The 144,179-nt window shown below is 40.1% G+C and overlaps 2 protein-coding genes across 2 annotated transcripts; both read right to left on the bottom strand.

The window, feature by feature from the left end:
- Positions 1-44,774: 44,774 nt before the first annotated feature.
- Positions 44,775-93,109, bottom strand: TBK1 (TANK binding kinase 1). Its single transcript, XM_025403270.1, has 21 exons — positions 92,799-93,109; positions 89,338-89,455; positions 85,334-85,474; positions 80,574-80,703; positions 77,955-78,136; positions 70,677-70,837; positions 65,439-65,549; positions 63,592-63,771; positions 61,165-61,361; positions 60,160-60,218; positions 59,659-59,750; positions 56,815-56,916; positions 55,288-55,366; positions 51,290-51,411; positions 51,119-51,195; positions 50,495-50,534; positions 49,857-49,958; positions 49,651-49,747; positions 49,143-49,249; positions 48,854-48,925; positions 44,775-45,561 (listed from the first exon to the last, which is right to left on the bottom strand). The coding sequence occupies exons 2-21, from the start codon at positions 89,422-89,424 to the stop codon at positions 45,510-45,512; spliced, it is 2,190 nt and encodes a 729-aa protein (XP_025259055.1). The 5' UTR covers positions 89,425-89,455; positions 92,799-93,109; the 3' UTR covers positions 44,775-45,509.
- Positions 93,110-96,645: 3,536 nt separating this feature from the next.
- Positions 96,646-139,518, bottom strand: XPOT (exportin for tRNA). Its single transcript, XM_025402463.1, has 25 exons — positions 139,083-139,518; positions 134,422-134,555; positions 129,660-129,742; positions 128,680-128,736; positions 127,325-127,394; positions 126,348-126,566; positions 125,205-125,389; positions 124,936-125,104; positions 123,988-124,224; positions 122,431-122,469; positions 122,230-122,292; positions 120,754-120,878; positions 120,289-120,433; positions 120,018-120,137; positions 119,566-119,660; positions 117,362-117,431; positions 115,160-115,398; positions 113,621-113,906; positions 111,794-111,983; positions 110,742-110,858; positions 110,454-110,569; positions 109,683-109,730; positions 106,042-106,113; positions 100,230-100,286; positions 96,646-97,227 (listed from the first exon to the last, which is right to left on the bottom strand). The coding sequence occupies exons 2-25, from the start codon at positions 134,479-134,481 to the stop codon at positions 97,201-97,203; spliced, it is 2,889 nt and encodes a 962-aa protein (XP_025258248.1). The 5' UTR covers positions 134,482-134,555; positions 139,083-139,518; the 3' UTR covers positions 96,646-97,200.
- Positions 139,519-144,179: the final 4,661 nt, after the last annotated feature.

Raw genomic sequence — 144,179 nt, 5'->3', positions numbered from 1 at the left:
GCCTCAGCTTCCCAGAGTGCTGGGATTATAGGTGTGAGCCACCATGCCTGGCCCCAACAATCTTTCAATGTCCTCTCCATATGGAAAAGTGGGAGCAAAATAAGAATGAGGGAATGGTTTTTGTGGTTCTTGGCCAAATTCTGTAGCTTCTAGGAGTTTCTGCTTGAACAGTTCTTTTCAAGGACCAAATTGAAACCTTTCTGAAGTTTATCACTCTATCAGTGCTTGAAGTCAACAACACTGGGGATTATAATTGGGTTGAGAGATCTAACATAATCAGCTGACACACATATCCAAAAGGCTAAAATCCTGGGTCTTGAGATATTGACAAGATTTAGAATTTTGTTAATGGCTTGAGAACTATTGCATTTATCATTGGGCACCTTTAAAGCCAATAGGAAAAAAAGTTAAGTGCAGTATTAAATTAATTCACAAGAGCAGATTGATTTGATAGACTATTAAAACAATGTATTGTCTGGGCGCGGTGACTCCCACCTGTTATCCCAGCACTTTGGGAGGCCGAGGCAGGTGGATCACGAGGTCAGGAGATGGAGAACATCCTGGCTAACACGGTGAAACCCCCTCTCTACTAAAACTACAAAAAATTAGCCGGGCATGGTGGCGGGCGCCTGTAGTCCCAGCTACTCGGGAGGCTGAGGCAGTAGAATGGCGTGAACCCAGGAGGTGGAGCTTGCAGTGAGCGGAGATCGCGCCACTGCACTGCAGCCTGGGCGACAGAGCGAGACTCTGTCTCGAAATAAATAAATAAATAAATAAAACAATGTATTATAACACCACACTTTGGGTATACAAAAATAGTCAGGAAATAATCTAATACTTATGATGCCTTATGAAGTACATATCATTATGACCTACGTGTATATATGGAAAATTATGTGCTAGAGTGGCATTCTTTTTGTTTGTTTGTTTTTTCAGAGATGGAGTCTCACTCTGTCGCCCAGGCTGGAGTGCAGTGGCGCGATCTCGGCTCACGGTAAGCTCCGCCTCCCAGGTTCACACCATTCTCCTGCCTCAGCCTCCAGAATAGGTGGGACGACAGGTGCCCGCCACCACGCCCGGCTAATTTTTTGTATTTTTAGTAGAGACGGAGTTTCACCGTGTTAGCCAGGATGGTCTGTCTCTCTCTGTCTCTCTTATTTTTTCTTCCTCTTTTTTTTGAGGCGGGGTCTCACTCTGTCACCCAGGCTGGAGTGTAGTAGTGTGATCATGGTTCACTGCAGCCTCAACCTTCAGGGCTCAAGCAACCTTCCTGCCTCATTTTAAAATTTTTTGTACAGATGAGGTCTCACTATATTGCCGAGGCTGGTTCGAAGTCCTGGGCTTCAGCGATCTTCCCGGTTTGGCCTCCCAAAGTGCTGGGATTACAGGCATGAGCCATTGCGGCCCGCCAAGAGGAGCATTCTTAAATGAGGGGATTCTCACCCTGCTCTAGAATAATTTTATTATCAACTTGTTGGGAAGCCTTCTTTCACGTGATCTTTATAAAGTTGTCTATCAAACCAAATCTGGGGCTGCCTAAGACATCAACTTCTGAATCTTAAATTCTGCAATTTTATAAGAATTGAACAAAAATAAATTAAATATCAAAATACTTTATCATTTTCTAAAATGTTTAGAGCCACATCAGAGAGCTCAGTATTACTGTTTCAAAATCAATATAAGAAAATAATGCGAGTTACTAAAGTATCAGTAGTTCAGGTACCTTTTGAGAAACTTTGCAAAGTATTTGTTTAAACCTTACACTTGAACTTTACATTTTTTTTTTCCAAGCTGAACAAGCATATATTTGTTCTCCCTAGAGCTTCTCATAATACCTCTATTATCCTTGCTGTTCTCTCCAAAGTCATCCTATTAAATTACAAGCTGCATCCCCAATCCAATGTTTTCTTCCTGATACGAAGGCATTTTCTGAAGTTAATTTTAAGGCTGATACAACTTTGCAGAAACTCCAATCACCTCCAGTTGTAAACTTCACATCAGATACTACATAAAACGAAGGCATCAGTCTGCCAGAAAAGCTATTATTCATGCCCTTTACAGATTCCCCATTAGCTTTCTGTGTCCCTGCCAAGCGTAATTGAGTTGAATGGGAATTTAGCATATGTAAACCACACACGCTGAACACACTCTTCAAAACAGCTATTACTGTTCTGATCAAGAGTTAACTTTGTTAGGGAAAAACAAGTGGCAAACCCATGTATTTGGTCTTTTGTACTCAGCATTGGTCAGGGGACAGTAGAGAATCAGCCTCTTGGCCCAAACTGAAAATAGTTTCATTCCCATATGCAGGAAGGATAAATATTGCTGCCTGGTTTCAGTAATTCTATCCGGACATGCCAGTAAACTCCCAGAAACTGACAAGACACTCAGATAATTTAATGCAAGTGCCCCCAAGCCTTTGAAAAAATAGCCTACTTTTTTTTTTTTTTTTCTTTTTGAGACAGGGTCTCACTCTGTTGCTCAGGCTGAAGTGCAGTGGTGTGATCACAGCTCACTGCAGCCTTAACCTTGCCAGCTCAAGTGATCCTCCCACCTCAGCCTCCCAAGTAGTTGGAATCACAGGTGCGCACCACCACGCCCCACTAATTTTTGTAGTTTTTGTAGAGACGAGGTTTTGCCATGTTGCCCAGGCTGGTCTCAAACTCCTGGCCTTAAGTAATCCACCCACCTCAGCCTCCCAAAGTGTTGGGATTACAGGCATGAGTCACTGTGCTGGGCCGAAAAAATGGTCTACCTTTTAAGAAGAACCTTGATGTGGCCGGGTGTGGTGGCTCACGCCTGTAATCCCAGCACTTTGGGAGGCTGAGGCGGGCAGATCACGAGGTCAGGAGATTGAGACCAACCTGGCTAACACGGTGAAACCCCGTCTCTACTAAAAAATACAAAAATTAGCCAGGCGTGGTGGCGGGCACCTTTAGTCCCAGCTACAAAAAAAAAAAAAAAAAAAAAAAAAAAGAAGAACCTTGATGTATCAGGAGAGGGAATGCTATAGTTGAGTCTGCAGAGGAGCAGACATCACTGCCAGCTGTACCCCTTCCCTTCTGGTCTCTCAGCAAATTAGGAGAACAGAGTGAGGATGGAGGTGCTGTCTGAAACCAGGTTGAGGATCTACTAGTTCCACTAGTTGAAGATCTTTGCTTTAACCAGTAAAAACTGATGGATTTCCCCAGCACAGTGTTCATGCTCTTTTTTTTTTTTTGAGATGGGATCTTACTGTGCCACTCAGGCTAGAGTACAGTGGCGGAATCTCAGCTTACTGCAACCTCCACCTCTAGGTCTTATGTGATCCTCCTGCCTCAGCCTCCTGAATAGCTGGGTAAGTAGCTGGGACCACAGGCACACACCACCACACCCAGCTAATTTATTTTTATTTTTATTTTTTGTAGAGATGCAGGCCTCACCATGTTGCCCAGGTTGGTCTCAAACTCCTACATGCTCAGGTTCTTTTATCGGATTAAAAAAACAATGAACACACACATTTACATTTCATGTCCTATTTTCTGCAGCAGGAAGTATGTCTGTCGATAAGATTGCATCCTGAATGTGACAAGTCATCAAGCAGATGAAAGTCTCTTATCTTATGACAAATCTGTTGGATAAAACTACTGATATATTCTATCTTCTTGTTTCTAAAATGATAACCCACCGTTAAGCTTCAGATGCAACAGGCAGGGAGTAGAGAAGCAATGACAATGAATGAACCTGAGCTCGATCCTCTGAAGATACATGCATAAGCCATGGAGATAAAAAGACCATACCATGGGGTATGAGTGATGGGAGTGACCGAAACACATGATGTCCACAAACACCAATAGTGCCTACCTGATTGTTCTTTTTGCTTGAATATCTTACTTCAGAAGTCGGCATGCAGCTTGATACTTTCCCATTTTGTGGATAATCCAGATGTACCAGGTCTCGGCAGTGAGCATGACATATATATTTACCCTCTGAAAGAGAAAGCACATTAGGTTCCCTGTTAGATCTATGTCGTTCTCTATTCATCCAACAGGCCGAGGGAAATTGAACCCCCTCCCCTACTCAAAAAGCCAGCATCCAACCTGGAGTAATAAAAATGAGTTTGTGTGGGGCCCATCTGTTCACAAGGCAGATCCATTTAAACCTAGACTATCTTGGCCTCCTCTGAAATTCAATCATACTATGACTGAATATCTTTCACAAAGACAGGAGATTAGGCTACGACACATTTTTTTTTTCTTTTTGCAAAGTTTAAATTAAGACAACATTGGCTGGGTGCGGTGGCTCATGCCTGTAATTCCAGCACTTTGGGAGGGCAAGGCAGGTGGATCAATTGAGCCCAGGAGTCCAAGACTAGCCTGGGCAACATGGCGAAACCCCATCTCTGTCAAAAATATAAAAATCAGCCAGATGTGGTGGTGGGTGTCTCTAGTCCCAGCTACTTGGGAGGCTAAGGCAGGAGAATCGCTTGAATCTGGGAGGTGGAGGTTCCCAAGTGTAATCCCAAAGTGCTAGGATTACAGGCATGAGCCACCACACTGGCCTTACTTAGAAAAAAAAAAAAATTCCAGCCTGGGCAACATGGCAAGACCCTGTCTCTACAAAAAAAAATTAGCCAGGTGTGGTGGCACACACCTGTAGTCCCAGCTACTTGGGAGGCTGAGTTGGTAGGATCACTTGAGCCCAGGAGGTTGAGGCTGCAGTGAGCTGTGTTCAACCACTGCACTCTAGCCTGGGCAACAGAGTGCGACCCTGTCACCAAACACAGTGGTGCAATCATAGCTTACTGCAGCCTTGACCTCCTAGGCTCAAGCAATCATCCTGACTTGGCCTTCCAAAGTGTTGAGATTATAGGCATAAGCCACCAGCACAGCTTCACCTATCAAATATTCAAAATTCATACATGTTGTAGCATATGTCAGTTCTTCATTTCTTTTTACAGCTGAATAATATTCCACTATATGAATGTGACACATTTTGATTATTCACTCATCTGTCAATGGCCATTTAGGCTGTTTCCCCTTTTTGGCTATTATAAATAATAGCCAAACATTCATGGACAAGTTTTTGTGTGAACATAATGTTTTCCATTTTCTTGGGTATATACCTTGGAATAGGATTGCTGGGTCATATGGTAATTCTAAGTTTAACTTTTTGAGGAACTACCAAACTGTTTCCAAAGTAAGCATTTTAAAAACATTTCTCTTGGCCACATTATGACACATAACTAAGAGCTGCCACAATTTTATTCATCAGCAAATAGATTTCTCTCATCAAGAGTCTAGTAATGGAACCCACTCAGGACAGGTCTAACATAATGAAATTCTTAAGGAGCTTTCTTAGGAAAGAACTCCAATTGGCTTCAGTTGTAAACTTCACATAAGATACTACTTAGAATGAAGCCATCAGTCTGCCAACTATCTCATTGTTTCTAAAATTATAACCCAGGGTTAAGCTTCAGATAAAACAGGCAATAAAGAGAGAAGCAATGGCAGTGAATGAATCTGAGCTCAGTTCTCTGAAGATACATACGTAAGCCATGGAGATAAAAAGACCATTCTATGGGCTATGAGTGGTCAGCCTGCCTGAAACCCACATGTCCACAATATTCCATCATATAGATAGACTATATGAACCGATTTAATAGTAAGTTTATTATTGGTCTATCTATATGATGGACTATTGTGAAGTGATCAATACATAATGTTGGAGAATAATAATATTTAATGGTATGATAATTTTTTTTTTTTTTTTGAGACAGGGTGTGACTCTATTGCCCAGGGTGGAGTGCAGTGGACGATCACCGCTCACTGCAGCCTCAACCACCTGGGCTTAAGCAGTCCTCCCACCTCAGCCTCCCAACTAGCTATGACTACAGGCGTGTGCTACCATGCTTGCCTAATTTTTGTATTTTTTGTAGAGATGGAGTTTCACCATGTTGCCTAGGCTGGTCTTGAACTCCTGGGCTCGAGTGATCCACCCGCTTGGCCTCCCAAGGTGTTGGGACTATAGGTATAAGCCACTGCACCCAGGCAAGACATTGTTAATGGAAGCAATCAAATTACAAAAGAGAAGATATGTTATGATTCTGCTATGGATTGAATGTGTCCCCCGAATTTCATGTGTTAGAAACTTAATTCCCAAATTCATGTATTGATGGTACTTGAAGGTAGGGCCTTTGGGAAATAATTAGGATTAGATGAGGCCATCAGGATAGGGCCCCCATGATGAGACTGGTGGCTTTATAAGAAGAGTAAGAGACACCTGAGCTCACACACATGCTCCTGCCCCCTTGCCATGTGATGCCCTCTGCCATGTTATGATGCAGCAAGAAGGACTTTACCAGGTGCCCCTTGACCTAGAACTTACCACCTTGAAGAACTGTAAGAAATAAATTCCTGTTATTTATAAATTACCCATTCTGTGGTATTCTGTTATAGTAATGCAAAACATACTAAGAAAATTCCAATTTTTATTTTTATTTTATTGAGATGGAGTCTCGTTCTGTCACCCAGGCTGGAGTGCAGTGGCACGATCTCAGCTCACTGCAACCTCCACCTCTCAGGTTCAAGTGATTCTCCTGACTCAGCCTCTTGAGTAGCAGGGATTACAGGCATGCACCACCACGCCTGGGCTAATTTTTTGGTATTTTTTAGTAGAGACAGAGTTTCACCATGTTGGCCCAGGCTGGTCTCAAACTCCTGACTTCAAGTGATCCACCCGTCTCAGCCTCCCAAAGTGCTGGGATTACAGGCATGAGCCATGGCGCCCAGCCCCAGTTTTTAAGAATATATACATAGAAAAAAGATAAGGATATATGCCAATGATCAATTCTAATTATGTTTGGTTGTTGAGATTACAGAGATTTTATGTTTTATTTGTGTTTTTTTTTTTTTTTTTGGTGTGTGTTTTCTACAGAGCTCATGTAATTATTTTATAATTATAACAATATTATTTATAAAGCATAATAGTCATGATGGTGAGAATATTATAATTGTGAGAAATGGCATAGTCCTCAACTAAAAGGGTGGCAATTAGAGCTGAAAATGGAAAGTCAAATTTGAAAGATGCCTAAAAACTAGTGTTATGGGCTGAGTTGTGTGTCTCCAAATTTCAGATGTTGAAGTCCTAACCACTAGTACATCAACATGTGACTGTATTTGGAGACAGGACATTTAAAGAGGTAGTTAAGATGTAATGAGATCATGTGGATGGGCCCTAATCCAATATGACTAGTGCTCTTACAAGAAGAGGAAACTAAGGCCGGGCACAGTGGCTCATGCCTGCAATCCCAACCCTTTGAGAAGCTGACATGGGAGAATCTCTTGAGGCCAAGAGTTTGAGACAAGCCTGGGCAACACAGGAAGAGCGCCCATCTCTACAAAAAATAGAAAAATATTAGCAGAGCATGAGGTCATGCACTTGTAGTCCCAGCTACTTGGGAGGCTGAGGTGGGAGGATTGCTTGAGCCTGGGAGATTGAGGCTGCTGTGAGCTGTGATAATGCCACTGTACTACTGTACTCCAGCCTGGGTGATGGAGTGACCTTGTCTCAAAAAAAAAAAAAAAAAAAAAAAGAGGAGGAGAGTAGGACATTGACAACATACAGGCCAAGACCAAGAGGAGGCCATGTGAGGACGCAGCAAGAAGGTGACTATTTGTAAGCCAAGAGGAGAGGTCTCAGAAGACACCAAACCAGCAGACATGTTGATCTTGGATCTTCAGCCTCCAGAACTAGGAGAAGATGACTTTCTGTTGTCTAAACCACCCAGTCTGTGGTATTTTGTTATGGCATCCCTAGAAAACGAAGACAGCTAGTATTGTCAGGATTTTGATATGGGAAGGGAGGACTCTAAGATTACTTCCAGGTTGCCTTTCTCAAGGTAGACACTGACAGGAAAGATTAAAGATTGAGTTCTAGGCAGTTTGAGCTTCAGATGCCAGTGGAACTGAGCAGAGATGTTGAGTAAGAAGTTAGACGTGTGAGTCTTCAGGAGGGAGAGCTGAGATGGGGTTGGGAGATTGGGAGTAGTTTAGCTTATTAAGTTGTATGGGAAGTCAAGGGTGTGACTGAGAGCAGTCTGAGAGAGGGTGACCTATTTTTGGAAAGAGCACAGATTGTGTGTCAGACAGACTGGCTTTGAATTTTGTCTCTACCTCTTATTAGCTGTGAGACTTTGCACCCATTACTATCCTACTCAGAACCTCAGCGTACTGTTTGTGAGACAGAGGGGATAGCTGGGTCTCACAGGGTCTCGTGAGCCTTAAATGATGTACCATGTTAAGTTCTAGCATGTTCTAGAGTTGGAGTTCACACAAAGTGGCAGCTATTTCTATTTCAGTAAGAACTAGGGCAAGGAGAGAACACTGCTCCTGAAGAGGTGCTCAGAGGAAGGTGAACATTGAGGGGGACTGAGAAGGCAAAGTCAGAGAGATGGAGGAGAAATAGGCAAGAGTGTGGGGCAAGGAAGTCAAGATCCAAGATGGCTTCAAGAAAACAATTGATCAGCAATGTGATGTGCCGTAGAGAAGTCAAGAAGATGAGCACGGAACCGAGCACAGGAGACCTGGCCATCAGGATGTCTAGGGGGAAAGAGACCTCGCCTTGAAGTAAATGAGAGGTAAAGGAGTGGGTTTGTAGGCATAGGCCACTTCTTCAAGAAGTTTAACTGTGTTCTGCCAGGCAGTGGGGGGTGGGGGCGGCTAATAGGACTGGATCTTGTCTGCAAAGAACAGAGATGTGACCACGAGCTATGTATTTTATTATTCAGTAAAACATAGACATGATATTGAAGGGAAAAAGGCACTGAATCCCTCACCTGGCTGCTCGTCTTCTGTTTTCTACCCTAAAATGGGACTAGAACTGAAATCCTGTATAATTCCTTATTTAAATTCAAAATAGAATGGGATATATGATTCATTTCAATTCCTTATTCCATGTGCTTCTCCTTTTAATACTATGTACCATTTTTTTTTTTAAGTCCCAAGGCTCTCCTTTCTTATTTGGGAAATAAAGTTATTATGTTATTATTTATGTATGTCTATGTGGTAATAAAACCAACACAGACAAATTGAATTAGAGAGCTGTGTGCTGGTCAACAGTATTCTAAGAGAGAATTCACTAACAATACAGGAAACATTTATTCTTTTGATGCATTTTTGTTTCTCCATCATAATTATTTTTAACTTTTATTTCTACCATGTCAAGTCTACAGCAGGCCCGCTATTTTCTTCCATTAAAAGCTTACTTTAAAAAAGTGAAAACAGACTGGGTGCGGTGGTTCATGCCTGTAATCCCAGCACTTTGGGAGGCCTGGGCAGACAGATCACCTGAAGCCAGGAGTTTGAGACCAGCCTGACCAACATGGAGAAACCCTGTCTCTACTAAAAATGCAAAATTAGCTGGGTATGGTGGGACATGCCTGTAATCCCAGCTACTCTGGAGGCTGAGGTGGGAGAATTGCTTGAACCTGAGAGGCAGAGGTTGCAGTGAGCCAAGATCGCGCCATTGCACTCCAGCCTGGGCACTAAGAGCAAAACTCCGTCTAAAAAAAAAAAATAGTGAAAACAAAACCCATGCATGTCCAGACACAGTGGCTCATGCCTGTATCCCAGCACTTTGGGAGGTCAAGGTGAGAGGATTGCTTGAGCCCAGGAGTTCGAGACCAGCCTGGGCAACATGGAGGGACCCAGTCTTTACAAAAAAATACAAAAAATTAGCTGTTGTAGGGGCGTGTGCCTGTAGTTTCAGCTACTCAGGAGGCTGAGGTGGGAGGACCACTTGAGCCTGGGAAGTTGAGACTACAGTGTGCCATGATTGGACCACTCCACTCCAGCCTGGGCAGCATAGCAAGACTGTGTCTCCAAACAAGAATAGGGGAGCTATTTATCCCTTATTGTAAATGTTGTTTATTTGTTTTTTTTTTTTTTTTTCGAGACAGAGTCTCACTCCGTCAATTAAGCTGGAGTATAATGGCATGATTGCAGCCCTGAACTCCTGGCGTGAGCCACAATGCTTGGCCATAAATGTAGTTTTAATAGAATGGAATGCTCTTATATGGACCACTGATTTACAGGATTAGCACTGACATAAAAGACTCAAAGGAACTTTGGACTGTCATCTACTGAATTTCATCTATATTAAAAGGTACTCTTCTTTTTTTTTTACATGTAAACATCTCTGAAATGGGCATACATTTTATCACCAATGGCACAGCATGCTGAAATTGACAGCATTTTCCTTTCTTAGTGGTACATAAGTGACAGTGTATGTCACAATAGATGGTGCCTTAGAGATGAGGAAATAGGGTAATGCTGTGCCTTACTACCAGGCAAGCTATTCTAGAAATACAACTACTTACTGATGTTGTAAGAGTCTCTAGATAATGGTAGTAAGATGCTCACGTGGCAAACACACAGCCTGGCAACATTTTCCATAACTTAGCATGAAGGCAGGCATCTCGCTACGCACAAACAAGCAGGTCATGGCTTAAGATCAGGTAGAATTCCTCTCCAAGTCCATTCCATCCCTTCCCACCCTAAAAACACACATTGTCTCTCTCTGTCTCTCTGTCTCTCTATTCTCTCTTTCTCTCTCACACACACACATACACCCACTCCTTGTGAGCTCCCTCCTTCCTACTACCAGCCTTGCAGAGGTCCGGACTAGCCTTGGGGTTGTCATTTATCAGCCACTGCTGAGAGTAAAGTGGGAAATTCCCTCTTTTACTTAATATTTAATTTAATTTATTTTATTATTCTATTTTATTTTTGAGACAGGATCTCACTCTGTCACCCAGACTAGAGAGCAGTGGCACGATCATAGCTCACTGAAGCCTCAAATTCCTGGGCTCAAGCGATCTTCTCATCTCAGCCTCCCGAGTAGCTGGGACCTTAAGCACACACCACCACGCCTGGCTAGGTTTTTTTTTGTTGTTGTTGCCCCTGTTGTTGTAGAAATGGGGTCTCCCTATGTTGCCCAGGTTGTCTTATTCTTTTATTTTTTTTAGAGACAGAGTTTTGCTCTGTTGCCCAGGCTGGTTGTGCAGTGGTGCAATGATAGCTCACCACAGTCTTGAACTCCTAGGCTCAAGCAATCTTCCTGCCTCAGTCTTCCAAGTGGCTGAGACTACAGGTGTCCACCACCACACCCAGCTAATTACAACATTTTTTTAAAGATAGGGTCTTGCTATATTCCCCAGGCTGGTCTCAAACTCCTGGGCTCAAGCAATCCTCCTACCTCTGCCTCCCAAAGTGCTAGGATTACAGGCATGAGCCACCTTGCCCTGCCTTGATATTTAATTTCTGCTAAAGCTTTATTTAGAGTTTGTTAATAATAAAGATCCACCCATTTCCCGAAGCCGCAGGAAGCCCCAGGTTCTACCAAGCATTTTCTAGGTGCACCGCCGTTACCTGGGCACCTCCCACAATTCTCCTTCCAGGACTGCAAGCCCGTATGCATTTTCTGTTGCTTCCTGAGAAAGACCTGGGAGCCATGGCTTTAGCCTGAAAGTTCTTGAGTCTTTTTAGGAAGAATCTGAACTGCAAAACACATGTCCTTTATATTTGTAACTGGTCAAAATAACGCTGGAGTTAATGTTACATCTGTTACGGAAAATGAAACCTCCTGAGCGGTCCGGTCATAGAAAGAAGCTGCAGAGCCCTGTTGTTTTCATCTTTTGTTTCACTCAGGCAACATTTAAAGCACATTTGCCTACAAGAAATAAAACTTACTTGTGAAATGGCTTATAAACGAACTCACATGACAAGAAACCAAAACAGCGGGCCTGGCTGAAGCATTCATCCCCAGCCCTGAAAGCCAGCTGGGTCTTTCTGTAACATCAAAGGCACAAACAATTGAACCAACATGGGGATGTATTCTGTCCAGCAGCCCTGGTGCCCTCAGACCATCCGAAGCAAGGTAACCTACCAGGTATGTGGGTTTTCTTCACCTGAAAGTTGATTTTGCCCGAGAGCTTATAAATCGCAGTTCCCATCTTTGAGCCTGGCCCTGTTGGGCAGCAGAGCACAGAGAGACAGCTGATGGTGACAGGCTGAGCCGGCCAGGCCTGGCTGACCTGCGTGACTCAGAGCCCACCAGGGAGCAGGCCCTCGGCCTATCTTCACTCCCTGGCTTCGTGTATTTTTCCAAGTGGTCACCAGCATGCTCAGCAACTCTGCTCACAGGGACCGTCAAATGTTCACACCTGTGTCTGTAAGTCAAGTTAGAAGAGGCTGAGGGGCATCTCTGAGACCACAGTGTTGATTGGAGGTGCCTGTGGAGGTCGTTAAGGCCTCTGGGCATCTGTGGAGGTGGTTAAGGTCTCTGGACCCAGACACTTTAGGTGAGCTCTGTGACCTTTGGCAATGTATTTAACCTCTCTGTGCCTCCATTTCTTCTGTAAGATGAGGAAAATAATAGTTCCCATCTCACTGAGTTTGCTGTTGCTGTTGTTTTTGAGATAGGGTCTCCCTCTGTTGCCCAGGCTAGAGTGCAGTGCCATGACTCTGCTCACTGCAATCTTGATCTCCTAGCTGGAGCAATCCTCCTGCCTCAGCCTCCTGAGTAGCTGGGAACATAGGCAAGAGCCACCATGCCTGCCTAATTAAAAAAAAAAATTTTTTTTTTTTTTTGTAGAGATGGGATCTCCCTATGTTGCCCAGGCTGGTCTTGAACCCCTGGTCTTAAGCAATCCTCCCACCTCGGCCTCCCATAATGTTGGAATTACAGAGATAAGCCACCATGTCTAGCCCTCTCTGAGTTGTGATAAGTATGAAAAGTGCTTAGAATATTATTCAGTACCATAGTAAGTGCTCTGAAAGGGTGAGCCATTGAAAGAAACTCTGGGTGTTTCTTGTTCAGAAAATTTGCATTTATGAGCAGGGCTGCTGATTGATTGGGGTACTGCTTTCTAAATATTTCTGAGAATACTAGGAAACCCCACTTCACATGATAGGTTAGATTACAATTCCCAGTGTTTGGAGGGAAAGACCCACTATAATAATAGCCAAGAATGAAGAGGAGAGGAGAGGAGAGGCTGCTCAGCATCGTTCTTCAACCAGCCCTGTAAATAGGGCTGTTTTCTATCTGAACCCGCAGTCGGCAATCCCTCCCGAGAGGGCGCAGAGCTGTTCAGTGTTGCTGTTGCCTTGTGCTTGAGCTCTTTTGAAGCATTCTCTCCCAAATGGCTGCCTTTTTAATGGTTAGAAACCCATAAGTAGCTGTCCTTTTCTCTCCCTGATCTCCCACTTTTGTTGACTATGAGGCATTTTTGCCCTTGGCGAAACCCTCTGAGGAAGATTGCATTGCTTTACTTTTCTGGTGTTCTGAGGCCGAGGAGAGTTGATTTCACCAAAGCCAGATCACGTAGAGGGGAGGCCATCAGGATTGGGTGCAAACTCTTCAGCAGCACAAAAATAGCATTTCTTATTTCTCAGCTGGCTCTGTCACTTACCAGCCCTGTGATCCGGCTTCTCACTTTTCACATCTATAAAACAAAGGGGTGTTCCTGGAAGACCTCTAAGGTCCCTGTAAATTCTCTGCTTTCTTTTGAGGTTCTGAAATGGGTGTTTACACACCCTAGGGAAGGACGGAGACCGTGGAATCACACAAAGCTACAGGCTAAACATAGCTCATCTTTCTAGAAAGGTAACATTATTTTTTATATTAAAATAAAACTGGGAGTTTTTATGAAATACAATTCAAAGTTCCCAAGATTTTTAAAGTGAGGTTAAAAAAATGTTCATTTTGGAAAAAATAGTGGTGATGGTTGCACAGCACTGTGATTAACATTAATGCCACTGAATTGTAAAATTAAGAGTGGCTAACATGGCAAATTTTATGTTATATCTATTTTTTACCACAATAAAAAAAATTAAAAAGCAATGTTCAGGTAGACTAGAGAGTCTAGAAATAAACTCACACATACTCGGTCAACTGATTTGCAACAAAAGTAAAAAGGTACTTCAGTGGAAAAAGGATAATTCCCTTAAAAATGGTGCTGGGACAATTAGATATTCATATTCTTTTTTGCATATTCTTTAATCAACTTTGATCCATACCTTGCACCATATATAAGAATTAATTCGAAGTAGATCATAAGGCTAAATGTAAAACCTAAAGCTATACAATTTCTAGAAGAAAACATAGGAGGAAATCATTGTGACTTTGGGTTGGGCAAAGATTTTCCAGATGAGATGACAAAAGCGCAATTTGTAGAAGAAAAAATTGATAACCTAGACTTCATCAAAATTTAGAACTACTCTTCAAAAGATACAATTAAGAGAATGAAAAGACAAGAGACTGAAAGTAAATATTTGCAAATCACATATCTGATATAGGAATATGTAAAGAATCTAAAAACTTAACTAGAAACCAAGGAACCCAGTTAACAAATGGGCAAAATACATAAACAGACTTCACAAGAAAAGACATAGAGATGGCAAATAAGTACATGAAAAGATGCTCAATATTATTAGTCACTAGAGAAATGCAAAATCAAACCACAATGAGATGCTACCACACACCTATTGGAATGGCTGAAATGGAGATGTGAAAATACCACATTTTGGTAAGGATATGGAACAACTGGAACTTTTTCTTATAGGCTTCGAGTGAGAATGTAAAGTGATACAACTACTTTGGAAAAACAGTTTATTAAAAAGTTAAATATATATCTACCATATGACACAGCCATTCTACTCCTACATATTTAACCAAGAGAATGGAAAGCATATGCCCATACAAAGACTTGTACACAAATATTTATATTAGCTTTATTTTCAATAACCTAAAAGTGGAAACAACTCAAATGTCCATCAACAGGAAAATAGATAAATTGTTGTGCAATGGGCCAGGCGTGGTGGCTCACATTTGTAATCCCAGCACTTTGGGAGGCTGAGACGGGTGGATTGCTTGAGCCCAGGAGTTCAAGACCAGCCTAGGCAGCATGGTGAAACCATGTCTCTATGAAAAAAAAAAATTGTGCAATGGAATACTATTCAGCAATTAAAAATGAATTATTGATGCACATAAAATATGGATAATTATACTGAGTGAGAGAAGCCAGACAAAAAAGAATGTATATTGTATCATTCCATTTGTATAATGCCCTAAAAGATGCAAACTAATCTATAATGACAGAAAGCAGATCAGAGGTTACTTAGCGGTGAGAGGGATGGAGGAGTGAACAAGAAGGATTACAAAGGGAACATGCGGACATTTTTGTAGTGATGGATATGTTCATTATCTTAATATGGTGACTTGCAGGGTTACAAAGTCAAGCTCTTCTGAGATGGGAGTAGGTTGGTAGAAAAGTTTGCAGGGTCTCAGCAGAATAAAAGCATAGTACTAGCAAGAAAATCTCTCACCAAGCTGAATTGCCACAAAATATGATGGCTGAGTCCTCTGAAACCTCTCTCTTTTCTTTGTTTGTCATAGTAATACTTTGGGTGAACAACGTGTTGGTTAAGTTTCTCTGTATTTTTCCAAAAATATTTTCCAAACCATATTGCCTATTTTATTGTTGAGAGTATTTTGATTATAAATAATAAGAAATCTATCTCAGTAGATAAGCCAATAAGGGAATTTATTGGCTCACATACTGATAAGTATAGTAATACACTACATTCAGGTGTGGCTGGGTCCAGGAACCCAAACAAAGTCTTCGATTCTTGATCTATTTACATCTTTCTGCTCTCCTTTCCTCTTGATGGTGCCATTGTCAGGAAAGTCCTCTCAGGGTGGCAGGATGGCTCTCAGCAGCTCTAAGCCCACAGCTAGAAGACAGAGTGCTTATTTTCCTAAGAGTCCAGGATTGGCTCTGATTGAATGGACTTACAGCAAACGTCTATGTCTAGATGTTAGAAAATGCTGATTGGTCAGGCTTGGGTATGTGTCCACCCATGGATCAACTGCAAGTAAAGCATAAATGTCTCTCCAAGGCAAATCAGATATCTACTACATCTTCAATATTAACCCCTTAAAAAACACTAATAACAAGCTTAATGTGGTGCTTTTTATTTCCTGAAGACTTGACTTTTGGGAAGTAATTGCATTTGTATTAAAGATACTTAGAATTGTGGACTCACATGATTAAAAAGGACATTTAAGGTCTAACTACTCAGTTTAACAAGTTTCCTATCTCCTAATACATTGAAGCTGTGGTTAAAAGCTACTTGTATTTCACGGTATATGATCATCGAATCTAGGGAAATGCACCATGAAGTAAAAAAAAATAAAAAAATTTTAAAAAGCTACCTCTGCTGTATTAAGCATTTTCTGTAGTTAGTAGTTAATTTTTTCAGCAACGTGTGAGGGTGTTACAGATGAGGGAACTGAGGTTCTGAAAGGCTGAGTAACCTGCCCAAGGTCAAGCTTGCAAATGGTGAAGAGGGTTAGAACCCAGGCCCATGTGACGCTAAAGCTTGTGCTCCCAGCTGCTGTCATCCTCGGCAGACTCCTGTCTCCAGCATCATCAGTCACCACGAGTCACAGCTGTGAGGGGCCTGGCACGTGGCACTGCTACGGCTGGGCCTCTTCAGCCTCACCTGCCCTGTACACTGTTATCCAGTGCCCACCCTGGGGTTGGAAGGGGTGAAATGAGGTGAACCTATGCTTTCAATGTCCTCTTCTGCTTAATGCTAAAGGGAGGTTTCCTTTGTAGCCTATTTAATACATAAGGTTTCTTTTAGTTTCCTAATGTCAGGCTAACAAAAGGATGTTCCTTTTTCAGTACTTTCTAATGTGCCTTTGAAGACCGCTGTAAAACCAGCAGGTTGATGTGGAACAAAGAGCCCTGACCTAGTTAGAAAGAAATCTGAATTCCTGTATTTCTGGCTTTTCCAGCAACTCCCTGCGTGACCTTTGAAATCCACTTAACCACTCTGAGTCTCAGTTGCCGGAACTGAAGTTGGATGAGATCAGTGTTTCCTGACAGTGGTTGACATACCATGGTGGTACCTAAAATCAACATTTTGAAATTTCAGTAGTTATGTATCAATTTCTTTTCTTTCTTTTTAAAATTCTTTTTCGAGACAGGATCTTGTGTTCTGTCTCCCAGGCTGGTATGCAGTTGTGAGATCACGGCTTACTGTGGTCTCCACCTCCTGGGCTCAAGTGATCCTCTCACCTCAGCTTCCCAAGTGGCTGGGACTACAGGTGTGCACCACCATGCCCCACTAATTTTTTTTTTTTTTTTTTTTGAGACGGAGTCTTGCTCTGTAGCCCGGGCTAGAGTGCAGTGGCCGGATCTCAGCTCACTGCAAGCTCCGCCTCCCGGGTTTGCGCCATTCTCCTGCCTCAGCCTCCCGAGTAGCTGGGACTACAGGCGCCCGCCACCTCGCCCGGCTAGTTTTTTGTATTTTTTTTAGTAGAGACGGGGCTTCACCGTGTTAGCCAGGATGGTCTCGATCTCCTGACCTCGTGATCCGCCCGTCTCGGCCTCCCAAAGTGCTGGGATTACAGGCTTGAGCCACCTAGCCCGGCCCGCCCCACTAATTTTTTAACATTGTGTGTGTGTGTGTGTGTGGAGAGACAAGATCTCACTATGCTACCTAGGCTGGTCTCAAACTCCTGGGTGTGAGCAGTTCTCCTGCCTTCGTCTCCCAAATTGCTGGGATTACAGGCATGAGCCACCACACCTGGCCTGTATCAATTTTTTTAAAATTTAAATTTATTTATTTTTTGAGACAAAGTCTCGCTTTGTCACCCAGGCTGGAGTGCAGTAGCTTGATCTCAGCTCGCTGTAACCTCTGTCTCCTAGGTTCAAGCAATACTTGTGCCTCAGCCTCCCAGGTAGCTGGGATTACAGCCGTGTGCCACCATGCTCAGCTAATATTTGTATTTTTAGCATAGATGGGATTTCGCCATGTTGGCCAGGCTGGTCTTGAACTCCCGGCTTCAAGTAATCTGCCCACCTTGGCCTCCCAAAATGATGGGATTACATACCCCTTTGCTGGTATTAATTTTAACGTTTTAAAAATATAATCGTATATCAAATAATTCCCTAGGTATCACTTTTTAGGATGATGCTAAAAAAAGGGGTAAGGTACTTAGTAAAAAATAAGTAAATACTAGTAGAGAGTTATGCAAGTATGGCAAAAATTGTGAAGATAGCCCGTGAATGACATTTGGGAAACACTGGATTGGGCAGGAAATGAGAGCTATCATTTATTGTGCACTTACTGTGTGTCATATTAGTGCACTTTATATGCATTAATTTATTTAATTCTTAAAACATCCCCAAAGAATAGGTACTGTCGTTATCTTCTGGGTAGTGTCCTACCCAGAAGAGGACACTGGGGTACTAAAGGGTTAAGCTGTTTTCTTACAGTCATCTGCCAACACATGGCAGGACCAGGTTCTGACCTCAAGCCTTGTTCTCAGTCCAGTTCTCTGCTGGCGACCTTGATGGAGTGCGAAGGACTCACTGGGATTCAGTGATATGATTCTGTAATTCAGCACTTCTCAGAGGAGGACAGCATGAGCTTCAGCCGGGTAACTTGTTAAAATGCAGATTCACTGAATTCCCACATTCATTGCACCACAATTCACAGTAGCCAAGATAGAAAATCAACTTCGCTGTCCACGGACAGATGAATTAATCAAGAACATGTGGTATACGTACATGGTGGAATACTATTCAGCCTTAAAAAAAGAAGGATTCTGCCATTTGTGATCGTGTAGATAAATATGGAGAATGTTCAGTGCAATAAGCCAGGCATAGAAAGACAATTACCACATGTTCTCACTTCTTTGTGGAATTTAACAAAGTTGAACTCAGGGCCAGGCACAGTGGCTCATGCCTGTAATCCTAGCACTTTGGGAGGCTAAGGCAAGAGGATCACTTGAGGCCAGGAGTTCAAGACCAGCCTGTGCAACATAGCGAGACCCTGTCTGTACAGTTTTAAAAAGTTATCCAAGCAACGTGGCATGTGCCTATTGTCCCAGTTACTCAGTGACTGAGGTGGGAGGATTGCTTGAGCCCAGGAGTTTGAAGCTGCAGTGAGCTATGATTGCACCACTACACTACAGCTTGGGTGACAAAGCAAGACCCTGTCTCTAAAAAATTAAAAAACAAACAAACAAACATTTTAAAAAAAGTTTTGAACTCACAGAGGCAGAAAATAGAATAGTGGTTACCAAAGGCTGGGGGTTGGGAGGGGTTAGGGGAGATAATGGTCAAAGGACATAAAATTTCACCTAGATAGAAGGAATAAGTGTGAGAGATCTATTTTTTTTTTTTTTTTTTTGAGACGGAGTCTCGCTCTGCTGCCCAGGCTGGAGTGCAGTGGCCGGATCTCAGCTCACTGCAAGTTCCGCCTCCCGGGTTTACGCCATTCTCCTGCCTCAGCCTCCCGAGTAGTTGAGACTACAGGCGCCCGCCACCTTGCCCGGCTAGTTTTTTGTATTTTTTAGTAGAGACGGGGTTTCACAGTGTTAGCCAGGAAGGTCTCGATCTCCTGACCTCGTGATCTGCCCGTCTCGGCCTCCCAAAGTGCTGGGATTACAGGCTTGAGCCACCGCGCCTGGCCAAGAGATCTATTGTACAACATAATGACTATAGTTAGTAACAACGTATCCTGTACTTGAAAATTGCCAAGTGAACAGATTTGAAGTGTTCTCACCACAAAAAAACAGGTATGTGAGATAATGCATATATTAATGAGGTCGATTTAGCCATTCCATAATAAATACATATTTCTTTTTTTTTTTTTTTTTTTTTTTTTTTTTTTTTTTTTGAGACAGTCTCGCTCTGTGGCTCAGGCTGGAGTGGGGTGGCCTGATCTCAGCTCACTGCAAGCTCTGCCTCCCGGGTTCATGCCATTCTCCTGGCTCAGCCTCCGGAATAGCTGGGACTACAGGCGCCTGCCACCTCGCCCGGCTATTTTTTTGTATTTTTTTAGTAGAGACGGGGTTTCACCGTGTTAGCCAGGATGGTCTCGATCTCCTGACCTCGTGATCCGCCCGTCTCGGCCTCCCAAAGTGCTGGGATTACAGGCTTGAGCCACCGCGCCCGGCCCATAAATACATATTTCAAAACATCATGTTGTATACCATAAATATATATGTATATATACTTTTTATCTGTCAATTAAAAATAAGAGGTAGATAAAAATGTAGATGCATAGTCCCTTCTCCAGAAATCCTGGCCCTTACATTGCCCGGGTATGGGAAAGCAGTATGAATAATCACCCCAGATAGTTCTGAAGTGCGTGGACCTGCGGTCTCCTGGTGAGAAATGAAGGCAATTCTAGGAATCGTTAGAATAATGAGCTCTATTTGGGAGATGAGCTCACTACAGACATCTCTCCCTGTTCACCTGGCTTGTCACGCCCACTTGAGGCTCTTTGCAGTCTTTGGGATGGAGGTCATGTGCTGATGATGTGCCTCTTTCAATACTGTCTTTCACACGCATCACAGTAGCAGTGAGGAATCAAATGGCCTTTATTCTCAAGTCTCTTCTGACAGTAGATCTATATGCTTCTGATCACACTACAGTAATATGAACAATAATATAAGAAACTCCAAAGCAGAGAGCAAGAAAAAAAGTAGACTTTGAAAATGAAATGTAGAAGCAAACAAATTCTGGGTCTGCAGGAATTTCGCCCACGCTCACCACTGCCACCTGCCAGCCCATTTTCCCATTCCGCAGCCAAGGCTCATTATGATCTTAAGTAGGCCAAGGAGATGGAACTGAAAAAGGCTGAAAATGCAGTGGGAGGATGTGTATGACTGTTCATATGAGACAATGAGGAGAAGAGCTGCCTGACCCAGGCATGGCTTTGCCAGTCAGGCCTGCTAAAAGGAGATGGGGGGGAAACAAAAGGAAAAATGAGTGAGGATGCTTTCACAGCATCTAAAAAAAAGGAAGCAGTCTTCTAGTTATAGCCCTCCTCAGACCCACAATCTTGAAAACAGATTTTAAAACATACACAAATATCTGCAATTCAGAGTAGAAAATGGCAATGAACATCACAAAAGTAGTTCAAATATTTTCTTTCTTTCTTTTTTTTTTTTCTTGATACGGAGTCTCACTCTATCACCCAGGCTGGAGTGCAATGGTGCAATCTTGGCTCACTGCAACCGCAGCTTCCCGGGTTCAAGTGATTCTCCTGCCTCAGCTTCCCAAGTAGCTGGGATGACAGGCACATGCCACCACGCCTGGCTAATTTTTGTATTTATAGTAGAGACAGGGTTTCACCATGTTGGCCACGCTGGTCTCAAACTCCTGACCTCGGGTGATCCACCCGCCTCGGCCTCCCAAAGTGCTGGGAGTACAGGCGTGAGCCACTGTGTCCGGCCACTACAAATATATTCAAAGAGGTGTAGAGCAAGTTTGATGAGCAAATGAAAGAAAATATTTTCACAACTCTAAGTAAGACCTGATGCCTAACAACTGGATAAAGAGGATGAAGCTGGAACATGAACTCTTCAGCTTGCCATAGTTCTCACTATTTCGGATTTTTCTTTTACTCAACTCCTTTTATTCATTTAAGTTATGCTGGGATTCCTACAAGCATAAGAGTTTGCAGTCCTTGGTTCCAAGCATGGTATGGATGCTCATGCGGTTGCTGCAGAGGATGTGATGAAACTGGCCATGTGGGCTGGACTGGCATGGACCTTGAATCTATGCAAAGGAGTTTGCACATTAAAAGTCAGTGGTTCTCAACTGGAAGGTGGGCCCCTTTTTAGACCCGGGCACCTTGACATCACTGAGTATAAGAGGTCTTCTTCTGGGAGTGTGTTGTACGTGAGAATGTTGTGGAGGTAGAACAATAGCTGAGAGCCAAAGCTGTAGGCAGTAGGGAGCCACAAAACAATGTGACTTGGGAATGATGTGAGCACACTTGAACTTTAGAAACACCACTCTGGAGAAGCTTGGAGGACAGAGGGAAGAGGGATGATTAAGAGCAAGTACAGGCTGGGCGTGGTGGCTCATGCCTGTCATCCTAGCATTTTGGGAGGCCAAAACGGGTGGATCACTTGAGATCAGGAGTTCGAGATCAGCCTGGCCAACATGGTGAAACACTGATTCTACAAAAATAAATAAATAAATAAATAAATAAATAAATTGCCGAGCGTGGTGGCACACCCCTGTAGTCCCAGCTACTTGGGAGGCTGAGGCAGAAGAATCACTTGAACCCAGGAGGAAGAGGCTACAGTGAGCCGAGATTGTGCCATTGCACTCCAGCCTCGGCAATAGAGCAAGATTCTGTCTCAAAAAAAAAAAAAAAAAAAGAGCAAGTACAGCTAGCAAGTGGTGATGGCAATCTGGGTGGGATTTGGGAGCCTTCTCTCTACCAGCAGCTTTCCCATTCCTCCCTGAATTAGTCACCCTGATGAGCTCAGGAACTGGGCTGTGGGGCAGGAGATCAAATAGAGGTGATGAGGCCCTCTTTATTGAAAACATTTGTCCCTTAGTGGGTGCAGTGGCGTGTTCTTGTAATCCCAGCTACTCGGGAAGCTGAGGTGGGAGGATTGCTTGAGCCCAGAACTTTGAGGCCACAGGGCACTGTGATCACACCTGTGAATAGCCGCTGCACCCCAGCCTGGGCAGCATAGCAAGACTCTGTCTCGAAGAAAAAAAATTGAAAACATTTGTTCCTCCTGCATTTTTTGCCCCTTTCCTCCAGTTACAGGAGGAGGGAGGGTAGGACAAAGGGTTTAAAGAGTCCTGGTTTCTGGTCTTAGCCTGCAAACGACTCTGGATCATATGCAAATTCAGGAGGTGGTCTTCACAGAGAGCTCCCACTGAAGGCTGCTGGACCTTGGGGGGTAAGGAGAAAGCTTTTTGGAACCTCAGGTGACATCTTTATCCACAAAGCAATGCCCGTACAAAGAAGCTTATTTTTTCTTTTTTATTTTATTTTATTTTTTTGAGACAGAGTCTTGCTCTGTGGCCCAGGCTAGAGTGCAGTGGCATGATCTCGGCTCACTGCAACCTCTGCCTCCCAGGTTCAAGAGACTCTCCTGTATCAGCCTCCCAAGTAGGTGGGATTACAGGTACTCGCCACCATGCCTGGCTAAATTTTGTATTTTTCGTAGAGACAGGGTTTCGTCATGTTGGCCAGGCTGGTCCTGAACTCCTGACCTCAGGTGATCTGCTTGCCACCATCTCCCAAAGTGCTAGGATTACAGGCGTAAGCCACTGTGCCTGGCCAGAAGCTTATTTTTTCAAGCAAATCAACAGATAAAGCATTCCAGAAAAAGAACAGGGCAGCAGTTTAAAAAAAAATATGGGCATCTTCTTTTGCCCTGACACAAGTCAGCACTCTTCCCTACCCCTCCCGCCCTGTGCCTGATGATTTGGGCTTGGGGGATGTAGTTGGTCGAGAAGCGACACTCTTTTTCTGGATTTCCAAAGGGTCCCAGCAGCCCGGAGGAGTGGGAGAGGAATGGAAATGAAGATACACTTTTCCCCACCTTTCCCCCGGGAGCCTGATGGTAAGTATTAGTTCTATATATGTTTTGTTGCATCTTAACCCGCTATGGGGACAGATAAATTTCTGTCCTTCCAGCCTCTCTAGCTGAAACCAAGTAGCTGAATGGCTATGACAATAGCCAAAAGGATAATTTAGGTGGGTGAGACTTCCAGTTTTTAAATTTCTTGCGTTGAGACTCCTGGCACACAAGTTTCACAGTCCTTATTATGAATCAACTCTCAATCATCTCAGTAAAAAAAATCTAAGAAGGCGCATCATTCAAACAATCTGATAGCTGCAATCCTAAAATGGCTTTTGACAAGAGACTTGGTAGGTGCTCGTGTTTATGTATGGGTAGCATTTGTGCTCTTTTGTGCACGTGCTGGGCTGAGTGGGAGGAGGAGGGAGGATAGGACAAAGGGTTAAACGTTTTTAAGCACATATTTCATCATCAGCACTGGGCATGCCCTAGCATGCTAAACGACAGTGAAAAGGGGTCCCTGCCAATTTCTCCCCACATCCCCCCAGCAGGAGCTGGGAGGAAAACAATAGATTTGACATCTGGAGAACAGAAGTTCGGTTGCAATTTCTGTTTTTTATTTTATATGCCCTCAAAAAAAGAAAGAAATGAATAGTTTTGAGCCCAGAGAAGATCTACCCTGTAACATAGACTTTTTGGTATTTTCAAAGATGTTCATTCTGCTTTGACTGAGCTTCCCAGATCTGTCTGGAAAACCATGTCATAGAAAACAGTTCATTTCCAAAGGCATCTGCTTTCATGCCTCATGGTGTTCCAAAAAAGTTTACCGTGCCTAAAGAACTTCAAGTGTGAAACTGAAAATCTGAAGCTTCACAAGTTGAGCGTTGTATAATTTCACAGACTCCCTTCTCCAGTTGAGATGAATCAACCGAGCCAGCAGAAGGGCTGTGTTCCCAGCATTTGGGAGAAGAGACCCCAGAGGGTTCTGAAGGTGGGAGGAGAGCTCAGACTCAGCCATTGCTGAAACTAAAATAGACTTCTTCTGACTATGCCTCTTTAAAGCTGTGTGACCTGGGCAAATTATTTACCCTCTTTGAGCTCCTGAAATCTCTCCTTTGGTCAAAATAAAGAGGGTTGGGGAATACTAATACAATGTTTCAGTGTAGAATACAGACACAGAGCAGCCATCCAATAAACGGCAGTGACAGGCACGATGGAGCTTTGGAAAACAGTGACATAGATGCATGGAAGAAGGAAAACATTACCCACAATCCTGATACCTGTGGAAACGGTTCTTTTCCTGGTGCATAGGTGATACAGCCCACGTGTCATTTTCAGCGTCAGGTTATCCAGTGAGGACTTTCAAAATTAAAAGACAGACTTCTCTGACTTTAATTTTGGCCCAGGGAGATTTACCTACTTTTAGAGTTGATGTCTTCTTGGTGTCCCTGACACCGAGGACATATTCATGAAGGGATGTGGTCCAGAGCAGGAGAGGATGAAAGAACAGAAACTCTAACATTGGGATCCTAATCTCAGCCTCACAGGAGGGACTTTGGGCCTCTTTCTCCTGCCACTGCCCAAGGAGTGGGGATGGATTTCTCCATCAAAGAATATCACTTACCTGTCCACTTTAGGAGCACACCTGCTACAGGGGCACAATCGAGCATCACTGCAGGGAAGGGCTCAGGGGGTAGTTCCAAACATCAGAGGCACTGCTTGGGTGGGTCAGCTGGGGGAGTGGCACTGGGCCCAGGTCTGGGTGAGGTGGGGTCACAAGTCTCTGCACCCTTTCAGACCATAATAGGGAGCTTGTGCACTGGTTGAGGTGCCCCAGTCCCCACACCCTTCTACAGATGACCCTGCAACCGTTTCCAGCTCAGTGCCGTAAACTGGCTTAGTCCAATCACCTTCTCTGTCTGTAGATCTCTTTCATCAGAAGGCTACATCTGGAGCCCTTCGGGACGCTGTTCAGCCACTGGGCACCACTTTCACGTATTCTAAAGAAAGGTCATCTCTAGCTCCTTTGGGCTCATAGATGTTCAAAGTCCATCGATTTTAAGACTTTAATGTAGACTCCCCAGGGCTGTAGCAATACCTCTAATTTCAATCAGTCATCTTGGTTCTTTGGTCCTTCTCTTTTTTTTCCAATGTCCTTCTTTCCATTATGACCTCAATACTTTTTTTTTAGCTAGCAGGGATAGTAACAGAAATCCAAAGAACTGAAACACCAAATTCATATTTAACACATATTTCTAGGTTTCCAGTCTGGGAACCTACAATATATATGTGCATATATATATATGCGCGTGTGTGTATATCTATGTGTGTATACACACACATATGCACACACATACACACACACATGCACATATATATATATATTTGCTTTAAAAAATCAGAAATTAGCTGGGTGCAGTGGCTCACACCTGTAATCCCAGCACTTTGGGAGGCTGAGGTGGGCAGATCATGAGGTCAGGAGTTTGAGACCAGCCTGGCCAACATAATGAAACCCCATTTCTACTAAAAATACAAAAATTAGCCGGGCATGGTGCCGGGCGCCTGCAGTCCCAGCTACTTGGGAGGCAGGAGAATTGCTTGAACCCAGGAGGCGGAGGTTGTGGTGAGCTGAGATCGCGCCACTGCACTCCAGCCTGGGCAACAGAGCGAGACTCCATCTCAAAAAAAAAAAGAAAAAAAAAAGAAGTCAGAAATGAGCAACTGTCTTTAATGCACCATTATGGCTAGATTTAGAGGCTAACATCTATTGAGTAGTTATTGTGTGACAAGTTTCAATCTAAATGCATGATCTCTATCAACCCACTTAACTTTCATGGAGGAAGGAAGTCTGCAACAGTAGTACCGTTATTATCCCCATTTGACAGAGAGGGTGAGGAACTTGATCAAAGTCAGGTACACACAAGGTGGGGGCAGGGAGTGGGATTACGGACCTAGGGAGTTTTGTTCTAGAGCCTATGCTTTTAGCCACAATGCTAATCTGTGTCTTAAATCTCTTCAGAGCTTACATATAAAAATATATACACATATACACACCCATATATATGTGCTTATAAACACATATACATGTGTTTATATATATAAACATTTTACTGAGATATGATTGCCTAGATAATTAATATTTTAAGTATAGTCATAAAAAGAATAGGGAGTAAAAGGAAGTTTCCCCATTTTTCCCTGTCCCAACTTCAGGTTGGGACAAGTGAATGTATGCGTGTATATATATATATATATTCACTTAGATTCATTTCCTTGAGGTAGAGTTTACATACAATTTCCAGTTGGGTCAATTTTGATGCACAGGTAAATCATATCCCAATAAAATGTAAAGTAATGACATATCGACCCTCATGATGGCCCTTCCCAGTCTGTCCTCTCCTCTGTCTAGGCAACCTCTGATCTGATTTCTATCATCCTAAGAGTGTATATATATACACACACACATATATATGCACACACACATATATACACACACACATATATATACACATATGTACGCACACATATATATACATATACACACACACACACACACACATACACACACACACACACACACACATATATATATGAGATAGGGTCTTGCTCTGTCACCCAGGCTGGAGTGCAGGGGCATGATCTTGGTTCACTGCAACCACCACTCACCATGCTCAAGCGATTCTTGTGCCTCAGTCTCCCAAGTAGCTGGGATCACAGGTGTGCACCACCATGCCCAGCTAACTTTTCTATTTTTAGTAGAGATGGGGTCTCTCCATGTAGCCCAGTCTGGTCTTGAACTCCTGGACTCAAGCTATCCTCCCGCCTCAGCCTCCCAAAGTGCTGGGATTAGAGGTATGAGCCACCACACCAGTCCAGAGCTAATATATTTTTGAAAATAATGAGGGAGGTGGGAGAAAGGACTTCAAATCATATACCCATGCACAATCAATCATGTGACTTCTTGGAGTTTTGAGCTTCTAGTCATAGAATAAAAGTAATGAACCTGCCAGTATTTCCCAAAATGTGTTCCCCCTTGATTATATGTTTGGTCATAAAGGTATCCCCGTCACACTGTTGTGTCTGTCATCTTTCAGGGTCCTCTCCCTTCGAACCACATCTCTCTTTGAATATGTCCTTCGTGTTTAGGAGGTATACAAATGAGACAGAGACAACAAGAGCAGGTAGATATGCTGAGGCCAAAATTACATTCGAATAAGTCTGGAAACAATGGTTCAACAAAGTTAAACTTTTTTTTTTTTTTTAACTGCAGAACAACATACATGTGCTAATTTATGTTGGGTGTCTCCGAGGAGGAGGAAATCAAGTACACATTGCTTCTCAGGCTCATCTGGCCGCAAGATCCTTTATGATGGTAATATGGCTTGCATGTTTGTCCCCTTCAAATCTCACGTTGAAATGTAATCCCCAATGTGAGGATGGATCCCACTTGCTGGCTTGGTGCCATCCTTGCAGTAATGAGTTCTCACTCTTCATGTGAGACCTGGTTGTTTGAAAGAGCTTGGAACTTCCTTCTCTCCTGCTCCCTCTTGCCATGTGATACACTGGCTTCTTCTTTGCCTTCCACCATGACAGGAAGCTTCCTGGCCTTCACCAGGAACAGATGTCAGCACCATGCTTCCTATACAGTCTGCAGAACCATGGGCCCAAAGAGCCCTTTTTTCTTTAAAAATCACCCAGCCTCAGGTATTTTCTTTATAGCGATGCAAAAAATGGACTAACAGATGGAGTATATGAAAGAACAGTGAGTGTTCTGCCAACCATAGAATGTGATGAAGTGAAATTCATCCTGCAAAAGATTTTGCTTCCTTCTTTGTTTTTTGTTCTCATTAACTATGAATGATTTTTTAATTTTATCTTTTTAATTATTTTTTATTTTAAAAACACTTTATTGAGTTATGATTGCCTAGTCTTTTAAGTAAAATCATAAAAATAATAGAGAGTAAAAGGGAGTTTCCCCATTTTTCCCTGTCCCAACTTCAACCCCACTTCCCAGAGTAAACAATGTCTAGAAGTCTGATGTGAACTTTATAACTATTTAAAGTGAGTGTGCAGCTGGACGCAGTGGTTCATGCCTGTAATCCCAGCACTTTGGGGGCCAAAGCAGGAGGATCACTTGAGCCCAGGAGTTCAAGACCAGCCTGGGCAACATAGTGAGACTCCATCTCTACAAAAAGTATAAAAATTAGCTGGGCATGGTGGTGTGTGCCTGTAGTCTTAGCTACTAGGGAGGTTGAGGTGGGAGGATCGCTTGAGCCCAGGAGGTTGAAGCTGCAGTGGGCCATGATTGTGCTACTGTACCCCAGCCCAGGTGACAGAGCAAGACCGTGTGTCAAAAAAAAAAAGTGTATGTGTCTGTATGTATGTACAGTATACTTACTTTTCTGTGTGCAAGTGGCATCATACTTACATCTTGCCCTGCAACCTGTTCTCTCTCTTATCCTTCCATAGCAATACATTAATAAGTCCAGGTCTATTTCATTCTTTTTAGTAGCTTTGTAATATATTTTGATATCTGGTAGGGGTAGTATCTTCTTTCATATTCTTCCATGTTTATTCTTCCAGATGAAATTTAGAACATTTTATTTTGTTTCCCCCACAATATTTTTTGAATTTTAATTGTGACCACATCAAGATTATAGCTTAATGGGGGGGAGGAATTAATATCAATACAATATTGAATCCTTTCATTAAGAACAAAGGATACCTTTCCATGTATATCATATTTTATGTTCCTAAGATGACTTTTTAAGTATTTCTCTGATAGGCCTTATACACGTCTTGTTAGGTTTATTTTTTAGGTATTTTGTTACTTCACTGATACTACAAATTTGCTTTTTTTGTTATTCTTGGTTATTATTTTTATAAAGAAAAACTATTAGTTTTGGTATACTAGTTTCACACATAGATACCTTATAGGATTCCTTCTTTTCTTTCTTTTTTTTGAGATGGATTTTCGCTCTCTCACCCAGGCTGGAGTGCAATGGTGCGATCTCAACTCATTGCAGCCTCCGCCTCCTGGGTTCAAGCAATTCTCCTGCCTCAGCCTCCTGAGTAGCTGGGATTACAGGCATGCACCACCATGCCCTGCTAATTTTGTCTTTTAAGTGGAGACGGGGTTTCACCATGTTGGTCAGGCTGGTCTCGAACTCCTGAGCTCAGGTGATCCAACCGCCTTGGCCTCCCAAAGTGTTAGGATTATGAGCGTGAGCCACCGCACCCGGCCAGGATTCCTTATTTTCAGTTAATTATTTTTTTTTGAATTTTCCTGATATATAATCATGTTGGGAGTAAATAATGCCAGTGGTATCTTTTCCTTTCCAAAAATTTTCAGTCACATTCTATCCCACTGGGTTTTTGCATCTTATGGTATGTTTAGAACAATATTACGTATTAGTGGTAATAGTGGAAATTCTTGCTTATTCCTCACTTTAATGGCAATATATCAGACATTGATGTTGGGTTTTAGTTTGTGGGATGTATAAAAATCATGTCAAGAAAATCTATTTCCATCCACTTCTATTTTACTAAGATTTAAAAAACTCAGAAATGCATGGTGAATTTTATTATACGCCTTTACAACATATATTGAAAATATCATAGGCTTTTTCCATCTTTTAAATCCATTGATATGGTGAATTACATTAATAGCTTCCTAATACTGAACCATATATGCACTACTGAAATGGACATTGAAGATAATTAATAATGCAAGAAAATTTCCCATAACTGAAAGACGTGTTTCTAGCTTAAAAGGGCCTAATGAGTGTCTGGTTAAATAAATACTTTTTAAGCCAGGTGCGGTGGCTCATGCTTGTAATCCCAGCTACTCAGGGGGCTAAAGTGGGAGGATTGCTTAAGCCCAGGAGTTCATGACCTGCCTGGGCAACATAATGAGTCCCCCATCCTTAAACAAACAAACAAACAAACAAACAAATAAATTTAAAAGCTCACTCCAAAGCACTTTATAGGGAAATTTCTGAATATTAGACATGAAATGCCTTTCACATACCCATTTTACAGAAAGCTACTAGATGTTCCCCACTACAGTGAAGGATTAAACAAAGAATGAAGAAGAAGTAGGACTCGAGAAGTAAATGATCCAACTCAAGAAAGAGGTAAAGGAAATTCCCAGGATAAAGGCCCAACGAGGCCTGGAAAACAAACTGTCCACACTGGAACAAGAGAAAGGAGGGAATCAAGGAAAAAAGAGGGATCTGGGGTGGAGGTGGGGGTGTAGAAGTGCTCAGCTATCTAAAATGTTTAATTAGGCCAGGCATGGTGGCTCACGCCTGTAATCCCAGCACTTTGGGAGGCGGAGGCAGGTTGATACCTGAGGTCAGGAGTTCGAGATCAGCCTGGCCAACATGGTGAAACCCTGACTCTACTAAAAATACCAAAATTAGCTAAGTGTGGTGATGGATGCCTATAATCTCAGCTACTCGGGAGGCTGAGGCAGGAGAATTGCTTGAATCCGGGAGGTGGAGGTTGCAGTGAGCAGAGATTGCAGCATTGCATTCCATCGTGGGTAACACAGAAAGACTTCGTCTCAAAGAAAAAATTAAAAATAAATAAATAAATAAATAAAATAAATAAAATGTTTTATTATATGAAAAATTGTATTGGAAAGCTATTGGCAAACATGGAAAGAATTAGAGATAAAGAAAACAAAAATTGTAAAAAATACAACAATAACTAACAAGGTAGTACAAATTAGTTTGGACAGAGAAAGTTCAACTCTTTCCTACTGTTCATCAGATTGCGAAGATAGAGACAGATAATGCTAATGTTTCTTTCTCTCAGGGACACACGGCAGCTATAAAGTGTCATAATGATCCCCTAAGGAATCCCTGAAGCCATGCACTATGAGAAACTGCGCCAACTGAAATAAACATCAGCAGTAGTGAAACACTCTTGCCTGGAGGATCTAAGTCACACTGACACAAAAAAGGCAGCCTCCATTTCCAAGCCAGGTGCAGAACTTCAGATACGAATTTTGTGTGATTTCTAAGGAAACAGGAGCCTGGATCCCCCTCTGCAGTCCAGACCTGATGTTGACCCCTTCCCACACAGCCCTGCTTTGCACCTATCGAAACACTACTTCATTTAAATTTAACCTAAATTCTGGCCGGGCACAGTGGCTCACACCTGTAATCCCAGCACTTTGGGACGCCAAGGTGGGCAGATTACGAGGTCAAGAGATCAGAACCATCCTGGCCAACATGGTGAAACCCTGTCTCTACTAAAAATACAAAAATTACCTGGCCGTAGTGGCACGTGCCTGTAGTTCCAGCTACTCGGGAGGCTAAGGCAGGAGAATTGCTTGAACCTGGGAGGCGGCGTGAGCTGAGATCATGCCACTGCACTCCAGCCTGGGCTACAGAGCAAAAAAAAAAAAAAAGAAGAAGAAAAAGAAAAAGAAAAAAGAAAAAAAAAAAATAGAGGCTGGGCGCTGTGGCTCACGCCTGTAATCCCAACACTTTGGGAGGCTGAGGCAGGCGGATCATGAGGTCAGGAGTTCGAGACCAGCCTGACCAACATGGTGAAATCCCATCTCTACTAAAAAAAAAAAAATAATGCAGGCCGGGCGCAGTGGCTCAAGCCTGTAATCCCAGCAGTTTGGGAGGCCGAGACGGGCGGATCACGAGGTCAGGAGATCGAAACCATGCTGGCTAACACGGTGAAACCCCGTCTCTACTAAAAAAATACAAAAAACTAGCCGGGCGAGGTGGTGGGCGCCTGTAGTTCCAGCTACTCGGGAGGCTGAGGCAGGAGAATGGCGTAAACCTGGGAGGCGGAGCTTGCAGTGAGCTGAGATCTGGCCACTGCACTCCAGCCTGGGCGACAGAGCGAGACTTCGTCTCAAAAAAACAAAAAAACAAACAAAAAGAAAACCCAAAAAACAAAAATTAGCTGGGCGTGGTGGCATGCTCCTGAAATCCCAGCTACTCAGGAGGGAGAGGGAGGAGAATCGCTTGAACCCGGGAGGCAGAAGTTGTGGTGAGCCGAGATCCTGCCATTGCACTGCAGCCTGGGTAACAGAGTGAGACTCCCTCTCAAAACAAACAAACAAACAAACCAACCGTAAATCCCACCCTTCTTCTAAATCCTAGAATAGCTCTGTAATTTCCTTTGATGAGATACCGCACGGTTCCTCTGGTTTGAGGTCTCTCCATGGTTGCATGGTCTACAGGTTTGTCTCCAGGGGGCTTAGGCTGATTGGACCAGAACAATTTGGAGGTTCTTGAGATTTGAGCCTTGCTGCTGCAACCGGGAGGGGAGCCTTGCCTCAGTAATAATGTGCGTATCTGAGACCCCTTAAGTCTCACCTGCCCAAGGTCTCTCTATCTCCAGCTGCATAGCATTTGTACTGCATCTGGACGTGATCACAATCTCCTTTGGCCCTTCACTGTTAGGGTATTATATATCTCCTGAGATCTGGGAGTTCTAATCAGACTTTGCTATCTTCTGGTGAAATCTGGCTTCTTTTTTTTTTTTTTTTTTTGAGATGGAGTTCTGTTCTTGTTGCCCATGCTGGAGTGCAGTGGAGTGATCTCAGCTCACTGCAACCTCCGCCTCCTGGGTTCAAGCAATTCTTCTGTGTCAGCCTCCCAAGTAGCTGGGATTACAGGCGCCCACCACCACGACTGGCTAATTTTTGTGTGTGTATTTTTTTTTTTTTTTTTTTTGAGACAGAGTCTCGCTCTGTCACCCAGGCTGGAGGGCAGTGGCACAATCTTGGCTCACTGCAAGCTCTGCCTCCCGGGTTCACGCCATTCTCCTGCCTCAGCCTCCCGAGTAGCTGGGACTACAGGCGCCCGCCACTACGCCCGGCTAATGTTTTTTGTATTTTTAGTAGAGACGGGGTTTCGCCATGTTGGCCAGGCTGGTCTCGAACTCCTGACCTCAGGTGATTCGCCAGCCTCAGTCTCCCAAAGTGCTGAGATTACAGGCATGAGCCACTGCACCCAGCCTGAAATCTGGCTTTTAACATCTCTCCTGTCTTTTAGCTGCTTGTGCAATGTGTAATATGTTGTTTGTCTCTGAGAACATTTCTCAGCCCCGTCTATGCTTGAACGATTTGCTTCGGGAGGGCCTCTGTTTGTACATTTCACCTTCTGGGAGACTGCTGGTTCTTGGGTCAGCAGTCAGGACAGCTTCACTTTTTGGATGAGGGCAGAAACCCTCAGAAGCAATGTCTTTATTTTTGACCAACCATCAGCCAGTTTCTCATGGGATTGTTATTGTCTTCCAACAAACTTATGCTACCTCCTGATATAACTTTATTGAGGACGATTTAAAGTTGTAGTGACTGTAGTTTGAGGAACATTGGTATGAGTAAGATTGCTCATTAGAGCGGTGTCTCAGAATAAAAGGGGCTCAATTGCCTTAAGCAGAGAGAATTTTATTTAATGTAGGAGACCCCTCTCCATTCTTTGCTTTTGTATTTCAGGAACTAATAACTATTGATTTTTTTTTTTTTTTTTTGTATTACAATGGCTTGATAATATTGTCAAGGGTTTGAGTTATCGTTAAACCATTGGTAAGAAATCTGTGCATGAAAATATTTTTTTCTGCATCTGAACTTTTTCCTCTCTCCTTGCAGAGGAAAAATAAATAGCCTTTTACAGTGATAGTTCCATATTTGTTTCAAGCTGGCTCCCTCTCACTTAGAGACAATTTGCCTTTTTTTTCCAGAGATGGGGCCCTCACTATGTTGCTCAGGCTGGGCTTGAACTTCTGGCCTCAAGTGACCCTTCTGTCTCCTGGGTAGTGAGGACTAAAGGCATGCACCACTGTGCCCGGCTGATCATTTGCTTTTACAGGCCACTAAATATAGAACAGATTTTGTGATGTCATCTTGTCCATTAGCCTTTCTTTTGCCCCACTGATGCACAGAGAATACATTCTACCAGGAGGTTACATCCTACTCTCCAACAGACAAGACACCAGAGTATCCATGCTAGAGTGTTCCTCTGCCAGTTCTTCCATGGCAGTTCTCTCTCTCAGGGCTTCTGATCTACATAAGTGTCCTTGAGAAAGCCATACAATGCTGGAGACAAATGGGGTGCTGTCTCATAAGCAGCCCCCTCCATTCTCTTCTTCCCTGTGGTGAGAGGTGGGTTTCTGTGTTGTCCAGATGTGCTTACATCTGCCTCCTTACGAGAAGCAGTAGACTTCCATTCAGTCATGCAATCTCAGTAACTGCTAAAACATGGGGCAGGAAGGGGTGAAAAGGAGAGCTAGATAAGATCGTTAGTGTAAAGAGACTGTCTGAAAACAGCTAGGTCTTCTAGCTCTGATTTTCTGACCATCCTGAGAGTTTGTTTGTCTTATAAGTCATGATGAAAAGGAACTGAAAAAATATTTTTAAAAATAAATTAATAGGATAGGCTTTTGTCTTCAAGGGGATGTCCTGGAAACAATGTTTGATTGGGCATTAGTAATGATTTGGAAAAGAAATGAAGAGCTAGGCTGTGAAAGTGATGTCCTTGCCACAGAAATTAAATGACCAGGATGACTGCTGGGAACCCCAAAGTGCCCTGGAGCAGGTTACACAGAAAAGGAGGCCAGTTTCCATAAGCAGGAGCCTAAAATTTAGGGCTCATCCTATATATGGAGAGTCTAGATCTCAAATTTGTTTTGTTTTGTTTTTGAGACAGAATCTTGCTCTATTGCCCAGGCTGGAGTACAGTGGCGCGGTCTCGACTCACTGCAGCCTCCACCTCCTGGGTTCCAGCGATTCTCCTGCTGCAGCCTCCGGGGTAGCTGAGATTACAGGTGCATGCCACCACGTCTGGCTAATTTTTGTATTTTTAGTAGAGACTGGGTTTCACCAGATCTCATATTTGTTTTTTAAAGAGAGCATGTATGCATTTGTTATGTAAACTCCTTAAGCAGGGTTTAACATAAGGTCTCAGATATTATGACAGTGAGCAATGCCAGTCCTGTTTCTGCAGATGAATGACATGGTGGTATACTATCTGACATCAAGAAACTTTCCTCCATGCTGCTCTTCAGCAACTCTGCTGCTGCTTTGTATTACTGTGTCTTAGTTTCACAGCATTTATGAAACTGGAAGGAACCTTTAAGATCAAGTCCAATCTGCACATTTTACAGACAAGAAAGCCCACATCAGAGAGATCTAAGTGACTTGCTCAAAGTCACACAGCTCTCAGTAGCACACCAGGTCTGACTCTGAAGTCCCACAAGCTCTCAAAGTAGCACAGCTCTCAGTAGCCAGGTCTGACTCTGAAGTCCCTTGATCTTCCCAGCAGCCTACAATGCTCGTGAACTCTGTTTTTTATATGTAGTTTGGGTTCCTCAACTAGATTAGAAATGGCTCCAGGCCGTGGAAGGTGGGCCTTTCTCATACACCCCTCCCCATTCTCCTCCTTCAAGACCATAGATTACCACAGTGTGTAAAATATGTACCGAATTCAGATTTATGACTTTCCTTCTATATTTCTTCCTAAATCATGCCTTGGTGTAACTTACTGTCTTCTAGGGTAGACAGAAGAGAGCTGCAGGGAGAGTCAGCTGAATTGTGCTGTTACAGGGAGTAACGCCATTTGGGAGCCTTCACTTAATTACTATTAAAATATCATGCACTGGTTTTGCCCTGAGACCATTTACGTTTTCAAGCGGGGTTGATCGGGATGAAGGTACTTAGGGAAACTTTGACATATTTCTGTCAACCTTTAGATGACTCTAGGATATTGATGATTGACAGAGAGTTTAATCCTAGAGAGACAATGTGATGTTGATGGTTGCCACAATCCATTAATCTACACAGAAGGGTGGAGCAAGGATCCCCAGGGATTAGCAGATTTCTAAGAATAAATTCATTCTTTTTTAACTCAAAATTCCACAGGGCTGTCTTCATAAGTCAATTCAGTAAAGCAAATAGTTATTGACTGCCCACATACAAAATACAAAACACTATGCTAAACACTGGAGATAGAAGAAAAGATAGTTCTTGCTCTTGAGGGGATATAATCCTATAAAGCACATATTTAAATAATCCCATTATGATAGAGTAATATTTCAACAGGATTTTTTTTTCTTGAGACGGAGTTTCACTCTGTCACCCAGGCTGCATGCAGTCTAGTGGTGCAATCTCAGCTCACTGCAGCCTCCGCCTCCCAGGTTCAAGCACTTCTTCTGCCTCAGTCTCCCGAGTAGCTGGGATTACAGGCGGCTGCCACCATGCCTGGCTAATTTTTGTATTTTTAGTAGAGATGGGGTTTCACCATGGTGGCCAGGCTGGTCTTAAACTCCTGACCTCAATTGATCTGCCTGCCTCGGCCTCACAAAGTTCTAGGATCACAGGCATGAGCCACTGCGCTTGGCCTCAACAAAAAAACTTTCTTTCATAATATTGTGTATAAGTGAAAAGATTGTTGGAATCAGGCTATCAATCTCCACAGTAATAAGAAAACTAACAAGCTTTACTTTGGAAAAATAGATAATCAAACTTTCTAGGTATAGATTTTCTACTGATGAAAGCTTTAAGTAAAATATTCAGTGAGGATTCGTATGTTCATATTCTGTTACTTACTCACCATTGCTCTGTGGTGTGATAAAAAGAGCAGCAGACCAAGAATTAGATAATCTGGGATAAAGTTCTGGTTGTGCCTATGTAATAGTTTTGGGAGGTTAAGGTATCTAACCTTCTGGAGGCAGTTTGCTCATCTTATTTTTATTTTTTGAGACTGAGTCTTGCTCTGTTGCCCAGGCTGGGGTGCAGTGGCGCCATCTCAGCTCACTGCACCCTCTACCTCCTGGGCTCAAGCGATTCTTCTGGCTCAGCCTCCCAAGTAGCCAGGATTATAGGCACCCACCACCACACCCGGCTAATTTTTGTATTTTTAGTGGAGACGGGGTTTCACCATGTTGGCCCGGCTGGTCTCGAACTCCTGACCTCAAATGATCCACCCACCTTGGCCTCCCAAAGTGCTGGGATTACACGCCTGAGCCACCACCCCTAGCCTTTTTGCTTATCTTTAAAATGAAGCAATTGGTGAAGATGATTTTTCTTAAGTTCTCTTGGGGCTCTAACATCCCAAATTGTGCTAATCCATATCTGAAGAATGGTACATATAAAGAGAGACTTGATATTATCCCTATTTTGACAGTGAGAAAGAATGAAAAAAAATTAAAGAAAAAATGGATGATTGAAATGTCCTAGGCATTATATTTTATAAATTTATTTCTTTTTTAAATGAATTGCATGTTTTTTTTTTTTTTTTTGAGACGGAGTTTCACTCTTGTTGCCTAGGCTGGAGTGCAATGGCGCAATCTCGGCTCACCGCAACCTCCGCCTCCTGGGTTTTCAAGCAACTCTCCTGCCTCAGCCTCCCAAGTAGCTGGGATTACAGGTGTGCACCACCACACCCAGCTAATTTTGTATTTTTAGTAGAGATGGGTTTCTCCATGTTGGTCAGGCTTGTCTGGAACTCCCGACCTCAGGTGATCCACCTGCCTTGGCCTCCCAAAGTGCTGGGATTACAGGCGTGAGCCACTGTGCCCGGCCTGCATGCTTTTAAATAAATTTCTTTTTTTTTTTTTTGAGACGGAGTCTTGCTCTGTCACCCAGGCTGGAGTGCAGTGGCCAGATCTCGGCTCACTGCAAGCTCCGCCTCCCGGGTTCACGCCATTCTCCTGCCTCAGCCTCCCGAGTAGCTGGGACTACAGGCACCCGCCTTGGTGATTATAGATCATAATCACTTCTGTTTTTTTTTTTTTTTTTTTTTTTTTTTTGAGACGAAGTTTAGCTCTTGTTGCCCAGGCTGGAGTACAATGGCATGATCTTGGCTCACTGCAACCTCCGCCTCCCAGGTTCAAGCGATTCTCCTGCCTCAGTCTCCTGAGTAGCTGGGATTACAGGCACCAGCCACCATGCCCAGCTAATTTTTTTGTATTTTTAGTACAGACTGGTTTTCACCATGTTAGCCAGGCTGGTCTTGAACTCCTCACCTCAGGTAATATACCTGCCTTGGCCTCCCAAAGTGCTGAAATTACAGGCGTGAGCCACGGGGCCTAGTCTTCACTTCTGTTTTTAAAGGAGGATCTGGCACTGGATAATCTGGCACATCATCAGATTATGTGTGATAATGTATCAAACACATAATACAATTGATGTAATTGTTAAGCACTTACATAAAATGCTGAGCTATACAGGTGTGAAAGAAACATAATTAGAATTTTGATTCAGTTGCAAGATGAAACATTATGAAGTGAGAGAATTGGCTTAAGTAGTGTAAGTAGTACAACCAGTGCTGCAGAGTATGAAGGCGAAAGCTGGGCTCCTGCGGGAACTGCAGATACCAGACTTGGAGGGGTCATCTACTCCCTTTAACCCCCTCTGCTCTGACCCTTGCATATTCCAGTCAGGCAGGACTGGACAGAAAAAGCAGGGCTTTATGTGGTAGCAAATATAAGGTGCTTTAAATTCTCACATCAAGAAATACCTGACTAAAATGGGATGCATAAACTGATGCAAATAAAAGAGATTTAAGGCCCACTGACCTTTTTAGTTTCCTATGGAAAGGAGGGGAACTCATTGTGACTTATTTTTTGTGTTCTGTTTATTCTAAGATGTTTTAGTACTAGGACAAGTTAAGAGTCCCTCAGAATAAGAGCTGTTGTTGTTGTTTTTAAATACTAAACATTTTCCATCTCTCTGTAGTCAACTTTTCGGAATCGAAATGCCTAAAAAGCATACAATTGGATTGTAACAGTGTTCATGGCTTCTAATACTTCAGCCTCAAAATGCTTAACTTTATTTTCTCTCAATTTTCCCTCCAGATGACCAAGTGGGAAAATACCTTTTAAAGGCTTCAAGACTTTTTTTTCCCACGCCTCCCTGCCCACTTGAGGGAGGCTCCATTTAAAAACGTAACAGAAAAACATGGGTTTGAAATAAGGCATTAGCCTGAGGTGACTTACCCCCACCTTGGCTCCAGGGCGGCTTGGATTTCCGATTCTTTGAGCAGGTCAGTGATTTGGGGAACCAGTAAAAGAGCCGCGCTATTCTTCTGAAGGTCTCATGAAAGTCACTTCTTAAGGCCATAGCGAGAACCAGGAGAGTTCCAGAACGACTCGCTACAGAGAGCATGGATGAGGAGCATAGTAACACCCACATATGACACTTTAGCTGTGAACTGCCTTTCAGCCAATATGTCTGGGGACCACCTGTTAGCCCTAAATCCCCTTCCTCTGTCATTCTTTTGGCTTGTCCTTTAGGCCTTGGCCCTCATAACTAGAAACTGTATTAATAGATGTTCTTTCTAAAGAAAGAGTTTTAAGCCTTCTTAAAAGAAGCTCTAACCTAATGCAACACTTGGTAATTTTCAAGCATGGACCTCCTGACCTCGTTCATAAAAACACAATTATTTTCATAGAGGAGTGAAAAAAAAAAAAAAAACCAGTATCAACTAACTCAATTTCCAACAGAATTATCAATGGTAAGTTGCAGGACTTAGTGGTGATGGGCAAGCAATCTCCCAAAGCCGTAGCCTTGATCCCATTTGTTTTGTGCATTTTTACTGGAAAAATGAAACCTATTTTAAACTTTGGCAGGAATTTATCCCAGAAAAAAAAATTAGTTCTTATGAGTCAAAAAATGTGTAAAAGTGCCAGGCACAGGGGCTCACACCTGTAATCCCAGCACTTTGTGAGGCTGAGATGGGAGAACTGCTTGAGCCCAGGAGCTCAAGACCAGCCTAGGCAACAAAGTGCTGTCTCTACAAAAACAAACAAACAAACAAACAAAAAAACAAAACAAAAAAGCTGGGTGTGGTGGCATGTACCTATAGTCCCAGCTACTCAGGAGGCTGAGGTGGGAGGACTGCTAGAATCCAGATGAAGCTGCAGTGAGCTATGATTGCACGACTGCACTCCAGCCTGGGTGACAGAGCGAGACCGTATTTAAAAAAAAAAAAAAAGTGCAAAAGAACATTTTCCCCCAGGGTCCTATTTTGATCTTGAACCATTTATTGAACAATTCTCTAGAACTTCTAACATTATTGAATCCCTTTCAGCATTTCAGCAGACATCAATGCCTAGTTGTCTACCACGCAGCTTGCACTGAGGTTCCCATCATCACTCCTGAGACTATGTCTAACAGTTGGTCCTTGTGCCTTCTGTTTATGTCAAAAGAAATAAACTTATTCATATATTCATTTAGGAGCTAAGTCGTTTAAACAGCCTGATGCTTGCTTTTTATATGCCACAGCAAATTTTTGGAGCTGATTTACTCTCTAAAGAGAAACAAGGGATATTATTATATTGCCAGTTTTTATTTCCAGATCAGATGTTTTTGTTTTCTATTCCACTTTCAGTATTTCTTAAGAATTTGGACTTTGATTCTTCTTATAAGTGACAAGTGGGGAGCAAGTCCAACTAAAACAACAGTGTAAGAGTTTTTCAGGTCTTCTTAAAAGTGGGATGTGGGGTGGAGAATCCAGCTAAAACAGTACTGGTAAGATTTCTTTAAATGTTTTTCCCTTCAACTGTGTCTGCCCCAGCACTTACCAGTTTCAAAAATTTGTTTGAGTAATTGTAAATTTTCTGCAGCACTTCCTCAAAGACAAAGCACAATGTATAAAACACATCTGAGTAAGGTGAAATTAGAAACAAAAGACTAGCTCTTGGCCAGGTGTGGTGGCTTACACCTGTAATCCCAGCAGTTTGGGAGGCTGAGGCAGGCGGATAACCTGAGGTCAGGAGTTTGAGACAAGCCTGACCAACATGGTAAAACCCCATCTCTAATAAAAATACAAAAATTGGCCAGGCACGGTGGTGGGCACCTGTAATCTCAGTTACTTGGGAGGCTGAGGTAGGAGAATCACTTGAACCCGGGAGGTGGAGGTGGCAGTGAACCGAGACTGCACCATTGCACTCCAGCCTGGGCAACAAGAGTGAAACTCCATCTCAAAAAAAAAAAAAAAAAAAAGACTAGCCCTGGTGGTGGCTGCAATTCTGAAAAGGGAATAAATTGTTGACATTTCAGTTGAGAGTGCTTATTCCTACTGATAGTTCCTTTCTTAATTCTAAACAATCTATCTCTTACTTTTAACACAGATCACCACAAAAGGTAAACACTATTGCAAAAACAAAAACCAAAGAAATAAAAACAATCTAAACCAAAACAACCATAAAAAGTTCAGGATTATTGTAATTTTTTTCTGGATAATTTATTGATAAAGACACTATCATTTGTAAAGAAATGTTGATTTTTTTAATATCTAAGAAGCATTTCTTTTTGACATGGTATAATCAGGTCTATAAGCCAATAATTTGGTAACCTCCAAAATAATGGCAGCTGGATTTTGTTTTTTTTTTTTTTTTTGAGATGGTGTCTCACTCTGTTGCCCAGACTGGAGTGTAGTGGTGTGATCTCAGCTCACTGCAACCTCCACCTCCCGGGTTCAAGTGATTCTCCTGCCTGAGCCTCCTGAGTAGCTGGGACTACAGGTGTGTGCCACTACACCCAGCTAATTATTTTATTTTTATTTATTTATTTTTTTGAGATGGAGTCTTGTTGTGTTGCCAGGCTGGAGTGCAGGTGGCACAATCTCAGCTCACTGCAACTCTGCTTCCCAGGTTCAAGCAATTCTCCTGCCTCAGCCTCCCAAGTAGCTGGGACTACAGGCGCATGCCACCATGCCTGGCTATTTTTTGTATTTTTAGTAGAGACGGGGTTTCACCATGTTGGCCAGGATGGTCTTGATCTGTTGACCTCGTGATCCACCCACCTCAGCCTCTCAAAGTGCTGGGATTACAGGCGTGAGCCACCATGCTCAGCCTAATTTTTTATTTTTAGTAGAGATGGGGTTTCACCATGTTGGCCAGGCTGGTCTCGAACTCCTGACCTCAGGTGATTGGCCTGCCTCAGCCTCCCAAAGTGCTGAGATTACAGGCATGAGCCACTGCACCCGGCCGGCAGCTCAAATTTTAGGAGACTTAATGGGATTATTTTTCCCATTTCTTTCCTAACCTTACATTCCTGTTTATTTACTTGAAGCTATCTTTTTTTTTTTTTTTTTTGAGACAAAGTCTCACTCTTGTTGCCCAGGTTGGAGTGCAGTGGCGCAATCTTGGCTCACTGCAACCTCTGCCTCCTAGGTCCAAGCGTTTCTCTTGCCTCAGCCTCCCGAATAGCTGGGATTACAGACATCTGCCACCATGCCCAGCTAATTTTTGTATTTTTAATTTTAATTTTAATTTTAATTTTAATTTTGAGACGGAGTCTCGCTCTGCCGCCCAGGCTGGAGTGCAGTGGCCGGCTCTCGGCTCACTGCAAGCTCCGCCTCCCAGGTTTAGGCCATTCTCCTGCCTCAGCCTCCCGAGTAGCTGGGACTACAGGCGCCCGCCACCTCGCCTGGCTAGTTTTTTGTATTTTTTAGTAGAGACGGGGTTTCACCATGTTGGCCAGGCTGGTCTCGAACTCCTGACCTCAGGCAATCCGCCCGCCTTGGCCTCCCAAAGTGCTGGGATTACAGGCGTGAGCCACCGCACCTGGCCAAAGCTATCCCTTCTTTTCATATACTTTATATTCACTTATTTCACTTTTATTTTTTCCGCTGTCCATACTTTACTTGTTTTATACTAAGAGTTCTATCTACTAACTCTTCTATTTTAATTTTTTGAGACAGGGTCTCTCTCTGCCACCCAGGCTGGCAATCATAGCTTGCTGTAACCTTTAACTCCTCGACTCAAGCAGTCTTCACAGCTCAGCCTTGAGTAGCTGGGACTGTGGCACATGCCAGCATGCCTGGCTAATTAACATTTGTTTTTTTGTAGAGACAGGGCTCTCGCTATGTTGCCCAGGCTGGTATAGAATTCCTGATCTCAAGTGATATCCCTGCCTCAGCCTCCCAAAGTGCTGAGATTACAGGCATGAGCCATCACACCTATCTATTTGTTATATATACTATTTTTATAACATTAATTGCTATCTTTTCAAAATATAATATTTAAAAAAGGCTACTAAAGTGAAGATACAACTTATTTTAAAGCTAATTTCATTTAAATAGTCACTGAAAATTAGCAGACTGGTATCACCATGCATTTATTTATTTAAAATGTTTTCAAAAAATAAATATTTTGAATGAGGATGCATTTTTGAGGGTAAAATACTGAAAGCAAGAATGCTTCTCTTCCATGTTACTGTAATGGGCGAATAAAAGAGTCAAACTTAAAAAATACTACTGTGGAATAGATATATTCCTATCAATACTATTAATAAAAATACAATCTCCACATAAAGTTTCTATTTATTGGTGTTCTTTGCTAGAGGTGCTGAAATAAAAACTAAATTGGCAAATATATCAAATAATCACATAATTTGAGTAAAATTTTATCTAATATTCAGTGATGTAAGCTTTTAAACTATACAAGATACCCATATTAGATGGTCAAATGGAAAATTAAAGAGGGATTAAATACTTCCTTGCCCCACACACTCTCAAACAGGTAACTGACAGTGGATAACTGTATTATTTAAATAAAGGCATTCACCCTTGCATTTATTTGTTATGTGTACATATGATGCCTAAAATTCTCCACTACAATAATGCATCATAATCTCACATAAAATTCTAATCTTCTCATCTCTTAAAACTGATGGTTACTGATGTTCTTGGTACACAAATTTATTTTTCTTTAGGATATGTTCTTTTTATGATATGCAGATTGTATGTAATCACACTTCACCACTCTGAAAAGCCAGAAACCAAAACCAAAAGAAAGAAAAGTCCTGTTGGATAAAATGATGAAATAATTTCTTGCTAAGCACAATCCCTTGGTCTAGAACTCTGGGTAGATTTTTCAGAGAAAACATTCCTTTTTGGCTGTGGGTGGTGACTCACACCTCTAATCCCAGCACTTTAGGAGGCTGAGGCGGGCAGATCACTTGAGGCCAGGAATTTGAGACCAGCCTGACCAACATGGTGATACCTCATCTCTACTAAAAATACAAAAATTAGCCAGGCGTGGTGGTGCACACATGTAATCCCAACTACTTGGGAGGCTGAGGCAGGAGAACTGCTTGAACCTCGGAGGCCGAGGTTGCAGTGAGCAGAGATCACACCACTGTACTCCAGCCTGAGCTACAGAGCGAGACTTGTCTCAAAAAAAAAAAAAAAAAAAGAAAGAAAATGTTTCTTTTCAATTTGTATACCCTAAGTATATGAAAGAACTTCTATACTAAATTTAGAATTAGTGGGTTTAGAAGAGACACAAAATTGTCCCTACATCCAATATTCTGAGAGTAGTTTATGATTACCATCTATATTGTTACTTTCAAAAGACAACTTTTGCTTCACAAACTGAATACATAGAAACACATGAACTCTTTACAGTAAAATTGAGAAATTTATTTTTTTTCCATGAAATAGTAAGCAGAATTAAAGAAATATACAGCTTAAAACAGTTGAAATGACCTTAGAATTTTAATGACAATTATACATTTATGGCCAAAGGAAAAAAATGAGTAGTTTTTAATAATGAATTCACTTTAAAATGTCTGCTTAATAATTCATCTGAAATTACATGGATACAAGGATAACTGGGATCTGGGCACCTTGTAAAATAAAATAATGCCACTTTATCCTTCTCAAAAAAATTGTTATCCCAGTGTAACAGTGGTGCGGTTCTGCTCCCCACTCACAGTAGCCACTGTGCTACCATTTACAAACGTGTCAACTCAGTCTTCCTGATTTGTAAGGATGCCTATTTTGGTTCCACTTAAAAATATTTCCAGTAGGCAGTCAGAGAAAATGCCTTATTTAGCCCCACTCAGAGTAGAGGATCAGTATGTCAACACATTGGTCGGTCATGGCTTTCTTCTCGTGCTCACTGAGGTCAAATTTCCTCATATAATTATAAATGTTAAAAGATAAAATTACATCTTCACAGCAGCCAAAAATTTATATTTTTTTATGTATTTACAATATTGTACATATTTACATGACCACATCAAATACTGAATTGTAGAAACAAGTGACTATCTATAAAGGCATTCATTTAATGCCCAAGCGTTATTTTCTTGTGCAAACAGAAACTTTTCTCAAACTTCTATTAGAAAGCTAAAGACAGTCAACGTTGCGAAGGCCACCATCCATGGTTAAAGAGCCAAACCTAAAACACACACAAAAAGAAAAAAGGTAATCTCAAAAGTTGAATTTATGTATAAAGGCCCCCAACCTTAAAATACTTTTCAGAGGAATAAATAGCTATTTATTTTTAAAGAGTTTAAGCAACTACCATTTGTTCTATTTCTTACTGGAACAGCATGGTATTATCATAAATACATGAAAAACCGACGTAATGATGTAATTAAGAAACTGTTAGTAAGAACTGGATAATTTCTTTCTGGTGGGGTGGGATTTACAAACTAAGATAGAGTTGGGGCAGAGCGAGGTGGCTCATGCCTGCAATCCCAGCACTTTGGGAGGCTGAGGCAGGAGGATCACTTGAGGTCATGAGTTTGAGACCAGCCTGGCCTATATGGCAAAACTCCTTCTCTACTAAAAATACAAAAATTAGCTGGGTGTGGTGGCACGTGCCTATAGTCCCAGTTACTCAGGAGGCTGAGGCAGAATTGCTGAAACCCAGGAGGCAGAGGTTGCAGTGAGCCAGGATCATGCCACCACACTCTAGCCTGGGTAGCAGAGTGAGATTTTGTCTCAAAAAAAAAAAAAAAAAAAAAAAAAATACCGAGTTGGGAGTGTGATATACCCAACAGAAGTTGAGAAATGATACCTTGCTAGAGAACACAATGCTATTTTGGGGAGCAGTGGGAAGTAAAGTTGGATGAACAGGCTGGAACCAGATTATTATACTCTTTGAATGGAAGTATAAATTTAGACTTGACTTTTTAGGTAACAGGAGTTTAGAAACTTTTGAGCCAAATAAGTCATATGATTACATCAGTATTCTGAAAGATGATTTTGGCTGTAATACCCAAGACAGATGGGAAGAGCTTGGGGTTAAGAAAAAAATAGGTTGGTTATTACCATACATCACATATGAAAGGGAAAGGAAATCTGAATGAGGGTGACGAGGGGAAATATGGGAGCCAAACTTGTTGAGAGGGAATAAAGAAGATTAAGTGTCTAAAATAATTTATGTTTAAGGGAATAGGAGAAAGGTGGTACCTTCAAACAGGATTAAGGAGATTAGAGGGAAAATTGAGTTAGGACAAATGATTTTAGATTCAAAAAAAAAATTTGAAGTGATAGTGGGTTATCCACATGGAGACAGAGTAGTGTAATACTCTGAACAAAATCTGGCTTCCATTACTAGTTTTGTCACTTAACATTTAAGTTAAGATTATGCCATGTTATATCACCCATATATTGTCAAGAAATCTGCAAATAAAACATAGGAGGAATTGACTTACTAAATGTGGTTTAGGAAGTTGGGACTTTATTCCTCAAGGAATAAGTGGTTAAATATAAAAGTTTGTTACAAGCACATCTTTGGCCGGGCACGGTGGCTCACACCCATAGTCCCAGCACTTAGGGAGGCCGAGGCAGGTGGATCACGAGGTCAAGAGATTGAGACCATCCTGGCCAACATGGTGAAACCCTGTCTCTACTAAAAATACAAAAATTAGCTCAGCATGATGGCGTGTGCCTGTAGTCCCAGCTACTTGGGAGGTTGAGGCAGGAGAATCGCTTGAACCCGGGAGGCAGAGGTTACGGTGAGTCAAGATCGCACCACTGTACTCCAGCCTGGTGACACAGTGAGACTCTGTCTCAAAAAAAAAAAAAAAAAAAAAAAGCACATCTTTATAGTCTCTTCTACTTGGTGATCTTTAAGCCTGAAAGGATTTAGCTAAAGCTGTGAAGAAACTGTAAACTGTATACTATAAAAAAGTTAGATAATTACTATAAACAAGAAAAATATTTTTAAAAATTAACGAGTAATTCCCCCCAAAATTGGAAATTGAACAAACATATTAAACGATGTTTGACAGCACTATAAACCACAGAAATATAAATTAAAATAAGATCTCAGTTTTTACTAAACAAATTGGCAAACATTTAAAAGACATTATACATTCAATGTTGCCAAACGCATAGGTTTTGTCTGTTTAGGACTATAACAAACACCCTTTTAAAGAACAAAATTGACCGGGTGCGGTGGCTCATGCCTGTAATCCCAGCACTTTGGTAGACTGAGGTGGGTGGATCACCTGAGGTCAGGAGTTCAAGACCACCATGGCCAACATGGTGAAACCCCATCTCCACTAAAAATACAAAAAACTAGCTGGGTGTGGTGGTGGGCTCCTGTAATCAGCTACTCAGGAGGCTGAGGCAGGAAGAATCACTTGAACTTGTGAGGTGGAGGTTACAGTGAGCTGAGATTGTGCCATTGGACTCCAGGCTGGGCAACAGAGAAACTCCATCTCAGGAAAAAAAAAAAAACAACCAAATTAGTAAAACCCAACACAATTTAAATTGGCATACTCTCTGACCCAAAAATTCCATATCCTTTTTTTTTTTTTTTTTTTTTTTGAGACAGAGTCTCGCTCTGTCACCCAGGCTGGAGTGCAGTGGCATGATCTTGGCTCACTGCAACCTCCACCTCCCAGATTTAGGTGATTCCTCGTGCTTCAGCCTCCCCAGTAGCTGGGATTACAGGTGTGCACCACCATGCCCGGCTAATTTTTGTATTTTTGGTAGAGACAGCATTTTGCCATGTTGCCTAGGCTGGTCTTGAACCCCTGAGCTCAGGCAATCTGCCTGCCTCAGCTTCCCAAAGTGCTAGGATTACAGGTGTGAGCCACCATGCCCGGCCAAATATGAAATATTTTTATTAGCATTACAAGGTTTTGAGAACCCATAGAGGAGCACCTAAGGGCTTGAAAAAGAAAGGGTTCTATTAAAGAGCCGAATATGACTTAATTTCTCTGAGGAATCAGGATAAGGAAAACAGCCATCCAAAAATTGCTTTATTGCCTCTTCAGGTTTTCAAATCTCTTTTGGCCTTATCTATTAGGATTCTGCAGATAATAAGCAGACACCTAGCTCCTCAAAGTACTGCATTTACCTATGGCTTTCACCTGCAAGGAGGTGTGCAGAGGACTCTGTGAGCTACTCAGCACCAGAGTGCTGGAATCTTAACAGGCAACTCTGACTCACCAAATTGAAAATTATGATTCCAATGAATTAAGTTATAAAAATAATGTAAATAGAGTTTGATCTTTACAAACTGATTCAAATAAGCAAGTAATTCGATTAACCAGTGCTTCTATAAAATGGAACTAATCAACCATTAAAAGGCATCACAAATACGCAATCATAGAAAAACCTGAGTTCTGACTTTACGACCCTTTACCTACTGACACAGGGAAGATATAAGTACAGATGTGTATGAACTCAATTGCAAAGAAAATCATAATAATTATTTTTGTATTACTCACCTTTCTAAAATGTGGTTATTTTCAGCAAGTTCTTTAACCACCCCTTCCATCTCTTCCTTTAATTTCTTCATACTATATAAAATAAACAAGCACTTTTGCTCAGAAAAAGTATGCAAATGTTTTAGAAGGATGTTTATGTTTCAGTTTTCTAAATTTAACTAGTCAATAAATAACTTTATTAAACATTGTATTACAACAAACATAAAAAATTTCAAAATGTAAGAGCAAGAGCACAAACTGCAATGAAAGCAAATGGGAACACTACAGTTTCCAAATGATAGTTTCTTACCCAAGAGTCATTTCTACTAATGTGTTAGAACTTGGATAAATTGGAGTCATGGTATGTTTGATTCCACTGGAAGCGGCAAACATTTTCTGAGGCAGAGTTTCTTGTAACTAAAACATCCAAAAAAAAAAAAAAGAAAAAATCCCCACATTAATCACAGAACAAAAGTACTTACTACAGATCTGACATCAAGTGTTACAGCTTTTAATAAGTCCTTTATAAAAACTTTAAATTTTGATTTCAAGACTATCAATGATACAATACTTAAATCAACACCCTTTTAAGAAAGAAACTTTTCTTAGTTGATAAAAGAATGGTTTATCAGCTGTTTTTAGTTGTAAAACATCTACATTCTTAAAACTGGGCTCAAAATACATATTAAAAATTGGTGAGTAGAACTGAATGCAGGCACATTACATCCCATTTCTCCCCTGTCAATCACTATCAGTTATAAACTGAGAAGAATTTTAATTTTTCCTAATGAGAAAAAAGCTTTGATAGCTGTACCTACCTCATTAGTATAGTCTTGATATTTTGATACTTCTTCTTCAATATCAAAACACTGATTAGTCAGAGATAATAACTGTTTCCTAAGATGAAGCATCTTTCTGAAAACCAAGAAGAATCAACTGATATGCAGTCTAGTGAAACATTCTTACTTCAAATGTACATTTATATTGTGCAGTCAACCACTAATCATTCCAAAAGTTTACTCACCTCATCCATTCTTCCGACTTACTCAAAAATGCCTCGTACTTTTTAACACATTCATCTGTAAAGTGCGTCATAGCTTTGGTTGCATGGTAATACAGTTTTTGCCTGTAATTTAGAAATAATCCAAGACGCTTAAACCAATGTCACTGTTTCTACTTTCGATATTTATAAATTTTCAAATCTATGAAATGTATCTTTTTCTTATAATGATTGTTGTGGCTTTAGAGTATTTACAGTAGAAAGTAAACGTTTCTAAGACATTATAGCAGCAAGAAGATAAAGAGAAGGTTCAAAATGGATGTAAAAAAATGCCTATTGAATGAGGTTAAAGTTAAGATGGTGGTTAAGTCTGCCCTCGCCTGTGCTCTATTATCTGTCCTTCTGTAATCAGAGCACATGAGGCAGAAGGTGACTGACTGGAACAGTAATCTTTCTCCCGCCTCCTTCTCCCATCATGGTAACTTCCCAATTAGGGAACAGATGTGTGAACCTCAAAAATGTGTACATATTGTAACAATCCTGTAAAATCAAGATTAAAATGTATTTTTAATTGTAATTAATTTCAACTTTAAGAATAATAATAAAGATAACCAAAATAGCACCAAAAATAACTAATTATTAAACATAATCTGGATACTTACTTATCAAATTTGTGGATCTGTTCTTCATTATAAGCTAGTCCTAGAAATAGGAAAATATATTATTGTTGTTAATGTAGAATCATAACATTATACACAATATATTTTCTTTCCAGATCACTGCTTCAAAAAGGCTAAGAGTTTGAAGCAGATGTCATAGATTTGTGGCTCATGGGCTTCTTATGGCCCACAGATGCTTTTATTTGGTCTGTAAATAACAATGTAAAAAACAATTAACTGTTAACATTTAAAAATCAAGATATTTCTAACAAATTCTGTATTTCTAGCTTTTTTTGAGAAATGGGAAGACTGGGCAATACCTTTGGTGAATCTGAGTAGTGGCTCTCCCCTGTAGATGAGTCCCCACTGGCCAATCTCATTCCTTTGTTACCTGCCTGGCCTTTAGAGGTTCTGGAGTTCATGACCCTGATTTAAAGTATCCAAAAGGTTGATTTTAAGGATAGGGTTTTTTTTTTAACACAATCAACCTTTTTCCTGACAGAATCATATCTCTGAAACAAACAGCTTAAGAAGCCACCCTTACAGATATGCCAAATTAATTTAACTGAATTATAACTAATTACTAAGAAGGATTTATTAAATTAACAAACAGCAAATTTTACTTACTACGTTCTGCTTTGTCTTTTTTGAACTGATAGTAAATCTCTGTCATGCAATTTAACAGGACTTGTAGTTTTTCTACACTATTTAAGGAAGAAAAACTCAAATAAATTAACTGAGTCAATGTGAAAAAGGACATTAATAAGAGCAGAAACTACGCATAAAGCTATAACTTACTTTCTATCTTTTGGATGAGTGCCTTCTTGATGTGCCCATGCATCTGCCAGCGATCCACCTGGAGATAATCTGCTGTCAATATCCTGAAGACTGGTTTCTATTGTTCCCTGAGAACTGGAAAGCTAAATAAAACCAAAGGTTCAGATCCAGGTTGCCAAAAGCCAGAAATGATTATCACAGTACCAACAAAGTCTAAAGTCTGGATCACATTTCTTTTGTAGATTACTTCAATTCAAAGGCACAGTAATTATTTCCATTTTTAAATACAAAAGAGTTCCTTACATTGATTTCCACCAGGGGTACAGTATGATAATAAAACATGAGACCAGCACTAGTATATCTTATAAAACATTTCATTCAATACCCTTCTAAAACCACATGTAAAATATTTCTAATCTTGTTTCCTTATCTGTAAAAAGTGGTTAATTCTCCATCTCACAGCCCTGTTGTGAAAATTAAATAGAACTACTAGAATAGTCCCAAGTATCAACTATGTAGGTAGCAAGATTTGTGCTCTTCTTGTTTAAGAGGCCAAACCAAAGCAACTCCTCTTAAAAACAGAAAATGAAAAGAAACCTCATCTAAGATTCTGTTCATTTTAAGCTTAGGAAATTTATCACTTACCTACCTCAGAAATGCATACAGTATTTCTAAAATTTATGAAGAAAGGATGAAGGTTAGGCTTAAAGGATAAATAAGTCCAAATATTTTAAAGGTCCTGATACACACTATTGCCTTTCAAATAATGTTGTCAGTAGCAGCTGACATTGCCACTAGCAAAAAACAAGGGTGCTCTTTAAACCACACTCTTGTCAGCACTGGCATTATAATTTTTTAAGCCTTGAAAATCTGAAAGACAAAAATAGTATCTTACTGTTATAACAAGCAATTTTTTCTTGCTATTGGATTTGAGCATTTTTTTTCAAGAGTGTTTTCACCAGACATATTTTCTTCATTTATAAATTGTCTCTAAATGTTCTTTGCTCATCTATTTTTTGCAGACTATTTTCCTTATCAGTTTGTATGAGTTATTTTTATAAAAAACCCTTTATCACATTTTCCCAACTTATTTGCGTTCTAACATTTTTTAAACATATAGAGATCTTAAATTTTTATTTTATTTTTGAAACAGAGTCTCATTCTGTCACCCAGGCTGGAGTGCAGTGGTGTAACCTCAGCTCCCTGCAACCTCTGCCTTCTGAGTTCAAGACATCCTCTCAACTTAAGCCTCCTGAGTAGATGGGACTACACGTGCCATCACGCCTTGAGAATTTTTGTTTTTTTTTTTTTTTTTTGGTAGAGATGGGGTTTCACCGTGTTGCCTAGACTGGTCTTGAACTCCTGAGCTCAACCAGTCTAACCCCACCTTGGCCTCCCAAAGTGCTGGGATTATAGGTATGAGCCACTGTGCCTGGCTTAAATTTTTATATGATCAAATACATATCTTGGTTTTTATGCTTTATGTCTTTTTTAACATTAATGTTTAGAATGTGTTAACTTATACATCCAATATATGGAAAACAGTTTATGGAAAAAGTCATTTCTTACAGCATTACATAGAAGAGTGAAAAGCAAACTAAAGTACCAACAGTAGAGGAATAATAAGTAAGACTGTAATAAATCCACTGGCTGCAACATGATATCATTAAGAAAATGGTGTTACCAAAAGAACCTGGAAAATGCCTACACTATAATGTTATACAAAAAGTAAAAATAACAACCATATGTTTGTAGAGTAATAATAATTTAATAATACACATACAAGAAAATGAAAAGATTACCCAAATTTTAGCAGCATAAGAATCACCTGGAAGGCTTATTAAAAAGGGCCTTTGCTGGGTTCTGCCAGCTGAGTTGCTGACTCAACACATCTGAGGTGGGGTCCCAAAATGTGCATTTCTAATAAGTTCCCATGTGAGGCTGCAGCTGCTGGCCCAGAAGCCACTCTTCTTATTTTTTATCTTTTGAGACAGGGTCTCTGTCGCCCAGGCTGGAGTGCAGTGGCATGATCGCGGCTCACAGCAACCTCCATCTCCCAGGTTCAAGTGATTCTCTTGCCTCAGCCTCCCCAGTAGCTGGGATTACAAGCGTCTGCCACTACACCCGGCTAATTTTTGTGTTTTTAGTAGAGACAGGGTTTCACCATGTTGGCCAGGCTGGTCTCAAACTCCTGGCCTCAAGTGATCCGCCCACCTCAGCCTCCCAAAGTTCTGTGAACCACTGAGCCCTGTGACCCAGAAGTCACTCTGAGAACCACTGCTGCAGGGCAATGGATAAAAACTTTTAAGAATCATTTTTTGAGTGCAGAATATATGTGGTATTTTTTCTACTTATAAATTTTACTTTTGTGTGGGAAAAATTTCTTTAAGGTCTCCAATAGGAAGCTAGGCACAGGAGGCTGAGGCAGGAGAATGGCACCAACCCAGGAGGCAGAACTTGCAGTGAGCCGAGATTGCGCCATTGCACTCCAGCCTGGCGACAGAGCGAGACTCCATCTCAAAAAAAAGAAAAAGAGAAAAAATGAAATCTAGGGAAAAGTAGTTGGTTTGAAGTGAGAAGTCCTGATGTCATAAGACTCCATTACCTCAAGCTATTAGTCATCTATGCTTTCTCATAAGAAATCTTAATCTCGGTCGGGCGAGGTGGCTCATGCCTGTAATCCCAGCACTTTGGGAGGCCAAGGCGGGCAGATCACTTGAAGTTGGGAGTTCCAGACCAGCCTGACCAACATGGAGAAACCCCGTCTCTACTAAAAATACAAAATTAGCTGGGCGTGGTGGCACATGCCTGCAATCCCAGCTACTTGGGAGGCTGAGGCAGGAGAATCGCTTGAACCCAGGAGGTGGAGGCTGCGGTGAGCCGAGATTGTGCCATTGCACTCTAGCCTGGGCAACAAGAGGGAAACTCCGTTTTTTTTGTTGTTTGTTTTTTTTTAAAAAAAGAAATCTCAGTCTCACAGGAATGTCATAAAAATGAGAAACATTTTGAGATCCCCAAAAGAAAATATATTAATATTAATAAGAGATTCAGAGACTTCCTGAGATTCTTTTGTATTTTTTAGCAGGGTAGAGACTTGTCCTCATTGCTTTTTCTAGTTATAGAAGTGATTACTGCCTTGAGGATCTCAAATCTTTCTTTCCTTAACTTTTTATTTTAGAAAAAAATCTGATAATATTTTCTAATTTAAATCTTTTTTTTTTTTTGAGATGGGAGTTTTGCTTTTTTCACACAGGATGGAGTGCAATGGTGTGATCTTGGCTCACTGCAACCTCTGCCTCCTGGGTCCAAGTGATTCTCCTGCCTCAGCCTCCCAAGCAGCTGGGATTACAGGCGCCCACCACCACATGCAGCTAACGACACAGGGTTTCACCACGTTGGCCAGGCTGGTCTCGAACTCCTGACCTCAGGTGATCCACCTGCCTTGGCTTCCCAAAGTGCTGGAATTACAGGCATAAGCCACCGTGCCCAGCCTAATTTAAATCTATTTCTAAACAAGCTCAAGCACTTTACATTCAACTGCATGTGAAATTACATTTATGAACCTGCTTTAACTGCCACAGCAACAACACAAGAGCACTATGGATTTAAACACCGAGAGAGAGAGAGAGACAGAGAGAGGGGTTTAAATTACAGTAGGCATTTGAATATGTTACAAAAAATTTCAAGGCAGTAAGAGTATTTAATATTGTAAAGAAGTTTCTAAAGATGGGAAAATATTATTTCTCTGCAGTGAGAAACATCATCTCTATAAGTTTATTTATTTAAATTATTTATTTTACAGACAAGATTTCGTGCTGTTGCCCAGGCTAGGGTGCAGTGGCACCATCATAACTCGGGGCAGCCTTTAATGCCTCAGTTCAAGTGATCCTCCTGCCTCGGCCTCCTGAGTAGCTAGGTGTGTACTACCATGCCTAGCACCTAAGAACGTTTAAATCTAATAGTGCCAGCAAAGGAATAGGTTACGAGCTTACAATTTTCATAATTTTGTAAATACTTACTCTCAACAATTTGGTGTGTATGTCTGAAATTTCACCTAACTCTGCCGCTTCTAGGTTGATCTTCATTAACTTTTCATATCTATATGAAAAGTCAAAAGAGAAAATTAAATGAGTATAATCAATACACAGTTTTAAAAAGATGCTTTATAAATAATAATTTGAGCTTTCATCATAACCATTTAAAAGTAAAAAACTGATTCAAAGTCTATAAGCCAGCAGATTGTTAAAAAAAAAACCTGATGCTGGCCAGGTGTGGTAGCTCACGCCTGTAATCCCAGCACCTTGGGAGGCCAAGGTGGGAAGATCACGAGGTCAGGAGATGGAAACCATCCTGGCTAACGTGGTAAAACCCCATCTCTACTAAAAATACACACAAAAAATTAGCCGGGCATGGTGGCATGCGCCTGTAGTCCCAGCTACTTGGGAGGCTGAGGCAGGAGAATCACTTGAACCCGGGAGGCGGAGGTTGCAGTGAGCAGAGATTGTGCCACTGCACTCCAGCCTACATGACAGAGTGAGACTCTGTCTCAAAAAACAGCAACAACAACAACAACAACAAAACCATGATGCCTGCCTGAAGGAGGAATTTTATCTGCTTCTATTTCAAATTTGCAGATCAAGGGATGGATAAAACAGAAAAGACCAATTAATTTCAAGTAATCATATGTCAGGATAATAGTAAAAATACATTTCAGAATTAATGAAGGTCAATAGTGATTATTGATTTCATTTATTGTATTTCCTCTGCAGCACAGATAGTATATTCTAGAAAGAGGGCAGTTAAAAATATCATTCTTTCAAAACACGTTCTCAAGAATAAGATTCACAAGTAAGAATAAACTAAAAGTAATTCCTATACTTCTAAAAATACTACTAAAAGGCTGTTCTAGAATACCTCCTCCTATTTCCTTTGTTGATTACAGGTTTCTTATTTTCTTATTCACAGTTTCTGTTTTACAAGATAGAAATGAGATGTTTTTCCCACTACCTTTTCCTACCCAATGGCTGGGAGGAAATGCCACTAAGAGATGGTGTTCATTTCTTACCAAGAAAACTGGCATTTTTGCCTTTGTGATGATGAAGTAATCACTAATCTAAGGCTGATCTTTATTTTATTCTTTGAGATGGAGTCTCGCTCTGTCACCAGGCTGGAGTGCAGTGGCACGATCTCAGCTCACTGCAACCTCCGCCTTCTGGGTTCAAGTGATTCTCCTGCCTCAGCCTCCCGAGTAGCTGGGACTACAGGCGTGTACCACCACACCCAGCTAATTTTTGTATTTTTAGTAGAGACAGGGTTTCACCGTGTCGGCCAGTCAGGATGGGCTCGATCTCTTGACCTCGTGATCCACCCACCTTGGCCTCCCAAAGTGCTCGGATTACAGGCATGAGCTACCATGCCCAGCCGCTGATTTTTAATATAAACCCTAGTACAGCATGCCATATTGTGCCAAGGATAACTAAATCAATTAAACAGAAATGGAACATTTAATAAGTTAACCCCTACTAGTAAGGAAGTAGTCTACTCACACTTTCACAGTTTTTTCAATGTTTCTGATACAGAAATCCAATGTGATCACAACTTCTGTCTTTTTGTGAACAGTTTCATTGTAATCATCTTTAATTAATTCACTAAAAAAAAAAAATTATTTTTTTATGTAAGGAGTTACTTTTTCTTATCTTTCACTAATTATACTGCAGTACTACTGTTCAAAAACATTTTATAACAATATTCTTGATATTAGTCAATTCACACTTTTTGAGACACTATTATTAAAAGCATTTCTGTAACCCTTATATATATCTAGGGAACTCATATTTTCATAAACCATTACTACTTAGGTTAACAGTTTAGAAACCTAAGGTATTAATATTACATTAAGAAGTAAAAACTAATCTACAATTACACAAATAGTTTGTAGTGCATTACAGTTTACACCACCAGAATTAATTTTTACTACTCATAGTAGACTACTGTCTGATTCATACTTCAAACCAATTACAGGTTGAATATCTCTTATCTGAAATTCTTGGGACCAGAAGTGTTTCAGATTTTGGATTTTGGAGTATTTGCATATATACATACTGGTTAAGCATCCCTAATCTGAGAATCCAAAATGTTCCAATAAGTATTTCCTTTGAGCATAAACTTTGAGCAAAAAGTTGTGACTTTTTTATTAGGGAATTTTTTTTATTAGGGATGCTCAACTTATGATGTGATCTCTGAAGAAGGATGACACAGTAATATATAATTGAAGGGCTTTTGATCTACATCAGGGGTCAACAAACTAAGACTTGAGGCCTGCTTTTATATGGCCCATTAGCTAACATTACACTTTTAAAGATTGTAAAAACAAAGAAGAGACCAAATGCAGCCCACAAAGTCTAAAATATTAGACTGAGTCTTTAAAGAAAATGTTTGCCAACAGTGGTTTACATTAAAACTATTTTCTCATGACTTATTGGACTATAAACTAGTAAGTAAAAGGAATAAAAGCTTCATGGATCAGTGACTGACGGTAGATAAGAGAGAAAATGAAAATTGTTAGTACATAGAGATTTTTCCAGAAACCAGTAAAAACAAGGAAGATTCTTAGTGGAACAAAAAAGCATAGGCTTAGGAACTTAGATATGTGAACACAGTGAAAAATATAAACACAAATTGATGGGTTTCATATAATGCTAACAGAAAAAAAGAAGGAGCCTAAAAAGAGTGATGAAATGCTTCATATACATTTTTGCAAGAAGGGGTGGGTATGAGGTAGGCATACATAAACTGTCAAAAGCATTACAGTCCAAGGGCACATACCTAGCGACATGAGCGCAGAAAATAAAGTTCTTAGCATCTGTCGGCCACAAGGCCATCATGATGTGTATGCAAAATTCAAAAGCTTTGAATGACGTATAGAAATAAACATAATTCCCAAAAGAGATCATGTATTTTCCATTTTTTTTTTTTTTTTAAATTTATTTATTATTATTATACTTTAAGTTGTAGGGTACATGTGCATAACGTGCAGGTTTGTTACATATGTATACTTGTGCCATGTTGGTCTACTGCACCCATCAACTCGTCATTTACATCAGGTATAACTCCCAATGCAATCCCTCCCCCCTCCCCCCTCCCCATGATAGGCCCCGGTGTGTGATGTTCCCCTTCCTGAGTCCAAGTGATCTCATTGTTCAGTTCCCACCTATGAGTGAGAACTATTTTCCATTTTTTTCAGATGGAAAGATGACATTTATAAATCATGAAAAGTATAAAACAGGAAAAAATTATATCCATCTTACATTTCTTAGAGTCACTTTCAGGAAGAAACTATTTAAACTAGATGATTAGTTATTCTGATCTAGAATAACTATATTAAGTGGTCTAGTTTTTAAAAATTAGCTTTTAAATTGCTTGTTAGATTATATATTCATATTGCATAATTTCATTTATATGAAATGTCTGGAACAGGCAAATAGTATATTAGTGGTTGCCTAGGGCAGGGCTGTTTAGGCGGAAATGGAGAGTGAATACTAATGGGTGCAGAGATCCTTTCTGGGGTGATGAAAATGTTCTAAAATTAGTGATGATGGCTGCACAACTCTGAACACAATAAAAACCACTAAACTGTATGCGTAAATGCATGAATAGTATATGAATTATATCTCAATGTTGTGAAGGCTGGGTGTGGTGGCTCAAGCCTATAATCCCAGCTGAGGCGGGCTGATTGCTTGAGCCCAAGAGTTTGAGATCAGCCTGGGCAACACAACTAGACCCTCATCTCTTAAAAAAAAAAAAAAAAAAAATTAGCTGGGCATGGTGGGGCATGCCTGTAGTTCCAGGTACTTGGGAAGCTGAGGTGGTAGCATCACTTGAGGCCAGGAGTTTCAGGCTGCAGTGATCTGTGATTGTGCCACTGCACTCTAGCCTGGGTGACACCGAGACCCTGTCTCAAAAAGAAAAAAAAAATATGGTGTGATAAAAAAGGACTGTGTACTTCATTTGGGAAAATGGTAGGAAATTAAGGAAGACTCTGAGGACTTAAACGCTAGAAAGTACAGATTGTACTGGATTCTAACAAGCCAAAGACTTCTAACATAGTGAAATGACAACCGAGTCAAGGTCCTAGGAAAAGAAATGCATTTGCTGTCACATCCTATAGCGTTGTGTAAGTTTTAAAATTCAGATACTATTTGTTCTGTTTCACAAGGTCATTGTAGGACTCGTGAAAAAAGAGCTGCTAAATGTTTTATAAATGAAATGTGAAACAAATGTATTATAATAAAAATCAAGTACCTAACCTAACTAGTTTGAAGAGAGAAAATATCAATGATGGGGCAACATCTACATGAAAATCAATTTCAAAATTTCAATCTATTACTTACATCAGCCATCGTATCCCCTTTCGCATTAATTCCTGATAAAGCAGTAAGGTACTGGCAATTCTGCAGGCATAACACACAACCCCTGTTATTGCCTAATAAAGAAATACAATGTCAATATTTGGTGCTAATTGTGGTACAGGGTAAGAAAAACTTTTATACAAAATTATTCAAGCTTATACATTTTTATCAGGTTAATTAAAAACACAACAAACCAATTTCTAAGAGTTAAAAATAGATATAAATATAATAAATATGTTATCCTTAACATTATCTAACCATGCACTGTCTCAATGAAGATAATTTTCTTATATAATGAATTCAAGAAAGAATAAAAAGTAAAAAAGAAAGCCCACAAAATAATGTACAAAGGGTATCAATTTAAGTGAATAATTTCCTAAGTCATATAGGCATACATGAAGACACAATACATGCTATTGCTTCCACTATTGATAAGATACATTAAATTCAGATGTTTACATAGTAATTCAATTAAATACTAACCTTAGCCATGCTAGCATCCCCATCTAAATCATAACGTGGATGTACTTTAGGGAGGGAAACTGAAATACGAAGTAAAATAAAATGAGAAAGAAAACTTTTTGAAAAAATCACTTTATCCTTTATAGAGCAAACAGAATGTCTAAATTAAACATCAGTGGAAAAATCTTTAATGTACTTTTTGTGATTAAAAAAATTACTTCAAACAATAATGTTCATTCTCTAACAAATTACCTTCAATATTTCTAAGGAGTTTCATTTTTTCCTTAAAAATATTCCAACACAATGAGTTCAATGCTTCTCTTTAAATCTACATCAAATCCTGACCTTCAAATAGAACCGTAAAATTCTGGGGGATTCATTTTTTTTCTATCAGTAGAATGAATAATTTAAAAGATTCTCAAAATGCAGATCTAATTTTTCTTAGACTCTAAAGCTTGGCACAATGTTCTACACATACTGGAAACAAAAAACATTTGCTGAAATTTACAATATAAAAGGTAATTTTGAGTGTTAGCTAAACACTTTTAAAAGAGAGTTACAGTGAAACGTATGACAAATGACTTTATCATTTTATGAAACAAAATATTTGAAGTCAAATGACGTCTACAAGCCTTTTTCAATTTTACGATTACTCTTTCAACTAGAGTAATTTAATTTTAATGTTTATGAAAGTTTTACACTAATGTGATCATCAGCTTTATAAAGATGACAATCATTTCTACAATGACAGATTTTGTGGATTTATTTTTTTGTTTTTGAGACAGGGTCCCACACTGTCTCCCAAGCTGGAGTGCAGTGGTGCAATCTCGGCTTACTGAAACCTCTGCCTCCTGGGCTCAAGCGATGCTCCTACCTCAGCCTCCCATGTAGCTGGGACTACAGGTGCGTGCCACCATGCCCCGCTAATTTTTGTTTTATTTTTTGTAGAGACAAGGTCTCACTATGCTGCCCAGGCTGGTATTTTTCTAATGGCTAGTAACAACGACAAGAAAAATCCCAACTTACTTTTTTCATATATTAATCCTATGGTATTCAGAGGTTCCCGGCTTACTACAAATATGGGGTTTTCCTCAGTAGTTTTAGGGAAATGCTGTGCCAGTCTTCCAGGTTCTAAGACTAAGCGTCGCCCTTCATAGATAAGTTCTTGATTTGAAGAAAGAATTTTGGTTTGTTTATATACCAGTTCATGAAATATAGTAGCACTGTGTGAGAAAAATTCAAAAGGACACTATAACTGGGGATAAAGTGTAATTTTTTTAAAGAGTGCAACAACATCCATTCTAATTCATATTCCTAAGATCATAACCAGTCCATATAAACTTGCTTTGTTAATGTGGATACTACAAACTCCATTCCATGTAACCTGTCCATATAGTAAGCAATTCTAAAGTATTTTTATGTTTGGATACCTGTGTAATATACAGGATTCTTAATATTTTCTCTCTCTCTCTCTGAGTGTGTGTGTGACAGAGTTTCGCTCTGTTGCCCAGGCTGGAGTGCATTGGCACGATCTTGGCTCACTGCAGCCTCCGTCTCCTGGGTTCAAGCGATTCTTGTGTCTCAGCCTCCTAAGTAGCTGGGATTACAGGCGTGCACCACCACGCGCAGCTGATTTGTGTATTTTTAGTAGAGACAGGGTTACACCATGCTGGCCAGGCTGGTTTCGAACTCCTGGCCTCCAGTGATGCACCCGCCTCGGTCTCCCAAAGTACTGGGATTACAGGTGTGAGCCACCATGCCTGGCCAAGATTCTTAATATTTTCAAATAGAGAATCAACATAGCAGAGAGGTTTAGAGCACTGACTTGAATCAGATACTTGGGTTCAAATCTCAGCTCTTCCACTAACTTCTTATATAACCGTAAGTGACTTAACTCCTCTGCACTGTTTCCTCATCAGTAAAATGGAAACAATAACAGTACCCACTTCACAGAATTGTTGTGAGGATTAAATGGCTTAAATACGTAAAGAATCAAGAATAGCATTTGTTATGTGACTATATGTTTGTTAAATAAATTAATAAAACTAGGTATTTTCAAAATGATGCTTTAGGGGAAAAGATAGCTTCCCCATGAATAGATCAATGACATTGAAAGAAATGTTTCAGCAACAATATTGTAATTTGGCTCTACAAGCCTCCACTGTGTGACCTTTTAAAAAAATTCCGTTTTTAATTTTTGTGTGTACACAGGAAATGTATATATTTATGAGGTACATGAGATGTTTTGTTACAGACATGCAATATGTAATAATCACACCATGGAGAATGAGGTATCCATCCAGTCAAGCATTTATCTTTTGTGCTACAGACAATCAAATTGTACTTTTTAAGCTATTTTAAAATGTACAATTAAGTTATTATTAACTATAGTCACACTGGGTGAGCTTTTCACAAAACATTTTGACATCATTGGAGATTCACATGCAGTTCTAAGAAATGATGAAGAGAGGCACCATATATTCTTCCCCCAGCTTCCCCCAGTGGTGACATCCTACATACAGCAAAGCATCACAACCAGCTATTAACGCCAATACACTCATTTTTACATGCAAGCGTATGTACGTGTACAGTCATGCCTTGCTTATGATGGGAACAGTTCTAAAAAATGCATCATTGTGTGAACATCATAGAGTTTATTTACAGAAAACTACATGGTATAGCCTTCTACACACCTAGGCTATATGATATCTAGCCTACTGCTCCTAGGCTACAAACTTGTACAGCATGTTACTGTACTGAATCCTGCAGGTAGCTGTTAACACAATTGGAAACAGTATTTGTATATTTGAACATATCTAAACATAGAAAAGGTACAGTAAAAATATGATATTACAATCTTACGGAACCACTGTCATATATGTAGTCCATCATTGACCAAAATGTTATATGCAGTTGTATCACATGGGCAGTTTTTTTAATCACATGGGTGTAATGTATTTTTGTTTACATAAAACAAACACTGATTATTTCTCCTGCACCAGGTGCTTTAACCATTATTATGGTTAATAATAACCATATTATCTGCATATGGTTATCACAGGCAAATAACCATGCAAACTATGAAGACTTAGGCTTTGATATTTTAAACATGGCAGGATAGTACACTTAGTAAAACCTGGCTCGTTTATTGGTAGATGCCATTTGTGGTTATGTGATTATGTAACTTGAAAGAAGGCACAGCAATGAAAGTAGTTTTGTAAAACTTACAGTTAAAGAAACAAGCTAATTTAACTATACATTTTAGAATATCAATCCTTTTATTCCAAAAATAAGTGAAAAGGAATTTACTAAGCACTTAAATATAATTTTCTGTGTGGGAAGTGGGTGCTTTTGGTGAAGCTGAGGCATCTTTTCTATTTCTTTTCCTAACTTAGGAAAATATTATATAACAGAATATGTTGATTTAAGAAGAAAACAGAAAGAGATACTTACGTATTATAGCTATGAACATAAATCTTATGAGCTGTCATTTGTTGTAGCGAAAAAACATGAATTATCATTCGGTGAAGTATATCACTAGTTTCTGCAAAAAACTGGTCAAAACCCCAACACTTTTCCTGATCTGCTTCAAGGATGTTTGCAAGAACAGGGGTAAGTAGAACCTGAAGACCCCTAAAACAGTATTGAAAAGTTACTTGAAGAGTGACTATGTCATATTCTGTCTAGGTTAAAAATCATAATACCAGCAAATCGAAGGAACTGTCACTATTACTATATTAGACTAATTTTAAAAATTCAAAATCTGTCAACTTTTCAGAAAGCTAGATAACCTTCATTTAATATCACTCATCAATGAATAAGGGATTATAGCTTTTTCTCTTCTAGAAATGGGGTCTTGTTATCTTGCCCAGGCTGAAGTACAGCAGCTATTCACAAATGCTTTATGCATTGCAGTCTCAAACTTGGGGGCTCAAGTATCCTGCCTCAGCTTCCTGAGTAGCTGGGATTATAGATGTATGCCACCGTGCCAAGCCCCATTACATTTCTGGTAGTTGTTTTCACTGCTAATTTGTAGTACTTAAAAGTTCTTACTATTTAAAACAAAAAAAATTATATAATATACTTTCTGGCATCTAAGCAATTTTTCTCAAAGAATTTATAACTTGGTATGCTAAGGACTGATTCAATAGATAAAGCCTGTCACCCTCCAGAAATATGCTGCAGTTCAGATCATCAGATGTTTTTGATTCTGAGTTTTGGCAATTTAATTACTTATCAGCAAGTGTGCATTTCCTGAGCCCTTTACATTTCATCAGTTTTGCCTGAGATCCCCAAAATGAGTATTTCCTAAATCAAAATTTAACACAAATCACAATTATAATATTAAATTTCTGCTCTCCAACATAATGAATTTCTCTTAGTAATCTAGTTGTATGACAATTTCATTTTGGAAACTTTTTAAAATAACACACACACAAAACTGTTAACAACAGTGGTTTTTGAAAATGATTTCAGCATTGGAACTCCTGGTTTAAATGAATTTTCACAGAACCCAACATATAAAATGATAAGTGATATTTTATTAGCTTGTTTTATATATTTATTTCTTTAAAGTCATACAAAAAGCACCCACAACTAAAAATAGGTGTTAAGCCAGTAACTCATAACCTGTGTCCAATTAAGTATTATATAACTACCATACTCAGTCAGGAAAAATGGAAGTTAATTCAGTAATCACAAATACTAAATACTGATGCATGTCTTGGCTTTATTTCCAGAGTGAAAATAATTTACTTTCTACTTTTAATTTCTTTTACCTTAATTCTTTCTTTGGGGTAACTGGATTCTTAAACGACAATATAATTTTTTTGATTTCTGTCTGAGACATTAAAGACCCATACGAACATCTGAAATTCTAAAAAGTACAAAAAAACTATTATTTCTCACCCTTTGAATAATTTGAATTTTTAAAAATGAAGATAATACTAAATCTCTTCATTGTTTGCTTTTTACAACTCCAGTTGAGAAATTTACTCATATCCAATCCACTATTTGTTATCCATGAATATGGAGGTCATTATAAAAGATACTAAGGTCCTGAGCAGGATCCCCACACTGGGAAGAATTCCAAGACCAGTGATTACCAATCTCAAAAATGTATGCCCTGTGTCCTAATGCAGATCTGGGGAAATTATTCGTATAGCAGCAAAGACAAAAATCATTTATCAAAGCAATTAAAATAAAATCAAACTACACTTCAGTATTTGAATAGTATTTTAGGCAACAAAGATTTCTAACACCTAAGTGCAAAAGATGAGAATCAGGTGCACTACACTTACCGAGAAAGACTGCAAGAAACAGGCATGTCTCCACTCCAGTCAATTGGTCCATTTTCTGCCTTCTGTACTCCAGATATTGCACCAGAAGGCTTTCCTGTAATTATTTTATACCTTGGGAGGAACAAAAGCAGAATAAAATAAGCAGTTGATTTTTGCATGACTTATTAATGGGCTATGCAAAAGTATTTCCTCAATTGCACCTACAATTATCTACTAGATGAAACTTTGTGATTGATGCTCACAGGATCCATAAAACAATCAAAATACTTTGAATCTGACTGACTGAAGTACAATAGTGGTTGTACAGTTATTTATATATGCCATAGTTAATTTTCATTTGCGATCTCACAGTGCTTTATAACAGCATCTTGATGTTCACAACAAAAATATTAATTTTTCCATCTGAAAAAACCGAGCAAACACAAAATAAGTTATGTCACAGAATGTCTCTAGACCATGAAAAAAAAGCATCTAATCCCTCTTACCCATATTATTAAAAGGCACAACTAAAGTTTCTGCAGAATGAATAGCATTCTTTAAAACAAAAAAGATAAAAAAAGATATAGTATACAGAGCACAGTATCAGATTCTTTGTACATTGGTAAACACACATTTGCACATTTTGGAAAAAGCATATTTGTTTAACGTTAAATATGCTCTGAGCAAATCAATATTTTTTAAAAAAATAGAACAAACTCCACTACAACTGATTTAGACCATTTGCTGCTTCCTCAGCAGTGGCAGTCAGGATTTCTGCCTTAAGAGATTTTTTCAAAGAGGAAATTAATATGGAAAATAAGGTGTGTTCATGTGAGAACTATCTAAGGAGTAAGGGCACATATGTGAGATTAATGCAAAAGAGAAATAAATAGAATAAATAGCAAAAGTCTTAAGGGAATGCTTACAAGTTTTAAAAAAGTTTAATTTTGATAAGATCCACATATAACTACATTCATAACATGCAAATGAGATGCTGAGAAATCAGCACTACTATAATGTTGGATGAATACATCCTTCATTAGTGAAATAAAACAATTATTATTACTGAGTACTTCAATCACCTCTGAACATTCTTTAGCATCAATGTTCATAAAAAGTTGAGTTTCTAATAAAGTAGAATTCTTCTAATGGTGTATCTGCCCACAAGGGTGTCAGATAAAATCATCAGGTATTCCTAGCTGCTTATGAGTCACATGTTTCCTTTATTAGGGAGCAGCACACACTTTTAAACCATTTTTAGGGCAGCAAGAAATGCTGACATTGCTTTAAATGCTGATACTATCTATGATGAGAAAAGTAGGATTAACTGTTAGGCACAATTTATGTGTAATGAGAAAAACACAAATTATCAGTTTTTCTTAATGAAGAGATTTCATTAAAAGGGCAATTACATAAAAAAAGGCTCAATAGGATGCTATTCCAAAATCATCAGTACAGTTGAATAGGTTATTCCCCAAGTTATAGAAAAAGTCATTGTACCATCTGAATTTGTTTTACTTCCTCCAACCAACAAAAGGAAAAACATGCTTCTCCCTCCATTTTTTGAGAAGAGATTAAATAATTATATTTTTACAGTTGTGATTATTACTTAAAGTCATGTTTGCTTCATAAAAGATAGAGCCAGGCTGGGCGCGGTGGCTCACACCTATAATGCCAGCACTTTGGGAGACCAAGGAGTGGGGGGCAGATCACTTGAGGCCAGGCGTTTGAGACCAGCCTGGGCAACATGGTGAAACCCATCTCTACTAAAAGTACAAAATAGCTGGGCATGGTGGTGGGCACCTGTAATCCCAGCTATTTGGGAGGCTGAGGCAGGAGAATTGCTTGAACCTGGGAGGTGGAGGTTGCAGTGAGCTGAGATCGGGCCACTGCACTCCTGCCTGGGCAACAGAGTAAGACTCTGTCTCAAAAAAACAAAACAAAACAAAACAAAACAAAACAAAACAAAACAAAAGGTAGGGCCAAATATATAAAGGTCCGAGAAATATGTTAAGACCTAAAAGAATGGTTGGATAGGTTAGGCTGTCAGTAGTTGTTGTCCATTCACTAAACTCAATATTCTTCACATCATAGTTTTATGTGTATGCGGTTTGGCTTTCTCATGAAACAAGATTATTCACTAATGTCTTTTAAAATAAAAAGAAGTGTGGTCAATTATAGATTATTTGTACAATTAATTTCACATCTAGAAATCCATCTCTCTTTTCCTTGGCTTACAAAAAATGACTTTATACACAGTAACTATTTCATAATTATTATGGCAATACACCTCAACAAAGTAGGCACAGAAGGAACATATCTCAAAATAATAAGAGCCATCTATGACAAATCAATAGCCAACATCATTCTGAATGGGCAATTCCCTTTAAGAACTGAGACAAGACAAGGATGCCCACTCTTACCACTCCTACTCAACATAGTACTAGAAATCCCAGCCAGAGCAATCAGGCAAGAAAAAAATAAAAGGCATTCAAATAGGAAAAGAGGTAGTCAAATTATCCCTCTTCACTGACAATATGATTCTAAACCTAGAAAACCCTAAAGATTTCGCCAAAAGACTCCTAGACCTGATAAATAATTTCAGTCAAATCTCAGGACACAAAATAAATGTACAACAATCAGTAGCATTTCTATACACAGATAAAGCTGAGAACCAAATCAAGAACGCAATCCCATTTACCATAGCCACACACAGACACAAAAATACCTAGGAATACACTTAACTGAGGAGTTGAAAGATCACTACAACACGTAATACCGCTGAAAGAAATCATAAATGACACAACAAATGGAAAAGCATTCCATGCTCATGGGTTGGAAGAATCAATATCATTAAAATATCCATACTGCCCAGAGCAATCTACAGAATCAATGCTATTCCTATCAAATTATTAATGTTATTTTTCACAGAATTAGAAAAAACTATTCTAAATTTATATGGAACAAAAACAGAGCCTGAATAGCCACAGCAGTCTTAAGCAAAAAGAACAAAGCTGAAGGCATCATATTAGCTGACTTCAAACTATACTGCAGGGCTACCGTAACCAAAACAGCATGGTATTGGTACAAAAAGATACACAGACTGATGGAACAGAATAGAGACTCCTAAAATAAAGCCACACATCTACAACCAACATATCTTTGACAAAGTTGACAAAAATAAACAATGGGGAAAGGATACTCTATTTGATAAATGGTGCTGGGAAAACTGGCTAACCATATGCAGAAAAATAAAACTAGACCCCACCTCTTACCATATACAAAAATTAACTCAAGATGAATTAAAGACTTAAGTGTAAGACCTCAAACTACAAAAATTCTAGAAGAAAATATAGGACATACTCTTCTATACATTGTCTTAGGCAAATAATTCATGATGAAGACCCCAAAATCAAATGCAACAAAATAAAAAATAGATAAATGAGAATTAAACTAAAGAGCTTTGGCACAGCAAAAAGAACTCTCAACAGAATAAACAGATAACCTACAGAATGGGAGAAATTATTTGTAAACTATGCATTTGACAAAGGACTAACATCCAGAATCTACAAGGAACTTAAACGAATTAACAAGAAAAAAACAAACAATCTCATTAAAAAGTGAGCAAAGGACATGAACACACTCTCCTCAAAAGAAGACTATGCAAGCTGCTGCCAACAAACATGAAAAAACCACGAATCATCAAAGAGATGCAAATCAAAACCGCAATGAGATACCATCTCATGCCCAACAATCCCATTGCTGGGTATATAACCAAAGAAAAATAAATTGTTCTACCTAAAAAGACACATGCGCTTGTATGTTTATCCCAGCAGTATTCACAATAGCAAACACATAGAATAAATCTAGGTTCCCATCAATGGCAGATTGGATAACAAAAATGTGGCACATATACACCATAGAATACTATGCAGCCATAAAAAAGAATGAAATCATATCCTTTGCAGCAACATGGATACAGCTGGAGACCTTTAGCCTAAGTGAACTAATGCAGAAATAAAAAACCAAATACTGTTATGTTCTCACTTATAAGTGAGAGCTAAATCTTGGGTTCACAACTTTTCCATCTGTGCCGTGGAGCCCATCATATTGTCTCGCCAATTCCAGAAATCAATTCTTGTAATTATCCCACTTATTTAATGCATCAAAGATGGACATAAGGATGAAAACAATAGACAATGGGGACTCCAAAAGTAGGGAGGGAGGGAGACAAGGGTCAAACACTTCTTATTCGGTACCATGTTCATTATCTGGGTGATAGGATCAATAAAAGCCCAAACCTCAGCACCACACACAATATACCCTTTTAACCAAACCTTCACACATACCCTCTGAATCTAAAATAAAAATGGAAATTAAAAAAAAAATTGTGACAATACATAAATGAATATACATTATACTAGTAAAATATGTAAGTGTCTGGCCCAAATCTGCAACACTGGAAAAAAAAAATTTTAATGTTACATTATTGCCAAAATGTTATTTTTAAGTTTCTTTCATTTATTTATTTAGAGACAGGGTCTCACTCTGTCGCCCAGGCTGGAGTGCAGTGGTGCAATCACAGTTCACTGCAGCCTCAATCTCCTGGGCTCAGGTGATCCTCCCACCTCAGCCTCCTGAGTAGCTGGGACTACGGGAGCATACCACCACCCCTGGCTAATTTTTGTATTTTTTTTGTAGAGACAGGGTCTCTACAAAACCCTCATGTTGCTCAGGCTAGTCTCGAACTCCTGGGCTCAAGCGATCCTCCTCCCTCAGCCTCCCAAAGTGCTGAGATTACAGGCGTGAGCCACCATGCCTGGCCCAAAATGTTATTTTTTAAATGGTAAAAGAAATCAGTTCACTTTAGGGTAAGACTGATGTTTTAGATCTGGTAATGATTCTAATATTCCACAGAACTGTATTATTTTTTTCAGTTGTATGGGAGAAAAGTGCTGATGAGTACGCAGAGTGAAATAAACAGTGAGCTGAAATAAGTCTAGAAAGCAGTACATTTTTAATGATGGGCCAAAGACTGAATACCATTTATACTGAGTATATAAGATATTTAAACATAACATGGAAAATTATGCATACTTTTATAAGGCTGCATTCTTTTTAAAAACTCAGGTAGCTTAAAATATCAGAAATGATTGTTAAACCAATTTTCATTAGCATAAACCACTAACAATAAGATGAACCAAGATAGAAATCATTTTTTAAATGCTTCTCTGATTTTTAGATCGGGAAACCACTTACATCACTTCTTTATTCCTACGAGGCCCTTCAAAGGGTCTAAATGGCAGTGATCCAGTAGCTGCATGGTAAAATGTTACCCCAATGCTCCAAAGATCAACTGTTGCTCCATATTTCTTCTGATGATCTTTTCTTAGTACTGCTCTCTCATACATATCAGGGTGCTAAGATTAAAAAAAAGATGAAAAATCTATGAACTTGTGACCAATTTCATTATACAAACAAATGGATACTCAATAATGCTTAGAAATTTTATTTTGTTTTCCTAATAACTTCACTTTCCCAATCTGAAAAGACTATTTCACATCTTCCCCTCCCTCCTCAAACTTCCACCACCACCTCCTTTGATCCTCAATTTTGATGACCCTGCTTCATAATTTAATGTGGAAATGGAAGGAATCAGACCAGCACTCCCTTATGCCCTTTACCAAATACAACCTACCTGAATCTGTGTCCGTTTTCTTTTTTTCTCTTTTTTTTGAGATGGGGTGGAGTGCAGTGGCTTGATCTCAGCTCACTGCAAGCTCTGCTTCCTGGGTTCAAGCGATGCTCCTGCCTCAGCCTCCTGAGAAGCTGGGACTACAAGTGCCTGCTATGATACCTAGCTAATTTTTGTATTTTTTGTAGAGATGGGGTTTTGCCATGTTGGTCAGGCTGGTCTCGAACTTCTGACCTCAAGTGATCCTTGAGGACCTTGAGAGCCTTGGCCTTCCAAAGTGCTGGGATTACAGGCGTGAGCCACTGCACCCGGCCAATCTGTGTCCGTTTTCCAGGCCTCCTTTCCAGTCACAATGGAACTGTGCCTATACATGGCCAACTTTTCCATCTGTACTGAAGAGCCCATCATATCATCTCGCCAATTCCAGAAATCAATTCTTGTAATTATCCTACTTATTTAATGCACCAATGTTTCCCTCTGTTCTGATTCATTACTTTCTGCTTACAAACATGCTTTAATATCTCCCATTTTAAAAGATCTCTAAATTGATCACAAAACTCCTTTCAACAATTACCCAATTCTCTGCTTCCCACCACAGCAAAATTTCTCAGTACAGCTGTCCATGCTTATTATAACTGCCTTACTCCCTCATCTCCCATTTAGACCTAATGCATTAAATATCATATGTATGCTTTAACATCCCAAACTATCTTGGGCCCCGAGCCTCAGATTCATATATCCTACTGTTCTCTTGATGTCTACAAGGCAGCTCACTCTTAACATATCCAAAATTGACTCTTGGTCTTCCCACTTAAACTTGCTTCCTCCTAAATCTTTAAGTAAATAGTACCACCACATATCTAGCTGCTCACACCCGAAACCTATCAGGCAGCCTTAATTTCTTTGCCTTATGCCTCAAATGCAATCTGTCAGGGTAAGTGTATTTAATTTAATGAAATTAAATTCTCTAGAATCAATTCAGAGGACTAACTTAACTGGGTTCACTGGGGATCTACTGACATTCAACACACGTCCTTACATATAGGAGACACTACACCAAGTTTGTCCAACCCGCAGCCTATGGGCCACATGTAGCCCAGGACAGCCTTGAATGCGGCCCAACACAAATTCATAAACTTTCTTAAAACATTGAGGTCTTTTGCGATTTTTTTTTTATAGCTCATCAGCTATCATTATTTTATGTGTGGCCCAAGAAAATTCTTCCAATGTGGCCCAGGGAAGCCAAAAGATTGGACAGTCTGCACTATATACCACAGTCACTAAGAACAGATGGAGCTTCTAAAAAATTGTTTAGGTTACAGAACCTAACAGATATTCTGATGGACATTTTGTTCTGCAGAGAATAACCAGTGGTCACACACAGCATGGCCTCCTCCTATCTGCCTTCATGAAAGTTACACACTGGCAACTTGAAGATTTTTAGAAGATAAATCTTAAAAGTATACTTATGGACCAAAGTAGAGTTACCATCTAAATGATTCCAAACCAAAACAATTCCTTATGACATTGTGGGATTTAGCTACAGCCCAGGGAACTGGGAACCAGTGTAGGAAATGCTGCTGGGACGGGCTTCTAAATGATGCAGTCTGTGAATCTTACTCCCAAACGATCAATCTCTGATTTCTGGGGGTTGGGGGTGGGGGGGCTGGAGATGAGGGTGGGAAAAAGACTCTTTCGAGAAATACATTTTAAAGAGAAATCAGAATGCAGACAAGTATAAGACCTGGGTATTGAAGTGAGTGTCCAAACATATGCCTACTAGATATATGGGATCTCAGTGGCTCTGCTGGTTCTGTAGCACAGCACATAAAGTGATTTTTGTCCAAAGAAGCGACTACCAAACCTTTGACCTAGTAGCTGGTACTTAGTGTGCAAATGGTGTCGTGAAGAGGCCAAGAGTACCTGGATAGGTCTGACGCCTTCCGGAATATAAAGCCTCCTGGGAAGAGAAGACACAGTGATTCTAGAAGGAGACAAAGACGGACCTCCTCACAAGGTGCAATAATATACAGCCTAATTGGTATAGCAGGAAGCTATTCCCTGGGAGTGACTAACTTGGGGTGGCTTGACACATGCTGGTCTGATACATTTGTACCCACTAGCTCTCTCCTGATGTGCTACCAGCTTGGTGTTACTGGGCCTGGGCTATTGCATCTGGAAGAAAAGCATAAGGATAAAGCTACTCCAAGGTTTTCAGAATTATATTACTGAGATAATATCCATTATATTAAAAACAGTAGAAGAGACAGTGTGTGGTGGCTCACATCCTGTAATCCCAGCACTTTCGGAGGTCAAGGTGGGTGGATCACTTGAGGTCAGGAGTTTGAGACTAGCCTGGCCAACATGGTGAAACCTCATCTCCACTAAAAATACAAAAATTTGCTGGGTAGTGGCACACGCCTGTAATCCCAGCTACTTGGGAAGCTGAGGCAGGAGAATTGCTTGAATCCAGAAGGTGGAGGTTGCAGTGAGCTGAGATGGCACCACTACACTCCAGCCTGGGCAACAGAGAGACTCTGTCTCAAAAATACACATATATATATACAAAAATATTAGCCAGGTGTTGCGGTGTGCACCTGTAACCCCAGCTATCTGGGAGGCTGGCACATAAGAATCACCTGAACCTGGGAGGCACAGCTTGCAGTGAGCTGAGATTGTGCCACTGCACTCCAGCCTGGGTGACAGATTGAGACTCTGTCACAATAACAACAACAACAAAAACAAAAAACAGTAGAAGAATGTTTTCTTTGGACTTTAACATACAAAAGAGAGAGGATTTAACATCTGGGTTGTAGTTCCTGGGAGCTTCAAAACAAGGGAGGTTTTCAATTAAACGTAGAATACAGCCAGGCTGCTGAGTCTTAGACTATTATTTATCTCATTTTATAACTTCTGGTGCGCACTGTATTTGAGTATTTCCCATTCTGAAATAGGAAATAAATAGATTGGAGTTAAATTTCAGCCTAGGGTACAGCACAGACTTGGAGTTAATTTATTTAATGTTTTGCTTTTCTTGATTTAAAAGTCTTAGAGACAAAAGCTAAACTGTGTTCCCAGGAGGTTACATGAAAGATTAATAGTTGGTATTGGGGAAGCAACCTCATGAAGGCTGGTACAGGACTGCTCTTTGCTTGTTATGGTAATTATCATGATTGGAAAAGGCGGAGACCAGACACTGAAGGACATACTGCAGTATATGTGACAGTTCTGAAAAATGATCCTCCTATATATAGTCTGAATGACTTTGGAATATTCTGTCAGATACTTGTACAGGTGAGAAATCTATTTCGAACTCCAGTTTATATATAACAAAGCATTTTTGCACAGTTTTTCCAAGAATGTAACTATATTTAAATCCACTTTGTTTAGTTAGAAACTTTACCAAAAATTGTTCACTACTTTGGAAAATCATGTCAATAACAATATTACCATTTGTGATGTGATTCACTAATACAACATGAGTTATCACAGCACTTGTATTCAAAGTGGTATTACATATAGGCACAAGCATGTATGACTACTTAATTTGTTTGCTCATGAAGCTGTTTCTAAATTTTTACATATTAAATATCTATTATTTTATTATAAAATATTTTCCTTTACATTATTAAGATATGCTATTTTAATTAAGTGTGCAGGTTTATATTATCTAGGAATTTCATTTCAAGATACTGAAGGGAACACTGCAAAATATTTATTATAAAAAGGGGGTATTGGTCTGACAGGGTTTAAACTACTAGCCTATCTGATCTGGCTAGCCCCTTGATTACATCTTCAATTCTAACTCCTTCCACTTGCCTCTTTACTCACTAAATTCCAGCAAAACTGCCATATTTTGTGTTTCTCCAACTCCTGAGGTCATTCTTGTCTCCAGGCCTTTACAGCTCCTGTTTTCTCTGGGCCTGATGGAACCAGACTGAAGCACAAGAACATTCTTAGAGCAGTAAACCTTGGCAAGCAGTGCCCTCCTGGGAATGGCAGTGTCCTGAGCACTCATCTACTGTGGCTTTGGCCATGACAGGTGTGGGCTCCAGAGACAAGGAGCTGGGGCTGGTGAACTAGCTTTTAGAAATAGGCTGTTCTTACAGAAAGTGGGGTTGGGGAAAAAAAGTACGGGGTGAGAGAAAGAGAAAGAGAGAGAGAAATTGAATTTTTGAAGAAGTTATTTTATCTAATAATTGAATTTGAAGGACACTGGCTCGAGCTTGCTACTGGAAAGGAGGCAGTCTGGGAGAACATGGCCTTGAGCTATTTATTGGAGGCTCACTGCTCTAAGAGAAAAGAGAAGGGGAATGTCTGAGCTGGGGAAGTGAACGAATCAGGAAGCTGCCTTGTACCAAAGCTCCGGTGTGAACTCAGCAGTGTTGCTTCTAGAAGCAGAAAGCATGGTCTAGCCAAATATAACTGAGAAGACCACCAACAGAGAAATGAGAATGAAGATGTGCGTTGACTCAGTCACACGCTGAGGCCCAGGAAGAGACAAAAGGATAATAGCAAAAGCACAAATGTCACGTAGGACAGAGAAAGGAGCAGGCAAGAGGTGATTTCCTCTTGTCTAACTCTGCTTGGTGTTCTCGGCAGGCTAAGATGAAAGTCCCTGCTTTTGTGGCGCTTACATTCTCATGGAGAATTCAGGATATGAAGCCTGATTCCATTTGCCAGAAACATCTGAGTCCTGTCTCTGTTCCAGCCAAGAGTCTCAGGAAGCTTGAAGGTGAATTCATTACAACTGTACTTCCCTCTGCCATCTATGTTCTATGACACATTCTCCAGATCCACAATGACAGGGAGTCCACTGCATCACAAAGCAGCTCACACGTCACAACTCAGACAGCCAGAGGATCCCACAGGCATCTTGGGCCCTCAACAACACACGTCTACGTAGGGGAAAGGAGGCTAGACCGATGCAGTAGGGTTCAGTAGTACACAGCAAGTAGAGATGGAGGGAACTGCCGAGGAGTATGAGGACTGGTGGTTGAGTTTCTTTACTGCAGGGTGAGGTAGCTTCCACAGGGCCAGGGAATGGCCACAGCACAGCAGTCAGAACAGTGTGCCTGGCTTGCTTCTTTTTATCATTTCAGTGTCAGTTCATTTAGTCCTTAAAGGAGGCTTTCCCAGGCTATCTTTCTCCTGCTAGTCACTCTTTATCTTACTACCTTAATTTATTGTCTTTGCTAAACTTTAATGATCTGAATTTACTTTACTTGTTAATTATCTTTTTTCCCTACCAGAATGTGGGCTCCATAAGAGCAGGAATATCATGTATCTAGAGTCTGAGCACCTAGAACAGTATCTGGTATATAGTAGGCACTTCATAAATATTTGTGCAATGAATGAATAAAATCCATTTTTAGGTACCTTTTTTTTTTTTTTTTTTTTCCCCTGAGACAGAGTCTCGCTCTGTCACCCAGGCTGGAATGCAGTGGCATGATCTCGGCTCATTGAAACCTCCACCTCCCAGGTTCAAACAATTCTGCCTCAACCGCCCAAAGTAGCTGGGATTACAGGCACACGTCACCACACCCAGCTAATTTTCGTATTTTGAGTAGAGATGGGGTTTCACCATGTTACCCAGGCTGGTCTCAAACTCCCAACCTTGTGATCTGCTCACCTTGGCCTCCCAAAGTGCTGGGATTACAGGCATGAGTCACCGTGCCTGGGTCAGGTACTTTTTTTTAAAAAAATTAAGAGACAGGGTCTCGCTTTGTAGCCCAGGCCAGATTGCAGTGGTGCAATCACAGCTTACTGCTGCCTCAAATTTCTGGGCTCAAGGGATCCTTCTGCCTCCGCCTCATGAGTAGCTGGGAGTATAGATGTGTACCACCATGCCTGGCTAATTTTGTAATTTTTTGCAGAGATGGGGTCTTGTCATTGTGCCCAGACTGGTCTTGAACTCCCGGGCTTAAGCAATCCTTTGCCTGCCGAGGAAGCAATCATCGGCATCCCAAAGTGTTGGAATTATAGGCATGAGCCACTGCGTCTGACCCATTCTTAGGTACTCTTATCTAAAAGATCATCACATATATCTACAGATCATTTTGGGGTTACCAATAGTTAGGATAACAATTTAAGACACTTAGTTCATGCCACTTAGAATACTCTGAATAAAGCTACAGGGGGTGGTAGATACCTTGCATCTTATAAAACTACAACCGCACAATCCAAATGCAAAAAAGTCATAGATTCTATGACTTTTAAGACAAAACCCAGAGCCATGAACAATTAGTGAGCTAAATATATTAAACTTCCTGATTACATGTTAAAACTATTTATTTTAAGTATATTTTCTTAAGTGTTTCAAATATTTACTGACTTTACAAAAACACACCTACATAAATTTTTTCAACCACAGAGCTTTTCTAGCTTTCTCAAATTTCAAGTTAGATCTTCTCAGGGGAATTTTGTGCGTGTGTGTTTCTAACAATGGTCCTTTTAGTCATTCAATAACCAAACTCCCCCAAATAAAATTATCTGTTTCATAAACATAATGAATATATAAAAAACAGTATTATAACAAGCTTGTAATATATTGACTCCTCATCAAAAAAAGGGATCCTTCTGACACAGATCCATAGCATCAGTAAAACTCAAGAATTTAAGGGTGCTATAAAACTTCCAAGAATTTTTAACAGAAAAATAACTGCACCCTTGGAAATGAGTACCTAATTTCCCATGTTACACATATTCATTAGAATAGAAAATTTAATTTTTGTCATAAAAAGGAAATGGTATTTTATAGCGAATTGGCTGATCAATTACCCAATTATAATTACAATATATCAAGCTTCTTTAAATGAAAATATTAGCGATGCATGACTTACCAAATATTCTTCTGTGCCATACAGAGAAACAAACTGCTCATCATCTTCTAATTCTCTAGCTGCACCAAAATCTGTGAGTTTGTATACAGACTGTCCATCTTCCCCTATAACACGCATGATATTTCCTGGCTTGATATCACGGTGCACTATGCCATTCTCTCGAAGATGATTCATTCCACCCACTTCAACAAAATAAAACAAAAGAAGTCATAATGTATTTAGGTGTATGTGTGCATGTCTCAAATTCATTGATATAGTCACTCAAACTTAATATAAATTTTTCCATAATTTGGTTCAAAGTAATTTTACTCAAAGAATAGATAATAAATAAACATATATAATATCTTATGCTTTAGTTATAAGAAGTTTTAGAATGATAAAAATTAATGTGGTCTAAGGAAGAATCCAGTGTCTCTTAAGTACTACCAGGAAAATGTAACAAAACAGTCTTAAGCATATGATTTCTTGAATTACTTTGGTTATATATATGTGGGTGACTGTTTAAACATAAAAATAATAAAGATTCCCAAAAAAGATATCAATCTTTCACCAGAGTTTTATATTTCTTTATCTTGCGAGAAAAATTCCCTAAAAAGTAAACTGGACTCGATATGTAAAACAGCAAAAAAGAAACAGAAAAACAGCAAAGTGTCAAACTTGTTTCCATAAACATGTATTCTCATATGCTTGACGCTATTCCAAAAAGCCCATTTTCTTTTCTCTTTTCTTAAGGGCAAAGTTGTCTACTTTGCTGAAATTAAGCTACTTTGTCTAACTGACAGGCACTGCCACTTAGTGATAACTTTATACATTTGCTTGACGGCTGATAGATGAATGTTCAAATTCAAAATATGTAAAAGGTTTAGGGGTATCAATGTATAATTATTAAAACTCAGGACTACCAGTATACTTAGGAAGATATCATATCCATAATTCCTATTTGATTAAACAGGCTATAGCATACTAGTAATATTGTTTCTCTCTCATTGTGTCCTCAACTAACTAATCACTCTGCTTCCAGTGTCAAGTTCAAGAATTCCCAGCAATCTTTTACCTTCTTTATCACTTGACTTTTCCCCATACCTCGAATATTTGATTCATTTATTTTAAGATGTTATTTTCTTTGATTGCAGTATTTTTTTAAAAAAATAGGTTCACTGAGATAGAATTCACACACAACATTCACCTTTTTAAAGTGTACAATTCAGTCAATTTTAGTATGGTCAGAGTTGTACAACCATCACCACTAATTTCAGAATACTTTTGTCACACCAAAAAGACATCTCATACCCAACTCCATCTTCTCCTGATCCCCCAGCAACCACTAATCTGCTTTCTGTCTCTATGGATTTGCCTATTCTTGACATTTCATATAAATGGAATCACATAATATTGCGTCTGGCTTCTTTCACTTAACATGTTTTCAGGTTCATCCATGTTGTAGCATATATAACTACTTCGTATCTTTTTGTAAACAAATAATATTCCATTGTATGGACATACCACATTTTTGTTTATCTATTCATCAGTTGAGGGACATTTGGGCTGTTTTCATTTTTTATTTTTTGCTATTATGAATAATGCTGCTAAGTACATTGGAGTACAAGCTTTTATATGGATATGTTAATTCTTTGGGGTATATACGTAGCAGTGGAATTGCTGGGTCATTTGGTCAAAAGTTAAATAATTCTATATTGAACTTTTTGAGGAACTTCTAGACTGTTTTCCAGAATGGCTGTATCATTTTACAATCCTACCAGCAATGTATGAGGATTCCAATTTCTCCATATTCTTGCCAACACTTCTTGTTGTTCAATTTTTTTTTTTTTTTTGAGATAGGGTCTTACTTTGTTGCCCAGGCTGTAGTGCAGTGGTACAATCATGGCTCACAGCAGCCTCAATCTCCTGGACTCAAGTTATCCTCCCACCACAGCCTCCCGAGTAGTTGGGACTACAGGTGCATGCCACCATGCTTGGCTATTTTTTATTTTATTTTTTGTAGAGACGGGGGCTCACTATGTTGCTCAGGCTGATCTTGAACTCCTGGACTCAAGCAATCTGCCTGCCTCCGCCTCCCAAAGTGCTGGGATTACAGGTGTGAGCCACCATGGTTGGCCCTGTTTGTCTTTTTGATATTAGTCATTTTCATTGGTATAAAGTGGTATTTCATTGTGGTTTTGATGAGCATTTCCCTAATAACCAATGATGTTGGTTATTAATTGATTAATTAACATTGAACCTTTTTTATGTACTTGTTAGCCACTTGTGTATCTTCTCTGGAGAAATGTCTATGCGAATCCTTTGCCCATTTTTAAACTGGGTTATTTGGCTTTTTATTGCTGACTTGTCTGGATAAAAATTCCTTGTCAGGTGTATGATTTACAAACATTTTTTTTCTCATTCTATGGGCTGTCTTTTCACTTACCTGATGTCCTTTGAGGCACAAAAATGTTTAATGTTGATGAAGTCCAATTTATGTATTTATTTTTGGTATTTGTGTTTTTGGTGTCATATCTATGGAAGCATTGCATAAAGGTCTTTAGTTTTGAATGTAAGATGTTTTTAAAAAATTCTGTTATTAAATTTTATATATAAATGAAATCACATAAATAAACATACCCACATCTCGCAAAACAATTAAGAATTCAGATTCTGGTAGTCCATAGGCATTAGAAGGCTCTTCTAAAACAGTGTATAAACTCCCACATGGGCAAAATTCCATAATAAGTACTTTATGTCTTGTTGTTGTCTGAAAAAAAAAATCATTGATTGCGAATCAACATAAAAAATAAATTTTGATTATATGTCAGTACTTATCTGATTTCATTTAAATGTAGGATTTGTTACAATGATGAAAGCACTTAGGTTCACCTGAGATTCAGTATCTGTTGACCATACACATATAAGAATTAACATCTTCCAGCCAGGCGTGGTGGCTAACGCCTGTAATCCTAGCACTTTGGGAGGCTGAGGTGGGCGGACCACGAGGTCAAGAGATTGAGACCATCCTGGCCAACATGCTGAAACCCCATCTCTACCAAAAATACAAAAATTAGCTGAGTGTGGTGGCACACGCCTCTAGTCCCAGCTACTCAGGAGGCTGAGGCAGGAGAATCACTTGAACCCAGGAGGCGGAGGTTGCAGTGAGCCGAGATTGCGCCACTGCAGTCCAGCCTGGCGACAAAGCGAGACTCCATCTCAAAAAATAAATAAATAAAAGAAAAAGAAAAAGAATTAACATTTTCCAAATTCCTATTAAGAAGTTGGATTTGTTTTTGAAGACAAACCACAGTAAAAAGTAGCTAAATCTGAACTACAAAATCATTGGTACGATGTTATGATGGTTTTGTTAAAATTATCTTTTTTTTTTTTTTTGAGATGGAGTCTTGCTCTGTCACCCAGGCTGGAGTGCAATGCCAGATCTCGGCTCACTGCAAGCTCCGCCTCCCGGGTTCATGCCATTCTCCTGCCTCAGCATCCCGAGTAGCTGGGACTACAGGCACCCGCCACCTCGCCTGGCTAGTTTTTTGTATTTTTTAGTAGAGACCGGGTTTCACCGTGTTAGCCAGGATGGTCTTGACCTCCTGACCTCGTGATCCGCCCGTCTCGGCCTCCCAAAGTGCTGGGATTCCAGGCTTGAGCCACCGCGCCCGGCCTTAAAATTATCTTAAATTTCTTTTCTTTTTTTGTTTGAGACAGTCTTGCTCTGTCTCAGAGCAACCTCCACCTCCAAGGTTCAAGTGATTCTCCTGCCTCAACTCCCAAGTAGCTGGGAGTATGGACATGCTCCACCATGCTTGGCTGATTTTTCTATTATTTTGTAGAGATGGGGTCTCACTATGTTGCCCAGGCTAGTCTCAAACTTCTGGGCTCAAGCAATCTGCCTGCCTCAACCTCCCAAAGTGCTGAGATTGCAAGCTTGAGCCACCACACCCAGTCACTTGAAATTCTTTATTTCTTTTTTTTTTTTTTTTTTGAGACGGAGTCTTGCTCTGTTGCCCAGGCTGGAGTGCAGTGGCACGATCTCGACTCTCTGCCTCCCGGGTTCACTCCATTCTCCATTCTCCTGCCTCAGCCTCCCAGGTAGCTGGGACTACAGGCACGTGCCACCACACCCAGCTAATTTTTTTGTATTTTTAGTAGAGATGGGGTTTCACCATGTTAGCCAGGATGGTCTCAATCTCCTGACCTTGTGATCCGCCCGCCTCGGCCTCCCAAAGTGCTGGGATTACAGGCGTGAGACATCACGCCAGTGTTGAATTTCTTATGTATAACAGCACATTTAGGGCAACAGCTCTTCTAACCTCTTAAAATGAAATTTTTCTTATGATGACTACTGTTACTTCAAGGAATGGAGTCCTATCCTTAAAAATAAATGGGGAGCAGAACAGCTGAGTAGTCCCTCTCACAGCAAAGCTCCAGTCTGCTCATTTGCATCTGAGCTGCTCATTTGTTTTAAACCTTAATTTTAACATACCATTGATTATAATGCTTCATCAATTTAATAACAGCTTTACGGGGAAAAAGAAATACCATCAAATTACATATACACAATGATTATAAGATGCACACCAATTTCAGAACCTGAAAATGTGAATGAGTCTTAAAATCTACTATTCATCTCCAACTTTTTATCCTTTCTTTTATAATTTTTTTCTACATATCTCCAAAACACTTCTATAAAATATTTTAAATTACTTTCTGGCAGTCATTTCAAAAGAGAGAGAGAAATAATTGTAATAGAAAGAAAAAACTGCCAGGCGCAGTGGCTCATGCCTGTAATCCCAGCACTTTGGGAGGCCGAGGGAGGCGGATCACGAGGTCAGGAGATCGAGACCATCCTGGCTAACATGGTGAAACCCCGTCTCTACTAAAAATACAAAAAATTAGCCGGGCTTGGTGGTGCGCGCCTGTAGTCCCAGCTACTCGGGAGGCTGAGGCAGGAGAATGGCGTGAACGGGGGGGCGGAGCTTGCAGTGAGCCGAGATCGCGCCACTGCACTCCAGCCTGGGTGGGTGACAGAGTGAGACTCTGTCTCAAAAAAAAAAAAAAAAAAAAAAAAAAAAAAGGAAAAAAAACCTGTTGCTTTTAAATGATGATATATGTTGATTGTTGAAAATTTGGATAGTATACATAATTCCATTACCTGGAGATAATGAATTAATATTTTGGTGTATTTTTTTTCAGTCTTTTTTCTATGAATCAAATAATGTCACAGATACATAATGCTGTTTGCATATTACACTGTATATATTAACATCATACTACATATATATTTTTAATCCTGATTCTTCTCACATAACATCATATATAAGGTGTTTTGAGAAGATTAAAATTTTGGTAAATATCTCTTTTCATTACCACTTAACTACTATGTGGTAAAATTAACTTTACCCGAAGAGAAGTCAGGCTTTGCCCCTGGTTACTGGAAAGTGATCTCTGGCCCCTGAAATGTCCTATCTGAAAGAACAAGACTTCTGTCTTTGTTCCTCTGGGGACTTTGGCCACTGGAGATTCTAACAGCATGATTTATGATGGGGGCTTTAGAACACACCGTATGAGTTCTGCCCTCCAGAGGAAATGGAGACTAAAGGAATTACCCCAAAACTCTGGAAGGGGCTGGGGACTAAAGGTCAGCAATACAGGCAATAAGTGATCCAGCCTCAGTAAAAACCCTGGACACCAAAGGCTTGGGTGAGCTTCCCTGAATGGCAATACTCCATGCATACTGTCACACATCAATGCTGAGACAGTAATGTGTCCCTCAGGACAAAGAAGCTTCAAGTTTGGAACCCTCCCACATTCCACGCTTTGTGTCTCTTCCTCTGGCTGGTTCTAATTTCCATCTTTTTGCTACAATAAAATAGTAATTGTAAGTATAGCACTCTCCTCAGTTTTGTGAGTCATTCTACTTTCCAGCAAATTACCAAATCTGAGTGTCATGGGCAACCCCCATATTTGCATCCAGCTGGTATGATGTGAGGGTAGTCTTATGAGAACTGTTCTCTCTGTGCAGTTTGCCAAACTCCTTCGCAATTGGTATCAGAAGTCTTGAGCAGACTTGGCAGTCTGGAAGGCTATGCTCTTAACCTTGAGTTTGGCTAATTCCAGGTAACTATCTGCCACACATTCTAATTTATTCAACTTATTTAACCACTCTTTATTATAAACAGCATGCCAATTAAATTTTTATGCATAAAATTATATTTCTGTTTACTTCCTAAGAAATAATCACTAAAAATAAAATCACTAAAGAGTATAAACTACATTTTTTCCCCAAAGACTTTATTGATTGCTCATGTTTAAAGGGATTAAAATAATTTCTATTTCCATTATTTCTAGATTACGTTTCCTAATGACATTCTTACATCCACCATTTCCCCTTAAAAAAATCAATTCTTTTATAATTGGACTTCATATCTTAAACTCTAGGACTCTTGAAATTTTTATTCTTTCGCAAAATAAAAAATTTTTATTTTTTTAAAGTTTGATTTTTTTCTTTTTATAATTATTTTTTCTTTTTATAATTATTGATTTAACTTGTTACCTGTCTTTTTCTAGTAATAATACTGGTAACCATATTCAATACCCTTTCATTTCTTTATTTCTTTAATTTTTTGAGACAGGGTCTCACTCCATCACCCAGGCTAGAGTACAGTGGCACAATATGGTTCACTGTAGCCTTGATCTCTCAGGCTCAGGTGATCCTCCCACCTCAGCCTCCTGAGTAGCTGGAACTACAGGTGCACACCTCCACGCACGGCAAATTTTTGTATTTTTTACAGAGACAGGGTTTTGCCATGTTGCCCAGGCTGTTCTCGAATTCCTGAGCTCAAGTGATCCTTTCTTTCTTTCTTTCTTTTTTTTCTGAGATGGAGTCTTGCTCTGTTGCCAGGCTGGAGTGCAGCAGCACGATCTCAGCTCACTGTGACCTCTGCCTCCCAGGTTTAAGCAATTCTCCTGCCTCAGCCTCCCAAGTAGCTGGCACTACAGGTGCACACCACCACGCCCAACTAATTTTTGTATTTTTAGTAGAGATGGGGTTTCACCATATTGGTCAGGCTGGTCTCAATCTCTTGACCTCGTGATCTGCCTGCCTTGGCCTCCCAAAGTGCTGGGATTACAGGCATGAGCCACCACACCCAGCCGTACCTGGCCACCCCCTTTGATTTCTTATACTACTGTTTCTGATTCCGTTTTTATAATATTTTATTTCTATTGTTCTATATATTCAAGAATCCTTTAGGATAGAGTATTTGGTTGTACAAACCCCACTTTTCAACAGTTTTTTTTTAAAAAATCCATTTTTTAATATTAGGTTCTATCTCTTGACTCACAACTACAATAAATGTAAGAATAACTAAAGTTTTACTACTTACCTCTTCTTCAATAGCAAATAATTTGACAATATTTTTGTGATTGAGTTTTTTCAACACTTCAAATTCTCTCATTTGAACATCCACTGGACGAAGGAAGCTTATGTTATTAAATACTTTGATAGCAAATAAATCACCAGTTTTCTTTAAAAAAAAAGAGAGAAATGTTTTACTTATTCATAATATTGTAAAAGAGATTAAAAGGTAGCATCAAAACTAGTTATTGCAACTTATTTTCTGATAGAACATCGTGCATCTTTTAGGCACAGGGAATCTGTACTAGGACTCTTGACTTTTCTAAAAAGTTAAAATGAATCAATTAACTGCTCAACATTTCTTTCAAATTACACCTTTTGGAATTTAGAAATGGATATTTTCTTTCATATCATAAAGCTTTCATGAGGATACAGTGGGGCAAAAATAGTCACACATCGGAAGATAAAAGCTATAATAATATCAAAAGCAAAATCATCTTTTAGAGAGGAAATAGAAAGTGAAACTCACAAGGGCTTCTCCAAGGCCTAATAATTTTAAACAAATCAAAGCAGGACAGAGAGACTGAGCACTATATTCCACCTACGAGATTTTTATTAAGAATATCAAAGTAATGCAATCAACTTTTCAGAATTATTTTGTAGCTAGGACAATGTTGGGGAGGGGAGTGGGGAAAGCAGGAGTTGCAGAGCGAGGCTAAAGCAGACTTCCTGGTTGGATTCTACCCCTGCTGCCCTGGGTTACTTTCTGCAACTCTACCTAGATGACCAGGGCAGGCTGTTCCTTCACAGACCCTCTCTAGAGGATTAAAGGTATTTATTTCTTCTTCTCTACTGATGTATCGCAGCATCCCACTCTCACTCTTTCATGACCTACTGAAGTAGATCACACACAAAATTACAAAGCACAGCTGTAGCTGGGAGGGAATCTTAGAGGTTCTAAACATACGCTTACATTTCAGGTAAATATCATATTCGTATGTTCTTCTTATTAACCTTCCTTTAAGATTCTCTTTCAGACCCTCTCACTTCCTTCCAATCACTCTAATGAGCAAGCCTCTCCCTCGTGGCCAGTCCAGATCTTGAGTTTAGCCTTACATTTCCCCCCATTCATCCAAGGTTGAACTTCCTTAGAGCAAGCAGGAAAATCCTTTTCTCTTTGAGCCTGGGTTTCAAGCACATTTCATGGCTAAAGACATTTCATCTTTATCAGGACCTCTGTACTGTTCCTGCTTTGGAGCCTTCTTTATACTTTCCACAGATTCACCACTTGGAGCTATCATCCTCCTCTCTCACTCCAGAATCGCATGATCCTTTTCTTAAGGCCATTTAACTGCTTCATAATCCTATGTGATTCCCCTCACTCTGGTCATGCAAAATGCACAAATTGATATATATTCTTTCCAGAGGAAAATGAAAGATGAAAGAGCCAATGACCATTTTCAGACATATGAAGAGAGAAGAATTTAACTATAGTTCAGTTCCACTGTTTTTCCCTTAGTTCAGTAAGGGTAAAGACACTGCCAAATCTATATATCACCCAACAGAGTGATTTTTCTTAAGCTGAGACAGACCTCAAACTCAGTCTAAAACTAGGAGAAACCTAACAGAGGAGCAAGCAGGGAAAATAATACAATTTTGCAATATACCCACTGACCTCACGGTCATTATTTTCCAAACTTGTGTAGACTACATCATGCCTGTGAGATTATCGGGATATAGGTGGAAACGTACCATTTTCCCTTTATTCACCTACACAGTCATCTATTATTCACTAAGTCAAAGTGTATACAAATAATAGAGATCCATATATATATTCCATATATATATATATGTGTGTGTATATATATCCATATGTGCAGATCAACACATCCTTCAACTCTCTTCCCTTCAACTTCACCATGAATATACACATCCACACTCATACATTAGTAACTAAAAGCAATTTAATGAAAAAGAGATTAAGTAGGTAATATACTTTGAATGACAAGTAATAAATGTTAGAATTCGGTCATTCTAAGAAATAATATAAAAGGGTTAATATCATGGTAAAAATCCTTAAATAGTTAAAGGGAAGCAGGATTTTTTGGAGGATATAGTCCTAAACACTTGAAATTGCCGTCATTAAGAACAAACTTGGTTTCTCAAAGCACCTTCCTAGGAAAACTGTTGGGGACTAAATATTAGACTGGGCCTTGGCCATCTTTTTTGCGCGCGTGTTTGTGTGTGTGTGTGTGTTTCTAGTAGAGACAAGGTTTTGCCATGTTGCCCAGGCTGGTCTCAAAACTCCTAGACACAAGCAATCCACCTATCTTGGCCTCCCAAAGTGCTGGGATTATAGGCGTGAGCCACTATGTCCGATGTGGCAATCTTTTAATTAATTCTTGTATTTCTCAAATCCTCATTTTAGATTTCCACACTATAATGGGTACATATTTGTTTCCTTTGGAGAGCTTCAGGTTGTCTTGGGGTAGTCTAATCAGTCCTCATTCATTCACTCATTTTTTCATTCAGCAAACATTTATAGAGTGCATACTATGTGTAGTCATTTACATGAAGCACAGAGTATTTAAGTAAGGAAAGAGGAGCAGGATATGTGACGTATCTTCTAGTGCCAGGCCCTTTCAATATGTCTCATCCAGTCTCTATCACTATTGACTATCTCTCATCCCATCAGCTTCCAATTTACTTCCTTTCTAATCCATCCTGCTACTAAACCGGAAACTGTGTCCAGGGACTGCACATTAGCTATAGTTATATTCACTAGGTCTGCTACAGTGCCTGACACATACCAAGTGATAATTAAAAGTTTGTTAATTTGGACTACAGGAAGATAAGATGATCAGATGTGTTCTCAATGCTAAATTCTGAGTCACTAGTCATTTTCTCTTTGGCATAAAACAAAAGCAATTTCTAGAATGGGGTACCCAGGATCGATCACAAGTAATCTGAATAAGAATCCAGAGCTTATGGATAATTCTAGATACAGGGAGAGGAAAGCTAAAAGTTGTCCGTATGGTACTTCTGATTCATTCTCTATGAGCCATAAAGGGTGTTTATAGTCAATATACTCTCCCCAGAGGAAACAGCCGCTCCCCGATGTACGCTTATCTCATCATCACTGACAGAACTGACTGGTAGTCTCAAGAATACAGAAAAAGAGGAAGCAATTCCTCTCTACTAAAACTTTAGGGCCCTATTTCTGAAAATAAGGATTTAGGAAGCTCCAAACATCATTCAGCTCCAAAACAAATTCATAGCACTGCAAAATTTGTATTATGAATGAACTGTGTACTCCATTTTTCCAGCTTCTTTCCCAGAATAGACTCTATTTTTCCAGCATCTTTCCCAGAATAGGAAGTTTAATTATCTTCGATTTCTTCATTTTAAATTATTTTAACTATTTTTAATTTCATCCTCCACATTGAATCTGACACAAAATCCTTTTTGGTTCTTGAAGTGCCTCTGGGAATAATCTTATTTTATTCCCACCTCCACTACCAGGTTCTGATTACCTTATATGAAAATATGGTCTTTTCAACCTGGGCTCCTTGTTGAGAATCTCATTTTACTCTCATCTGCTTTGTAGGATGCTGTTTTAGTAGGGGTACTTACCCTTACCAGAGCCTATCAGAAACACCTGTGAGTTCCCCTACAACTACACATCTGCCTCCCTACCATCCAAAATGCCACATCAAATGCTACCTCAACTCATGACACTGAACTTCTGTCAGTGAAACCACTCTCTACCATAGGGGAGCTGCAGTAATCTTTCCCAGTCCATTTTCAACCAATCTGTTTCCCTCCACTCACTAACACTTAATCTCTGCCACCACTGGGTAGACAGTTCACTGCCTGACACAGCTATGCCTTAAATAACCACAAAAATCATTAAAACAATTTCTTCAGACAAAGGGATCAAAATCACCAAGTCACACATTTTAGCGTAAGCATGCATCTCAGAACAAAATACATACAGTGATAAAAGGTCTTCAAAGTTTTCTCTGTACCAACCTTATGTCTTCCACGAAAGACATTTGCAGTAGCTCCTTGGCCTAAAATATCAGATAAAAGCCACAGATGATTAGAAGTGCTCTGCATCTTGGCTGGATCAGGCAATCCTCTTGTTATACTAAGAGAAAAAACAAATTTGCAAATATGTTTTAAGGGAGTAACACAGTTAAGAAACAAATGTTAGCTGTTTTTAGTCTCAAGTAAGATCACCCATTATCTGTTGCTGAATTGAAGTGTATAAACAGTTCAATATAAATATCTAAGTTTCAAAGTATTTTCAAGTCATAAGTTGCTAATTGATATGGTATAAACTAGTCAAAATATGAACCATTATGATTCAAGTTAGATTTTCCTCTGGAGAGATGGATCTGAATGTTCAGTTCTAGCCAAGGTAGATTTTTACTTTCAACTTTTTAATCAATATCACTTTCTGTGCTTAACTCTTTGGTGTCACCTTGTCTGTTTTCATTTGTCTAAAATTCTGCAGGGATGACTAAAATTTGACATAATGGTATAAACGGATTATTAAGAGTAACTTTAAGTTGAAGATTAAAGCAAGATGCCATTTTCCCCATGATCATCATTTTGATTACATTGTTTCCCTTTAAGTTAGTATACACTACACATACTATAATAAAATACAATAATATGACAAAAAAAAATATTTGAGTTTCAGCTGACAGCAGTGGCTCATGCCTGTAATCCCAGCACTTTGGAAGGCCAAGGCGGGCAGATCACCTGAGGCCAGGAGTTTGAGACCTTGGCTAACATAGAAAAGCCCTGTCTCCAGAAAAAATACAAAAATTAGATGGGTATAGTGGCAGGCGCCTGTATCCCAGCTACTCGGGAGGCTGAGACAGGAGAATCACTTGAACCCGGAAGCAGAGGCTGCAGTGAGCCCAGATCGTGCCACCCCATTCCAGCCTGGGTGACACAGCAAGACTCCATCTCAAAAGGAAAAAAAAAAAAAATCTAAGTTTCTAGCAATATTCAAGGCTAAAATGTTGTGTGAGCTTTGGAAAAAAAACATTAACCAATGACATACATTCAATTTAATTAACTTAACACAGGGCTGAAAGAAACATCTATTTCTCAGTCGGGTACAGTGGCTCATGCCTGTAATCCCAGCACTTTGGGAGTCCGAGGCGGGCGGACCACAAGGTCAGGAGTTCGAGACCAGCCTGGCCAATATGGAGAAACCCCTCTTCTACTAAAAATACAAAAAAATTAGCCAGGCATGGTGGTGCATACCCATAATTCCAGCTACTCAGGAGGCTGAGGCAGGAGAATTGCTTGAACCCGGCAGGCAGAGGTTGCAGTGAGCTGAGATCGCGCCACTGCACTTCAGCCTGGGTGAAAGAGCGAGACTCCATCTCAAAAAAAAACAAAAACAAAAACAAAAAAACCCAACACCTATTTCTCTTCTAATTTTGTCTTTGTCCATGAGAGTGATATTGTTACTTACCTCCTTCAAATGTTTTGAAAGACTAATTTAAGACATAATTTAAGGTGTTTTAAAATAAAGAAAAGTAATAATGTAAAATATAATAAATATAAAAAAATTACTTTGTTTCCTTCAGAGCAGGGAAACACTAATGAAAACAAATGTTGCCATTGCATAATATTTCCATAAGCTAAAATTTCATCTACACAATCTACACAGAACTTGACAAGTACAAAGGAAAGGTGCAAAAATTATTATTCCTGAAAAGTTATGAACTCTTCTGAAATTAGGGATAGTTTCTCCAACCTCCAAGTATAAATATATAAACGTATCAAGTAGCCTGTATTATCAAGTCTTTAATACTGAAAAGCTATGGATCTATCAAGGTATACAAAATATCCAAGCTCCACATTGGACTAAAATTGATGTATGCTAACATAGCATAAACACTAGTCCTACCATGCCCCCTTAAACCTGCTGTACTGTCATCAAAACATGGATTTTAATATCCCTCCACAGTAAGTTAAAGCAAAAAGTAGTATGCTAGAGTAGGTATTCTGTGATGAATTAATAACCACCAATATGCCCAAGTTGGGTTAGGAATATGCAGAATGGTCAGGGGTCTCAATTTTACCAATCACAGATACAGCAGGATAGTTTTATATAATTTTACCACCCATCTAATTTAGATAAATTTTATATACGACTACTGGAAATAAGTAATAAAAATAAGATTTCCTTTTCACAAATAAGGAATACACATTTGTCAGTTATTACATTTCATTTACGATACAATAATAAACGTCTCAACTATCTAATGAAAAACTTTCCCTAATCAATGTAACTATAAATGGCAAATAGTACCATTAGGTACCTATATGTATGTACCTTCAGAATAATAAGAAAAATATTTATCAGCTAAGGTATCTGTTCTCTATGCAGATACAAAACTATAGTTTCTGTTTAAGAGTAATCACAATAGTGGTCAGGGGAAATATCTTCTGAAACTATCTTCCAATAACTCCACAATAACATGCTAAAACATGACTCAGCACACCCACAACGTGCTTGCCATATAAATCGTCCCAAATTTTTGACAAGCATATAGGCAAGCACTCCACAAGTATGTTGCTGATGATGCCGTGTTCAGTCTACTTCCTTATACCGTCCAAAATGAAAGTTACTATTTGCTGAGGGATGAAAACAGGTTTGACGACATGGCCTAAGGACAAAGTTCCAGGATTTCCAAACTCTACCCCTATGTGATTCATACACTGGGGCTTCCAGAGTGGAAAAGACCTGTCTTTGGTTATACCTTTGGCAATTACTTGTGAGTTGTTTTGAGACCACCTACTAAAAATACCTGGGATAGAGACTACAAATTAAACTCATAAGTCAGGTAGACGAGGAGCAAGGAACGTCTGGGAATTCGTATTTCATAGGCATATATTTAACATATCTTAGGCTTCTAGTTTCCGGTGTGAGTCAACCTCTGCGGACAGAACATCACTAAAACTCTAAGGAAACGTCTCTTTTTAATCCTCTGAAAAATCAATGCATTTAAAAACTGCCAGTTGTGTCGACTCTCGGAAAGAGGGTAGAAAACAGCGAGTCTAACTTCAAGGGAAAGAGGTGCCCCTGCCTCCCCGGGCAGCCAGGGCCCAGGCCCGGTAACGGAGTCGTCCTCTTTGTGCCCAAAGCCGCCGGACGGGATGCAGGTCGAGGACCGGCCGCGCGGCGAGGAGCGGGGATGCAGGGAACAGGGCCCGCGCGACCATTCCACCCGCTACGGCCGCCCCTGACACACACCCCAGAGGCAGTGTCCGCGCAGCCTGGGTCCTGGATGGCTTGGCCTCGGGTCGTGCTGGGCTTCTCGGTGCGCCCGCCCCCGCCCCCGCTCTGACTCAGCATCCCAGCCTCCCACAGGGGGCGGGAGCGCTCCCCGCCGGGCGGCGCAGGCCTGACCGACCGCGCCCCGCGCCGCCTTGGCCCCTCCGCCCGCGGCCGTCTCACTTACCCAGCCGGGTCTCCGCCGCGCCACCGCCGGCGGGCTCCCGCGGCCTCGAGCCCCAGGACACTTCCGGCTTCGCAAGCCCTGGCCGGGGGCCACGTGACCGACGGCCGGCGCGCTGGTGCGGGTGCGCGTGCGCACGTCTATGGCCCGTCCGGTAGCCACCGCAGCTGCGGCGGCGACTGCTGAGTCGGCTTCCCAGGCCACGGTAATGAGGGGAATGTCTGGAGACACACCCCGTCCACTGTTCCCCTCGCTCCCCTTTACTCTAAAGGCGAAGTGAGGAGCCCTGAGCAGCGAACACAATAACTGGGATTCCCGCAACTGCAAATCCCGCCCCTACCCCGAGCGCCGGCCGACAGTGGGGCGGACCGACTCTGAACAAGGGATTACATCCCGATTTACAGGTTTGCAGAACGTGGGACACGTGGGGGGGCAGGCAGAGACGGCCGGCAGAGCCGGGAGGGATGGATTCTATGTTTTAAGGGCCCACTTTGGCTGCAGTGGAACCAGATTATCGTCTCACAGAAATTCAGACTTTACATTCTTTTTTTCATTTTCCTATCACCCAGAAAGACGTTAAATTCTTAATGTAAGTATGTTCATTTAACTCCCTCTTGGTATTTTGGAAAATGGCCGTTTTGAAGTATCTAACTCTAAACTTAAGAATTTAAGAACTAAAACCTAAATACTAAAATTAGGTCCTGCAATATTCGTACAGTCAAAATCTCAAGCAGCTATTCCCAATAAGGAATAGCTTTCTGAAGGGGTCCCTTCTGCCCACGGACAGCAAAACAGGCCTTTCTCAACGTAAGGAGGGGGCAGACAGACCGCTGCTCATCTAGGGCTAAATTTCTGAGTGGAGGGGAAGAGGAAGATGGTGTGTCCCAGAGTAAGTACTACAGCAAACACGAATGAACGGGAAGTCATGAGGAGTGGCTCAGAGGCTTTTGGAAGTCATGAGGAGTGGCTCAGAGGCTTTTGAATGGAACAGACCTAGGGTTGCTATCTTGGCCGCCAATTACTAACTTAAAAGCAAGTTTCTTACCTTTCTAAGCCTCAGTTTTATCAAATGCACAATGGAAATAACAAAAGTCCACTCTAATGTGTTCTTACAAAGCAAGTTACTTTATTAGCATTTTAAACAATGTATAAGTGATGGAATCATTCTAACAACACATCTATTCACTGCTTACAATTCCAACCAATTTCAGTTCTCTGATATCTAATGACAAGAGCGAAGACCTGTTAAAGTTCCTTCCACCAGTAAAACCACAGCTCAAAGTTGTGGGAGTGATTAATTGAGCCAAAGGCCTTCATTCACATGTTTACCACATTAAAATACCACACAGTGTCTTCTTATAAGGTCAACCACCTGGGAACCAGTTAACATTAGCATTAAGATTTAAATAAACTGTTAGGCACAGGGCTAAATCAGGCATTACAAAACCCTGTGGTTCCCTAGTCAAGTCACACAAATCCCCAAATATTTCAGCTTGTTAACAGTTTGTCCTTCCTCTCCTGAGACAATTATTTGGGTACTTGCTTTTGGTAATAAGGAAATTCACGATGGAAGTTTCCTAACTGTGATGGTGCTCTAGGCAACTTCAGAGAAGAAGATAGAAATTATGCATGATTATATAACATGAAGAGTTTAATTTTTATTACACACTCAATTTCCATGCCCTGATTTCTCTTAGCTCGATAAACACATGTAAATCTTCTGCAGAGCTTTAAAGAGCTCCGAACGGGAAAACACCTTCCCATATATGGAATTGATAGCATAGTACAGGCCGCGTGCAGTGGTTTATGCCTGTAATCCCAACATTGTGAGGCCAGTGGGAGGATTGAGGCCAGGAGTTTGAGACCAGACTGAGTAACATAGAGAGACCCTGTCTCTACCAAAAAAAAAGAAAAAAAGTAGCCGGATGTGGTGGTGCACACCTGCGATCACAGCTAATCCAGATGCTGAAGCAGGAGGATTAGTAGAGTATGGGGCTAGAAGTTACAGTGAGCTATGATGTCACCACTGCACTCCAGCCTGGGTGACAGACTGGTCTCTATTAAAAAAAAAAAAAGTATAGTGATACACTATTAATTCCATATATGCTAATATGAGATAGCATCCATATAAACTACTATCAAGTCTTTATGTGCCAGCTACTGCAATAAGTCTTTTCACGTTTAACTCATTGAATTCATAATGAGTTTTGAGGTAGCTACCATTATTTCCCCCATTTTACAAATAGGAAAACTGAGGCTGGGAGACATTATTTAACTTGCCCAAGGTTCTAAACCAGTTACTGGCAGAACTGGTATTTGAACCTACTTAATCTGATTCTAGAGCCTGTGCTATATAAACTCTTACCCACTATGCTATGCTACTCATTAGTATCTGTTTAACAATTACTACTATTACAGTAGCTGTAATTATCACTCGTATAGTACAGGGGACCCTATCAAAGAAACACTCAGCTTTCACTTATCTATTTCTGAAAACATTTTTTATTAAAGTATAAGGTGCATTTCACTGATTTATTTATTTTATTTTATTTTATTTTTTGAGACAGAGTCTCTCTGTTGCCCAGGCTAGAGTGCAATGGCACAATCTCGGCTCACTGCAACCTCCACCTCCTGGGTTCAAGCAATTCTCTGCCTCAGCCTCCAAGTAGCTGGGATTACAGGTGCCCGCCACCACGCCTGGCTAATTTTTGTATTTTTAGTAGAGATGGGGTTTCACCATGTTGGCCAGGCTGATCTTGAACTCCTGACCTTGTGATCCACCCACCTCGGCCTCCCAAAGTGCTGGGATTACAGGCATGAGCCACCGTGCCCGGCTGATTTATTTTTATAATTGTCAATTTAGTTAAGTACTTTTATTATATGATGTAAGAAAAATGTTTGAAATGTCTTCTGGAATTAACCAGAACAAAATAAATGTGCAAAATTTAGAATAGAATTTTACAGAGTTTATAGGCCACTGAAGCCCATCATGAAACCCATTCATGAGGCCAAAGGGCAAAACACACCCTCCCTGAAAATCTCAATTGAGCTTTTAGAATTTAAACTTAAATGTCTATATGAATTCTGCTGCTCAGTTTTGTCCCTCCTCTCTTCTTAATTTTCCAGTGATACTACTGATAACTATTATTTCCTTTTGCTTTCTCAAGTAGCTATGAATAAAAATGGAGGAAGGCAGGGGTAAGTACTTCTAGTAATTAAATGTTAGCTACCATTTACAAACATAATAAACACATAGGTATACTATAGGTATACTGTGTTCTAAATACATCCAATAAAAGAGTTAGAAAATAAATTGGGATTTTAAATTCTTTTTTTTTCTGAGACAGAGTCTCACTTTCTCGCCCAGGCTGGCATGCAGTGGCACAATCTCAGCTCACTGCAACCTCTGCCTTCTGGGTTCAAGCGATTCTCCTGCCTCAGCCTCCTGAGTAGTTGGGATTACAAGCGTGCACCATCACACTTGGCTAACTGTTATATTTTTAGTAGAGATGGGGTTTCACCATGTTGGCCAGGCTAGTCTCAAACTCCTGACCTCAAATGATCCACCTGCCTTGGCTTCCCAAAGTGCTGGGATTACAGTCGTAAGCCACCACGCCTGGCCTGGAATTTTAAATTCTATCAACAGATTCACATAGGCTTTTTCTAGTACATTAAAAAAAAAGACTCATATAACAGAACTAAGTTGCGTGTTACCTTTGAGGAGTGAGGTTAAATGAATTAAAGCATCCACACACTCATATTTGTAAACCTTTAAATGGGAAATTAGGGAGAGATTAAGATGAAAATAAAACTAAAGTATTTACAATAATTCCAGAAAAGACTTGGTAGATTTCACTACGTAAAATTTATTTTTTTATATATATATATAAAAAAAAGTATAACACTGGAGCCTAAAACCATTCTCTTTTGTAGAATACATATTGGCATTGAAACAGTTTAAAGAAATGAAATGGCTATCTACAAAAAGTTAGTTTTGATTGTTGTATTCCCCCCATACTTCATGTGTCTTCACACATAAAGAAAATTTTCAAACATTTTATATTCAGCAATTTTTTAAAAAGTACACTGTTTTCCACTGCTATGGTCTTTATAAAGGACTTGACTTAAAATTTCAAATAAAAAAGAATTAAGGTTCTAGGATAACTGTGTCTTTTAAGAGCATCTTTATACAGAACAATTTGGACCGGCATGCAGGCAACTTCTTTTGTTGTTACATACCTGTGTCAGGAAAATTACACCCATTTTACAGAAAAATCCCAAAACATATACTGCAGTAAGCTCAAAACAGTGTGAAAAAGACCAGTGTGAATGGCACACAAAAATCGCTTCTGTATACACTAACTGGAATTCCTGATCATGAAGTAGGCACAGGGAAATCCAGTCCTTAGGGCTTTGCTCTCTGGAAGAACACCTGTAAATAAAGTATCAATGCAGTCAATACTAATGTCAGAAGGCATCACTTTCACCTGAAGAATGGCTCCAAGTTTCTGAGTGCTAGCAGTGTTCTTTTGTAACATATGATAGACATTTAGAACATTTCACATGCCTTATATATCCATATGTAATCCAAGGTAAGAACTTTCTGTTCTGGAGAATTTGGTAAGTCTAGCTATAACTTAGGCTGACATCACCCAACTGGGGAAGTAGTGAAAATATGGTATTATCTCTATGCTATGGAAATCAAGTGGTCAGAAGAAAACATGCTCTTGACACCTTTTTACTGATTGGTACTATTTCAAAATTAACACTGGTAAATTACATATTGAGGCTAGGCGCGGTGGCTCACGCCTGTAATCCCAGCACTTTGGGAGGCTGAGGTGGGCGGATCACCTGAGGTCAGGAGTTTGAGATCAGCCTGACTAACACGGAGAAACCCCATCTCTACTCAAAATAGAAAAAATTAGCCTGGTGCGGTGGCGCATGCCTGTAATCCCAGCTACTCGGGAGGCTGAGGCAGGAGAATCACTTGAACCCAGGAGGCGGAGGTTGTGGTGAGCCGAGATCGTGCCATTGCACTCCAGCCTGGGCAACAATAGCGAAACTCCGTCTCAAAAATAAATAAATAAATAAAATTTGAGGGGGAAACAACTCAAAGCTAAACACAGCAATTCTAACCCCATAAGGAATTTACTATTTATTTGATGATTCAAAAGTACTTCCAAGTCAAAATTTGAGACTACAAAGGAATTGGCTAGAGGCTGTGCTAGGCATGGCCTAGTACTACACACTGCCATCCATAGCAGGTCAGGTGAGCATCAGACATAATTCACTGTTCTCAGTAAGGACAATGATATGGTTTGATCCTGGGTCCCCACCCAGATCTCATCTTGTAGCTCCCATAATTCCCATGTGTTGTGGGAAGGACGGGGTGGGAGATGATTGAATCATGGGGGCAGGTCTTTCCCATGTTGTTTTCCTGATAGTAAATGGGTCTCACGAGATCTGATGGTTTTAAAAATGGGAGTCTCCCTGCACAAGCTCTCTTTTTGCCTGCTGCCATCCACGTAAGATGTGACTTGCTCCTCCTTGCCTTCCAACATGATTGTGAGGCCTCCCCTGCCATGTGGAATTGTGAGTCCAATAAACCTATTTTGTAAATTGCCCAGTCTCGGGTATGTCTTTATCAGCAGCGTGAAAATGGACTAATACAGGCAAGAACAGTATTGATAGTGCCCTAGTACCCAGGAGATTCATTTAACAGATAATCTACTGACTATGTGCAGGGGAAAGAATGATCACTATATAGGCAAAAGAAAACCTTACAAGGAGACCGTGCTTAAGGCAAACATAGAAAAATGGGTACAGTTCACACAGAAGTTGGGCTGCTATTAAGGCAGGATTTTTGAAGAACTACAAGAACAGTAAAGACCATTTCTGCAAGAAAAAACAGAAAGGTAGTCTCAGGTCAGAATTCGAAAAAAAAATTAAGTGCCAAACTGAGAAACATGAATTTGTTTAGGAAGATTATGAGGAAGGTGAATAAATATCAAAGGACTATTTGAAGAGTCAAACACATCAGCCTGGCTAGAACAAGAGAAGAGAGATCAGAGTAAGATAACATCAGCCTACACCAGAGCAGCAGAGACAGAAGAGAGGATGAGAAAAGAATCTGCAAGATCTGAGGATCAATCAGATGTGAAGGGAGGAATGAGCACAAAAGAATGAAATTCATTTTTTCCAACTAGAATAATAATGCTAATACTGAGATAGTTATGATCACTAAGATAATGTCATCACTGAAGAGAAGTTGGGCCCAGAAGGAAGACTTTTTACAAATGCTATGCCGATGAATAACCACATCTGGAGAACAAGCCTTCTACAGGGTACCTAGATCTACTGTTACAGACACCTCTAATAGTGAGGATTGAGTCCTTAAATTCAGTTTGACTGATCGGTTATTCAACAGGGGTTACTCGCATAGGCACTTTGCTTTTTTATGGGAGGATGGCGAAGGGGAGGGTTCCCAATGATTAAAAAAAAAAAAAAAAGCCCTCAATATTCTTCCACACAAACTCTCTGAGATGTTTAAGCTGACGAACTACAACTAAGAAAAAACTGACAAGGGAAAATGTTAGAAACACAGTCAAAGGATGACACACTTCTGTGCAGAGCCCTTTGATTTACAAATTCCACTGAATGTCTTCACCAAAAGAACCAGGTGCTACACTAAGTTACCTGCTACTGAATTTAATATAGTGCTTTGTCTTCAAATTATCTGAGTGAAGATAATAAAAAATAAACAATTCATCTTGTCACACTAACTTTATTTCTAGATCATGAGCTCCTTATGGGGAGGGAAAATTACTCATAGTTGTATTTGCAGCCATTACTGTAGTACTTGGTACATAAAAAGCAGTCATGATGTATGAAATGAATGACTACCTAAGGTAAGACCAAGACAGTTTCATCTCATGAACTTAATTATAACTATGAATACCAAATAAACGTGACACTTTTTGTTGATTTACAGAGTTAAAAAAAAAAAAATCAGTAATTTCGTAAATGTAAAAGGAGGCTTGATGGCCCAAATCTGAGGATTCTCGTTTTTGTATGTTTTACAGTTCAAATGTTTCAAAATAGGATATAAGCAAGTATCTCCTTCTTCTGTTTTTATATTTTTAGCCCCTTCTTTTCAACTTAATGTAGACAACTGTTCCTGAACATTTCTTATTCTCCTAATGCCTCTAGTTTCTATTTAATTACATCATGAAACTATAAAATAAAACTGGCATTTTCTCACCAATATAATCAAAGGTGTACACATTCAGTGTGCTTACCTAACTTACGATCTTTTGCAACAGCTTAGTTAAAAGGGACTTCACATAAACATCTATAATTGCAGATACATATTCTCTCTTGGCTCTCAAACATTACCTAATTGTATGAAGATACGTGAGCTTCGCAAATACCTACCTTTAAGTAATTTTTAAAAACTTTAGCATCAGGCTGCTGAAGCGCTTGACAAAACTCCTGGGGGGTGGGGAAAAGAGGGAGAAAGAACAAATGTATTCGTATTAAATCCATTGTAATTCATATCCACTTTTTTTTTTTTTAATTTTTTTTAAGAGATGGTCTTGCTCTGTCATCTAGGCTGGAGTACAGCGGTGTGATCATAGCTCACTGCAGCCTCCAACTCCTAGGCTCAAAGGACACTCCCACCTCAGCCTCCCAAGAAGCTGGAATTACAGGTATAAGTCACTGTGCCTGGCTCTTTTTTTAAAAAAGCTGTAGTTAAAAACACTTAAAACTTATCACGTTAACCACTTTTACATGTACAGTACAGTAGCATTAACTACATGCACACTATTGTACAACAGGTTTCTAGAACTTTTACATCTTGCAAAACAAGCTTGCTTTCTGCCTCTTAACTGAAGAACTCCCCATTTTCCCCTGCTCCAGCCCCTGGCAACCACCACTTTCTGCTTTGGTGAGTCTACTTTAGATATCTCAAACAAATGGAATCATATAGCATTGTCTTTTAATAACTGCCTTATTTCATTTAGCATAACGTCCTCTAGGTTCATCCACATTATAGCATATGACAGGATTATTTTATAAATCAGGCTTAATATTCTATTGTGTATATATACCATATTTTGTTTATTTTTCTGTCAAAGGAATTTAAGGTTGCTTCAAATTCATAGTATTTAATTTATCAAGATCAATTCAAACAGTATCTCACCACAAGAGGTTTATAGCATTTTCAAATGTTAGTACTTGTCAAACAGGCTGATTTCACTTTTGAGAACATAGCTCTCCTAGACAAGGTGGACTCATGCCTTGTAAGAGTGGGACAAAAACTACATTGTTATGGCTGCTCACATCTAGTAAGAGGGATAACCAAACAGAGCTAGACCAAAAGAAAAAGAGAATTCTAATAGGGAATATTCTGCAAAATGTGTTGTCAGACATAAGGCATATTAAAAATGGAAAACTGAGGTTCCTTATCTTTCATAATGAATTACTAAATAGAAAAATAATTTTGCTTCATTTAGCAATCTGGAAGAAGATTAGCTGTAAACTGAATGGTCTAGTTCTACTTTTGGTGAGCACTAAGATCACAAAAATAATTAATAATTATTTTCATTAAAATACTAGTTTACTTATGTAACAAATGATAACCAAGAAAGTCATTAATATCTCTAAAGTTAAAGGTGGTATATTGTTAAGTAAGAGATCACAAATTCATTAAAAATGAGTTAAATTCATTTTTTAAACTCATGTGAGATCTACTTTATTTTTGGAAAAACCGCATTATAAAAGCCTCAAAAAAACACCATTGAGGCTGGGCGCAATGGTTCATGCCTGTAATCTCATCACTTTGGGAGGCTGAAGTGGCTGGATCACTTGAGGTCTGGAGTTCAAGACCAGGCTGGCCAACATGGTGGAACCCCATCTCTGCCAAAAATACAAAAATTGGCCAGGTGTGGTGCCACACACCTGTAGTCCCAGCTACTTGGGAGGTTTAGGTGGGAGAACTGCTTGAACCTGAGAGGCAGAGGTTGCGGTGAGCTGAGATCGCACCACTGCACACCAGCCTGGGCAACAGTGAGGACCCTGTCTCAAAATAAAAACAAAAAAACACCATTGAAAGACAGCTGTGTCATGGACTGAAGACTTAATATTGTTAAAATGTCCTCACTACCCAAAGCAATCTGCTGAGGAGAAGTGGTGTCTGCTGTTCTCTTACCCCTCTTTGGTGTCTGACTGCCACCACCTGTGAAGGGGCCCTTCCCCTTCTGCAGTACCCAGACCAGGGTGATGTAGTAGTGTTCAGGGAGTTGGTGAAGGTCATAACAGTGAATTATAACACACCTGGGCAGCTGGGTGAGGGTACCAGGAAATTTGTATTTCTCAGATCAAAAAAAAAAAACAAAACCCTTGGATGGGGCACAGTGGCTCACGCCTGTAATCCCAGCACTTCGGGAAGCCGAGGTGGGTGGATCACGAGGTCAGGAATTCGAGACCAGCCTGGCCAACATGGTGAAACCCTGTCTCTACTAAAAATACAAAAATTAGCTGGGTGCGGTGGCCGTCGCCTGTAATCCCAGCTACTCGGGAGGTTGAGGCAGGAGATTCACTTGAACCCGGGAGGCGGAGGCTGCAGTGAGCTGAGATCGTGCTACTGCACTCTAGCCTGGGTGACAGAGCAAGACTACAGCAAGACCCCATCTCAAACAAACAAACAAACAACCCTTGGATGCAGATCATGATGTTTGAGAACACAATACCATCACCCTTCCTACAATTCTATTTATATTATGAAGAGCAGGTCCTGGTGGATATAGAGATCAAGATGAATAAGGAGATCATGGAACACATCAAAAAAATCATGGGCAAGAATGAGGACACAAGAAAGGAGAGCAGGAGAAAAAGCAGCTCTCTCACCCATCTCGTTTTGGCCTTCAAAGTAGTTCTTATGGGAATCTACCCATGAAATGAAAGGGCGGGCGTCCTACCCAGGCCTAGTGGCATTACCCAAGGAGAAGACAGGGAAGTACAAAGCAACACTGAAAGCCAGTGCCTAGCAGTAAGATCCAAGGCCACTACGGGCTAGGGTAATTGATAAGGGGTTACCTTGGTCACAGAAAAGCCCCTGGTTCTGGATAGGTGCGATGGCTCATGCCTGTAATCCCAGCACTTTGGGAGGCCGAGGCCGGCGGATCACTTGAGGTCAGGAGTTCAAGACCAGCTTAGCCAACATGGTGACCCCCCGTCTCTACTAAAAATATAAAAATCAGGCGTGGTGGTGGGCGCCTGTAATCCTAACTACTTGGGAGGCTGAGGCCGGAGAATTGCTTGAACCTGGGAGGCAGAAGTTACAGTGAGCAGAGATAATGCCATTGCACTCCAGTCTCAGCGACAGAGCAAGACTGTCTCAAAAAAGAGAAAGAAAAAGAAGATGACTCTGGAAATGTCTTTGCAATAAAAGGGCCCTCCTCCCCACCTTTACACGTTATGTAAAACGACACAGGGGAAAGAGTATATAAAACTGAGCTGCTAAATGAATACCGCTATTCCATCAGGTCAACAAAATGCTTCTTAATGGCCAGGCAAGGTGGCTCACACCTGTAATCCCGAGACTTTAGAAGGTCAAGGTGGGAAGATCACTGAGGTCAGGAGTTCGAGACCAGCCTGGTCTCTACTAAAAAAAGCAAAAACAAAAATAAGCCCGGCATGGTGGTGCCTGCCTGTAATCCCAGCTACTCAGGAAGTTGAGCCACGAGAATCACTTGAACCTGAGAAGCGGAGGTTGCATGCAATGAGCCAAGATCATGCCACCGCACTCCAGCCTGGGCACTAAAGCAAGACTCCATCTCAAAAAAATAAAAATAAATTTAAAAAATTTTTAAAAGCTTCTTAATCATTCCAAAACCAAAAACAAAGCAACGTATAGATTCAAGGCAATCCGTATAAAAGTTCCAAGAGCATATTTTATAGAAATAGAAAAAACAAAACTAGAATTTACATAAAATCACAAAAGGCCCTGAATAGTCAAAACAATCCAGAGAAAGAGCAAAGCTGGATGTACTACACTTCCAGATTTCACAATATATTTTAATATTACAGTATGAAAACAGTATGGTAACAGCAAAAGACAGACATATATCCTAGCTACTTGGGAGGCAGAGGCAGATGCAGAAGGATTCTTTGAGTCCAGGAGTTTGTCGTTGCTGTGAGCTATGATGGTGCCACCACATTTGAGTCTGGACAACAGAGTGAGACCCTGTCTCTTTTAAGACAGACATATAAACCAATGGAACAAAATAGAATTTGAAAATCAACCCTGCATATAGTCAACTGATCTTCAACAAGGGTACTAAGAATACACAATGGGGAAACAATAATCTCTTCAACAAATGGCGCTGGTAAAGCTGGATATCTATGTGCAAAAGAAAACGAGACCCTTATCTAACACCATACACAAAACTCAACTCAAAATGTATTAAAGTCTTTATATAAAGTCTGCAAACTGCAAAACTAGAAGAAAACATAGAAGAACTTCAAGATGCTGGTCTTGGAAATAATTTCATTGGTATCATGAAAAGCTACATTAGTGGGGCTACATCAAACTAAGAAGCTTCTGCACCATAAAGTAAGCAATCAACACAGCAGAAAGGCAACCTCTGGAATAGCTCAAGAAAGGGAGAAAATATTTGCAAACCATTTATCTGATAAGGGGTTAATTTCTAAAATATAAAAAACTCCTCTAATTCAATAGCAAAAAACTTAATAACTTGATTAGAAAATGAGCTAAAGCCTTGAATAGACTTCTCCAAATACAAATGGCTAACAGGTATATGAAAAGATGTTCAAACATCACTAATCATCAGGGAAATGCAAATCAAAACCACAATATCACCTCAGACCTATTAGAATGGCTATTATAAAAAAACAAAAGACAACAAGCATTGGTGAGGATGTGGAAAAATTGGAACCCTGCTACACAACTGACGGAAATGCAAAATGGTATACAGCCTCTATAGAAAATAGTAAGAGGTTTCTTCACAAAATTAAAAGTAGAACTACCATATAATCCAGCAATCCCACTTCTGGGTATTTATCTACAAGAATTGGAATCAGCATCTCAAAGACATATTTGCACTCCCATGTTAACTGTAGCACTTAAAATAGCCAAGATGTGAAAATAATCCCAAATGAATCTATCAGTGGATTAATGCATAAAGAAAATATGATATATGCATACAATGGCATGTTATTCAGCCTTAAAAAATTGGGAAATCCTGACATATGTAACAACATGGATGAACCTAGAACACATTGTGTGAAACAGCCAGTCACAAAAAGAGACATAAATGTATGATTCCACTTATATTCGGTATCTAAAGTAGTGAAATTCACAGAATCAGAGAGTAGAACGGTGGTTGCCAGGAGATGGGGGCTGTGGGAAATGGGAATTGCTAATCAACGGGCATAAAGTCTTAAGTTATACAAGATGAATATGTTCTAGAGATCCACCTATATTTTACAAGTACATCACTGTCCCTATAACTAACAATACTGTGTTGTGCACGTAAAAATTGTTAAGATGGTATATTTCTCATGTAAGTGTTCTTACAATAAAAACACTATTGATGAAGAAACAAATTTTGCAATCTACATAAGAGATTGTAATTCTAGTTTTAATCAAAAGTTTGATACTTCATTAACTCCATGTACTACTGGACAAGAAATCTGGAAAATTATATGCCAAGAAACAATATTATACAAATGACTTCTTAAAAGTATAAGGTCACTTTCCAGACACTTTTCTCAAAATACAGTTTCAGATTTACAGATTAAGCCTTGATAAACTTGGTGTACACATAATGAACTACCTGGCACAAAACTTCAGAACTCTGCTGTGGTCCCCTTCAGCAGTCTGGAAAAGCCTACTGGCTCCTTTAGAATGTTTTTTTTTTTTTTAAATGCATAAAACATAATACATGGGATTACGACAGAAGCCAATTATACTGAACAATGGTTATCAAACTAAAGTATGGTAGAACAGTAAGGACTTATTAACTTGTTAGATAACAAGGTGTAGTGATATTACTTAGTAACTCAATTTCAAAATGGTGATAAGCATAAACAGTATTTTCAGATACTGGCAACAACTTATGTAATATGAAAATATTTGTGATTTCTGCTGGCGACAATGTCACAGGCAATACTGCTAGTACTGTGATTGCTCGCCTACACAATGGTAAGAAACAGCTCTTACCTGAATTATTTCTGGAGCTACTTGCAAGGAGGGCAGGTATTCTTGTTGAAGATACTGAACACATTCTGGGCCCTGAAGATTAAAAGATACTTACAACTGTTTTCTTGCTTGACATTAATAAGCTTAAAAAGAATTGGAACAATACATGTACACTTTAAAGGCAACATAATATTGTGCTTAAGAACACAGACTCCAGAGCCAGACTGCCTTGGTTTGAAGCCTGGCTCTGGCAACTTTTTCTTTCTTTTTTTTTTTTTTATTATACTTTAAGTTCTGGGGTACATGTGCAGAATGTGCAGTTTTGTTACATAGGCATACATGTGCCCTGGTGGTTTGCTGCACTTGGACAAGTTACTTAACCTCTCTGAGCCTTGGTTTCTCCATCTGAAAAATAAGGTTCTTGGCCAGGTGCAGTGGCTCACGCCTGTAATCCCAGCACTTTGGGAGGACGACGTGGGTGGATCACTTGAGGTCAGGAGTTCCAGACCAGTGTGGCCAACATGGTGAAACCCTGTTTCTACCAAAGATAGAAAAAAATTAGCCGGGCATCATGGCACATGCCTGTAATCCCAGCTACTCAGGAGGCTGAGACAGGAGAATCACTTAAACCCGGCAGGCACAGGCTGCAGTGAGCTGAGATTATGCCACTGTACTCCAGCCTGGGCGACCGAGCGACACTGTCTGAAAAAAAAAAATCAATGTATCTCTCCTTGATGGACTCTTCATTGCACTAACACCTGGAATTCCTGTTTAATATTAGTGCTCCTGAATCAAAGGATTTATGTTTCCTCCTTCACCTTGGATCTAGGTCACAGTTTAATGACCCATCACAGGAAACCTGTCTTTAACAGAGAGGCAGTAACCCTGCACTGTTTCCCAGATCCCTCCTACTTTCCTTCTCATCTTTTTCTTACGTCTACCCTGTCTGTGTACCATTGCTTCCTATGCAATGTTCATCACTTTGTAACCTCACTGTTACCACTTTTTAAAAGTGTAGTTTTGCTTGTTTTGAATCAGGGAAAGTAAACTTATACCTCAAGTCAGTCAAAAGAATGAGAAAATAGAACAATGAAGCAAAACATTTTTTTCTTTTTGATTTTGAAGCAAAACACTTTAAATATAATATTGTTTGACTCAATTCTGTATGTTTAAATTAACACTTCTATCGATAAAACAAATACTTCTGAACTAGAAATACCATCCTTACTGTTTCCTTTCATCCCTCATCCACATCCACTTTGACTGTCTAGCATCCAAACAATGCCATCCAATCTCCTCTCTTGAGACTGTCTTCCCTTGTCTTTCATAATGCTCCTACCTCTGGTTCTGCTTTTTCATTTTGTTTTGTTTTTGTTTTTTGAGACAGTCTCACTCTGTTGCCCAGGCTAGAGTGCAGTGCCATGATCTCAGCTCACTGCAACCTCACCTCCTGGGTTCAAGCAATTCTTGTGCTTCAGCCTGCCAAGTAGTTGGGATTACAGGCGTGCACCACCACACCTGGCTATCTGGTTCTACTTTTTTGTTGACTCTTGCTTGAGCCAAAGTTCTTTCTGTTCTGGTCTTAGAAAGTCTCAGTCATTCCTATGGCTTTACTTTGACTGACTTACACTGAGGACTCCAAAATCAGTATTTAATTCTAACTGCTTCAGACCCAATGTTCTGAACACTTTCCCTCCTAAATTACAAACCAACTGCCTACTGACTTCCCAACTTTACACATGTTAACACAAGGCTTTTGTCTATCTAGTCTCATCTTATTTTTTAGCTATCACTTCTGCCTCCATACTTTAGCTAAACAGAGTTAAGTCTATAACTTCCCACCAAATCCACCATGTGACATCTAATCTGTCTTTGTACACCTACTTAACTTTGCCCAGAATGCCAGCTCCCTATTAGTTCCATCAATCTACATTTAAGGGCCATCAAAAATATCACCTCTTTCCTATAGCTTGCTTAGATTGCCCCCTCAGGAAAATTTGCCTGTTCAGCTTTAGTTCTACAATATTTTATATATCTCCACTAAAGTACTACTTAAACCACTAGAGTTTTTTATGTGTTGGTCTCCCTTGATTCTGAGGGAGAATATCAGGAGATGCTTTATTTATCTTTATACAGTTCCCCTGCTGTCCCTAAACACACAGCTACCCCACCCACTTGCAAACCTACTTGCAGGTAGCAAGTATAGAGGAAATGCGGCTGAACTGAAAACACTTCAAGTCTCTATCAGAATCAAAAAATCAAGTTCAAATGAGTGCACAGCTGAATGGAGACCACTGAGCAAAAGCTCACGTTCTTTTTAGGGAGTGAGGGCAACTACTGCTTTTTAGCTGGCTGTAGCTATGTGGCAATACCAGTCCTGTGCTGGCATTCTATGGCTTTGAGAGAGGCTGGAGGAAGGAATTTTTGGTTAAAAAAATATATTGAGATTTTTAAATGTTGGCAACCAATTCCAGCTATTTACAAATACCCAGAATCAGCTGGGCATGGTGTAATAGCAGCACTTTGGGAAGCCAAGGCAGGAGGAATGTTTGAGTCCAGGAGTTCAAGACCAGCCTAGGCACAATGGTGAGACCTGGTCTCTACAAAAACCGCAAAAATTAGCCAGGTGTGGTGGCGTGCACCTGTACTCCCAGCTATTCAGGAGGCTGAGGTAGGAACAGTACTTGAGCCTGGGAGGCTGGGTCTGCAGTGAGCTGAGATCATGCCACTGTACTCTAGCCTGGGTAACACAGGGAGAACCTATCACAAAAAATAAAGTAAAATATATATTAAAGAAATAAGCAAGGCTGGGCACAGTGGCTCACGCCTGTAATCTCAGCACTTTGGGGTGCCATGGTGGGCAGATCAACTTCAGATCAGGAGTTCAATACCAGCCTGGCCAACATGGTGAAACCCCATCTCTACAAAAAACATAAAAATTAGCTGGGTGTGGTGGCATGCACCTGTGTGGTCCCAGCTACTCTGGAGACTGAGATGGGAGGATCGGTTGAGCCTCCAGGAGGTGGAGGTTACAGTGACCCCAGATTGCACATTGCATTCCAACCTGAGTGACAGAGGAGAGCCTGTCTCAAAAAATAAATAAATAAAAAATAGGCCGGGCGCAGTGGCTCACGCCTGTAATCCCAGCACTTTGGGAAGCCAAGGCAGGCGGATCCCTTGAGGTCAGGAGTTCGAGACCACTCTGGCCGACATGGTGAAACCCATAAAAATTAGCTGGGCATGGTGGCGGGTGCCTGTAATCCCAGCTACTCGGGAGGCTGAGGCAGGAGAATTGCTTGAATCTGGGAGGCAGAGGTCGCAGTGAGCCAAGATCATGCCACCGCACTCCAGCTTGCACTCAGTCTCCAAAAAACAAATACAAACAAAAATAAAGTAAAAAATCTGGTAGTGAGGAAGCCTACAAGATCGTGAAAACAATCTTGAAATTCTGGCTAAGATTTTTCACATCCTTAGTCAAACCAAAACATGTTACCCAAGACATGAAGGACAATAAATGGATACTGCTACTTTCATTCATCCCCTTTCCCCACATCCAAAAAAGTGAAAACGAAAGTTAAATTTTACACAAGATACATCTTTCAAGAACAAGATAATAACACCACACGAGATGAAAATGAAGGGACATGGACTACAAGGCTTACCCGTTTGAGATGAATTGTTTTCAGTGTCACTGCACACTCAGATAAAGCCTGTGAAAAACAAGTTTAAGAATTTCTATATACTCAATTCTTGTTTTAGTGATCCAGCTCTTCTCTTTACTATCCTGGCCACTGACAGGGAAATTCAAATAAATATTTCCAGAGAAATATTTAACTCCAGAGAAGGGATAGAGGAAGGAAAGGTAACAGGCAGGTGGACTAAGTGGGTTGAAGTAAAAAAAGGAAAAAAACCAAAAAAATACAAACTGTTGTTTTAATGTAGTACATTACAATTACGAAATCTAGCTTTTACCAGGTTGTGGGAAAGTGAGAAAGTGGAAATTGACATTAAATATTGTGAAGATGAGATTTGGGGAAACTATCATACAAGGAGGATCAAGTTGCCATTTCATGCTCTTAATGATTAGGGAAAACCACTAGGTGCAAGTTTTAGAATTAAAATAGTAGTAGGAAACTAATACTGAAACTTGAAAGAATGTTTGTGTCATATGTCCTTTCATGGTCCTAGAAAAAGTCAGGTGTTAAAGCTGAAGGAGCAGAATTTGTAAAATTCAGCAGTAGCATTGGGATTCAAAAAGAATTCATAAAAACTCCAGAAGGTATCATAAATCTAAAAAAAATGAACCCTGATCTGAAATCACTAAATTAAAAAAAAAAATTCAATGAAACATAATATAATCAACCTGGCATTAAAGAAGAAATTGGGAATATATGAGAGCTACACAAGGTAAACAAAGATTCCTAGGTGCTTACCAATACTGTTTGTGCATCTGCCAGGTCAAAGGTTTGTTTTAAAGGTGCTAGGAAACATGCGGGGACAATGTGCTTATAAACAAAATCAGCAAATCCCACTGGTCCATCTTTACCTCCTGTCAAGAGAATTCAAATTTTCATCTTATATATAAAAGTAAGTCAATTAATTCATCACCAGGGAAAACCAACTCCCAGTTTCTCTCTCTGTTAGGGCTACGTTCCATTTCATCTCTAAGAGTTTTATGAAAGAGTTTGGGAAACGAAGGTTAAGAAATAAAATCATCTTACCCCAGAGTTCTACCAACTTTGAGAGGATGATAAAACATGTTTTCTGTGCAATTGGATCTGGATATTCAACTGCTCCTTGAATAACAGTAACCAACACTCTTTCCACATTCTCTGCACCTGAGGAGAAAAACTTTAGTTTAAGTAATTTCCAAAATTAACTAGGAAAGCAACCTGAAGTTCTCTTTTCATATACTAATGTATATGAAAAATCATTTACAGGTGGAATGGGAAAAATGAAGGGGGGAAAAAAGCATTTACAGAGTTGCCAAAATCCCTTGATTTTTATTAACTGGGCACCTAAAGTTTAAACATTAAACACTGAAAAATCAGCTGGGCGTGGTGGCTCCTGTCTATAATTCCAGCATTTTGCAAGGCTGAGGAAGATTGCTTGAGCCCAGGAGTTTGACACCAGCCTGGGCAACATGGTGAGATCCCATCTCTACAAAAAATAAGCCCAGCATTATGGCAAGTGCCAATGGTCCTGGCTACACAGGAGGTACAAATGGGAGGATAGCCCAGGAGGTAGAAATGGGAGGATAGCCCAGGAGGTGGAGGTTGCAATGAGTCGTGATCATACCACTGCACTCCAGCCTGGGCAATAGAGTGAGACCCTATCTCACATATAAAATTAAATTAAATTAAAAAAAAAAACCACCAAAAAATAGTTTGCCCTTGGTATCTTGTTCCCTGAATTTCCTATACAGAATTCTCCACACAAATCTATACAGCTCCATTTATTTTATATTTCAAAATGGCAAATTTGCCATAAAGACTCAATTGTCAGGTCAATTCTGTAAGTAGTCATGTTATTTATATTGCTAAAGAACCAAATTAAAAAATATTGCATAAAGAAAAAGGGAACAGAATACAAATTAATTTTAGGTGCTTTACATAAAAGTGATCGATTCCCACCTTGAAAACAATCAACTGTCTTCCCATGGGACAACAAACTTCAAAATTTCTGTATTCACTTCAGTTTGCTCTTGGTCATACAGGTGTACAACAGTGACACAGACTTAAGCAGACTAACTGGACATGGCATGCGTCCCCACCTTGATTTGCTATAACTTCGCTCATCCCACTGCCTGTGACTGTTTGCAGGAAAGCAAAGTAACTCCTCCGCAACATCTGCTTCTCTAAAGCAGCAGACTGGTCATTTTCTTCTGCTGGCCGGAGCAGCACTTCAAAAATTGCATGAAGCAGGGGCATGAACATCTGTTGTAAAAATGGGGATACCTGTATCTGAAGATAAACAATCATTACTTCAGCAATTAGTAACAATACTAATATACAACTTAAGAAAACTATTTTACATAAAGCCTTTCTTTTCTATTTAGAATGCATACGTACATAATTCAGTTAGCAAATATCAATTTTAAGATAAAATCTATATAACATAAACATTACTAGGCCAGACGCAGTGGCTCACAGCTGTAATCGCAGCACTTTGAGAGGCTAAGGCGTGTGAATCACCTAAGGTCAGGAGTTAGAGGCCAGTCTGCCCAACGTGGTGAAACCCCATCTGTACTAAAAATACAAAAATTAGCTGGGTGTAGTGGCGAGCGCCTGTAATCCCAGTCCCAGCTACTCAGGAGGCTGACATAGGGTTACTGCTTGAACCTGAGAGGTGGAGGTTGCAGTGAGTCAACATCGCACCACTGCACTCCAGCCTAGGTAACAGAGCAAGACTCCATTTCAAGGTGGGGGAGAAAAACCTTAAAAAATATTACTAAAAGACCCAAGATCATTCAATTTAAACCCTTTCCTACAGATTCAGATTTAGGTTAAAATTATAGACATATTTCACAATAAAATATTGCCATGGAATATTTTCAAAATTAAATTCTCAAAAAATGAATTGTTTTGCTAAACTATAAATCAGTTTATATGATTCAACTCTTAGGGTTTTTTTTTTTTTGGAACAAAGGTAAAAAACATAGTTTAATAACGTCCTCAATGCTTGCTAACAAATGAACTCTTGAGTTTTATGAACTCTTGGGCAAATCCATTAACTTCTCCATGCCTCAGTTTCCTCAACTATAACATATAATCCCTATCTTCTAGGGTAGGTATGAAAATCAAGTAAGTAAATGTACAAAAAGTGCTTAGAACAGATTTTGAACATAGAAAGTACTATGTAAGTGGCCAGGTGTGGTGGCTTATGCCTGTAATCCTAGCACTTATGGAGGCCGAGGCAGGAGGATCACTTGAGGTCAGGAGTTCGAGATTAGCCTGGCCAACATGGGGAAACGCTGTCTCTACTAAAAGTACAAAATATTAGCCTGGTGTGGTGCATACACCTATAGTTCCAGCTACTCAGGAGGCTGAGGCACAAGAATCGCTTGAACCTGGGAGGTAGAGGTTGCAGTGAGTCGTGACTGCGCTACTGCACTCCAGCCTATGTGGCAGAGCGAGATTATCTCCATACAAAGAAAAAAGAAAAAAAGAAGTACTATGTAAGTATTAACCACTTTTATTAGCCAGTTTAAATGTCCTACAGAAAACTGACTTTAATACATTGAATTACTTTTAACCCTTGCTTGGGTACCCAAATTATGGTGCTTCTTATTACTTTAGACATTTAGTACTCAGTGTACTGTTTTTATATGCTCTTCTAAAACAGCCAACTAGTTGTTTTCTTTTGCTACACAAAGCATACAGGGTCTGTTTATATTCAAACATCTATTAAGCATGACCTATGTATCAGGCAGTGTCCCAAACACCACAGATGATAAAAATACATATGATCCATGATGCTCTCAAGTAATTCATTTAAAAAAAAAAGAAAGAAAGAAACCCAAGGGCAAATCCAAAACATGTCTGAAGATAAGTACATCTGATCTTCAAGAGATTTTCAGAGCTCTGAAGGTTTGCGGTACCTTGAATTTGGCCGTAATCTGATTGATAAGAGGAATGAACTCCTGGAGATCTTTTGCTTCACAATCTTTGAGCATATGTTCTGAAGCAGATGGGATGAACGGAAGGACTTCTTCCTCCAGGCAAATAATCATTCGATGAAGGAAAGTACGGACTCCACTTCTGAGAATATCCTTTTGTAAGGGACAACTGAGGGCTGGCAAGAATGTCTGTAAACAGTCCAGATAAACTTCGGAACAGCCACATTGTTTCACAGTCTGCTTGTTGCTGAAAGCTTTACTGGTTCGACTATATAAGCAAAAATCAGGCAATCAGATGTAACTTTATTCTTTGAAAGCGTTATGGAGTATTCAAAAGCAACACACAACAAATTACAAAATTAACAAAACTAAATAACCAGACCTTTATTTTCCACATCACAATTACTTCCATCTTTAGCTAATATGGCTATTTGTAAACTACTGCTTCCAATTATCTTTCCAGAACAAAAGAGCTCAAATTAATTTAAATGAATGACATGGAGTTAATATAATCCTTCTAATGTGAGTCTACCTAAATGTTTTATTAAAATCCTATTGACTGGGCTGGCTATTGTGGCTCATGCTTCTAATCCCAGCACTTTGAGAGGCCGAGGCAGGCAAATCACTTGAGGCCAGGAGTTCAAGACCAGTCGGGACAACATGGTGAAAACCCGTCTTTACTAAAAATAGAAAAATTAGCTGGGTGTGGTGGCACATGCCTGTAATCCCAGCTACTTGGAAGCTGAGGCACAAGAATCACTTGAGCCTGGGAGGCGGAGGTTGCAGTGAACTGAGATCACAACACTACACTCTAGCCTGAGTGACAAAGCGAGACTGTCTCCCACAAAAAAAAAAAAAAAAAGGAAAAAGAAAGAGAAAAATCCTATTGACAAAGTAGACAGAAAAGAGAAAACAAATCCACTCGTTATGACTAGGCTGTACTAGGTAATCTGCAAACTACTCATTTAAATTTAGAAAACTATGTTCAAAATTATTTATACAACTTTCTAATATCTAGCTCTTGTTCTTAAGTATATTATAGAATAATTTAACTTCTAATTAGCACTCTTTACAACTTTCATGCCACTGTTTATTGTTTGTCAACAAAAAGTATGGGTAGAGGGGGAAAAAATAGCTGCTTGGATGGTCTTCAGGACACAAAACAACTAAAGAGAAACCTCGGGTTCTTCTCTTCAAGTAACCAAGACTAACCAAAGACATCCCATCCCAATATATCTTTAGTATATTAACTCTTTAGCTGATCCCCTTAAACACACAACCCATTTATACCAAAGAAGTCAGAGGGGTTAAAGATTTACAGCTGTCAAGGCAAAAATGCAAATGGTATGTAATCTATCCCCTTCTTCAACTGAATCTAACCGACTGGATTTGGAGGACAAAGATTTAGACAATTCTCTGGACTATCCAACTGTGGAAACACAAATGTGTGTGCCCACCAAACAAGTGGTTCTGTCTGTGTAGATACATGCACTTCACAGTTTTAACTGTGATCACACTTACCTTGCAAATCCAACAGCATGGTTGAGACAGTCTGCTAGAGAGGCTTGCCTTTCTTCATCTTGTGCCAGCATCAACTTTTCTAACAGAATTTTAAACTTCTCCATTAGTGGAGTCAACAGATTCCTCATTAAGGCTTGTTTCCTTTCTGCCGGGTATTCACTATTAACAATCAACACTCCAGCTGTCTCATAAATAAAAAGTTGATCATCGCTGCTCAGTAAGGACTGGTGGCCATTCTCCTAGAATGAAATTTAGTCTTACTAAAAGTTTTTATTTTTTGAGTTCCTCTCATTTAATGAGAAAACGTGCATTAGGAACAGGAAATGTAATCTATCACACCAACTCATGTATCAAATACTTATAAAGACAAATTTTCTCCCAGGACCATAGAATGAAAAGAAAACTAACTTGGAGGTCAACAGATCATGGTTCTAATTCCAGCCCTGACAAGACTCTACAAATGATCATGATTTATTAAAGTTAGCGTTCTAACTTGTTTTCTTTTGTAAAGATCTTATTTATAAGATTGTTATGAGGCTAAGCTGCATGTGGTGGCTCATGCCTGTAATCCTAGCACTTTGAGAGGCCGAGGCAGGCGGATCACTTGAGGTCAGGAGTTCATGACCAGCCTGGCCAACATGGTGAAACCCTGTCCCTACTAAAAATACAAAAAATTAGCTGGGTGTGGTGGCACACCTGTAGTCCCAGCTACTTGGGAGGCTGAGGCAGGAGAATTGCTTGAACCTGAGATGGAGGTTGTAATGAGCCAAGACCATGCCACTGCACTCCAGCCTGGGCAACAGAGCCAAGACTCTGTCTCAAAAAAAAAAAAAAAAAAAAAAAAAAAAAAAAAAAGTACTAGAGGGCTACCTACACTTCTTTTAAATAATTAAGTAATAAATACATAGTAAAGCATTATTTTGCATGTGTCTGTGAGGGTCATTCCAGAAAAGATTAGTTGGTCCAAGTAGACTAGGTGGGGAAGACCTGCCCTCAGTGTTGGCGGGCACCATCCAATTGACCAGGGGCACTGAGAGAACAAATACATAAGGCGAATTGGTCTCTCTCTGAAAGCTGGACAGACTTTTCTTCTGCTGCCTTGAACATCAGAGATTTGACTCCGCAAAAGTGCATTACACACAGCATTAACTGTGTGTGTAAACACTGTGCATGTACACAAGAAAGGTCCTTTCTGTATATCCGCATCTGTGAAACATAAAAAATTTCTTGTGATCTCAGTTCTTTGGGTGACTGCATATGTTGTAGTGAGCCATTGCCATTTTTTATCAATTTCCTCAAGACTTAGGTTGTCTGTCATGGTTATTTCAGATAAGCGCAGTTATAAAACTGAGTGGCACACAATTACTAACCATAGTGATATGCACTTACACATTTTGCTTTCTGATCTATTTCTTTATGAATACAGTTTGTCTGCTCCTGTTTTACCCATGTAACTGTCATTTTTATAACTGAGTGCTTATACTTGCAAAAGCATATGTTATTATTGCCTATTTTATTGTGTAAAGTGGACTATGAAGTGCTGTCATGTTTTTACATGTTTCTCAAATACATTCCCTTTTAAAAATGTAAAGCAATGTCTTTCAAATAATTTTTTAAAATTACTTTTTCCAGGAGTATATTTTTAAGATTTTGATCTTTCGGAATTGTGGTTTTTAGGATTTCAGGATTTTAACGCTTGGGATTATGGCCCAATCCCAACGCCAAAATATTCAGATTGACAAGCACTTAATTTTTTTTTTACCCTAAGCCTGAAATGACAGGGAAAACCTTTGATCTAGCAGTAGCAGCTGCTAAGAATGGCTAATACAATCATAGGACTAAACAGAATAATTTAGAAGTTGAATTTTTTTCTCAATTTTTATTTTCTTTTCGTTTTTAAAATTTTTAATATACTTTTCATTTTAACTTAACAGCAAGCTCATCTTTAATTTTTTCTTCTTCATAAAATGCTTCAACATTTTAACAATATATCTACCCCATGCTGCCAAATTGATCTGTCAACTCTTGATTCCTATTATTTTATTTACTATGTCAACAGAATTTTGGTAAATAGAACTAATCTTTGCACATACACCTCCCTCCACCACCCCTTTTTTTTAAATGCCCACAAAGGTAAACCTAATGGCATGTGTGGCTTAAATGATTTTTGGGTAAAATATCTTAAAAGAGACAGATACTTACAGGTGGAGAAAGCTCTAATAAATCTTGTATTCTATTCAAAATATCCTCAATGAAAGGATTCATTTGCTTACTGAAAAACAGCAAAAAGGAAAATCACAATTAATAACAGTGCTCAAAACAGTGGTAAAATACCAAATTCCCCCTTTAAGACAGAACTAAAAAAAAGTTCAGTTGTAGGCTAGTCACTTCTGATTAAGATTAGCTATGGTTAATTTTAAAAAATTACCTTTATCTGCTCTGTAGTGATAAGATTGTCAAAATGACTTACAATCTTATAAGCCTAATAAGGAGTAGTTTTCATTCCCCGAAAATGGTACTAGTAAAGAATAATACAGGCCAGGTGCAGTGGCTGATTTCTGTAATCCCAACACTTTGGGAGGCTGAGGTGGGAAGACTGAGCTGAAGAATTTGAGACCAGCCTGGGCAATGCGGTGAGACCGATTCTACAAAAAATACAAAAATTAGCTGGCCACTGTCACACGCCTGTAGTCCCAGGTGCTCCGGGGGCTGAGGTGGGAAGATCACCTGAGCCTGAGGAGGTTGAGGTTGCAGTGAACTGGGATCAAGCCACTACACTCCAGCTTAGGTGATAGCGTGAGACCCTGTCTCAAAAAAATAACAACAACAACAAATAATAAAAACTTTTAGTATTGAACTAAGTACTTGCCTGATGAACAGGAAAGGAAGTGGCAACATAAAATGGGGGCTGGGTGCAGTGGCTTATGCCTGTAATCCCAGCACTTTGGGAGGCTGAAGAGGGTGGATCATCTCAGGTCAGGAGTTCAAGACCAGCCTGACCAACATGGTGAAGCCCCATCTCTACTAAAAAGGCAAAAAATTAGACAGGTGTGGTGATGGGCACCTGTAATCCTGGCTACTCGGTAGGCTGAGGTGGAAAATCGCTTCAACCCAGGAGGCAGAGGTTGCAGTGAGTCAAGATCGCACCATTGTACTCCAGCCTAGGCAACAAGAGTGAAATTCTGTCTCAAAAAAAAAAAAAAGTCGGGGGGGACATCTACCTGACAAAACATGACTTGACTTGAACAGGAAGAACCAAATCTACCATAGGCACTTGGAAAATAATTTCTATGTCTACTTTTTTTTCATTTCCATCTTCATTTTATTTTTTTGAGACAGAGTTTCACTCTTGTCATCCAGGCTGGAGTGCAATGATACGATCTCTGCTCACTGCAAACTCTGCCTACTGGGTTCAAGCAATTCTCCTGCCTCAGCCTCCTCCCAAAGCTGCCTCAGCCTCCCATTAGCTGGGACTACAGGCACCCACCACCACGCCTGGCTAATTTTCTGTATTTTTAGTAGAGACCGGGTTTCATCATGTTGGCCAGGCTAGTCTCGGACTCCTGATCTCAGGTGATCCACCTGCCTCAGCCTCCCAAAGTGCTGGGATTACAGGAGTGGGCCACTGCACCAGCCCTCCATCTTCATTTTAAATTCAGGGGGTTTGTTACACGGGCATATCATGGGATGCTGAGATTTGTGCTTCTATTGATCCAATCCCATCATCCAGATATTGAACACAGTGCCCAATAGGAAGTTTTTCAGCACTTGCCCCACTCCCTCCCTCATTTTGGAGTCCCAAATGTCTTTTGCTCCCAGCTTTATGTCTGTGTGTACCCAAAATTTAGCTCCCACTTATAAGTGAGAACATGTGGCATTTTTTTGTTTCTGCATTAATTTGCTTAAAGACCTCCAGTTGCATCCATGTTGCTGCAAAGGACATGATTTTGTTCTTTGTTATGGCTGTTTAGTATTTCATGGTGTATGTGTACTGCATTTTTTCTTTCTTTTTTTTTGAGACTGAGTCTCACTCTATCACCCACGCTGGAGTGCAATTGCGCGATCTTGGCTCATTGCAACCTCCACCTCCCAGGTTCAAGCGATTCTCCTGCCTCAGCCTCCTGAGTAGCTGGGATTACAGGCACCCACCACCACGCCTGGCTAATTTTTTGTATCTTTAGTAGAGATGGGGTTTCACCATGTTGGCCAGGCTGGTCTTGAACTCCTGACCTCGTGATCGGCCTCCCAGTGTTGGGATTATGGGCGTGAGCCACCACACCTGGCCTACGTTTTCTTTATCTAATCCACCACTGATGGGCACCTAGGTTGATTCCATGTCTTTACTATTGTTTTACATCAATTCAGTAATTTAAAAAACAACATATTAGCTGCAATTTTATACTTACTTAAGAGATTTGACAAATCTAGAAAACAGGTAAGCCGTCCTGCTCCGAACTTTTGCACTGGAATGCCGCAGACCTCTATGATCTAAGAAAGCCATCTAAAGAAGGAGACACTTTTACTATTTCTGCACTTTTTCAGGGGTTTTGTTGCTATTGTCATGCTACATTTTTGTTCACACCAAATTTTACATCTTAGCTCCTAAAATGCAGGAACCAGGAATACACAAGTAATTCTAAACTATACACAAACAGTCCTCTGAGAACTTGTTTTAGTTGATTGGCTAATTGGGCACAAACTATCCATTTAAAAGAAATGGAGGAGGGGTTACTTTCAGAGTGTGCCAAGCATTTCTGAGAGGTTCTGATTCTGAGAAAAGTTATAGACAGAAAAATACAATGCTATCAAGTCATTAGCTGAAATCCATGTAAAGTAACAAAAAATCCAGAGTACTTACTAGTACACATGGAATGTGCTGAGGTTCAACTGTGAAAAACTTTTCATATCTAACAACAGTTTCGAAGAATTCCAACGTCACAGATGTATGCTGATAGGAACTGACTCCTGATGTTACCAACTAGAGCAGGAAAAAGTTAAGAAACCTCTTCTTATTTATTGGAACATCAAAATGCCCCAGTATTAACATATACTAAGTTCTAACAAGGAACTCCCATTAGCTTATACTGAAAACAGAAATTTATGGTCAAAATTATCTTCAGTATACTTACAGTTCGCATCATATCCTGCAAAGCACTAGCTTTTGAAACATCACCTGAGAAGTGAGCACCATGAGATACTGGAAGAGCTTCTGCCAACATATACAGCAATCTTATTGCTACTTCAACTTCCATAAACCGTGTAGTCTGCCAGTTCCTACCAAGGTATAATATGTCAGTGAGATTTAAAGATAAATTTTTCATACAGTGAATTATGCACAGGGTAAGACACCAACAAAAGTCTTTTTAATTATTAAAAAGTCATAGCAATTGTTAACTTTCCCAGGCAATATAATATATATCACAAAGGTAGAAAGGATCAAGAGAAATCAAGAAGACACTTCATTGTTTCCAGAGATACACATAAGATCTCAATAAGTTACATGGATTAGTAAGTCATATGAATCATTTCTTTTGACCCATATCAAAGAGCAAAAGAAAGAAGTAGGCTTGTTACAAAAGTAATGACAAACTTACTGCAGTGTAGAACTAAAAACTCTGCGAACAGAGGCCAGCAGTAACTCTGGTGAAACTTGAGCAAGCCTGTCCAACAGTAACTTCAGTTGTTTTCTATATTCTACAAACATGGCTTCATCTTCACCCTATGATACAGGTTAAAATCCTCATTTAAAAAACTTAGGGTTGATGGGTGCAGCAAACTCCATGGTAAATGTATACCAATGTAACAAACCTGCACATTCTGCACATGTACCCCAAAACTTAAAGTATAATAATAAAAATAAATAAAAAACTTAAAAGACCTTAACATTCATGTAAATATCCAGTTCTGTATTTCTCTGCATTTACACATTTCGTACTTTTATTTTTTGTCACTATTTATATAGAAAAACTTACTATGCTTAATAACTTCTCCCCTCTAGCTCACAAATAAGTATTTCTGCACACAGCCATAGGCCTCAAAAGCCTAGAGCCAGAAATAGTCTAAGAAGGTTAAAGACAATAGTCTAGCACTAGAATGGGCTTTGAAATCTTGCACCTTATTTATTCTTGTAAGTCAATATCCACTGTAAAAAGTGGTAATACTGTGGTATAACTGGAGATATTAAATGTTAGGAGGCTGGCACATCCCAAGTGCACAGTGTGTTGGTCATCACCACCATTATCCTTTTACAACTCTTAAGTTTTTCAATGCCTGAAGTGGGGGAATAAAACACTTTAGAACAAAGCTTGGCAGCGAATACCATGACTGAATACCTAGAAAGCACCAATGGCCCTTGTCTGATGGGAAGCTGACCCACTCACAATCTTGAAAAAGACTTTTAACTGGAACAAGTCTAGAGCGCCTCATTTCCACTCTACCAATACAGTCTTGTGACTGGAGTTCCTCATTCTTACAAAATATAAAATGAAATATGATCACCAATAATATTATCAATATTTTACTATGTTCAGTGCTACAGAGTATTTGTAAAAGGGCTGTTAATGGGACAGGTGTAGTGGCTCACACCTGTAATCCCAACACTTTGGGAGGCTGAGGCAGGCAGATTACTTGAGGCCAGGAGTTTGAGGCCAACTTGGCCAACATGGCGAAACTCCATCTCTACTAAAAATACAAGAATTAGCCGGGCATGGTCGCACGTGCCTGTAATCCCAGCTACTCAGGTGGCTGAGGCACAACGATCACTTGAACCCAGGAGGCAAAGGTTGCAGTGAGCCGAGATGGCACCACTGCACTCCAGCCTGGGTGACAGAGTGAGACTCTGTCTCAAAGAAAAAAAAGGGGGGGGTTGTTAATGGATAAAATATCAAAAATGAAGGATTAAGAGGCTTCTATTAATTTCACCCAAGGTTGGTGTCAATAAAAACAGACTAATTTTTCAAGAACTTCAAGTTTTAAAGGGCCCCGAAACAATAAAAACTTGAAATATTAATTTGATATAAGTAAATAATAAAATTAAAACTCCTTTCTCCTCAACAAAAAAAATTTCTTACCTCATTTTCAAAGTTGTATTCTTCATCGTAAGTCAATTTTTTCATAACGGCCAACATGATTGCCTAAGAATAAAATTGAGAATAAAAGAGTTTTTGTCAGTCTCCTTCTAATTCGATATAATTTGAAATTAAGCTACATTTCAAGGCAAATTACAGACTAAGAATCTATCATTGGTTTAAAAGAAGCATAAAGTCAATTACCTCTACATTAGCTTTTTGCTGATCCGAGAGCACTGTAAGCTGTTAAAAAGTAAGCAATAACTTATTAGGTTTTCTAAAGTTGTACCTGCATATCAGAACATTTTTCTAACCAATTAAAACCTTTCTTTTTTTTTTTTTTTTTTGAGACAAGGTCTTGCTCTGTTGCCCAGGGTGGAGTGCAGTGGCACAGTCATGACTCACTGCAACCTCCAACTCCCTGGCTCAAGAGATCCTCCCACTTCACCCTCCCACAGGAGGGTGAGACCACAGGCGCATGCCACCATGCTTGGCTGGTTTTCTTTTTATTATTTATAGAGATGGAGTCTCTCTATGTTGTCCAGGCTGGTCTCAAACTCCTGGCCTCAAACAATCCTCCCACCTCAGCCTTACCAAGTGCTGGGATTACAGGTGACAGCCATTATGCCCGGCCTCTAATCAATTAAGATCTTTGAAAACATGCACACAACTTTTTTGGAGGGCAGTTTAGCAGCAGCTGCCTATATTTAAAATGTACCTAACCTAACTTAAGATCAAGTAATGCCACTTCTAGTAAGTAACTTGACATGTAGACAAAGACACCTACAACATATTCTGCAAAAAAGGTTTTTAAACAAAGCCAAACAAGCCTACAAAACCATTAGGAGTTGTACAATGGGATTACCAGTAGTGATCATACCTTTCCACACTGCTGCATAAAATTTCTTAAAGTATACATAAAGATACATGTTATGTTTACTACAACAAAACAGAAACTAAACTCATTTGGGAAGGTATTTTAAGCTTGACTTGATTCAATTAATTCAATGTAAATATACAGAAATGGCTCTTTCCATTTCTCCATCTATAATATGGAGACTAACACCACCTACAAGTTCTTTCTGGAAGTGGGGGACACTTTAATCATAAAAAATTGTTCCCGGGCTTGGTGGTTCACACCTGTAATCACAGCACTTTGGGAGGCTGAGGTGGGCGATCACCTGAGGTAGGGAGTTTGAGACCAGCCTGACCAGCATGGAGAAACCCTGTCTCTACCAAAAGTACAAAATTAGCTAGGCGTGGTGGTGCATGCCTATAATCCCAGGTACTCGGGAGTTGAGGCAGGAAAATCGCTTGAACCTGGGAGGTGGAGGTTGTGGTGAGCTGAGATCACGCCATTGCACTCCAGCCTGGGCAATAACAGCAAAACTCTGTCTCAAAAATAAATAAATGAATGAATAGTTTATGAGAAATGAATGATGTACATGTAAATTAAAATAACAAACCATGCTTATTAAAATTTCAACAGTATTCACAAAGACAGGTTCAAAATAAAAAAATAACCTAAACCTATAACTACCTCTGAAGCTGGTTAGTCTACTGAATTTAGAACCTGAAACTATTTCCTGGCCAATTCTTTTTTTTTTTAAGATGGAAATACATTAGTATTTAACAGTAAATATCTTTTAAGTAGTAGAATTATGGGTATTTTCTCATTTTTAATTTTTCCATATTTTCCACTTCTCCATGGCTCCTTTGTATTATTATGTACTGAGCAAAAAGAATAAAACAAAAACTTACCTGTTTCAAAATATGAAGATAATCATAACAAAATCCAATAATATTAGAAGAAATATCGTCATCCTCATGAATTAGTAGCTGCAACATCAGTGCCACTTTTGTTTCAATAGCTTGTAGTGCCTCTTGAGCATTCTTAATATCCCCATTCTTAATTAATTTACTCCAACTAACTATTAATGACTGTCCCATTCCATTTACCAGCTTAGAAAATCTGGCCAGGAAGTCAACATCTTCTTCCTATAAGCAATGAAGACACATTTCTGTTTAAAACTGCGTGCCCAAGCTAAGAGGAAAAACTGAACTTTAGAATGAATCAAGTGCTAATTACAGGATTCAATTTTAAAGTGACATTATATATTTAACAATTCCAGGCTAGGCATCGTGGCTTATGCCTGTAATCCCAGTACTCTGGAAGGCCAAGGTGGGTGGATCACCTGAGGTCAAGAGTTCGAGACAAGCCTGGCCAACATGGTGAAACCCCGTCTCTACCAAAAAAGTAAAAAATTGGCCGGGTGTAGTGGCGTGTGCCTGTAATCCCAGCTACTCGGGAGGGTGAGACAGGAGAATCACTTGAACCCAGGAGATGGAGGTTGCAGTAAGCCGAGACTGCCACTGCACTCCAGCCTGGGCAACAGAGCGAGACTCCATCTCAAACAACAAAACAAAACAAAAAATCTCAATTCCACTATGAACAAGTTGTGTGAGCATCTCCTGAGTTTGTGAGAAATTTGCAATTCCAGGCTTTCAAGTTTAAGAACTGGTATAACCTATTTTCTAAGGAGAATGCTACTGAGAACATTTTGGCTAGATGCAGTGGTTTATATTATAATCTCAAGGAGAGTTTATAACATTTAGAAGAAAAAAAAAGCTAACATTATATTTAACTTAGTACCTATCCCAGTTTGTTCTAACAACTTTATATACAGGTTTTTATATAAATTTACCAACCTGGTCAATGCTGAAAAACCCAGCAGACTGTAATACTTGACACAAAGATTCTACTAGTTTCATTTTATCAACAGGGTCCATTCCTTTATTTACAACTTCAAATAAACAGTCACATGCTTCTTCCCGTAGAACTTCTATTGACATATGACCTAGCAGCATATTTATAAACCTGGAATGGGAAAATAAAATTGTTGTTACATTTTCAAAGTCATGAGTTTTAGATACTGTATTTTACAAGTTTATGCTATAAAAATAATAGGCATACTTACCTATCATTGGCTATAAGGGATAAGTCTATCCAAGAGACATAAGCCCCAACTACTTCAAGGCACTGACATGTCACTTCAGAATTAGTATACTGATAATTTTGTAATATTTGGTACCATGATTCCACCAGATTTGGAATGCACTGTTCCCTCATGGTATCTTTTATGAGAGTATTCCTACGAGCCTCCTAAAATACAAAACGCCAAATGCACACATTACCTTACAAAATGTTTGATAGCTGAATATACTTGCACAGAGTAAACTTGCAGGCTTGTTAACACATTCTCTACCAGTATTTCCTATTTACAAGCTCTAAGCTCATATCCTGTGATTCTTTGTATTTCCTCTTTCTGTTCTACTCCTCAGTGTCAATTTCTTAGTAAATACAAACTATAAATAAGCATTGCTTAGAAATCTTAAGCATGTTTTAAGGTATTTCTCAATACAGTAACAAAGTACTTATACTATGTGATGAAGAATACAGAAGCAACAACATTGACAACTCCTAAACAATGCTTCTTCCTTGCTCAGGGACTATATAGCAGTATTAAATAGAGACTACCTTTCTCAACAGATTCATAAAAGAAAATCAACTTGTGTATGTCGCTATGGTATTTGCCTAGTTAAAAAAAATTTAGGCTGGGCGCAGTGGCTCAAGCCTGTAATCCCAGCACTTTGGGAGGGCAAGGTGGGCGGATCACCTGAGGTTAGGAGTTCAAGCCCAGCCCGGCGAAACCCCATCTCTACAAAAAATACAAAAACTAGCCAGGTGTGGTGGCATGTGCCTATAATCCCAGTTACTTGGGAGGCTGAGGTGGGAGAATTGCTTGAACCCGGGAGGCAGAGGTTGCAGTTAGCCAAGACTGCGCCACTGCACTCCAGCCTGGGCAACAGAGCAAGACTCCATCTCAAAAAAAAAAAAAAAAAAAAAAAAACTAACGTAATACTTTAATTTCAATATACCTCTGGAAAAAAAATAACCAAGTTTGAGTTCCTTCATAAAATACAATCCAAAACATTAAGTAAATTTATAATTATATAACTTAAGAAAGTTTACCTCAAGAAAGCTTTCTGCTCCTTTTAGTATGTGCCCATTATCTCCTACAAAACTTAACATTAAATATAAAAAATCCATGGTTACTTGCCTCTGATGTATGCACCACATCACGATCCACCAACTCTGAATCAATAGCCATGAGGATTCGCAGGTACAGATCTACTCCCCTTGGATTTAGGTCCACTACTGAGAGAATGTCAAAAAAAAACTTGGGCCACTTAGTGAGATACTCTGTAACAAAAAGCAAGGCGAAGACTTGGGCGGCTTTATTTCGTATAAAGGTCTTCTCTGGTTGGGGATTCAGCATCTGACAGAGAAACAGTCCATAAAATTAAATGTAAATTGAAAAGACCCAGAAACATGTTGTCTTATTAAAAGGCAAAGCTTCATCAAATGTCAACATGGCTCAGATAAACTGTGCAACAAATATTCTTCAAAATTATTTTGATAATTATGATTTTCAAAATTATCAAAAGTATTTAAGTGATTGGACAGATGAAGAACAATGAAATGAACCATTAAAGGCTGTAATGGTTATTCCTCATTCTTACACTTTGACAGAAAAGTTTCATGTGCAGAGTTTTAATAGTTCCTATCATTTCTTCTAAGAAAAAACATTGTTTTTCTTCTGTCTACTTGCTCTTTAAGGAAAATAAAAACTCTAGCTACACAACTGCTTTACGTGCTAAGATTAGCTAAAATTAACTGAAAAGAACTCAACTGGTCCTTTATAAAGGGCTCTTGTGGAGAGCCTGTCCAGGAGGGCTCACCTTTAAGAGCCAAACAGAAAGCAGAGTTTGTCAAGTAGTTAAAAACAACTACATTTTAAAACCAAAGTTTCCACAATGTGTCATGGAAGCTATGACCATTTCAGTCATTGATATAATTATTAAATTATTGCTAAACTCCCACTTCCATGATCTTTAAAACCAGCACCTTTTAAAAAAGCTATAAAATCAAATGGAGGAACACTGATCAAAATCTTTGAGGTAAAGTTCCAAACTCTTGCAAAAACAAGTTTAAGTATCTAGTAATTTGAGGAACTGAATGAAATTACGATTTTACCTGAGCTTGCAGCCATGATATGAGCGTCTCCCTAATTAGTTGTTGTTGAACAGTGGTTAGTTCTGAGTATCTGTTCAAAATAGAGAAGAAAAATAATGGCTATATTTGGTATCTATAGTTGTGAAAAATAACAGCCTCAAATATTTAAAAGGGAAAATGTGTATAGCTCTCAATTATCTAAAGTTTCCTAACATAAACTGATAATGCCACTCATCACTGCTTTACAGATAAGGACGAGAGTGGCAGGTAGGATATCAATATCAATCTTTAATTTGTGATTCTATTCATGTTGAAACAAATGACAGCTACACAATTTTTCGAAAGAAAGTATGTTTTGTGGTCTGTGATCTACAGAATAAACCAATAGGTGAACTAGGAATCCTCTCAGTACTGATTTGTTATTTGGATTAATTAGTAAGTCAGAGATTCTGAACACAAGTGCCCATGCAGTCACTTAGCTCTAAGAGAGAGCTGTCGTGTAGAAAAACAGGCCTGGTGTTACCAGATATTCTGACTTTTCCAGAAAAGCTGGAAATCTAGATTTTTCTGTGAAATGTCTGGATTTTCATTTTTTTTTTTTGAGACAAGGTCTTGCTGTGTTGCCCAGGCTGAAGTGCAGTGGCACTATCATGGCTCACTGAAGCCTCAACCTCTTGGCCTCAGCTTCCCCAGTAGCTGGGAATATAGAAGCAGGCAGCCACACCTGGCTAATTTTTTAAAAAAATTTTGTAGAGATGAGGTCTCACTATGTTGCCCAGGCTGGTCTCAAACTGCTGAAGTTCAAACGATCCTCTTGCCTTGGCCTCCCAAAGTGCTGAGATCATAGGCATGAGCCACTGCGCCCAGCCTTGGATTTTTATATGTAACCAACAAACTCAGCACTTTTTAAATTTTTGAGATGGAGGCTTGCTGTCACCCAGTCTGGAGTACAGTGGTGTGATCCTGGCTCACTGCAACCTCCGTCTCCCGGGTTCAAGCAATTCTCGTGCCTCAGTCTCTTGAGTAGCTGGGATTACAGGTGCATGCCACCACATCTGGCTAATTTTTGTATTTTTCGTAGAGATGGAGTTTCACCATGTTGGCCAGGCTGGTTAGTCTCAAACTCCTGACCTCAAGTGATCCACCAGCCTCAGCCTCCCAAAGTGCTGGGATTACAGGTGACAGCCACCGCACCTGGCCAACTCAGCACTTTTAAAACACTCTGGGATACATCAAAACATATCTATAACCTGGATATAACAGATACACTGTCAATTTATAACCTGTATTATGGTTTCCTTAAGGAAGAAAAACATTAAATTAAAAAAATGACCTCTCCCTGCAAATCTGAGTCAAAACAGTGAGAAAAGCCTTACTTGTATTTAACTTGATGTTCCAGTACTTGAAAGCAGAAAAACTTTACATGATCATCACTGAAAAAGAAAAAAAGAAAAGGAGATAAGCAGAATATGAACTGAGGAAAAGAAATCGAAGGCAAAATAGTTATGAGTAACACAGCAGAAAAGTTTCTCAAACTAGACCTTCGGCTTGTTTCACACTCACTGGTCTCATTTTATGACGTTAAAATCCATTTACTTAAAAAGCTATGAGAACTTTAAATATTATACAATATTTAAAATTTCCGTTAACTTTGACAAGCAAAAAATTACCAAAATATTAAGATGCACCTTGAGGCCGGGCGCGGTGGCTCAAGCCTGTAATCCCAGCACTTTGGGAGGCCGAGACAGGCGGATCACGAGGTCAGGAGATCGAGACCATCCTGGCTAACCCAGTGAAACCCCGTCTCTACTAAAAAATACAAAAAAAACTAGCCAGGCGAGGTGGCGGGCGCCTGTAGTCCCAACTTGGGAGGCTGAGGCAGGAGAATGGCGTGAACCCAGGAGGCGGAGCTTGCAGTGAGCCTAGATCGCGCCACTGCACTCTAGCCTGGGCAACAGAGCGAGACTCCATCTCAAGAAAAAAAAATAAAATTAAATTAAGATATATGTCATTTACAATAACTTTCTTTACCAATGTTTTAGAAAAGCAGTTATCACTCTCAATCATAAGATAAGGAAGTTTTTTCGGCACTTTATTCCAGCTGGGATCTGGTGACAGGTACACAATATATGGCAAAGGATGGTTTTACTGAAAAGTTAATTCTGAAATGGCCAAACTGTTGGTTTACTGCTTTTCTCATTTCTACATGGAATGACTATATGTTAATGACTTTGCAAAAAAAAAAAAAAAAGTCATAAAATGTTTTTATGAAAACACTTTCCAAATACAGGTAAATTTAACAGTCCTGTCATGCCCATAGAAATTTAAATTGTCATGCAAATTTTGTTTTAATTACCTATATGTCCTCTGGGCTAGAGCTTCTGCACACACCTGCCAGGCATCTGGGGAAATCTTTAACTGCTCAAAATAGGCCAGGGCCTGTAAGATTGCAAAACAAAAAAATGCATTTAGAATAAACAATCTCAATGCCCTGCTAATACTAAACAAAATATTCTGAGAGTTGCAAACCTATAACAAGTCAGTAAACTTAATAGAAAAACAGCTAAAACATTAAATACAGGCTTCCGAACATATGCAACTTAGGGGTCATTCCTAAAAATAGGTTAAATAAATATAAATTCCATCAGTTAGATAATCAAACCTGTTTTTTTACAGCAGCAGCAACACAAAAATGCCCCACAGACTTCACTGGGTTATTATGAAGAATGAGAGCAAGTGCTTTGTCAACTGCCATACTACTGAGAAATTGCAGAGGATGAGTTAAGGGTGTGATCATTTTATAATATGCAATTATAAAATGGCATATAAAGGGCACTTTTCCTATTTAATAGCACATCTGCTATTAAAGCGGTGATTATAAAAGATAAAACATACTGTGTACCTTATCTGATCTACTGTTACAGAAAAGGGGAGTATTTCAAGTCTTTAATTATACCATGTAAGTTTCCTAAAGAGATTAAAATTAGAGTACAAATGCATGATATAAATTTTGAAAAATATTAAGTAACTGAAAAGGTCAAAGCTTGAGGAAGTTTCTTATCTCTAAGTTTATGAATTCAGGGCCTTGTAATTGCAAGTAACAGTGCCAACAAGGAGTAAGAGTACTCTAGAATGGATGCAGCACAAAGTCCATATGCTCTCTACCAAACTGTTGGGAAAATGGGAGTTACTTCAGGCACTCTTCCCATCAGCATGTTGCACCAGATGCAGGTTTCACACATGGCAATGGACAAATAGTAGTGAACGTCTTGTGAAAAGTATCTCCAACAGACAAGAAAATTGCACAGCAACTGGAAACACTGCTAGATGATTTGACACCAATTATGTACTGATACAAAACCTGACATGAGGTAAAAGAAACATAAGCCTTAGAGAAACCTAATTTCAACTGGTAAATATTTTTAAAACGGTGGTGTCTCCCACTAGTTATGAAATCAGTTTATGGGTACTGAACAATTTTTAAAAATGAAATAGAGAATATTAGGTATTCTGACTGTACCCTAGCAAGAATATTACTTTCTGTAACTTGTTTTAGTTATTTACGTGTATATGTACATATAAATATATACACACACACTGGGTCATCAAGATATAAAGTTATTTTTTTCTTTGGGTTACAGATCAAAGCCACTGTATACTTAGGTGATAGTTTCCTATACTATGTAACTGTATGAATGAGGGAATGGGTTTTCATACATGGTCTCAATGGCTGCTCCCACTGACAGAAGACCAGGTAAATGAAGGTGATCAGGTGAAGATCACCAAATATAGTATTAAATATGTGGTATAACAAAAAAATACATTTGGGCTTTGCAGCCAGTTGCTGGCTCAGAGCTCTTAAAACTCTTGGGATTTCCCGAGCAACAGGACTGTCTTTTGTAATTTATAATGAGCCCCTTTGGGCCAGGCACAGCAGTTCACACCTATAATCCCAACACTCTGGCCAAAGTGGGAGGATGACTTGAGGCCAGCAGTTCAAGACCAGCCTGGGCAACATAGTGGGACCCTGTCTCTACAAAAAATTTAAAAATTAGCCAGGAGTGGTGACATGCACCTACAGTCCCAACTACTTGGGAGGCTAAGGTGGAAGGATCGCTAGAGACTTCGAGGTCAACAGAGCTTATGTTAATGAGGTAACTTGCTGTGGGAAACCTAGACAGCCTCAGGATAGGGCTGGTTACCAGAAAGATCAATTGATTAAAGTGTTGGAAATTTAAGCCCTAACTACCAATCTCTGGGAAGGGGAGAGGGGACTGACATTCAACTCTATAAAAACTCTTGAACTTCCAGGTTGGCAAACACATCGAGATGCTGAGATGGTGGTGTTCCTAGAGAGGACACAAAAGCTCTGTGCCCCTTCCCCTATACTTTGCCCTATGCATCACTTCCATGTGGCTGCTCATGAGGTGTATCCTTCATAATAAATCAGTACAAGTAAGTCAACTGTTTTTCTAAGTTCTGTGGGCTACTCCATCATCAGAAATATGAGAGGTTCTGGACTCGACTGGTGTCTTCAGTGGGGGCGGTTTGTAAGACTGAGCCCATAACTTGTGGGATGTGATGCTAATCCTGCTAGTGTCAGAATTGAATAGATTTGTAGGACAACCAGTTGGTGTCCACAGATTCAGAGAGTTGGTTGTTGGTATTGGAAAACAGCCCAGAGTAAATAATGTCTCTCTTTAGAAGTTAAGACTATAAGAGCACAGGCAGCGATAAAAGATACTACTAGCTTAGTTGTTTCTAACAGCAGTCCATGAAACACAGGGTTTCCTTTAGGAATATCTCAGAGGCCAGGGGACAAGGTAGAAGTTAATCATGTATGTTGCACTATCACCTAATATTTCACTTACAAAATTGGGGAGAGGTGGTTTCAGCTGCTAGCAATGTCATGACATACCATTTTCTCTAAATAGTAACAGGTTTTAAGCCAAAGACGGAGGCTGGGCACGGTGGGTCACGCCTGTAATCCCAGCACTTTGGGAGGCTAAGGCGGGGAGATCACGAGTTCAGGAGTTTGAGACCAGCCTGACCAACATGGTGAAACCCTGTCTCTACTAAAAATACAGAAATTAGCCGGGCGTGGTGGTGTGCGCTTCTAATCCTAGCTACTCTAATCCCAGCTGAGGCAGAAGAATCTCTTGAACCTGGGAGTTGGAGGTTGCTGTGAGCTGAGATGGCGCCATTCCACTCCAGGCTGGGCAACAGAGCGAAACTCTGTCTCAAAAAAAAAAAAAAAAGGGCAGTGGAAGGAGAGGAGAGATAACCTGGAAGTTTTTTGTTTTTAAACAAAGCCTCTGTATTCTGAATCTATGCATTACTAACAATTAAAAAAACAAAATTCTACGACACTGACAAACAAGTCCTAGCTTTCACCACCTAGTTCTACCCCATACCTTTTTTCTAATGGTTTATTGACTCTATGTGACAAGAGTCAGTTCACTTTTATTGGCCATGTGAAAAACAGAATTACAGATAGACAAGTGAGCAACTAGGGTTGGCAGACAGTCATTCTTCTCACCACCAAACTGAATTAAGTTTCCACTACTCCCAAACTGCAACAAAAGGGCTGTCAGAATTCACTTTCCTTAAGATTTCTTCCCTTTCATCCGAATAAATTGTTATTCAGATTGGCTAAATGGATACCGAATTATGCCTGGAACTGGATGCTTAAAACGCGTCTGTGACAGAACCCATTTTTATTGACAAAAAGCAGAACTTCTGTATTAAAACCACTAATAATGCATTGGTTTTAATTTTCTGGAAAAGAAATCATGGTACATTTTAAAAAACTGGATGCTGGAACTTAAGAAATGAAAGATTTCAAGAGGCACATAAAAATAACAGTAAAGGCCATTTAATAACTAAACATACAGTCAAAGGCTTTTAATTATAAGCATGCAATAGCAAGCTAGACTAAAGGTAAAGATCTATGATGCTTCAACTATGTTTGAAAGTAGGTAGCATAAAACCCTATGGCAAGAAAGATTTGTTTACACAGAGAAGACATGGATTTTAAATGTCTTTTGATGTCCTAACTTGTTTGATAGTTTTCTTGTAATTAGCCAGATACTTAAATCTCAATTCCTATTATTTTCCTGTATCTGAAGGGCTACTTATTTAGTAGCAGAGACATGCACATGGTACTATATTAGAAACTAGTTGGGGTTTTTTTTACTGCTTTAAAAGATTTTTTTCTTAAAGTAAGAATAAAAAATGCGATAATATTTAGTGAGATTGTTAACCTCATTTAGCTCATTTATAGAAAGTATTCTTTGCTATGAAAAGTAAAAAGAAAATGCTTCTTTCCTTTCCACTTACCCTATACTTCAGAATGCCCACATGTCTTTAAAAAAATTAATTATAGGCTCATTCTTTATATTCTTCTATCATTCAGCTATAGTCATGATTATAGTTGTAGACTACATTAAACTGTTTACATTTATCCAACTATCCCAGCACTTTATAATGGATTCTTGTCATGTAATCATTTTACTTAAGACATAACCTATCATAACTGCTTATTTATGTCTGCCTAGACCATATAACAAGAATGCTAAATATCACTAATGTGGCCAGGCAGGGTGGCTCATGCCTATAACCCCAGCATTTTAGGAAGCTGAGGCGGGCAGATCGCTTGAGCTCAGGAGTTCGAGACCAGCCTGGGCAAGATGGTGAAACCCTATCTCTACAAAAAAATTAAAAAAAAAAAAAACAAAAACCATTAAGGTAAGTGTTAAAACAGCTTGTATAGATCAAGCCAAGCACTGAGAAAATAAAATACACATGTCTGCTTCTATGGAAAGTCAAACGAATCCTTTGCATTACAACTTTTAAATAATTAGAAATAATGACTGATGTGGCATAAAGATCCGCCTTGAATCATATGAGATTTTAATACTTTTGTTTGGCCAGGTAAACAGAAAGTAAATCACAATACTCACTGTTTCTATATTCAAAATATATTCAAATATCTCTAATTTTTTTGTTTCTGTTCATTTCTACCCAAAGTAGACCTTTGCCAGGTACATTTTTATTCAAGTCCCCTAATGCCAATCGTGGTGACATGGTTTAAAAAATGATTCAGCAGAGTAACTTACCCTTTGTCTAAAGTCTGAATCAGCATTTGGATTTAGCCCTAATAGAGCCTGTTCATCCATCCTTGCTGCTATACTTGGAGTTTTCTGGTTACAATAGGCGTGCCCTCTGATCCCACAGAAGAATTTATAAACATCTGCCACAAAAAACAAAGTTGAAAGAAAACATTACTTGATAAACAAATAGATGCTTATCCCGAATAACGTAAATGGATAAAATCATGCAAAGAAGCTTAAATGTTTAAAGAACTTCTTTTGGAACTTATTTAAATCACAATGAAAAGTTAGAGCCTAATTCTCAGAAAAATGGGCTCTGCTAACTACTCCATTAATGTGTAATTTCTAAAAATCTTAAAGTATGCCATTAAGGTCCTCAAGCTTTTTTAGTCTTCAAGAGCTTCTTAATAAGGTATAGAAAGTAATCATTTTCTACTTTAAATAGTAGATGCACCTAATTTATGCAGTATTTTACTTATCTCTGGTACTTAAAAATGCAATTGTGCAAGTGCAGTTAAGTATAAAAATGACAAAACCTATTTTATTACAGTAATTATAATAATTTGTCTACTTACAGATACCAATATCACAAACCTTCTTTAAAACATTAGAATGGCTGACCTCAGAGTTCAATATCCTTTGGAGTGTTTACTAAATACCACAACAGAAGTCTAACGAAAGGAACAGGATAATGAAAAACCAGTCATTCAGCTTTTGAGCAATGGACTTAGTTTTGCATTTTATAGATCTCTGCTTTTGCCAGCCAATTCTAGAAATTTCAAAAAAAAATTTTCAATAGTAGATACAAAAACCCACAAACCAGCCAGGCACAGTGGCTCACACCTGTAATCCCAAACTTTGGGAGGCCAAGGTGGGCAGATCACTTAAGGTCAGGAGTTCAAGCTAGCCTGACCAACACGGTGAAACCCCGTCTCTACTAAAAAGACAAAAATCAGCCAGGCGTGGTGGCACACACCTGTAATTCCAGCTCCTCGAGTGTCTGAGGCACAAGAATCGCTTGAACCCAGGAGGCAGAGGTTGTAGTGAGCCAACCCTGTGCCACTGCACTCCAGCCTGGAGAACAGAGTGAGATTCCATCTCAAAAAAAAAAAAAAAAGTCCACAAATGACTTAACACTGACTACTCTTATTTGAGATTTTTTTTAATCTCTGAGAAGTAATCTACTTCTTCACAATATAGGTTCTAACATTCTCAAATAATAAGCCGCAAAAGGCATCCTAGTTTTTGATAGAATGTATATTCATTTAAGCAAACATGGAATAAACTCTAAATGATGTGAAAATGTTATTTATTTTCTCAAGACCTGTAAGGTAGGGAGACCGAGTCTTACTACTTCCATTAAAGGCTGTGAGGGGCCGGGCATGGTGACTCATGCCTGTAATCCCAGCACTTTGGGAGGCCGAGGCAGGTGGATCACTTGAGGTCAGGAGTTCAAGACCAGCCTGGCCAACATGGTAAAATCCCCTCTCTACTAAAAATACAAAAAAATTAGCGGAGCATGGTGGCACACACCTGTAATCCCAGCTACTTGGGAGGCTGAGGCAGGAGAATGGCTTGAACCCAGGAGGTGGAGGTTGCAGTGAGCTGAGATCATGCCACTGCACTCCAGCCTGGGCGACAGAGAGACTGTCTCAAAGAAAACAAAAAAAGGCTGTGGGGTATTTCGTTTCAATTATAATAACCAAAGACGCCAAAAGACTAATTGGGTTGGGGGTAGGGGAGAAAAGCCTTTTAAGGGAATAGCAAAGCCAGGCTCAGATCCAGGTTACAGGATACCTACAACATGCTTTTCTATTTTCCTCTGAGCCTGCCTGAATCAAATTAACTCAGGATATGGACTGAGAGCTTTGAAGACAGCTCAGCCCTTTCTCTTATGGTTCATATCATACTTGCAGACTTCAAGGCAGTGTAACTCCCTGCTGCCTTCAGATTATGATCCAAACACTTCTGAATGACTCCTCACTATTCTGCACCCCAGGTCAGCAAGGCCAGTGCTAGTGAACCACATGGCAGTTCTCCAATGGCATTCTACCTTTCATCTTTGCACACTGCTCTTTCTTCTTGTTAGTAGGTTAACCCCTGCTGTTCTTTGAAATTCAACATAGAAGCCATCTCTTTCAGGAACACTTATTTGACCCCTATTGTCCAACTCTCCCAAATTGGATTACATGCCCCATCCTAAGCACTGCTATGTTGTCACTGCCAGCTTACTAGTTTTCTCTCACTAATCTTTCTTTTTTTTTTTTTGAGACAGTCTCACTCTGTCGCCCAGGGTGGAGTGTAGTGGCACAATCTCGGCTCACTGCAGCCTCTGGCTCCCGGGTTCAAGTGATTCTTCTGCCTCAGCCTCCCGAATAGCTGGGATTACAGGGGTGAGCCACCATACCTGGCTAATTTTTGTAGTTTTTAGTAGAGATGGGGTTTCGCCATGTTGCCCAGGCTGGTCTCGAACCCCTAACCTCAGGTGATCTGCCTGCCTCAGCCTCCCAAAGTGCTGGGATTACAGGTATGAGCCACTCGGCCATCTCTCATAATCTTAAAGAGCAAGGACTGTCTTCACTATCCATCACTATGTCCCTAGGACATAGTAGAGCATAGGTTTTGGATTTCAAAGACCTGGGTTTATATCCCCATCTTGTCATTTTTAAATTGGGGCCACTTGGACAACTTACAAAACCTAAGAGAACCCTTTCTATGACATGGGAAAAAGACCATCTGCCTCATAAAGTTGTAAAGGCTTCAAAGAGATAAGGTATGCAGAGCATGGCTGGCACATAGTGAGCCCTCAATAGGTTGTTTATAATTAGAGGCAGGAACACGGGGGATGGAAACTACTTGGGGCATTCTTTTACTAGTAGATCAGCATTTTTAAAAGATAGAAAAACACAAAGGCAGGCACTGGTTCCCTTCGCTCCCCCTAAATGTTAAGAAAATCTGATGTATATTCCCCTGAAAAATGCACACAGAGGGAAAAAACAATTTCGGAGTTTCTAAGAATCCCAAATTGAGAAGTCCAATAAAAGCTTCCTTGAATTTGCTAGGGCTTTTTAAAAAAAATGCTGGCCGGGCAGGGTGGCTCATGCCTGTAATCCCAGTACTTAGGAAGGCCGAGCAGGGGAGGGATCACCTGAGGTGTATGGAGTTCCAGACCAGCCTGACCAATATGGAGAAACCCCGGCTCTACTAAAAATACAAAAATTAGCCGGGTGTGGTGGGACATGACTGTAAGCCCAGCTATTCGGGAGGCTGAGGCAGGAGAATCGCTTGAACCTGGTAGGCAGAGTTGCAGTGAGCGGAGATAGTGCCATTGCACTCCAGCCTGGGAGACAGAGTGAGACACTGTGTCAAAAAAAAAAAAAAAAAAAAAAGCTTAAGCTTGGTCAAGTCACTCTGAAGCTATCGGGAGAAAAATCAAGTGGCCCTAAGGAAAACAGCCAATAAACCCAAGGAAACAAACTAGTTACAGTTGTCACTACAAAAAGAATCCTCCACAGAGAAGGCACTTGGACGATCAATATGCAGTGGAAGGCCGGGCACGGTGGTTCACGCCTGTAATCCCGGCACTTTTGGGAAGCCAAGGCGGGTGGATCACGAGGTCAGGAGATCGAGACCATCCTGGCTAACGCGGTGAAACACCGCCTCCACGAAAAATACAAAAAGTAGCCAGGTGTGGCAGCGCGCGCCTGTAACAGAGCTACTCGGGAGGCTGAGGCAGTAGAATCACTTGAACCTGGAAGGTACAGGTTGCAGTGGGCCGAGATGGCATCACTGCACTGCAGCCTGGGCGACAGAACGAGACTCCGTCTCAAAAAAAAAAAAAAAAAAAAACAAACCCAAAAATTTGTTTCAATACGGTAAACAGTTATGCATCGTGCAAAGGTTCTGGGGGAAGGCGAGCAACATACTTGAAATAGTAAACCTTAACTTTTCCTGGACAGCCATTAAGAATCAAACAATTTGGAAAATTCCTCTACACCTACTGAAGACTGTTTCAAAGACTACGACTGAATCTTTCCAGCCTTTTAACACCACGCTGACAAGTCGGTTTAATAAAACTGAACTCTCCCCCAACCCCCGCCCGCCACAACTAATTAGCACTTTCAAAAAGTACTCGTTTTTCTGGTTACAGGAAAACCTCATGCTTCTCTAGTCCTGCAGGATAGTGAGGAAGATTTGAGAAGAAATGGAGCGTCCGTGCTGGCCAATTACTGCACAGAAATAACACTTTTCCTCCTTTTTGTCCAGGAGTGGGGAAAGAATCAAGTTTGAGGTCTCCACAGTTGATAAGGCTACAACGATGACTAACGGGCTTGGGAACCACAGGCGATGCCGACCCTCCTCGGCTAGCCTTGCTCCCATCCCTCCCCCGATCCCTCCCCTAAAGGAAGCCTCGTGGCAATTCGGGTGATGAAACATCAGGCAACGGGCGGCCACGCACTCGGGACGCGCTCCTCGGCGGCGGCCCCGGATCGTACCCACCCCCACCCGGTCCGCCCAGCCTGGAGGTGCACCGCCATGGAGGGTCCCAAGCCTGCACCCTCCCGGGCGTCGGGACTCCCCCGGGCCGGTCCGCCCCGGCCAACTTCCTCGAAACCTCACGCGGACCAAATCCGGCCCGGTCCCGCCGCCCCCGATCCCCGAGTCACCTTCCCTATCACTCCATCCCGCCTCCCAGCCTGCACTCCAGATGGTCAGCCAGCGGAGCGGAGCGGCGCGGCACGCAGAGAGCTCGAAGAGCGGCCCTCGTCCTCGTCGCCGTAGTCCTCCGCCACGGCCGCAGCGCCAACGCCAGAGACGGAGCTGGCCGGGACCGCGCGCCTCTAGTCGCTCCGCGTCCCCTGGCACCTTCTCTTGCGTGGCGCCGGGCAGGCAGGCAGGCAGGCAGGCAAGCAAGCAAGCGGGCGGGGTCGGCGCCCCAGGAAGGGAAAGAGCGCGAGGACCGGCTAACGCCGCCGCCGCCGCCGCTGAGTCAGCGCGAAGCGCGCTCCCCGCGTCGGTGCCGCGCGGGCGGGCGCCGGCGCCAGCAGTCTCATGGAGAGTGCGGGCGGCAGCCCGCGGGCTGGGGCTGGAGGCCTACAACTCCCAGAATGCAGCGAGCGGGCGGAGCTTCCGGGCGGCGAGGTGCACACGCGCTCCCTGGCGCTCGCCGGAAGGCGTGGTCGCCGGGGTTTGAGGTGCATGCCGGGATGAGGTGTCCCGCACGGGAGTCCCTACCCAGCTCTTGAATCCCCGGCTGTGTCTGTCTGGTGTCAGGTTCGCCCCGTGCGTTCCACAAAGGCTTCTAGTAGTTAAGAGTACGGATTCACGAATCAAGATGACGTGGTTCTAACCACGTGTGAGTCAGTTTAATTGCTTGTCTACGGCCCCAAGTGTCCCGAGTCCAGCAGTGTAAAGATCTGCTGGTGAGTGCTGACAGTTTTTCAAAATTTATGTATGTATTTATTTAGTTATTCTTTGAGATGGATTCTCGCTCTGTCGCCCAGGTTGGGGTGCAATGGCGAGATCTTGGCTCACTGCATCCTCCGCCTCCGGGGTTCAAGCAGTTCTCCTGCATCAGCCTCCTGAGTAGCTGGGGTGACAGATGCGCTCCACCACGCCCGGCTAATTTTTGTATTTTTCTTAGAGACGGGGTTTCACCATGTTGGTCACGCTGGTCTCGAACTCCTGACACCAAGTGATCGCCTGCCTTGGCCTCCCAAAGTACTGGGATTACAGGGGTGAGCCACCGTGTCCGGCCCAAAATTTATCTTAAACAGACTAAAATTTTGTCCATCAAAAGAAGGAGAGCATTCTTAGGAAGCCCTACTCACGGGTTCTTTCGATGCCACTAAATGTCACTTCATTTATTTGGTCACAGATTTATTAATGTATTAATGCAATATAGAGGCAGCGTAGGCTTAGGCTGCCTCGACTTGACTGCCAGGCCGCCTCCTTACTAGTTGACCGCAGGCACTTTACTTTAGTCTATCCATGCTTCAGTTTACTAGTATGTAAAATGGGGATTGTAATAGTACCGACCTCAAAGGGTTTCTGTGAGGTTTGAGTTAATACATGTGTTTGACACACAATGTGCTCAATATTTACATTTCATTGTTGATTATTCAATATGTACGAAATACAGACTAGGTTGCTGCCCCAGACTACAAACAAAATTTGGAGAGGGAGGGATGGTAAGAGCATAGAATAAAACTAATGTAACAGTTTCACGGCTACATTTATATAGCTGGACAAGACACTACACCAGGCATTTCCTATATAAAATACCTTGAATCACTCTTGCATCATGTTTCTAATTTATGTGTTTAAAATGTCAGGCTAGTGGCTACAAGATGTAGCTAAAGGAGAACTGGGTTTTGATTTTTTTTTTTTTTTTTAAGAAAGGGTCTCGCTCTGTTACCCGGTCTGGAGTACAGTGGTCATAGCTCACTGCAGCCTTGACCTCCCAGTCTCAAGCAATCCTCCTGCCTCAGCTGCCCAAGGAGCTGGGACTACAGGTGCACACCATCATACCTGGCTAGTTTTGTTTTTGTAGAGATGGGGACTTGCTGTGTTGCCCAGGCTGATCTCTAACTCCGAGGCTCAAATGAACCTCCCACCTCAGCCTCCCAAAGTGTTGGAATTACGGGTGTGAGTCCCTGTGTCAGGCCTTAATTTTCTTCACACGGCTTTCAGTTGGCTTCCTAATGAAAGAGGTTCTTTGTTGTTGTTCTGTCATACAAATTTTCTTTTGATTGTAATCCTTGCATGCACTATGTTTCTACTATTCAAATTATTAATGCTAGGTATCTCTTGTTTTACTTCTGAGAAAACCAAAGTCATGGTATTCTCAAGACGAGAGATAATTCAACAAAGCCTGTGAATCTCCTTCATTTGGAATCTCTCTGGGTCCAATCTGTTTTCCACTGCTAGGTTGCTGCTGCTAAAGCTATATCATATGAAACCACCCTCCCTAAAAGCTCAGGGACCATCTCCAAATAGGAGGGCGAGTGCGACTGTAAGAGCTGGATTGATGGGTGGAATCTGGAAGCTAAAGTAACTCCATCTTTGGTACTAATCTGCCATGTTGGCTTCTGATTAACCCCTGTTCCCGGAAGTCCTCTTAAGATTTCAAGTTGTGTGAGAGCACATACTGTAAATCCTGCCTTTAGGTCAAAACAACCTTGATGTTATTGTGCTTCTGTTGTCTACACATCCTGATGTGGTTTGGCTGTGTCTCCACCCAAATCTCATCTTGAATTGTAATTCCCATAATCCCCTCAGGTTGTGGGAGGGATCAGGTGGAGATAATTGAATCATGGGGGTGGTTTCCCCCATCCTGTTCTTGTGATAGTGAATTTTCATGAGATCTGATGGCTTTATAGGGGACTTCCCCCTTTGCTGGGCACTCATTCTTCTCTCTCCTGCCGCCATGTGAAGAAGGACATATTTGCTTCCCCTTCTGCTATGATTGTAAGTTTCCTGAGGCATCCTCAGCCTTGAGGTACTGTGAGTCAATTAAATCTCTTCATTTATAAATTACCCAGTCCCAGGCAGTCCTTTATAGCAGTGTGAGAACAGACTAATACACATCCCTTCTGAATTACATATACCCTTTCCATATGGGGGTTAATGGCGAGGGGATCCACCATCTTGTTTCACTGTTGCTAGAGACACAGACATGGCTTCTATTCACAAGTTGCTATTAAATGTTCCTTTCTAAGAAAAAAATTCTCAGGCTAGGATTTCTGCCCTACCTATTTCAGTGTATCTTCCGAGTCTAGCACAGTGCCAGCCTGCTAGTTACAACTCAATAACTGAATCATTGCATGAATTCTTATATTAGCTGTGATGGTCAACTATCGAGTATGAAGGCTCAATACTGATCTTGGGCTGAGTGCCTCTGCAGTCTGTATGTTCAGCATATTCCAGGCCTCATCCTAAAGAATATGGCAATTCAATCTATTGTATTATAGCTGTCTTTACTTGCTGTTTTATTTGTAATTCATTTTGTGGTTACTTCTTATGTTGAATGTCATACAAAGCCTATCTTCAGTTTATCTACCGTTTATCTACTAACATTAGCTCTTCCACATATGGTAGTTGAAATACCTAGAACTGTAGAAATCTCTTTCAATTTTGTAAACACATATTATTTCAGAACAAATAAAGAGGCCGGGCGCGGTGGCTCATACCTGTAATCCCAGCACTTTGGGAGGCTGAGGCAGGTGAATCACAAGGTCAAGAGATTGAGACCAGCCTGGCCAACATAGTAAAACCATGTCTCTACTAAAAATACAAAAAAAATTAGCCGGGCATGGTGGCATGGTGGCGCATGCCTGTAGTCCCAGTTACTTGGGAAGCTGAGGCAGGATAATTGCTTGAACCTGGGAGGTTGCAGTGAGCTGAGATCGCGCCACTGCACTCCAACTTGGGCAACAGAGTGAGACTCTGTCTCAAAAAAAAAAAAAAAGCTGGGTGCTGTGATGCACACCTGTAATCCCAGCACTTTGGGAGGCTGAGATGGGCAGTTCAGGAGGTCAGGAGTTCAAGACCAGCTTGGCCAACATAGTGAAACCTTGCCTCTACTAAAAATACAAAAATTAGCTGGGCATGGTGGCACATGCCTGTAGTCCCAGCTACTCGGGAGGCTGAGGCAGGAGAATTGCTTGAACCAGGAGGTGGAGGTTGCAGTGGGCTGAGATCGCACCACTGTACTCCAGCTTAGGCAACAGAATGAGACTTTATCTCAACAACAACAACAACAACAACAACAAAAAGAACAATTGAAGAAGCACTTGGTGGAATCCAACCGAAGAGGACCTGAGAGAGGTATTACATTTGACCATTCCATATTCTGCCTCCTCCATCCATGAAAGGATGGGCAGTTTCTCATCTCAGATGAAAATGCTACTCATCAACGTGTTGACAAATAACACTATCATTTTGTAACTGCCCAAAAGGCTCCTTTTGTAACCGCCCAACAGGTTTCCTGCTGCCTAGACAGAGCCAATTTATCAAGACAGGGGAATCTCAATAGAGAAAGAGTAATTCACATAGAGCTCTCCGTATGGGAGACTGAGTTTTATTATTATTCAAATCAGTCTCCCTGAGCATCCAGGGATCAGAGTGTTGAAGGATGATTTGATGGGTGAGGGAAGATCAGTAAATCAAGAGTGCTGATTGGTTAGATCAGAGATGAAATCCTATTATTTGAACTTTGAGTTGAAGCTGTCCTCCTGCACAGAGTCAGTTCCTGGGTGGCAGCCACAAGATCAGATGACCCAGTTTATTGATCTGGGTGGTGCCAGCTGATCTATCAAGTACAGGGTCTGCAAAATATCTCAAGCACTGATCCTAGGTTTTACAATAGCGATGTTATCCCCAGGAACAATTTGGGGAGGATCAGAATCTTGTAGCCTCCAGCCCCATGACTCCTAAACAATAATTTCTAATCTTATGGCTAATTTGTTAGTCCTACAAAGGTAGTCTAGTCCTCAGGTAAGAAGGGTGTTTTGGGAAGAGGCTGTTATTGTCTTTGTTTTAAACTCTAAGTTCCTCCCAAAGTTAGTTCAGCCTATGCCCAGGAATGAACAAGGACAGCTTGGAGTTTAGAAGCAAAATGGAGTTGGTTACATCAGATCTCTTTCACTGTCTTGGTTATAATTTTGGAATGGTAGTTTCAATTTTAACATAAAGCATGTATGCTGGCATATGACAATACTTTTATGTATTAATTGCCAACATTTTTGAGCATGTGTACCAAA

This window comes from Theropithecus gelada, chromosome 11, assembly GCF_003255815.1.
Source record: "Theropithecus gelada isolate Dixy chromosome 11, Tgel_1.0, whole genome shotgun sequence".
NCBI lineage: Eukaryota > Metazoa > Chordata > Mammalia > Primates > Cercopithecidae > Theropithecus > Theropithecus gelada.
This window is presented reverse-complemented; position numbering and strand designations above follow the sequence as displayed.

What these genes read in the sequence shown, in the direction of transcription:
- XPOT (XM_025402463.1), bottom strand. Translation starts at nt 134,481, where the DNA reads ATGGATGAACAGGCTCTATTAGGGCTAAATCCAAATGCTGATTCAGAC. An exon ending in AAAGTTGGTAGAACTCTGGG is followed by an intron (nt 110,570 to 110,741) that starts GTAAGATGATTT and finishes TTCTCTTGACAG; the next exon opens with GAGGTAAAGATGGACCAGTG. An exon ending in AAACAATTCATCTCAAACGG is followed by an intron (nt 106,114 to 109,682) that starts GTAAGCCTTGTA and finishes TTTAATCTTCAG; the next exon opens with GGCCCAGAATGTGTTCAGTA.
- TBK1 (XM_025403270.1), bottom strand. Translation starts at nt 89,424, where the DNA reads ATGCAGAGCACTTCTAATCATCTGTGGCTTTTATCTGATATTTTAGGC. An exon ending in TCTTTCGTGGAAGACATAAG is followed by an intron (nt 85,475 to 89,337) that starts GTTGGTACAGAG and finishes TTTTTTTTAAAG; the next exon opens with AAAACTGGTGATTTATTTGC. An exon ending in ATTGAAAAAACTGTGAAAGT is followed by an intron (nt 55,367 to 56,814) that starts GTGAGTAGACTA and finishes CTTTTCATATAG; the next exon opens with ATATGAAAAGTTAATGAAGA.